Below are 144,179 nucleotides of genomic sequence, written 5' to 3'. Positions count from 1 at the left end.
GAAGGTGAGTGGAAATCTTTAACATCAAACATGCTTAATAATTTAGAATTCACGAAATGCTTTATTTTGGGGGTTTGTGATGGAATCTTCAGGTCATAAACTAATTGACTAAACTAGTAGTGAAATAGGACTGGGAGGGGTGGACAGGGGAGAAACAAAGACCACAAAAATAAAACCCAACTCCCTTCCTTCTCCCCCCAGACTCAGATAAACTGCCCCCCACCCCCTGCTTACCTCTATGAGTGTGCTTGGGATCTTCAATGAACTGTGCTTTTTGCTTCCTTTCTGCATGACTAGGGTAAATAGATAGAAGTTTAAGAGATTTTCGAGGTCTAATTTCCATAACTTCATCCGCTGAATCTGAAGGCATCCATCTTTTTCTCCATTTGCTAAAATTTGGTGCATTTGAGTTTATGTGAATAGGCTGGCCATGCCTGTAGAGCTCTTGTGTTTTTATTGATGACATGAAATATAAAGAATAAGCTATTTCCAAAAAATAATAATAATAATATTTTTTCCACTGATCCAATAACTAAATATTAATAACTAAACTAAAACAGTTCTCAAAAGAGTAGATGGTGCCAGTTCAGCTTGACCCTGGTACCTATGAGTCCACGAAACTTACCCAGGTAGCAGGAAAAGTGCTTCCAAACAGTTTCTTGTGCTTTTCCTTTAACCTCAACTTCTAATACCTATAGCCCCAGCTAAGTGGTCATAAACTAGTAGTTTATGCAATCGTCACCCATCCAATGAGGCAGGGCCAAGCGAAGCCAAATATTATGCTAAGGAGAAAGCGAATATTCAAGAAAGACTGGGTTATTACTTTGCTAAGCAGAATATCAAGGCACAGGATCATCAACTTGCCTCCCTCCACCAGCATCTCAGGGGCATCTAATTGGGTTCCTACAATATCTGCCTTCGTGCTTGAGTTACCCACTGTCTTCCTGTTACTATTCATTCAGTGACTGGTTTACAGTGACTACTTCAATTGTACAGGTAATGAGGTACTCCACAGGTGTTTAATTAGTATTTTATTGCAAGTGGAACTGAGGTTAATGGCTTATCAAAGGCGTTTTAAGTCAGTAGTTGACTAAAAATAGAACATGGCTTTAGACACATGTACATTATATTTAAACATTCATGCTGGAGTTTGAGTTATTTTACAATGTTAGTGGGCTTATCATCCTAACCATCCTAGTGCTAAAGTTCTTGAAACATTAGACTTTTTTCAAGATTCATTAACCAGCATTGTCACATAAGTCAGAATGGTTTGCTTTAATTTACAGCTTTACACAAAAACATTATTTAGATATTAACTCACAAGGAAGCAATTTATAGTTGAAGTAAAATCACTCATAGCCTATCAGTTTACAGTAGACCATTTAATTTTAACTAACTCTTTAGTTACCATACCAAAGGGCTTAAAAATAGGTCTCTCAGTTTTTAAATACAAAGAAATTTTACATGTCAAGAACAATCCCTTGTGAAACTCAAACTCCTTTTGAAAATTTTACTATTTAAAAATACTATTATGGTAGTCAACTCATTCCTAAAGAAGCCACTTTGCCCCTTAATATTGCAGACTCTACCATAAATATTTCTATTTTGAAAGTTAGATTTCCATTTTATTATATAAAATATAATTTTAAGCAGAAGTTTTAATTTTATTAAAAATGTCAAATGAGATTTTGTATGTAGAAAGTAAAAGAATTTTGAGGAAAAGAAGTTTTAATTATACAATTTAATTAGTGTTGACCAAAACAAAATTCACAACCTAAAAGCTGAGAGTTATGTTTTATTTGGTAAGACTTTTTAGGACTTCATGCTCTGGAGGCAGCATCTCAAGCAACCCTGAGAGAACTGCTCTGAGGAGGAGGCGAGTTGGGGAGCCAGGATATAGAGGAGTTTTGAAACAAAGGACAGGTAGTCTAAACGTCAAAAGATTATTGTTAATTAAAGAAACCAGATAACTCAAGTTAAGGAATTTAGCGCCTTTCTATTTATGGGAAGATGCAAGAGTCTGGGCTTACTGAAATCATTCCTTTGATATGCACCTCAGCTCTCTGGGGCCAGTATCCTGTGTTTTCTATCCTGAGTTTCCTCAGGGCTCACCGTGGAGAGTGGCTGCAGTCTGATGGCTGCTAGATGACAGGCATTCTTTCCTTCCTGAGTTCCCTCAGGGCTCACCAGCTCACATCAGTGGTGACTCCAATTGTTGATGGCTGTGACATCCTTTGTTTACTGATATGGCAGCAATATTCCATTTACCATTAACAATCAATAATTTACAAAATATCCTACTTTAAATTTCAATAGTCAGCAATCAGAAAAACCTTAACTGCTCAAAACAAATTTTTAGAAAATGAGTCCATTTCTGCTCAAAATAATTTGGTTTTATTGGAAGACTATTATTTAATACACAGTTTTTAATATACATTATACATTCAATGCCATATATTTGATATGACTGCTTCTGTTGCCTGTGAGTTTTGATCAATTTTTAAAAGAAATGCCAGCAAGGTGATTACTCATGCAGCTCTGGATTCAGGCTGCCTGGGATTGATTCTTGGTTTCCCATTGAACTACTTGAAATGAAGTGCAAGTTATTTTTTGGTTCTCTTGTCTGTAAAATGGGATGTATTAATTATCTATTCCTATGTAACAAGTTACCACAAATCCAGTGGTGTTGATTAGGCACTATTCTCTTCAAAGCTTATTCAAGTGGTTGGCAGAATTCATTTTCTTGAGGTTGTAAGACTGAAACCCTCAGATCTTAAGACTGCCTCTCCCCACAGGCAGTACACAGATGGCTGCTTCAAAGCAAGAAGAGAGAGTCCCTCCTACCTCCAGTCTCTTCTCTCAGGGAAAGCATGGCCATCTTTTAAAGGACTCACCTGATAAGGTCAGGCCGACCTAGGATAGTCTCCCTTTTCATCAACTCAACATCAACTGATTAGGGACCTTAATTTCACCTGCAAAATTCCTTCACCTTTGCCCTATTCTATGGGTTAGAGGCAAGCTGCAGGTTCCAACTGTACTCAATGAAAAGAGCTAGGTACCAGGAGAAGAGAATTACAGGGTACATCTTATAATTTTAACTACCATATTGGAATAATAATGGTACATACCTCTTTGGGTTGATTTTTTAACACTTATTTGTGTAAAGTACTTAGAGTAATGCATGACACACAATAACAATAATTTATTACTTTTTTAGTTTGATAGTCATTTTTTCAGAAGCTTTGAGCAATTAAAATGGTGGTCATACAGGGGAAGCCTACAAGCTGACATGGAGGTGGCAGGTTGAAAGGGAGCCTCATGTGTTCACTGTGCTCCATTGATATCTTTGTGGTTAAGTGTGTTCTGTTATCTTGCATGTAGCACTAATGGAACCAAATGACAAATTTCCATGGGGTCATTACATTGCCCTGTTACCCAATCCAAGCTCACTCTGCTTGCTGCACGACAGGCCAATAAATCGGGAGACAAGGTTTTGAGGCAAGAAATAAGACTTTATTCGGAAAGCTGGCAGACCGAGAAGATGGCAGACTAATGTCTCCAAAAAACCATCTTACTGGGGTCAGGATGCCAGTTTCTTTTATAGAACAGAAAGGGGGAGGAGGTGAGGAAGTAAAGTAAAAAGGCCATTTATCTTGCAAAACATCTCCTCGCATGGCTTGCATCAGCAAGTGGATGTGTTAATTTCTTCTTTTCTGCAGTCATTCACAGGTGGGCAGGGTCAGATTGTCTCCCTTCGAGCTGAACAAAGGCACTTTAGTTTACCATTCAGGCAGTGGGGCAGGGTTCCCTGAGGCAGGCTATTATGTATGATTATAATAACAAAAGCAATGAAAAGCAAAGGTTAAACTCAAAGAAACAGATCCAACATGGCGTCAAAATTGACTCTTCCCTGTTCAGTCCCATAAGGCCCCATGATCTATCATATTTCAAACACTAAGTATTTTTCCTACTGGATATTGAGAAACTAAGTGAAAGTTGAGGTGAGGTAGGTGAGTTATTACACGGGTTACTCTATAGTCTCCACATTTACATTCTCCTCATTGCTTTAATGAAGGATCCAGAAATTTTTTTCTAAGGAAATAATTTTTGCTCAAATGAATGGTAAACGGTACTTCATTAACCAAAGAAAGTATCTTTAAGAAAATATTTCTGATGATCTTGCCCTTTCCTCTACCCTCAGCATGCCACAGAAAAATCTTTGAATCATCCACAGAAATGCTGTTTAACTAGAATAGAATGAGCAAGATATGGTAATATTATCTTTTTGCTTTGAAAAATGGGAAAGCTTTCTTTCTTCCCTTGACGCCCCAGACTGTGGTGAGGTGGAGAGAGAGGGAGTGTGAAGGGTAACATTCTGGTACTACATGAATTCAGGGTAAATAAAAATTTTATTTTCCTGAACGTGCTTGAAAACAAAATGATCACCTATCTTCCTCCACCGTATTCAGCTCTCCATTCAATCCCTAGAGGACTCACAGAAAATTAAGGCTACACCAAAACACAGTCCCTATTATTTTTTAGTAACAGTCGCCAAGAGAAGTTTATAGCTTTTTCTCATTAATTCTCAGAAAACCCCAGTGGAAAAAGGGAATTCTTAAAATCAAAATGGAGAGAGTTTAGTGATTCCAAAATGTAATTTAGATAGAAAATACACCTTTCTTTGTTTTGATAAGTCATTGATATTTCAGCTTAATTTACTAAATGTTTTAAGAGAACTTCAAGAGTATTCTCACTTAAATATGCACATTAAAACAACTCATTATGTTCTTCTTCTGGCATCTAAGTAATTGTTGCTCCCCTTTCACATTTCTCACAAGGCTCTCTTTCCTAAGATTTCTTGAAGAATAATTTGTTTGCATATGCTGCCAAAGCAATTGATTAGTTTCATATTCTGGTCAAAAATATTAATGAGTTCACTTTTTAAATTGCAAAGCAGGCATACATGTTGAAGTGACACAGAGAAACTGTTTTGTTGATTGTCATTTTCTCCTTTTTCACTGAATTTTGTGGTATTTCTTAAACCTTATCTCAGCTTTTTTTCATCATTTCAGGTTTTTTTTATTACTTGATATCTACTAACAGTATGAGTTTTATTTCTTGATTGCATAATTTTCATAATCATTTTCTTGATTTAATTGTTTCTGCATGTAGGGAAATATTTTAAAAGAAAGAATTAGTTTATGTATACATGTACACCCTCATATACACATAGCCACATAATATTATGTTTATATTTGGGGAGGAGATTTATGTGTGTGTGTAACCACCCATGTGGTATGTTTTCAAGTCTTTTGAGACCACCTGATCCCGTATTTACAACATCCAATCCATTCTCTTATGTGTAAAATTGCATATTCAGAGTCTCAGTTTTTTAGCTTAAAGTATTGATTTCATTGAAAAGCAAGTCCAGGTGTAAATTCCAATATGGTAATTGTTTGACAGGCAATTACTCTGCTAACGTCTCCCTCAATACTTAGGAAGTTACACACACACAACTTGAAAGCAGATCACTTCTTTAAGTGGGACTGACCATCCACTCAATCACAGAATCATGGTGAAATTTCCATTAGATTTAAAGTCCATGGAACTGGACTGAAAACCCAATAAGTTGAAGAACCTGTGATATGCCAGTAACTTTATTGTTTTAAAATATTTTAAAAGATCCTGTCTACTTCCTTCTTTTCTGAATTCTTGTTTAGATAAAAAAACAAACAAAAGAAAAAGAAGGAAGCCATCTTTTCACCTCATGGCTACACATTTAAGGAACCAGTGGACTCTTCCCTTTTTTATAATCCTACCAATCTTCTCTTCTATACCATTGAGAGATAGAAATGCTGGGAAAAAAAGAAAAAACAAGACAAAACAACAACAAAACAAGGAGACTGAACTAGATGGGGAGTCAACTGGAATTGGCAGATTGCTTAATGGGAATCACAGTTCCTGTCTGTCATGCAAGGTAGACTTGGCAGAAAGAGGAAAAGTTCCTAAACTTAGGGCATTCTGAGAATTAAAGTTATTATATACTTCTTTCATTTACCCTAATGTATCATGGTTCAGAAAATGAGTCTAAGTGAAGACCCCATTTAGTCCAACACAGATGCCGGAGAAGAAGGCCTTTTGGACACAGAGAATTGGCTGAGTTGGCATTTCCCCAAGTACATATGTTCTAAAAAAAGACCATGTATATTGGATATTGCATAAAAGTACAGATAAAGGATCCTGTGCTCAAGTTACTGAAAAAATAGGTTAACTTTAACAAGTGGTTTTCTTTTTTAACATTTATTTTATTGAAGTATGGTTGATTTAAAATGTGTTGATTTCTGCTGTACAGCAAAGTGACTCAGTTATGCATATATGTATTCTTTTTAAAATATATTCTTTTCCATTATGGTTTATCACAGGATATTGAATATAGTTCCTTGTTCTATATAGTAGGACCTTGCTGTTTATCCATTCTATATATAATAGTTTGCATCGGCTAATCCCAAATTCCCAATCCATCTCTCCCCTACCCTCCCTCCCTCTTGGCAACCATAAATTTGTTTTCTGTGTCTGTGCATCTGTTTCTGTTTTGTAAATAAGTTCATTTGTGTCATATTTTAGATTCCACATATAAGTGGTATCATATGGTGTTTGTCTTTCTCTTTCTGACTTACGCACTTAGTATGATAATTTCTAGAGATCCTGTCTACTTCCCTCTTTTTTGGGAAGAGGGAAGTAGAAAATGTTGTAAAAAGGGGTTTTCTTAACTCGAGTTCTCAGGATTTTTTATGCCAACATTCATTGTAAAGAGGATCATGGGGGTAGCCAGCTGCATGGTTTGCAGCATTTACAAAAAGTATACCATAAACTGCACCCCTTCCTACCCTAGAACACCTTGTGGGATGAGGATTCTCAAAAGAAGATATAATTATTAAAACTACACACGTCAGCCTACCCTTAACCTGTAAATCTGAGAACCTGTACAAGTCAGACCCTTAAAAATAAGGATTTGTTGCAAGAATGAATGAAATGGGACAGGCAGGCCAGTGGTAAATGAGGCAGACTGGCAACAAACCACTTTTTTTTCATGGCTTGCATGGTAAGCCTCTCTTCTCTCACTTCTAACTGGTCAACCCTTTCCCACAGCCTTATCTGTCCCCTCTAGTTCCTGGTCTAAATTCAGGAGGAGCCAGTGAGCATGGCTGGATTAATTAGCGTATCCCCACATTGGGCTGTGCTCTCAGCACCTTGCCTGTGCTCTGTTCTCTGACGTCTGCGTGGGGTCACCTTTGTCCAAAGGACCTACCCAATGTCCAGTTAGAGTCCCTTGGCCTGTCCTGTTTTCCTGACCTAGGGGCTACTGGAAAATAAAATTGAGCAAGACTGAAACCCTGATGCACAATTCCATATTTATGAAATAAAATCACAGAATTAAGGGGAAAAAACAAGCATCATTCTAAAAATACAGAAGAGAAGCAAATCCCTGAAAATGACCTTCTGAAAGAAGCACATGTGTAGAAAAACACTGGCGATCTCAAGATTCCAGAAGATCTTATTTGTCTTGGTAAAAGCAGAAATCTGTAAGAAGTAAAAAAGTCTAAGCGGGGGAAGAAGCAGGATGAGATAAAGAGAGGCAGGGTGTCAAAGAAAAAAGACAATGGCATAATTCAAATATACAGAACAAGGAGTAAAAAGCAGAATCAATGCTATAGAAATTTAAATATTTGATGTAAAAGTCAAAAGTACAAAGTGATGAAAATAGGAAAAGATGTTATTTATGTAAGAAGATATTGGCTCAAACCCAAGCCCTCTCAAATCTTCCCACTATGCCCTCTGGGATTCATGGTCAATTACTAGCATCTTCTCTATAATCATTCCTTACTGAATTTTTTCCTGAGGGTGACACCTAACTTAACAAATCTCTCAGGTCAAGGCTGTATTTCATTTCATTCACCATGTATCCCAGTGCATAGAGATAAGCCAAGTGTCTCTTTGTTCTCCATTGCTGTTTCCAAACCATCTTTAGTTCTTTTTCTTTCACAAATCTCAACCTCTTTGAAAGACATGTTTTGGAACTCTGCCATTTGCTACCCTCTGTTATGTTTCATCTACATTTTTTTTGTGCAAAAGTGTGTCTTTCCCTCCACCAGTATTTCTGCAATTATTCTTGATGCTCTCAACACTGATTTGGATAATTCCTTTTGGCCTTCAAGTTCTTTGACCTTCCAAGTTCCAGTGATATTTTTTTTTTGTATCCCACCTTGGCTAAGCACATGGTCATTGCCTTGATTTGTTTATAGCAACTGCCCCGCCTTCAAAATCACAATAAGTATCCCTTTTTCTGATGATTGCCTCTAATTTTTCCAGTTCACCCAACCTCGAATCTCCATGCCAAGAACACTGAGAGCTCCAATCCGCTAACCCAGCTACATTTTCAATATTAGTAATGCTTCTCATCTCATCTACCACTCCACTCCATACTCTGCCCATACTCCAGAACCCCTGACTCTTTATCCACCCAAACTTTCCCCTCCTCTAGTCTCCACTATCCATCCCTTTGTACAAATAAATAACCATGCAGCAATTTTTAAAATTTCTTTTTCTCAAACCCCATAGTCAACCCATCAGCAAGTCTTGTCAACCCTACCTCCAAACTGTATCCCAAATCCATGCACTGCTCTCTGTTGCCTACCATCTCCTGGTTCAAACAATCATTACTTCTCACCTGAACTGCAGTACCTTATGAGATACCCTAATTGCATCTCCTGCTTCTTTCCTATCTCTTTATAATCATTTGTGATATACTAACAAGGGTAAATGTTTAGAGAACGTAAACTGAATCATATATTTCCACTTTGTAAAACCTTTCAATGGCTTTCCATTTCAAACTCTGTCTGCAAGTCCGATTAGCTCCTTTGTGAGATGGACCTATCCTATCTCTCAGACCTCAGCTCCTAGCAAATGATGTCATATTCACTGTGCCTGAGACCTTCTGGCTTTCTTAACGCCTGGTGTTACATAACACCTGAGTTAAATGTTTAACATATATCGATTTACTGAGAATTTGTTATGTTTTGATAAAAGAAATTTTCACATGTTGAGATGTAGGGAAGTTATTCTGGCTTATACATGAGTTAACTCGAATTTTATGCTAACTAAAATAGCCTGTTTGTGGCCTATTATACATACATTGTACATCTGCTTTAATTATTAAAAAAAAGTAAAGAAAGCCCATGTTAAAAATAAAGATTAAATGCCCCTCTTTGTGGGATGCCAATGCTGGTCCTCTGTGGATGATAAGACTCCCTTCCCAGGTTCCAAGGCCATGCTGGACATGCTGTATGTGCACGTGCTGGTCTGTTTTTTTGAAACTTTGAAGAAATGTTTCCCTGACTTGTTTAATGTTCTTTGTTCTGACAAGATATAAAACTGTGCTGAAAACCCTGCTGGAGCAGCTTCTCAGAGTAATTTGGGAAGCGGGCTTCTGGGTTAGTCCTTAGTTTGGTTCACATAAAACTCTTTCTATTCTTATTATAGATTGTTTATTGATGATTTTCATTAACAGTTCAATATGCTGTGTTCAGTGAGATGAAGAATGAATGACAAGAAAAAGCTACTGCTTTTTGGAGACTCACAACCTAGTGGATTCACAGAACACCTAACTTTTAATGCAATTGTTCTCAAAATGTGGTCCTCAGACCAGCAGCATCAGAATCTCCAGTTACTTGTGAAAAAAGGAATTCCTTGGGCTTCACCCTAGACCTACTAAATCAGAAATTTGGGGGTTGGCCTAGCTGTGGGTGTTTTAACATCCCTCCAGGTGATTCTGATGCATGCTAAAGTTTGGGAACCACCACCTTCTTTCCTGGTCAGCTGAATCTACTAATTAGATCCAATTTTCTCAGCTAACTGGAAATTACTGGCTGTTTAAATATGTTCCCTTTCTTCTTCCTTATTTAAGACTTCTCAGAAAGTCATAGATACTGCACAGTGGCTCAAATAGTCTAAAAAGTCTCAGTCTCCTCTCTGAATCCCTAGGGAAGAACACAGACGTTCACAAATAATTCTGCAAAGTGACTGATTACCACGCAAGAGAGGCCGTGCAGGAGAGGCGAGTCATCCCACTTAGCCTCAGCACACTGGCTGCTAGAAGGAAAAAAGGAAGAATTTTTTTAAAAAGCCTGGAACCCAGAGGAGAGCTAGATGCTTTCTGTTTCTAAGAAAAAGCATGGTTCTTTATACAATATAGGTGAATTGATCTCATGACAAAAAGCTCATTCTTGTAGTTTGTTCACTCTTAGTGAATAGCTGTGGAAAGGAAAAAAGTAAGAGAAAATATAATTTTTATGGCCACAAGTAACTCTACTGGAAAATTTGCTAGAATGTTGACACAGCAAACTCTAATAATCAATATTTATCATATTGAATATATATTGCACTTCCTCTAAAGAGACTTCCACGTGCTTTATGCTGTTATGACAGGAATAGGTGTGATGATGCAACTTCCTGTCTCTTTATAACACTTACATGTCAGTAATGCTACCATCAATTTTCCAAATCATAAAGTTAGGGTGGTTTGGGGCCTGCAACCCTACAGTTGCCCAGCCTCCAGACTGAAGAAAGAGCCCAGAGACAGCGACAGAGATATGGATGGTTTATTGGACAAGAGATCTTACAAAGGGTCCTGGAGCAATACCCCACCATTTGCAGCAGACAATGGGCAGGACATAGCAACAATCTTAGCTACTCAGGGGAGAAAGAGGCTACCATTTATAGGGGGAATTGATGTCCGGTGGGCTCATCAGTTCCCAGGGACTAATTAAGCCCTATAATTAAGAGGATTGGGTAGTATTGTGAGTGAAGCAGGGACTGGCTGAGCAGGGGATGTACAGAGAGCAAGAGAACAGCCGTCTTGAATGGCCTGACTACACAGGTGATATGCCACTCTCCTCGGTCTTATGATTTTAAGAAAAGAAAGAGGGGAAGAGGATGGAAGAAAAGAGAGAAACTGAGGTCAAACTCTCAGCTCCAGGGCCCAATAAAACTTACCTTAAAACAAAATAAAATTCAAATTAAAAATACTTCTCAATGAAGTAAATAGAACCAATCTCAGGATTTTCTTGTTCTATGTTTTTAGAGCCAAAACACATTTAAACTAAAAAGGCCACAAACAATACAACACTAGGAAATTCAGATATAAGCACTTTTGCTAAATTTGCAAACCAACCATTTTAAAGAATGTCTTTAAAATCTATTTATAAATTAAACTTAGCATTGTGCTAGTTTCTTATTCTATTACTTTCAACATCCATGTAATTCTGAGAAATGTGTTTCATTCCAGTTTTGAATATTTACCTGCTGTGTGTCCAAATGGTCCAGAAGAAGACACTTAGCCATAATTACCAACCTCTGTCCCACTGATGGGCTGTCACGGACATGTTATTGCTCTCGGTGAGTTCTGTTCTTTCATGTCTAAAACGTGTTTGTGATGAAGCCAAAGTAATTACACAATTTCAATCCCAAATTGTTCCAAGTTTCTGGTAAATTAGAGTGTTGAGAATGTACAAGTTTTATTCATTCACTCATGGATGTTGAATGTACTGTTAATACTACATAAAATCCAGTTTAACAAGATGCATAATTATTCAACCAAAAAATAATATACAGATAATGAAAGTTCTTTGATCTACATATAATATATAAGATATTTCAATCCTTTGGGATAACATATTTGTAAAAGTATGCATTAATATACATAGCAATTTGTGGCAAATTAACAATTATTTATAATTTCATATTTTACAACATCTCATTGAAATACCTTGATTCTTTGATAAAGTTATCTAAAAATGAAACATAGTACAGAAAACCCAAAATTCTAAAAGATGGAATTTCTGTAGTAAATACAATAATATATAAAAGATAATAATTCTTAGTGAAGTCTATAAGGATTATAAAAAGAAGGAAATATAATCAAACGTTGAATGAGGAGATAATGATTTAAATAGGTATCTTGTAAAGAAAGCAAATAGAAAACCACTGTCTTACAACAAAGAAAGAAGAATATGGGAAGGCCACTATAAAATTGTTAGGTAGTTAGTCAGACATTCGCAGCTAGGAGGTGACAGCAGCGAAAAGACAAGTGGGAGTAGTTGAGTCACACCCCAACCATCTGCGGACCCTCCCCTGACCCCACCCAGAATGGACGAAACTATGGTCGCGTGGTGGGCAAACTTATCCTGATAAAGAGGGGGGACAGTAACACAAGGGAACTTCCCCAGGCTGCGCATGCCTGGACCAGATAGGTGTATAACCTATAGTAAACCCAAACTCATTATACCATCATTATAATAAAATCTACATGTGGTTTTGCTCCCCCTGCCCCGTGGGCGTTTCTTGGCGAATCAAGGGTGAGAGCATGCGCAATAGTGAACTTGTCACATAGCTTGGGACTGGCAATCAAGTAATGACCTCTGTCACTCACCCCGCCGCCCCGCAAAATGCTCCTTAAAATTGACCTTAAGCCTGTACAGGAATGCTGCTTTCACTTCGCGGAAACAGCCCTTTCTGTCTCTCTCTAAGAGTGTACCTATGCTTAAATAAACTTTGCTTTGCACTTGCGCCTGAAGTGGTAGTCTGCAATTCTTTGCTTGCTACCTCAAGGACCAAGATTGCTGGTCCGGGTCTCCTTGGTTGAAGCTATTGTGACACAACGCACACCAACCCGGTAACAAAATCAGAAACGCTGTGAATTTATTCTTTTAAAAAGAAATCTCTTTTGCAACTCTCTCACTAAAGAACCCTGATCCAAGGTCATATTGGCTACCAACAGTATGACAAAGACAATTTTATGTACACCCCTAACACCACTAAAAGAGAAAACAGGAGAGAAGCTGAGTTTATGTCTCACTGTGGGGAAAAGTCAAGGTAGGTCAGGACTACCTTGAGAAGAAGCAAGGATCTTTTCACAGGTTTCAAAGGTATTGCTGAAATGGAAAAGGAGCCATATCAAACTTTCAGATGTTCGATTTCAATGAAAGAAAAAAAACTATAATTAAATGGAACAAGTTGAATCTGTGAAAAGGCATAAACCCCAAAGGATACTCAAAATGGAAAAATAAATGCAATGTGTTTAAGCAATTATTTATCATGCAAAAGGAATGGCACCAATAAAAATGTATAATTATATTGATTTTTAATAAGTCTGGGAATATTTGAGTCTGTTTCTACTGTTAAGCATATTTTCACTCAAAGTATAAACCCTTCGTTATCAATCGTTTAAAGGAATAAGAACAGGGAGCTCTAAGCTGTCAACTCCTGGGAATGAACAGAGAGGACTGGTCAATATAGTAAACGCATGTACTAACCCATGGCCAGTCTGCACTAGAGGTGATACGATGACAGATGAAAAGTGGAGCTAGCGATGTGTTCCAAAATGATGGTCTACACAAATGTTCTCAAGAGAAGAGGTCATTTTGCCCTCAACCTTTTGTCTCCTGGAAATAAAACCCCTAAATTATTGGTAATGAAATGTTCACTAGTCAAGCATAAGTTTTCAATTGCACTAACAATCCAGGTCAATAGGAAAGAGAAGACAGTGAATATGTAATACTGGCTAAGTAAAATTCCTTAACACAATCATGGGAAAGGGAACAGGATCTGCAAGCCTAAAGCTCAGTGGAAATGTCTAGGCTCAGAGTCCCACTGATGCAGCAGTGAAGCTGAGCTATAAGAAATTGCCCAGTTTGAAGTACTCCTGGTGAGGTTTGGAACATACAATTAGCTCTATATGCCAACCAAGAATCAATCAATCATCCAGAACCTGCAACCTCAGCTTCCATGAGACAAGAATCTTTTACTTTTTCCTGGCTTGGAAGATGGTTGTATCCTAAGGAAAATGCAAAAGGTATCCGATGAAATTGTTGTAACCCAAGCAGGCATAAGAAGCAGTTTCAGAAGGCGTGTGTTCACCAAAAATGAGAAAAGAATAAAAAAGACAATTAGAAACAGATCTATATGCACTGTGTTGATAATTTTGTACTAGATTAAGTGTAAGTTCATAGCTTTAAAAAAATTAAATTTAAACAGTCTTTTGTCTGTTTCTTTAAGTGACTAAAGCAATTAGATCTCATAGTATACTTAACAATTTTAATTACATGTTTGGGAAATCTGATTAAATAAATGTCATAATGGTTAAATAACTGGAAAATTTTCCTTTTTTCAACTTATAATACATTAGTTTTTTTAAGTATTCAGAATAATATTATTTAATTGATTTACAATATTAAAACATTGAGCACTAAGTAAATTACAAATAGTTTTAAACTTGTCTCTGCATGTACAAGAGCCTATTGGGTATTAAAGTTAATAAGGACAAAACCTACTGAGTACTTATATGTGCTGATACTGTTTCCAATGCCGTACCACGTTTTCTCTCACAGCGTATCCTGATCTCTGCACTATAAGTTTTATTCTGTTGTGTTTTACAGATGAGGACCCTCCAGCACAAAGAGATGAGTAACTTGTTCTGGGTTGCAAATTATGCAATCCCAAACATGGCAATTTCACCTGTTCCCCCTCTTAACTACTATGATGGGGCACCCCCAGTCACACCCACATGTACTGAGCAGCACTGAGTATGAATTCTTCTCAGTAGTGCTGAATGTATACATGCGAACCTTGGTCAGTCTACATCAAGACAGAGCATTTACACAAGTGGCAAATGGGCCTCACAGTAAGATGCTCTTAGTATCTCCTGCCTCTGCTCCGCTGACTGCAGTGAAGCAAGACTTCACTTGAAATTCAAATCTTTGGAAGGAAGGCTCTGAAGAAAATGTTTGCCCAGCCCCATAATTCATATTTTGAATGACAGTAATAATGTATGAAATAAACATTTTTGAGTTCAAAATCATTTCAACACATTAAAAAATGTTTCTACCTTCATTCAAAATACCAAGAAATACAGAGACATAGGTATTTCTAAATCATTTAATGTTCTTTCCAGAGTTCAGCTCCCTTCATTTAATTGTACCTTTATACTTGCAAACAAGGTGAAAAGGGATATGCAATGAGTCAAGACTACAATTCTGGAAAGGACCGATTTTGCCCTGCCTTTCGGCATCAGCCAAGAGCACAAGTTTCCATATTATTTTTACAGTCCCTTTGTGTTTAATAATCAGCTGTGTCCAAACTCCCTTATGACAGCAATAACGATGTGTCTTCCCAGACAAGAAGTCATTCTTTCTGTTGGGCTCTGCTCTCATCAGAGGGCACTAGAGCTCCCCCTTCCCATCTCCTGACTATCTTAATTGAGGTTTCTCTTCGTTAACTTTTACGCTTATTATCAACTTAAACCTAACTTAATTCTCTCATTTCTTTCCACTTTCCTTTTACCAGTAATCCTAACTCTTTCTATATCAGTCAACAGTCTTGCTTTCATTCTGCCTGTGACATATAGCGCTTAAACTCTTTGAGCCTGATCTTACTGAATTGGAAAATCCTGCCACGTACAAGCTTCTTAGAAACTTGGGATAGTCAGCTCTTCTTGGATAAACTATTTGCCACTCCTCTCTTCATAACCTCCCATGGTTTATAAGTTTATACGAGAGAACATCCAGGTTTCTGCGTCTGCTACTCAAAGTAGGCTAACCACATCCTAAATTGACAGTGGGAAGACTGTGCAGGGTTAGGACTTGGACTCTGAAGAATGACTACCTCATCTTAGATCCCAGCTAGTGCTGTGAACTTGAGAACATTGATTCACTCCTCTTTGACAACACTTCATCCCTTTAAATAATCATACTCTAATCATTCTTCAAAATTTCCTCCCCCTTGAAGCCTTGTCTATATTACAGAGGATGAATTCTTTCTCCTCTGAAATCATTTAAGAAGTAAATGTATTTTCTGTGTCACTCAGGTGGCTTTTAACAGATTATCCATTCTGTTGGTAATGGTTAAGAAAAGGCAGTCTGTCTCTCTAGACAGAATTGAAGCTTCTTGAGGACAGGAAGCAGTCTTTTCTGTGTTTTATGCATAACTATTTGTTAGTTTATTGAAGTTCAGCAACAAGCTATAAATACAGAGAGGATGTTTACTTGTAAACAGGGGATGTATTTCTGACATCAGTTGTGTCAACTTCATCCTTTATATTTTTTTTCCAGATTTGTTAAATTTATTAAGATATGCAGGGGCAAATAACAGCTACTTTTCTTTGTGAGATTATGTTCCTAAAATTTTTTTTTTCATAAAATTAGCCACAGCTACCAGCATAACTATAACCTTTGCCTCCATACAGTCCAGAAAGTATGCAGCTAACTCACTTCCTGATTTAAAGCCAACATTAGTGTCAATACCAGTAAAAATATGTGTGCGCACATGCACACACACAATCAGAACTAGCTTGTAAACAGCAATTAGTTTTGAACAACCTTCTGTTTTATTCCAAGGGTATTCCTTTTGGCACCTCCTGCATCTGATCACGAATTGGCTTAAATTGAAAAAGCATCTTTTAAATGTGGGGAAAAATATAACTGTTGACCATATTATCATTTTTTCTCTCTCACAATATTATGCTCTCAAGTAAGAGTTAAATATTTATTATGCACTTCTTTTAGTGCCCTGCAGGTTTATCTTACCAGGTTATAAAAATGAAAAAATTATTTGAAGCAGTGAGGAATGTGCTGACAATTGGATACACTTGAATGTCAAATATTAATATTCTGAATAATTATCTTAGGTTATTTTAGTATATTTTGCCAGGTTGCACTTCTTTGGAGATAGTTCTATGGGAATTAATTTCAAAGCTATATGGGCAGCTAGATCTATGAAGTCCTTAAATCTAGTAAATCACAAAAGATGAATTATATTTCATGGAACTTAACATCTTTCAATCAGCTTTTGTTATTTCCGAGAGTGTCTAAAGAATGTTGCAAAATAAGTTGTGTATTAATAATAGTACTCAATACTTAGGTAGGGTCTGCTCTGCAGTAGGCATTGTTCTAAGAGTAGACCTTGTTCTAAATCTATGTATTAACATAGTTAATAGTCAATATTATGTTTCCTGTGTTACAAATAAACAAATTAAATAACATGGCCAAGATCATAGTGCTATTTGTATTGCCCCAATTTTATTATTTCATATATTTAATGAATATTTAGCAACACTGACCATGTATGAGTCACTTGACATATTTTTACATATTTTTCCTTTTGACTTGATTCTCTCAATTATTTTTTTTTCTTTTCTGTTTATATTGTATTTATATTGTATATATTGTGGAAGCTGTAAAAATTTTGGAATGCAACACATGTATATGTATACACACACATGCATACACATTCACTAAACAAAACACTCCTAAGGCTGATTTTGAAATGCAGACAATTTATGTGGCTTACTACCCACTTTTCCCCACATGCTACAGTATTATCATCTCCTCAGCATCCCTGCCATCACACACATGTATTTGTTCATTGTGTGTCTGCAATGTCCTTCCTTCTCTATTTATTTGAATCCTATCCTTAAAGTCCCATCTTCTCCATGAAGTCTACTCAAATATTTCAACCCCCTTATTCTCTCTCCTCTGAAATCCTGCACTTATCATTATTACATGGTCACTGCAGGGGTCATGATATGTACTTCTAAATTCCATAAGACACTTAACACTAAAAGACCTCACAATGAATATCACTTAGATGGTTGCTTGATCAATAAGCACAGTTATTCTTCTATTTTCTCATATTTCCTTTTCATGTAAATTATTATTAAGAACATATAAGTTATTAGTAGTAAAGAGTAATCAGAGAGAAAAGACCATGTCCTAGGTCTATGGTCAATAAGATTAGCATACTCTTATTATCTTCTTCCAAGGACACCAAATTAACATAATTATTTGTTAAAAGATATTCAGCCAAAATATATACTGAGTTGGTAAACTATTTTACTGTTATATAAATTATTTCCTCTACATATACACAACAGGTTTTATAAATATGGATTTTACTTTTTAAGAAAATGTTTTCCCAAATTGCACCTTTACAGAGGTGCAATTGCTTTTCTCCTAGGTGAGTCATCTTTATATAATGATTCATAATCTATTTTTACAGAGTCCCTTAAAATCAGAATCTCTTTTATAAGAACAATTTTGAGGGGTGAAAACACTTTTGTGCATTTACCATCAATTTTAAGTAACTTCAAAGTGGTTGTTGAGATATGTAGGTTTGACCTCATCCTTAGAGGTGGAAAGATCAAAGGAAAACAAAACAAACTTTTGTGCTAATGGTCCTGCCAAGTATTTAACTGTTACAACACCATAGGATCTTAACATAAATGGGTTTTGAAGATGTCCCTTTACAGGAAAATACTCTAGAACCTACTAGAAAGGGAAGAGTTGAGGATCCTAATATGAAGTATCCAGCAATAACCAAACATTTTCTTATGTAAAATAGTGTCCAGAACTTCTGCTCCTTTGTTTGTACTAGTGATAGGACCATGTCATTTATGTTTCCATTCCAATCTTGAGCTGCGTGGTATATAAAGCAGGGGTTGGCAAACTTAGGTTTATGGGCCAGATTCCTTCCTCCCCCCACCTGTTTTTGTAAACACAGTTTCATTTTATTAGAACACAGACACATCCATTCATTTTCATATTGTCTATGCCTACTATCAGGATATAGCAGCACAGCTGAGTAGTTTCAACAAACACCATATGGACCACAGCTTCTAAAATTTTTTCTATCTGGTCCTTTATACAAAATGTTTGCACAACTTTAAAGGATATTATGTAAAATTCTAATCTTAAGGTGACCTGATGAATATGTGCCATCTCTATCCTTATCAATAGATTTGAAGAATCAGTGAAAAGGATGATGTACTGAAAATACACATTTGTAATGTGTTAACCAGCAAGTCTTATCAAGTACATGTAGTCGCTGTTGTAATTTCCACTATTATTACTATTGGTGAACCTTATTGAACATTTATGATATGCCAAGCACTTTGTATGTAGTATCTTATTTACACCACACAAAGAACCTTGTGAAGTAGGTACTATTATAATCTCAATTTTTGAAATGATAAAATTGAAGAGTAATTTGCTCAAAGTTACACACTTAGGAATAGGTAGGGCAAGAGTTGGAAACATCTATTCAACTCTACAACTCATATTTTAAACAACTGTGTTCACTGAACACCACCAGGGACTAGGGAGAAAAATAAAGGAAAATAGTAGACCCAGCCTCTGCCCACCCCTGCAGCAAGCTTCTAAGCATGTTGCAGGCAAAATATACACATCATCAACATCTATAAAGCGTTTGTGGTTGGTGCTGTCCTCAGAACTTTACAAGTATTATCTCATTTAATCTCCAAAACAGTCTTTTGATCTGAGCTCTGTTATCTACCACTTTCTACAGATGAGGCAGGAAGGTTAGGTCATCAGTTAAGACCACACAGTTAGAGTAACTGCAGGGTGGTTGCTTAATCACACTACATAGGTCCACCCAACATTCAACAAGCAAAATGCACACAATTGAAGCTTTCAGACAATGCTTAAGTTCCTTACTCTTAAATTTGACCAGATATCCAGGAAATAGACATTTAAGGAAATATTGTAACAAGAAAATATAAAGGAAATAATCAAAGAGACTGAAGAAAGCTTTAAAAATACCTACAAATGGGGACTTCCCTGGTGGTCCAGTGGAAGAATCCACCTTCCAATGCAGGGGACGCAGGTTTGATCCCTGGTTGGGGAACTAAGATCCCACATGCCAAGGGGCAACTGAGCCCGCATGCCACAACTAGAGAGAAGCCCTTGTGCCACAAAGAAAGGTCCCACGTGCTGCAACTAAGACCTGATGGAGCCAAAAATAAAAAATAAATAAATAAATATTTTTTTAAAACCCCTACAAATGCCATATTTGGGAAAATAAGAAAAGATGTTTTATCTATGAAACACAAACAAGATGCTAGTGTTTAGAAGGAGGGACAGTAAAAGCACAAGAGATAGGTTTTAGAAAATAAAAATATGAGAGCACAACATATACAATAGAAGGAGAGAAAATAAACAGCAATAACAAAAATGAAGTCATGACAATGATAGAAAATGGTAATAGAAAGAGACGATTTAAAAACTCAACATGGATTAGACATGCCAGAAATTATCAAGTAAATAATTTAAGACAATCTTTTAGAACTTAAGGATATGAGTTTCCAAAGTGAACAGGGCCCACTGGTGGCCAGCACATTGAATACAAAAGTATAAATAAACATCATTACAATTAACAAAATCACGCACACAGAGGACTCAAACACTTTCAGAGAGAGGAAAAAATGAGTTTATACTTAAGATACTTTATACCAGAACAGCTTATGACTTCAGAAGCTTGAAGAAAATGGAGCAAAGTGTTCTTTATTTTATGCAGGAATTGTAAATTCTGTGGGTGTGCTAAAGCTTTCTGCTAGGATTTTCATATTGTCAGTTTCTCTTTGTGTAACTACGGATTCTGCCTTGGCTATTTTGATCCTATTTTCTTTGCTATATAACATTTTATCTGTAGTTTCTTAGTGGTTTATTGTACCCTTTTTCCAATATGTACTCTTTTGTCCCGTTTTAATCTTGTACATTGAATTCTTCTTTCATATTAGTAAGGTCACCTCTATTCTGCATTTTTGTACATTGACCTTTTAGAGCTTTTGCCGCCTCATGATTTTCAACAGTCTGGTTACTTCATTTTAGAAATGTGTTTTATAAATACTGAAGATACTTAAATGTATTTGACCATATATTTTTCTATCAGTATCAGTAATTAAAGTGCTCACGATCTTTCACACACTCTCTCCAAGTCTTTCAATGAAAATGATGAGCACTTTAATTTCATAATAAAGAGTTCACATTACCTTCTATTAAAGAAAATAAACAACCTTTGAAAATTTTTCATCACGTGAGAAAAAGATCCCATAATTGGTTTAGAATAATAATTCAGGAATTTATGAGGATACATTGTACGTTTGGGAACTGTGTGTTGGTGATAATTCTTGCTAAGGAGCTATTATAATTGTTTAAGGGAGAGATGATAATTGCTCGGTCTAAGGCAGTTAAAGATTGAGAGATGACTAATTAGATTTAAGAGGCCCAAGGAAGTAGAGATGAGAGGTTGTCCAGGATCTTGGGGTCTTGATTTTGAGTAACTGGGGGGATGATAATGACATTAATTATCACAGGAAGTGAAAGAGAAAGAGAAGGTTTTTCTGTATATCAATTTGAAGTGTCTCAGGAACCAGAACTCTACCTTAGAGTTGCAAATAGAGGCTAGTAATGAGTTAGTCTTAAAGTAAAACTTTCCCCTAATTCTGCCTTGACCTAGAACCTGGATTCTATAATTAGACTTCTACCTGACTGATCCTATGACGAAGTACCCATCTGCGAACCAGTCCCTCTTAGATTTTTCTCCACTCCCAAGGATCGAGATGTTTCCTCTAATCCCCACAGTCCATTGTAAAGCTTATGCTACCCATTAATCCCCTTATCCTATGGATCTCTTGTTTTCTCCTGCCCAGTATCTGTTAAAATCCTTGCAGGCAAACGACAGGCACCAACTCTGGCTAACTCATTCAGTAAAGTAACAATAACAGGTAGTACAAAGACTTTTCTATAAAGCTAGAAAACCAAGTTTAGAAAAGAGCTGGATCTCAAGCAAGGATGGACAGTGAGAACCAAGTCCCAAGGCCAAGGAAAGGTCTAGTTAAGACTCAAATTCTGGGTCTGCCGCCATGATCCTATGAACCATGGCAGCCACTAAAACAGACATTTGAAACCACCACACCCACAGATTTGATGCCACTACTGGTACTGTGAATAACACCTAAGTGGATCAGCTTCTGTCCCTTGAGGGCCTAACTCCCTGAAGGAAGCATTCTGTTGGCTGTACCAAAGTCACCTGCTCACACCCTTGATGTCAGGTATGGAAACAGAGGCTGTCACCTTTCTTTGGCTTCCTTAGTGAGGGGAAGGCATTGTGTCCCACCAAATTATTCAACAAATGTTTATTGAGTATATACTGGATGCCAGTTCTAGGCATTGGGAAATAGTAATGAACAAGTAAAAATACAGTAAAACAAGTAAAAATTCTCATCCCCCCCACCCCCCATAGACTTGTAGGGTAAAGGGACAAGAGGGTTTCTGGCATGCCTTTGCCTGAAACTTTTTTCCCCCAATCTACTGTAAATTAGTTTTGCAAAGATCCAAACTCTAGACAATGACTGACTGATTTTCCAAATCTATGTTTCCTTAAGAATTTAGGTCAGCTGCAGAGCTGGAGATACTATGTAATAATAGATATGTCCTAAAAGTTTGGAAAGCCTGAAAAGCAGCTATTTAATGTCTCAGCTCTGCACTTTCCACAAGGGCAGCCCTCTAAGACTGAAGTCTCCCTCCAAGCCATGCTTCTAACTTGTAGTACACAATTAAAATTTGCACCAGCCAAGGTTATTCCTTGTGGATCTCTGATAATTTTTTGGTTCTAATTTTACATGCACAAGCAAATCCTGAAATATTGTACAAGCGACTAATCCTTATCTATGTAGGTTCAAATCTAGACCTTCCTATAGGAAAAAATCCCATCTGCGGCCATATCTCACCCAATGTCCCAGTTGGGAAAAAAAAATGTAGCTGGTTTCTTAGTTAATTCAGAACACCCAGTATCTTTTACACAGATATAAGGGATAAACACCTAAAATGTTTGGTGCAAGAATTTCTAATCCCAGCCCATTGAAGCCCAATGGCGGATGCTGACGAGTTTGATTCTGAAGTCTAGAATTAGCAACAAAACAACCCACAGAAACAATATAATGAATGAGGTCAAGTATAAATTAAATCATAGCAAGAATGCTTCAGATACCAAATGGTTGGGCAGCTTCTGGAGACACGACTATGCACCTAAACAGCATGTATATCTTATTTATGTGGAGGAAAGTACTCCAACTTTGAAACAACTCAATTTACAAATGAACTTTGGACAGGCAGTCTACCATAATGTCACCATTCCTTGTTTCAAGACTGGTTTTCAAAAAGTTCTTGCCCTTACTAGCTCATGATCATTCCCTTCAGATTTTCAGATTGATGGGCTTTCTGGAAGCAAAGATTGATAAAACTTGTCACCAAAACGAAGAGAATGGTTTTATTAGTATTAGAATTCCTTTGTTCCTCTCTGTAAAGAAGGACCTGACTCCCACACCCTTCAAAAGGAGAAAATAGGCCTTGTCCTGTTGTGAATGCCAAAATGACAGCAGAGGCCCAAACTCTGTGGCAACCATGTTGCAAAAGAAAATATCAGTCTCCTGATAGGAAACCTACATGAACCAGAATTGTGGCACCCTTTAATTGCCAAAGATGTTTCTATACAACTCACAAATGTTCCATTGTGGTAAGATATTACTTTAAAAATCTTTTCAAGCTACTAAAAGTAAGGTAGAATGCAAAGCTAATTTACTGATTTTTTTCAATATATAATTATAGAGAGACAACTATAGGCTAGGAACAGCTCTGCTAGCTGTACAGCACTAAAACCGGACCAAGCCCTTGGTTCTCTGTAACTGATAATCTTATGGGAAAGTAGTGATTAAAGGAAAAACAAAATATATAGATTATAATGTCATATATTTAGGTCTGTGGGGGAATAGATAAAGCAGACTTCAAGGACAAGGAGCTGTGAGTTGGGTATAGCACAGTAAAATAGGGTGGGCATGGAAGGTGGCTCAGACAAGATGAAATTGGGACAGTGACCATGCCATGAAGGAGAAAACAAGGGAGCAAGCCAAGTGGGTATCCAAGGGGGCAGGGGTAGGACATGTGAAAGCATCCTGGCAGCCATGTGTTTGGTGGGTGTGACACTGGGAGGTGTTGAGGGTGGCTGCTGTAGCTCTAGCAGAGGGAGAGAGTGAGCAGGGGGAGAGGCAGGAGCTGCAGCTGGAGAAGTGACAAGGCCAGACCACCCAGGGCTGTGTAGCCACAGTAAAGATGTGGGGTTTATTCTAAATGAGATGGGAAATGATATAGGGGAGTTTCAACAGGTGAGCAAACAGTCTGACTTTACTTTAAAAGGGACCACTCTAATGCCTCTGGGCAGGGATGAGAAAGAGCCCTACAGGTGTAAGAATATGGTAAATACTGGCTGATCTCACTGATGTGTGGAATCTAAGATGCCAAACTCCTAGAAACAGAGAGCAGAGCGGTGGGTACCAGAGGAATTGGGGTGATGTCGCTCAAAAGTGCAAACTTCCCTCTGTATGACAGACTCTAGTGGGAAGCAGCTGCATAGCACAGGGAGATCAGCTCGGTGCTTTGTGACCATCTAGAGGGGTGGGATAGGGAGGATGGGAGGGAGATGCAAGAGGGAGGAGATATGGGGATATATGTATATGTAAAGCTGATTCACTTTGTTATAAAGCAGAAACTAACACACCATTGTAAAGCAATTATACTCCAATAAAGAGGTTTTAAAAAAAAAAAAGTGCAAACTTCCAGTTAGATGATGAGTGAGTTCTAGAGAGCTAAGGCACAGCACAGTGATTGTAGTCAACAATACTGTATTATATCCTTCAAAGTTGCTAAGAGATAGATCTGAAATGTTCTCACCACACACACACACACAATTGATAATTATATGATATGATGGAGGTGTCAGCTAATGCTATGGTGGTAACCAAACTGCAGTATATAAATGTATCAAATCAACACGTTGTACACCTTAAAATAACACAATATGTCAATGATATGTCAATTACACCTCAATTTAAAAATATGTAAGAATATGCCTATAGAACAATGTTATTATTTGTGTATCAGTAAATTGTCATTGTTTCTGATCTTTTATTTTGTTGAACTTCCCTTTTACTCATTTTTGAAATGAGGGACCCTAAAGCTTTTATGATACTCCATTGATACCAAAAATAAAATGTTTTTTTTTTTTTCTGAACTGCCACTGATGTAATTATTTTCTACCCTCCCAGAATTCTTGTGTTCAAATTCTAGCTCTGATCTGATTTTAATTTAGCGTGGCTGAAAAAAATAACCGAAAATTTCTGCTGTGTGAAAACTATATCTCTAAATATTGTATATCTCAAAAATCTTGATGGCGACAAGGAAGCATTTTCTTCGCATTCAACTAAAAATTAGCATCAGAAATATTGATGACTTGTGGTCTGAGAGGGAAAGAAAAAAGGATCAATAGGTAAAGAAGATATATTTTCTAAACCCTTCAGCCATCCTCTGATTAGTGTACCTGAGAGGGCACCTCTGTCTTTGGTGTGGGATCCTCTCTTCAACAATCAGTTTTTCAGGAATCTGTCTGGGACTTTTCCTGCTCAGCTCCCAGGGTGGACTCTCTCGGGCTGGACTTGTCCTTGGCTTTCTGCTGCCCACAGTGGCCATGGCGATTGGTTCATGGTTGGGCACACAAACTAGTCAAGACAGCCCAAGCAGACCTCAGGGATTACAGGAAGCTGGGGGAAAGGATGCTGTCTTTCCACGAGACACGGAAGTGTGAGTGTATGACTAGACTTGCTGCAATAAGGCAGAGCCCCTTTGAGAAAAGAACCAATCCAGAAAGAGAGGAACTGAGAACTCAAAGACAGAAACCAGACCTTGGAGGCATTACTTGAATCTTTGCCGTAAGTTCCACCTAAGGCCAGTCTTCCTCAATTTCTCACTTTATCTAGGCCACAAAACTCATCTTATTTAAGCTAGATTGAGTTGGGTTTTCTGTTACTTAAAACTAAAATTCGGTAATGGGTATATATTGATTTGACATAATCTTGAAATGTACTTAAAAATATCTTATGTATTTCAAAAATATATGACACAAGATATTAGAATGCTGTTCTCCTAAATAGTAGGCAATACGTCTTCTCATCTAGTGAATGGAAAACTATGTATTAATAAATGTAAAATAAAATTAGCAAGTTCTATCCAAGCGCACAGAGAAGTAGGACCTTAGCAACCTGGACTAGGGTGGAGAATGGGCACCTGAGTGGGACACAGGGGGAAGGGGTTAGCATGGCCTTCAGGGCACAAAACCAAGGGGAAACCTGGACCAAGTATACAGTCCAACAGAAGCATCAAGTCACAGAGGCAAGTTATTAAGTCAGAATAGAAGCAAGAGGCCAAAGACCATGAGGTCTCCCAGACCACTGAAGAAGGTTTAAAACTGGTGTTCAAAAGTCCAGACTTAAAGGGGGTGCCTGATGACTTGGGGATGAGCTGCATCCTTTTAATAGGTCACCCCTGGAGTCAGCACAAGAGGAAAGGGAATTATGAAGGCACTGAAGAACAGGAATACGCTTGACAAAATAAAATATTCAGTTATGTATCCAGACCAAGTACAAAACCCAGAATTCAGTAGACCTTCAAATCCCCAAGGCAACATTACTTTGAAAGTAGGAATATCTTCATGTAGGAAAACACTCCCTATTGATGAAATGGTAATTCTCTGTGACCTGCCACTGAATCCCTGAAAGCAGTCAAAGTACAAAAGGAAAATTGCATTTCTCTGCTTCTCTCCCACCCAACTCCTCCCACCTAACAGAGAGTGTGTTTGGGATTGACCACTTCACAATAAAACATAAAGATGACCTCAACTTCCTGTAAACATGTGTGAGATTAAGGGAAGAGGTGAGTATGTTAAAAGTATCTCTAATCATTAGAGAAATACAAATCCAAACTGTAATGAGGTGTCACCTCACACTGGTCAGAATAGTATGATCAAAAAGTCTACAAATAATAACTGCTGGAGAGGGTGTGGAGAAAAGGGAACCCTACACTGCTGGTGGGAATGTAAATTGGTGAAACCAATATGGAGAACAGTATGGAGGTTCCTTAAAAAACTAAAAATAAAGCTACCATATGACCCCACTCATGGGCATATATCTGGAAAAGACAAAAACTCTAATTTGAAAAGATACATGTACCCCAATGTTCATAGCAGCACTAGTTACAATAGCCAAGACATGGAAGCAACTTAAATGTCCATTGACAGATGAATGGATAAAGAAAATGTGGTACATATACACAATGGAATATTATCCAGACATAAAAAAGAACGAAATAATGCCATTTACAGCAACATGGATAGACCTACAATGATCATACTAAGTGAAATAAGTCAGACAGAGAAAGACAAATACCATATGATATCACTTCTATGTGGAATTTTAAAAAATGATACAAATGAACTTATTTACGAAACAGAAACAGACACAGAGACATAGAAAACTAATTTGTGGTTACCAAAGGGGAAAGTGGTGGGAGGGATAAATTAGGAGGTTGGGATTAACAAATACACGCTACTGTATATAAAATAGATAAACAACAAGGTCCTACTGTATAGCACAGGGAACTATATTCAATATTGTGTGATGTCATAATGGAAAAGAATCTGAAAAAGAATATTTTATATATATATATATGTATAACTGAATCACTTTGCTGTACACCTGAAAGTAACACAGCATTGTAAATCAACTATACTTCAAAAAAAAAAATAGGCCAATAATTTTTTTTTAAGTATTGGTTACATAGAGAGAACTTGGAGAGTCCACTTGTCCCACAGCTACAGGTCAAAAGCTAGACTCAGACAGAATTATGAGATGTTGTTCTCAAAGGGCATCCTTGACCAGTAGCATCAGCATCACCTGGGAACTTGTTAGGTGGAACTACTGAATCCAAAACTCCAGGGAGGGGGCTCAGCACGCTGTGGTTTAGCAAGCCCCCCAGGGAATTCAGATTTACAAGCAAGTTTCTGACCTGCTGCCTTAGCCCAGCCACCTCTCAGCTGGAATCACTGAGCCTTTCCTCTGACAGCTCAACCGTAATCATTTTCTGAGCACATATCCAGTAAGAGAAGACAGAGGAAAGCGTCTCGCTGTGATGGCAAATGTCCTCAGGCATTTACAAATGAAAAAAAAAGAAACATTAACAAATTTAAAAAAAAAAGAAGAAAAAAAGATGGAGGGGGATCTTACTAAGGAAAGAAAAAGTTAAGTTTTTTCCCCCTGGAGAATATTTTTTCTTCATGAAAAACAAATGTTTCTGACAGCCAGTCACAAAAACATTTGGCAATGTGGTTGCTACATAAATGCCTATATTGGGTAAAGATTCAAACGTGCATTTGTTAACATTTTTGTTTTTAATTTTAGGCAGAAATATATTTGAAGCATGTATTGGTGATTTACACTAGAACATGAATACTAACTGCACAATACTAATCATAGAATCTTCTTATTGGGAAGGATATTAATGATCATGGATTCTAATCTCTTAGCCACTGCAGAAACTCCTTTTCCACAATCCAGAGTAAGAAATCCGCAAGGCTCTGGTTGAATATTTATAGTGAGAAGAGACACCGTTGAGTCAGACTAATGATCAGAAGGTCTTTTGAGTAGAACTAATAATCAGAATTTTTTTAACGTTGGCTGATAAAACTACCTTGATTTATCATTTTGTCAGCAATAGCCCTTTTTGAGGCACCTCTCAGAGCCTGGTCACAAGTGAAATTTCATACAAGATGGTATTAAAACAAGGGTCCTGTTTGTGTATCTCCCATTGCTATGATTCACTTTACTTTCACATAATTTAGTCACAAATGGTCACAACTTTCGGGTGCATATGTGGCTGCTTGAGGGTTGCTTGTATTTTGGAAGCTCTAATAAGCCTCCTGACACTAGCGTTCTTTCTTAAAACCATATTTTAGTGCAGCTGTCATCTGGCATCATTAAATGCAGCATATTAGTTATATGTGAAATTTCCAGATAAATAAAAAAAATTTCCCCATTAGTAACAACACTAAAAAGAAGTATAATGCAGACTAACACCCTGAAATGAGCAGGCCTCTTATAAAAAGACTTTAGTATGCAGAGCTGATCTTGGGGCAAGAGGTGGACCAATTTGCTTAAGCATTTTGTAAGTAAAATGTCCAAGACCTTGAGTCGGCTCCCTAAGATTCAATATCAGTGAGAGCTAAGTGAGTGAATTCATTCATTCATTTATTTATTCATTCATCCATCTATCAAGGACCAAACACAGACCTAGATGCTAGGGGCACAACAGTAAACAAGGTTCCTGCCCTTGGCTCCTGGCCAAGTCTGCCGGCAGAGAAGGACTCCAAGAATGTACTTGAATGGCAAAAAGTCTGATGCTTTAGGGACCAAAGTACACAAGAGACGAGATGATTTTAGCACACCAGCTTCCTTGGCATAGCGGCTGTTTTGTGGAGCAATAATGAAGCACGGGAGTATGAATAAGAGTTTTAGTTTTGGTACTCACTGTGAAGCAGCACTCTGGTGCTGGCAGGGGCTGGGACCAGCAAGAATATCCCTGCTGCAATGGAGAAACATAATCCCACATAGTATGCCATTGACCAGCTTCCATGCTGTTTGAGAGGAAGGAACTGATGGCAACAATGGATCAATTATTTTACTGTCTGCTTAGTGTCTGAAACCTCCTGAAACTTAGTGTCTAACCTCCTTTTGAACAGAATAAGCTTCTGGATTTTTTGTACAATGGGAGTACGTGGGCAGATGTCTCAAGAGAGATAATTAATGGATATACTGCTACTAAATAAGCCAAGGACTAATTGAAAATAATTTAAGTGGTTATATATTTATAAAAGCAGGTGAATTGGTAAGGTTGATCATGGAGGTTATTGCTACAACATCAATGCCTGCCATGTACATTGCTGTGCTATGAGCTATGTATACATTATATCTGACCCTCCCAGCAATTCTGCATGATAGATCACACTTCTCTTTATTTAATAACTGTACAACATGACACAGTTATCTAATAGAAACTTATTATAAACCACTGTTGGTATAGCTTAACAGTTCTGGGCTTCCTCTTATTAAACCAAGGGGTTTACATTGCACATAGTGCAGCCATAATAAATAGAAGCTACCCAAAAGAAATCAATGACTTTTTTCAATCACTTGGGTCTTCACTGTGAAAACTATTAATATTATAGCAGCATAGTATTATCTTATGGAGTTCACATATTCATAGAGATTTGAAATTGTTTATTTGATGGGCAGATAGCCCTCTCCTCTCAAAAATAATTTTTTCTCTTTCTGTGTCAAAACCAAGAATCCACAGGAAGCTGAATGGACCAGGTGACCCATCATTTGCATAATGACCTTCTTTGGTTATACCACATTCCGCATTTCTTCTTGTCAATGTTCACTGCTCCCTGGAGAAGGAATCCAGTTTTTCCTTAGTATATTTGATGCATAGATCCTGGACTTTGGGAGCACACATATGAAATTATGAAGTAGGGAAAGCTTGGACTGTTAGAATAAATCTGCTCGTGCCTTGGAATATGATTGTTTATAGTAATGGCAAATAACACAGAAAGGGGATCGTGTATAAAATTATGTGAGAAAGATCATTTCCTTGAATTAATCTTGAAACAGAGTGAAATCTTTTCTTATGGAATAGCTCTACATCATTAGTATATCAAGGTCCAAAACTCTAGAATTTAGAGGCATCTCTGCATTCACTTCCTATACCAGGGGCCTAAATGGCCATGACTCTAGAGAGGATCCCGGTATAAGTTAAAAAACAAAACACAAACAAAAAACCCTCCAACTTTTGTGCTAGACTATTTTTGTATATGTGTAACTCAATTTTGCTTTGAGATCTCTCTTTTTTCAATATCATAAGACATTTCTGCATCTGTCTGTGTGCTCTTCTTGCCCAAGTGTCTTGTCTCAATCCACCCTCACTTCCACCAGATACATCAACAACTCTATTAAATGTAGGACTCTAATTCAAGACATTTTAGACAAAATCCTCAAGTAACTTCATCTTTTCTCTGCAAAGTAAACTTTATGGGCTTGGGCTGTATGACAGCTTTTTTTTTTTTTTTTCCATCTACTTCTGAGAACACAAAATGACAGTGGCTGACACTTTTCTGAATTCTGACCATCATTTAGACGACAGGTTACCATACGGTGGACTATAACACTTCCCATCAAGACTATTCCAGTGAAAACACTGCAAAAACAGGATTAGTAGACTAGACCATGCAGAGATCAAACATGTATGTCCTTATATGCAAGCCATATTTCTATAAGTTCTGAGAAGACTGAGACCAGTTGAAATCATTGAAATATATTACCTTAGGATATTAGGAGGCTTCAATCTGAATTTTACAAAAAAGTTATTTAAGAAGTATAATTTAAATAGTATATTTATATGCAATGACACTAATTCTTCTATAATGTATTGATGGAATATCTTTTTTTCCTTGTATATTTATTGAAAACCTAGTGTGTTTTAGGCATTGTTTGTGGTTCTGAGGAAATAGAACAAATAAGAAAGACAATGTTCTTTATCTCAAGAAATTTATATTCTTGTGGGAAGAAAATCTAATTAAAATATATGAACTTTAAACTTTAGATGGTGATAAGGTCTATGAAGGAAATGAAAATGGGTAACAATATAGAGAGGGGCCAGAACTGGGAGGAAGAGCCTAGTATGAAGTAGAGTTGTCAGGGTGGCTTCTCTGAGGACCTGTAGCTCAGACCTGATTCCATTTTAAACTCTAAACATTTAACTAGAACTTGATGTGAACTTAAAAACATTTTGATAAAAGAAAGGCTTAGAAAAAATAAAGTAGACAAATGACAGCTGCAAAACTCAAAGGGAATAAAGGTAATTTAAAAGACGCATTTATGTTAAGTAACAGTGAAAGTTTGGGATGTGTTTTTTAAAGCAGACTTCATTGTATTGATAAGCGTCCCCTGGATGTGATTGGGAGCTTTAGTGAGTACGTTATTACAGGAAGACACACTCTGTGCACTTAAAATGATGGAAGGAAGATAAACAGCAGAAGTCATTAAAAATCACCTATCTATATTTTTGGCCAGGATGACCCATATTTTCTGTTCAAAACAGCTTCACATAGGAAAATAGGATTTGTCATGCTGGATTAGAGCACTGCTCTATTACATGTGCAATGTTGATTCCAGCAAGAGTCAAATAGTTCTTGCATCAGACGCAAGCAAAAATTTCCAAAACAGGTTGTCAGACTTTCTGTGCTTTCAACAGCAGCCGAAAGTCCATCTGGAGCTACACTTCACTGACTCCCATTTTAGATGGAAGATATTTTATTTGAGAACTTTAAAAGTTGCTAAGAAAGTAGATCTTAAAAGTTCTCATCACAGAAAAAGAATTTTGTAACTATGTATGGTGACAGATGTTAACTAGACTTATTGTGGGGATCATTTCACAATGTATACAATTATTGAATCATTATGCTGTACACATGAAGCTAATATAATGTTATATGTCAATTATACCTCAATAAAAAGACATTTAAACACCTTATTTTATGAGGATCTGTGTACAGGATAAGAGACCACGTGGACCCAAATGAGCCATGGATCAAACATGATAAAACAAAGGAAATTAAAAATGATTTCAAACCAAATGAAAATTAAAACTCCACAGAATGCAAGTGATAGGATGTATTGACAGGTGTTTAGGAAAAAAAATATAGCACTAAATGCTTTTATATGAAAACAACAGAGTTCTAAAATCACAGATTATGCTTCCACCTTAAGAAGATAGAAAAGTGTAAAATTAAATCCAAAATATGTAGAAGGAAGGAAATAAAGATAAAAGTGAAAGTTAATTACATAGAAAATTACAATATGGAAAAATCAATAAAATATAAATATTTTTTAAAGATTAGTAAAATTTATAAACCTGCAATAGATTTATCATAAAAATATAGGCATAATATCAAGAATGAATGAAACCACATGGCTATGGGAGCTAAAAAATGGATAATGAGGAAATATTACAAGGATAATAAGGAAATATTATGAGCCACTTTATACCAATAAAATTGACAACTTAAAAGAAATGAACAAATCCTTTGACAGACACAAATTTCTAAAACTGATCCTGAAAGAAACAGAATATCCCTATATAACTAAAGAAATTGGATTGTAACTGAAATTCCCCTCAAAAGGAAAACTGCAACCCTCACTATTAATTCTATCAAAAATCTAACAAAGTTATAACAATCCTAAAACTCTTTTAGAAAATAGAAAAGGAGAGAACTTCCCAAGCTATTTTTTGAGGCCAGCATTATCCTAATACCAAAACCAGACGAAGACATTAGAAGACAAAATTATCACAAACCAATATGCCTTATTAATCCATTTTACTGTTATTACTCCGATTTTACTAAGGAAACTATGGCTTAGAGACCACAGAGCTAGTAAGTGGCAGAGTGGTGGCTAGAACTCAAGCATTGATACTTTTCATTACTAAACACAGGCCTGCAAGGAATTGCCCACATTTTCTACCAGAAGCTGTGATTTCTAGTCCCTGTCAGATTCCAGACCTGACCGCCTATAAAATTACTACTTCAACAAATATCGGCACCTTGATACACTTTGTAGGATAATTGTTTTGATTGGATATAGGAGTGCTTAGGGTTCCCTAAAAAACCCAGAAGTCTTACCATAAATACATATTTAATTGCAGTTACAGATTCTAGCATCCCTTATTTTGATTACCAGTTTTTAAAGGCATTGGAAGATTAAAAGTTTTACATGCAAAAAGTGCAAGTTTTTTTAACAATCCTTGACAAGAATAATAGAAACCAGACTTGGAGAAAAATTTAGAGAGCAACTAGCTTATCCACTCTATTCAATAATCCCCTGAGGCAATTCTGCTCTAACATTTAAAGCAGGTAGCTTTGTTTCATCACTGTCGATTCTGAAATTTTAATGAATCACAGTTTTAATCAAAAAATGAAGGTTATCTGAACTGTTAGCTTTATTCCATGTCTTGAATATGTCAACACGTTTTTTACCACCTGGTCTGTACACATGAACAGTGAAGAAATGAAGATCACCTTAAAATTGTCAAGGAAATATAATTCATAACATTTTCCATGCCTGTTATGTGATTTGATATTCAGCTCTGTGAATTTGTCAGATTGGTTACAGTTTGCTCCATTTTACAGAAAAATAAAGAGACCCAGAGATATTAAATGACTTATTTGTCCAGGATCACATAACCAAGAAGGAGCAAAAAATATGGCAGAACTCAGTCTTTTTAACGTTAAAATTCTTATTCAGCAATGTATACTTTTTGTCTCAGTTTGATGTAAAAATGTCTCAAGTGTTTCTTTTCCAATAAATAAATTATTCTGGGTATGGTTGCAGAGGGCTCATAATTTACATTTCAAACACTGAACATGAAGTAAGGCATCAACAGAGGAAGGTTATCATGTTAACTGACACTTCCTCAGAATCCATGACAGAGTCAACATTAACTCTAATATCTAAGCAGTCAGTGAAAGGGTAAATTTCTGGTTACTGCTCTTATGTTTAGAAAAAGTCTGGTGTAAGATAATGATTTTTACATTGCTGTACTTCTGACTTTTAAGGTTAAGTATTATGAACCAACTTTTGAATTTGAGTTATGAGTAACAGGTTACATACTTTCTAACTGCCAGGAACACTAAAGGTACAGATGTATAATTTTATTGTTTGTAAAGACATCAACATACACTAAGAGTATACATATTGGCAAAGAAGTAACCCTTTTTCTACAAAAGAAGAACTATGAAGTGGAAATATCTGCAAGATCTAGATGCATGGAGAAAATAGTATTAGTATTTTCTACCTAAAATTAACAGCTTTTACAAAAGTCCTAAAAAAAATAAGGCTAAGTGAAATAAGCCATACACAAAAGGACAAATATTTCATGATTCCAATGACATGAAATATTTAGGTAGATTCATATAGACAGAAGTAGATTAGAGGTTGCCAAGGGTTGAGGGGGTAGGTAGGGAATGGGGAGTTATTGCTTATGGTCAACAGAGTTTCTGTTTGTGGTGATGAAGATATTTAAAAAATAGATAATGGTGAGAGTTTACAACATTGTGAATGTACTTAATGCCAATAAATTGTGTACTGAAAAATGAAAAAAAAATGATGTCCTGAATAAATTACAAAACAATCTTCTAAAAGGTAACGTAACACAAGTTGGCTAGATGTACACCATTTTTTGATACCCCACTCAGTGTTTTTTTTTGTTTTTTTTTAATATTCCTGGAAGCAAGCTGGGAGAACCTATCTGGTTGCAGCTGAATCTCAGAAATAACCAATCAGGCAAAAGGAGCCTTTCTATGCAAATCCAACCTATTCCAGGCACATGAAATATTGATCACTTCTGTAGCGTTTGAATGAGTAGTTTAAAAACTATAAAAGTATATTTAATAACTTGATTTAACCATTCATTATTTAATTATTAAAACAATAATAACCCATTCATTCAAGTAGTAAATATTTTTGAGGATTATTATATGGAAGGCACTATAAGAGAATCAAAGATGTGTAGGACATTTAATTTAGCCTCAAAAGACTTTACAAAAGGAGAAGAGATTTGTCAATTTACGTCAGTTACCATAACATAAGACAGGATATGATTAGAGGTGATGTACAGCAGAGGGAGGGGCCCCTTGATCAATGGTGGGCAGGGCAAGCTTGCTGAGCTACTTTGACATTGCATCTTTTAGGATAAGCAGATTTCACTAGACGAAAATAGAAGGGAATCCAGAAAATGGCATTTAAAAAAAAGGTTTGCCTGAAAAAGGTGAAATAGCAATAAGGCATTTTTGAAGAATAGACAGCATAATAATTTCCTGGACCATTATTCATAAGATAATAAATATACTATATAATATATAATAATAAAATCACGCAATTATTTGTTAAATATATGATTTACCTTAAAACATAATGATTTTTTGGCAGATTTTACTAATTTAAACTCATGTCCTGACCCAACTTTTTTACAAGCAGGGCATTAAATCTGTACCTGAAAAATGTAATTATAATTTTAATTACAAAGTCTTACTCAAATAGCATGTGGTTCACTACTGATGCTGTGTATATAAGCAGTCAGATGTGTCAAATCATGGTCTTTCTACTACTGCTGCAACCCTGACAGACCTACAAAGTGTCTTCAAACTGTGAAAGCTTCCAATTTCCTCATAAATGTGCTCAAATTAGAAGTATTTCAAAGAAAGCAGCAATTTTATCAAGGATAAATGAATATGAATCAAGATACATTCTATCTTCAAATTCCACAAAACACATGTTTATCTTGATTAAAAAGAATCAAACTCTGCAGTCATTTTTCATGGTGAAGATAAATACTCATATTACATTTTGACATTAAAGGAAAATACAAAATTACTGGGGACCGTTACTAGGCATATAAGTGAACATAACCTAGTTTAGGTCTGAAACCTCTGTGCAATCCCTTGGTACCTCCTGACTTTGATGGGCATTTCTCCCCACCAGGGGCAGAATGCAGCACTGGGTCTTATCCACGCCTGCCCTGGCCCCTCCTTTATCATGACATTTATGAATCTGAGCTTCTGACCTAAGACTCAACATTCTCTTTTGTTTTTTTTTTAGATTCATGTATATGTATGGCTGAATCACTTTGCTGTACACCTGAAACTAACACAGCATTGTTAATCAACTATTGTCCAATATAAAATAAAAAGTTTAAAAAAAACAGACACAACGTTCCCTCATTCTACCCTCTCTCCCTTTCTCTACTAGAAGAAAATGATAATGAGGATTATAATACAGCCTTCTCTCTCCTGAGTTACTCATTCCAATTAAAAATGCCTTAGACCTCAAGTTCAACCTTTTGTGTCATAGACCTCTTTAGCATTCTGATGGAGTCCATGAACCCTTTCCCAGAATAATATTTTTAAATGCAGAGTGTTACAAGGAAGCTAGTTATATTGAAATCCTATTATTAAAATAAAAATGTGATATAATAATGCATATTTCTTTATTAACCTATTAAATAGCAATATCTGGTGAGATGTCTAATAATGCCACATTTTCAAAGAAATGATGAATGTAAATGATATTTTTGAAATACTGCAATAACTTTAATATGCCAGAAAAATACTACACTGCTTCTGGTGATAAAGTCACCGATATTGCTAATTCTACTGTGGTTTGTTGCCTATATTCAAAATTAATGAAACTGTTAACTTTGAGTGAGATGTTAGTGAAAGTGAAGATGTAGTTTTGTTCTTCCACCCCAGTTCCTGGATTCCTCTAATCCTCTCTCTGTACCCCAGGTCAACCCTTGCTTTAATGATGGAAAATGAGGCATTTGTGCACTATGACAGTTGAGAAGCAACAAACTGTCTTCTGAAGACTTGAGTTTTATAATCAGTGAGACTCAAATTTCAACACAGGATATGCCATTTACCAAGTCCCATTACCCAGTGAGTAAAGGACTTGTCACCCTGTGGTTGTCCCCTGTCCCCTCCAGTTGAAGCCAATTCCTGGACATGGTCAAGAGGTCTACCAGGATTTCTCCAATCTCGTGTAACCTGGCATAGACCACAGCTTCTAGAACTATCTCAGCTGAGTCTAAAGAACATGACCTTCTTTTGTGCTCCCCTCATGTGGTACCTTATTTATCTCTCTCCTTCGGCACTTATGTCTGTGACTTGTGTATGTATTTAGAGGACAACTTGTCCTTTAAAATGTAAAAGCTGGTTTGTTTGTCACCCCACATGCAGTCTAATAACTGAATGTGTAAGAGCTCTGCGTAGTTACCGAGGTCATGTTCTCTCACAGTTTCTTCTGCCCAGTATCTCTTGCTGGTGACCTCCTAGCCCCTTGTGTATCTCATCCTCTCTCCCTCTTTTCAGTGGAGAGACTGAAAGTGGAGAACTGGTCACTTTTTCACAATCCTCCTCTTTCACCCACCCTCCTCAAAAGAGAATATCAACAGTGCCCACAGGGCATTTTGTGAGCTGACTCGACGATGCTTTAGGGCAATGGAGGGGCTGACGTCAGCAGTTTGCTCCCCACTCCCACTTTCAGTCCTCTCCTGGCAGCTCTGCTTTCCCAGACCTTAGCAACCTTGGGCTCTGCTATAAAACTCTTTACCTTTCCTGGTACTGGGCTGAGTAATTTAGCTCTTTACCACCTAATGTGTAAAGAGTTTATTTTTGTAGATCCAAAGACTTTCATGTCTCCTCTAGCAAAGGGACCATCTCTTCCTTTAACAGCAAAGAAGAATCGGCAGAGACATTTCTGTTCCCCTTCCTCCACCAGCCTCTGAGTGGGAAAAAGAGCCCTAGGGAGATTTCTTCTCTCACTGATGCAAATTTTGCCACTCATCTTGTAGTGAGAGGTAGAGTAAGTTTCGGTTTTAAATAACGGATTGCTCCGTGGCGCTGGCGTGACAGCTATTCGGTGTAGCATTTATCTCTCTCACTGTAGTACCAGCTCCTGGAGGAGTGAGTTAGGGACTTTGCAATACACAAGCTCCTCACTGCATAGCAAGATGCTTTGCACATAGGATTTCTTGTGGGGGGTGGGAGAGGGATGAACGAATGGATGAATGGATGGATGACGAGAGAGGATATTGCAGTATTGCAGATTCTCTGTATGCACTTAAATGTTTCATTAGTGGTATGTGAGAGCAGTAGTTTGGATGAGCAGAGTCCAAGTGATTTATAAGCCAGTAATGTGGTCTGTATGAGCTCCTAAGTGAATCACCTCTTAATATTTGTATTTAAATGGTACGTATGTATGGAGAGCTATTAGGAAAAATAATCAAGATGTAAAATCATACTGAACTCTTGTAGTACAAAGGATCTAAATAGAGGTCCCTGCTTTCTGATGAAGTATAACAAAGTGATCAAGTTCATGGGATTTAGAGTAAAGCAAACCCAGGTACAAATCCTGACCTGTCATATACAAGGCATATAACTTTGCCAAATTCCTTAGCCCCATTTTTTTCACCAGTAAAATAAGTATCATTAAAGAAGAGGATTTGGGGAGAATTAAAAGAGAGATAGTGTATATAATGCCCCTAGGTCACTTAACATAATGTTTGCTATATTAATCAGGAAAACATAATAAGCTACTTATAATAATTGCCATGACTATTACTATTAAAAAGAAGTAATAATAACTAGACCACATGATGCTGTGGAATGTCCTGGGTACCAATCTAAGATTTTCTTTAGCTTCAGCTCACAAAATTTGTTAATCCTTCTGGTACTCTTTGAAGTCAAATGGAATGTTTTAATTTTCCCTTGTTAAAATTATCTTCAGCTGTGTTCAGGAGGCACAAACCAAGCCAGAGGAGATCTCTGTAGTTCAATGAGATCAAAAGAAAAAAAAAAATTCCATTATGTTATTAGCGAACAGAGTTGTCAGATCAGCCCTAATGTAATCCAATCCATGGCACACTTACACATACTTTACTCTAAATTGTGAAGGGGAGCTGATTGTACAGTTCATTAGAGCTTTTATTGCCTACCATTGGGAACATGTATAGACAAATTATTTCAATGATTCCTTTAACTGTCTCAAAATATCAGAAAAATGTTGGAACTTTCTCATACTATTCTATGAAAAATGATTTAATTCGGTGAGTGGGCTGTGCTTTGATAACAGGCTGTTCAAAACATCACTGGCTTTCAACACTGCTGTGTGATTTGCAGTGGGAATCAGCCATCTTTTCTCTTCCAGTGTGTGTGATTGCCAGAGCTGTAGTGATTAGTATTTATGGGCCTGATTGAGGTTTCTCTGAGCTTCAGGGTGCTAACTACCTCCACTTTGTCCCTTTGTGCAAAGGTCTTATCAACAACTGTGTGGACCCTTTTAGCTCCATCTAAATCCTGAGTCCTGTGAGAAACAGAACTTCATCAAAGTGCAAATTGGATCCCATGCTGTTCTGTCTCCTCACATTTATGAGTAATCAATGTCCATGTAGTCGTGTTCTCTAATGCATGGTGTCTGCCCCATTACATAAAATGGAGAATATTTTGTATGAATGTTAATAGCATTTATCAAACTATTTCTGGTTTCACAGAGCTAGAAAGGCAATTTTTTTTAAATTAATTAATTTATTTTTGGCTGTGTTGGGTCTTCGTTTCTGTGCGAGGGCTTTCTCTAGTTGCGGCAAGTGGGGGCCACTCTTCATCACGGTGCGCGGGCCTCTCACTATCGCGGTCTCTCTTGTTGTGGAGCACAGGCTCCAGACGCGCAGGCTCAGTAGTTGTGGCTCACGGGCCTAGTTACTCCGCGGCATGTGGGATCTTCCCAAACCAGGGCTCGAACCCGTGTCCGCTGCATCAGCAGGCAGATTCTCAACCACTGCGCCACCAGGGAAGCCCAGAAAGGCAATTTTTAAACACAGAAAAAGAAAAATTTATCATCGCCAATACACACAATTCCTTTCCTACCAGGAACATAAAAAACCTATATTCCTAAATAAATATAGTCTTAAGTGTATCCATCTCCAGGAAATCTCTGTATCAAAGTGTAGAAGAGATGGAATAAAGGAAAGAAGCTGTATTTGGAAGGTAGATGAAAACTTCTGTAAGCGGCCAGCTGCTTCCTGTTAACAGTTTTTCTACCAGACTTTCTGCTGTTTTTCTTTTCCTTTAGGAGCAATATCGAATTTGATTCTTTTCTAGCCCAATAGATATCCCTACATTTTATGAGTCCAGTATCAGCCTGATACTAAAACCAGACAGAGCATGACAAGAAAACTACAGACCAATATCTTTGATGATCATAAATGCAAAAATTCTTAACATCCAATAAGCACTTGGTGAAAGAGGGTTCGAGAGTAGAGAGATCAGAACTGGATTTGAGGGATGGACCACAGAGAATGTGGGAAGAAATCTGCCCAACAGCTAAAAAATGAAGAAAAGGGTCTTCCATCTTGGCCCATGGACAGATGAGAAATAAGATGAGGCAGTGAGAAGCAGTGTGAGTTTACACATCCCTTTACATGGTTTTCCATTAAGTGTTCATGTTTCCATGGGAACAAACAAGAGATGGCAAATGGGAATAGGTGAAGCTATATAGCCTATGCATTAACATAGGTTATCTCAGTAAACAACAGAATTATATTTGATAATATACAACATATAATGCTGAAATGCATCACAGTATCATGGTTTGTCAATAAGTGTAAATTTTTTTTAATAAGAACAGCCCAAATCAATTTCACCCAGGCCATCAATATTTGCTAAAATTAAATATCCATTGGTTGCTGATAGAGTTCCTAGCTACCCCCTTTCCCATACTGCCTCTGTAAAAATGATGTATTTAAATATTCAGATGAAGTCTTTAAGGTTAGGGAATAAGGAGAATGAATACATTTGGGGGATAGACTCAGATTTGTTTGAAACAGACTCAATTTCAAATATTTAATCCTGTAGTCACTCCATGAATTACAATGTGAGTTGGCAAAATATAATCAGCCAGATTCAAAGACACAGAAATGAGTGGAGGTGGGAGGGGGTGGAGGCAAGAATAGTCAAATAGTTAAGTTACTGGGGTTTTGGGGGGCGCTGAGCAGCAGACAATGTGAGACTGCACATCTCCCTGTCCACTCACCATGTTTCTTTTCCTTCCTCACTTACTCCCTTTCCTTCACTTTGGGTCCTTTCTTTTCTTACTTTTTTCTAGTATCTTTTTATTTCTTCCTTATCTCCTGTCACTTTCTTCTTTTTTTCTCTTTTTTCTACTTTTCATTAGAGTTTCCATTTTTTATGAGACCTAAGAAACCCGAGTTTTAAATTTAGAATTAATAAAATTTAACTTTCAATTTTTTAAATTTGTATAGTAGAATTTTCTCTTTGATCTTAAGGATTTTAAGAAACATAGAGGAATGAATGCCTATGTTCCAATTAATTGTGGTATTGATTTTATAAGCTGAATATCAAAAGAGATGCCAAGGTGATTCATATGTTTTCCAGTGTATCCTACTGCAGGAAACTTAAGTCCCCTCTACCAGGGAGATGTTTATCTCTTTTGCCTCTTCTGTTGGACTAATGTGATATGATATCCTTTATATGTTTATTATAGGTATGGATCAAAAAGAACCATGCCAGAAGGAAAAAAAAAAACCCAGAATTTGGGGAGGTTTTTTTTCACTGGAGGAAGGTAGATCATCTGTCTGACCCTAGTGGAAGGGAAGCTGGGGAAGACAACTGGATGCATTCTGTCTTGGGGAGGCAACATTCAGTAAGGCTATGGAAATGTGGAGACATGTTTAAAAGATTTTAGACATCTCTGAATGACAGATGGTCATCACACCTCTGCAAAAATATCATTCTTATTTGTAGACATATCTAGAACAAAAAGAAAAAAATTAAACATTAACCATTCACTAAATTTTTTTTCATACAGATCACCCATAGTTCTTTGGTTCTCAGGTATTTCCTTGGGAAGAAGTTCTGAAGCAAGCTTAATTTTAAAAATGTAAAGTTAACGGTGTTCACATGTTTTAGTTGTAGTTGTTTGGAAATGAAATCAAAGTAAACTTCTAAAATTATGTTCTTCAAAGAGTCAAAGTATCTCTGGGACTAGCTGAAAAAAATCTGTTTGACAGTGATATGGTTAATGAAGCATGCTACTTTCTACACTTTTAGAGCTGAGCTTTTCATAGACTCAAGGCACAGTGTTAAACTTTATTTGCTTTCTTTTAATATAGGTTTCTGAGATTTCATATTTAATTTGTAAAACTTTATCAAATGCTGTTATTTCCAGGTAGCTTGTTTTAGAAGCCATCCTTCATCAATGAAGAGATACTATTTTGTCTTGGCTAATTAATCTAATCTGTATCTCGTCTTTTCTCTCTTTCCTACAGATGGGTTTGAGCTACAAAAAGTTAAATAACCAGAAAAAGGGGAGAACATTATCATCCAGATATTGTGACCATGAGATTATACCAGCAAAATCTTATTTTGCTAGTATATCTGCAACATCTGACAAGCAGAGTATATTTCCTGACTTGCCCATTTATACACTGTAGTCTAGTTTTGACTCCATCATTCGATGAATAACATTGAACAAATCATTTAAATTTTATATGTTGTATTTTTCCACAGTGGCAACAGGTAAAACTAATAATACATGACTCATCCTTCCCAAGAATATTGATAAGATGGAATTGATAGCATATGTCCTTGTTCTGTAGGATTTTTCTAGGAAATGTATGAGATAAATATTAAACTGTGGTCATCTTTGAATTGGAGAAGAAGATCCAATCTTATTTTTTAAAATCGTCTTCCATATCTTGCTTTTTAAATTTTTTTATTGAAATATAGTTGATTTACAATGTTCTGGTGTACAGCAAAGTGATTCAGATATGTGTATATATACATATATATATTCTTTTTCGTTATAGGTTATTACAAGATACCAATCTGCTGTGTTTCCTTCACCTTTGTATACTTTCCCTCTTTATTAGGTAACAGTACTCTCCTGTTTGGGGAGATATTCTCTTCCTCTGCTTCTCCTGTGTGATTCTGGAAGGACGTTCATACACAGAATCTCATTCCCCTGGCCAAGGGTGTGAACATATACTTCAGCCAAGCTCACTACAGTTTTCCACATCATTGACTCTAGTCATGCATCTAGGAGTTTGAGATATAATTGACGCTAGGTCAATGAGTCCCTCCCTGAGACTCATGTACACTGAAAGAGACAGTTTTTCTTTCCTTCAGGGCAATGCTTCTCTCAAAATTTAGCATACTTCAGTATTAACTGGACAGTATGTTAAGGCACAGATTGAGGATAAGAAGCCCAGGTCCAGAGTTTCTGAGTCAGTAGGTCTGGGATGTGACCATGACATTTGCATTTCTAATAAGTTCCTAGGTGTTGCTAATGCTGCTGGTCCAGCATCAGCAACTTTGAGAACCACTTCTCTGGAGTCACTTAGTTAAGATGATATCAGCCTAAAACCACCAGTGACTGCTTCCCTTGCTATGTGGATAAAGTATGCTCATTTTTAAAATGGTATGTGATAAAGTCAAAGCCCAAGAGGTAGAGAAGAAGAGAACAATGAAGATATGAGATAGAGAATGGTGAGCTCACCATTTAGGCTCTGGATCCAGTTGACCCATTGACTGGTTCCATCTCTATTTTTCCCCAGTTATATGAATCAATAAATGCTCTATCCATCTGATTCTAATTTGAGGTGGCCTTCTATTTTTTGAAAACAAAAATTTCATGTGGTCTGTTTCCAACAATAAAGGAAAATTTATTTTGATGGCATTATTTAATGATCTAAGTTTCATTTAAGAAAAGCACCGCCCCCCAAAATGGACAGTACTGTGGCCATGTTTAATTCTGCAGGAAGAAGATGTAAATATTTTGTACCAAAGTTTTTAAAACAGTTTTCCCATTTTCATGTGTCATACATTAGAATATATTAGTACAGAGGATCAGTGCATTGGTGATTGGTTCCTTAAGAAATAGCTACACATAATTATTTGAATTACCATTAAAAATGATATTTAATTTCAGCACAGCTTTTTCTCTGTTCATCATTCTCAGTTGGGTTTTAAAAAAGTTCATCAACAGAGTACAAATTATAATAATATAGGGGCAGCATAATATTTCACATATTTGGAAAATATTCACAATTATTTTGTATGTTTGCACTACCTACTTTACTGATTCCTGAGTGGCTCAAACCACAGAACCTATTCAGAAGTTTAAATTCATTTTCAAAAATAAAAGTGGAACAACAGAAGCGAGTGGTGCTGGGAAGATGCTGGAGAAGGCTTTTGATGATCCTGCTAGGTAATTAACACAATAAGTAATGCCTTCCTTGCATGATCTCTCAATTCCTCCACACAGCCAAAATCAAAGTGTTTTCATTTTTTATTTCACCCCCATTTCTAAGGATCTTTTCTTTATACATCACTGAAAAGTCCTTCATTTCTCATTAATGCTTTAAGTACAAAACTAGTTCTGGTGATGATATAATTTTTCCCAAGACTAAATTAGGTTTCATAAGGAGCATTACAAAGTCAAAAGGCAGAACTCATGCTGTTCTACTATTTTACTTGTTTTTATATGAATGAAGAAACATGGAGTTTCAGAAGCTTGGTTCTTTTGTATTCTTTTCCTTTTTCAAATCAAATTTTTATAGTTGACTTAGCATTTATTGGACCAAAAATAGCAGAAGAGGTCAGTTTTAGACTTTTTATTGTTGCCCAGATTTCAAAAAGATACATAGAGTTTCATTCAGTAGAGAACATTTGTATGTGTAGCCAAGGAAAGAACCATCTAAATTTTAGTAAAAATTTTCTGTGTATTTGCACCATATGAAACTCCACTTATTAAAACCCAATTTTTATCGGTTTCTTGTTTTCTTGGGATTTTGATTAATCAGAATTATCTCATTCTATGGACATTGCAGATTACTAAACGTGACCACTGGGATATTCAACAAAATTTTGCATGTTCTTTTTTTAGTTGTCTGTGCTCTAAAATGTTGTCTATTCATCAGCAAGCATATACTAAACATCTGTTTGGAACAACCATTACATTAAGCACAACTAAGGACACAAAATTTTCTCTCTCAGAAAAGTTCTGATTAACTATGAAGAGAGTATACATTATACACACCGACACACACACACTCTGTATGTATACACACACATATACATACACATGCATATATACATATAGAACTTTTTTAGTATTTTTATAATATTGTTTAATTTCTATTTTAATTGCCCATCCAATATTATGGGCAAATAATGTCATATTAGTCAATTCTTGGTATACATAGTCATTTCTATTTCAAAATTAGTTAACTGAGGATTTATCTCTTCCCTGATTGCTTTCTGGGAGGTAGCTAATTCCCAGGACCTATTTAGCCTTCCTTGGAGCATTGTGTGGTGAGAGGAGGGAAGAAGCGTATTTGGACCTCATCATTGGCATCTGTCTATACTGGCACGTGCTGATGTGATGCTCATTCTCCTGTCTGGTCTTGGGCAGGACCATCCCTCCATCTACTGAGATGCCCGTCTCACTGTCAATCTCCAGTCCATTTCATTTTGTCCAATTCATCCAAACTTAGAGGCCACTCTTTCTATTTCTTTGTCCCTGTCTGGTACCTAGGAGACTTTTGTTCTCTCTACGTCACTTTAGGACTGTGGGAGACTTGGAGTCATATCAATTTAGTATGTCCAAGTGTGAACTCTTGGTTTTATCTCAAACCTGCTTTTTCTGATTCTTCCACATCTCGGTGAATGACATGACCACCAACCTAGCTTCTCAGGGAAAGATCTAAAAGTCTTCCCTAAATGTAAGTTGGTGTAGCCACTTTGGAAAACAGTATGGAAGTTCCTCAGAAAACTAAAAATAGAATTACCATATGATCCAGCAATCCCACTCCTGGGCATATATCCAGACAAAACTATAATTCAAAAAGATACATGCACCCCCTATGTTCATAGCAGCACTATTCACAATAGACAAGACATGGAAACAACCTAAAGGTCCATTGACAAATGAATGGATAACGAAGACATGGTACATATATACAATGGAATATATTGTATATATGTACAGTACATATACACAATGCTCAGCCATAAAAAAAGAATGAAATAATGCCATTTGCAGCACATGGAAGCAACTAGAGATTATCATACTAAGTAAAGTAGGTCAGAAAGAGAAAGACAAATATCATATGATATCACTTATATGTGGAATCTAAAATACAACACAAATGAACCTATCTATGAAACAGAAACAGAATCATGGACATAGAGAACAGACTGGTGGTTGCCAAGGGAGAGGAGGTTGGGGGAGGGATGGAGTGGGAGGTTGGGGTTTGCAGATGTAAGCTTTTATACATAGAATAGATAAACAACAAGGTCCTACTGTATAGTGCAGAGAACTATATTCAACATCCTATGATAAACCATAATGGAAAAGAATATAAAAAAGAGAATATATGTGTGAGTATGCGTGTGTGTGTGTGCGCGTGTGTGTGTATAACTGAATCACTTTGCTGTACAGCAGTAATTAACACAACATTGTAAAACAACTATACTTCAATTTAAAAGAACGATAAAAGTCTTCCCTAATCACATGCGCAAGTCTTTTTCTTCCTACTTCTCATTATCTCCCAGTTCTCAGTTACTGCCGTGATCTGAGCATCCATTATCTCTCATCTGTTCCACTGCAATAGCTTGCTTACTGGTTCTCTTTCTTCATCTTGATTTTTCTTCAACCCATTTTCCATACAGCAGTTAAAGTGATAATAGATGCTCAATGCCTTCCCACTGCACTGAGAATAAAAAACCTAAATTCTGTACCATGGTCATCTTAGTCCACATGGATTTGTCCTCTGCTGCTTCTCCAAAATTACCTTGGTCTACCCCCCATCACATCACACCCCACCCCACTATACTCTGACCAGTTTATTTTTCTTTCAGCTATTTTCTCACATCAAGAATATTCATGACTCCCTTTTGTACAGATTATTTTCTTTTCCTAAAATTCCCTTCCCTCCTTTATTCACCTGGCTGATTTTTTAATATCTTTCCCATAACTTCCCCATAAAAGGCTTTCATGCTTAGGCTATTCAGATGGATCCCCTTTCCCTTATCTCCTTTACTCTCCCTCATTCCAGCCTGTTTGAACTACAAAACTATGTCCATTTTTTATCCCTATATTTCTGTAACTGTTCTCAGTACTCATCAATAGAGGAGGCACTCAAAAGGATCTGTTGAATTAGGTACCAAATGGGCTGGGACAGAAAAAAGTTAAATCTAGCACGTTAAAAAAAAAAAAAAGTTTTTTCCAGACTAAAAATACACATTTCTGAAAGAAGACCCAAGTCTGACTTTTTGCCTCAAATATCAGCGGTACCTGGCACAGTCTAATATAGAGCAGACCCTTGATAAATTTCTATTTAAATAACAAGATTGGACATGAAAGAGACTCCTATCTCCAAAGTTCCAAAAAGACCATGTGTGTCTGTGTCTGCATGTGTGCACAGGTTTGCACGTGTCTGTGTTCTCACCATAGATGACATCAGATTATTAAAACCATAGGTAACAAATGAATGTTGAAACCCTCCCACTGCAAGAAGCCCAGAGAATCCTGGAAGATGCAGATTTCCATTTCCATCTCCTAAAATGAGATGATGTGTGTTTACCTCCAGATTCTATCTGGAAATTGGGAACCCTCTCCTTTCTCCCACTGCCCCAGGCAGTACTTGGAGGATAATTTGAAAACTAGAGGAGAGTCTATTCTGTCTATCTAGAAGCCTTTATACACATACAACATCCTTGGATCGTAGATTTTCCAGAGCAGTCATGATGTCAAATAGAAGATCTCATTATCTCCCTAAGCACACTTGTAAATATCTGACTAGGCATCCTACTGGTTGGGTCAGAAAATATGGACACTGGCCCTACACAGAACTACTCTGAGGGCAAGCTGCCCACCCTTAGCAACCTGCAGCATTGGGTGTCAGGAGTGGGAAAAAAGCTTCAAAGAATTGTTTGGACCATCTGTATTCCCTCCACTCTGCCTTCACTGCACCTGACACCACCTTAATATGAGGAGAAAAGTATTCTGTCATTAAAAGTCCCTGAACCCTTTTTAAATTATATCTTCTGGAACTGTATGTACCACCTACTAAATTAAGTGGAGACTATATACAGCACTTGTCATTATCACTCAGTACATAGCAAAGGCTCAATGAATGTTGGTTTGATTAATATGTTAACTTAGTTGAACATGACCCCCAAAAAGTAGTAGACATTTAGTAACTTCTCAGAGGTCTTAAAGTTGCTTTACCTGATAATTTAATATCCATAAGGAAGATTGAGTCTTAGTTTTACTGTACAGTTGCCCCTTGAACAACATTGGTTTGAACTGCATGGGTCCACTTATACAGGGATTTTCTTCAATAACTACTACATGATCCATGGTTGGTTGCATCCGTGGATGTGGATGTGGAAAGCTGACTGTAAAGTTATACACGGATTTTTGACTTTGCAGAGGTTCAGAGTCCCTAACCCCTACATTGTTCAAGAATCAACTGTAATTCACAGGTGTCTTTCAAAACTGTATTAAAATAGAAAAAAAAAATGTTATTTTTATTAATTCAACTATATCATCATCTTAATTATTCTATAATCCTTTTAAGCACTGTTCATATGCATGTCATATGCATATGTAAAATATTCTGACAAATAATCAAAAGGAGGTTTCTTCTACAATGGAGTTATTTCCATTTTAAATTAATATTTATTTCCAAGGAAAGATATCTCATGCCGTATTAATTCATGAATCAAAAGTGTAAATTAGACAGAGTTGGTTAAATGCTAAAGAGATTGAAAGTGGCATTTATCAATGGTAATTGCAACAGTAAGAATAAAGCTTTCTTCCTTTGCACAAATATCTCTTTACTGGGAACATACCTGTGAATTTAACATGCCAAACACTAAATACTGTAAAGAGAAATACAACATACTACAAAATCAGAAACAGATTTTTAAATGTCAAAGTCATTTACAGCTTGCTTGACTTTTCTGCTACTTTATTTTCTTTGTCTCTGTAGGAAACTGGTGGGCTAAGAAAGGAGAGATCTATGGCTAGCAGTTTTTAAAAAGAGAATGTTATCACTTGAAATGAAAAAACTAACTTGAAATGAAAAAACTAACACTTAACAGCCTGGCCACAGAGAGTGGCTCTCCCTGGAAACATGGCTTTCATAAGTAAATACATCTTTGAACTAGCCTGTTGTGAATTTTCCAGTGTCAAATGTGTATTAGAGACCTAAACACTAAAACATGTTTCTTACAATGCAAAGTACATCAGTGCAACTAGTTACCAAATCACATAGTTGATATATTATGCTATTAAATTTCTACACTGTATTTGTAAACATACTGAATAGAGATGATCTAAGAGAATACATGAGAAGTAAAATATAACTATTCATACAATTGATGCAACTTTTCTCCAGGTTTAACTGATTAGAAAATGTGTGTTTTTTTTTTTTTTTTAACATTTAAGTAATTACAATTATAAAGAGCTAAAGGGAATCGTGATTATACTGAGAGGCATCATTTAGAGAGCACAGTACAGAAATACTTAAATTAGAACACCAGAAAAGCTCAAAATTAATGAGTTAAGGGTTTACTTTAAGAAGTTAGAAAAATTTCCAGAATAAATACAAAGAAATTAGAAAGAAGATAACAAAGATGAGAGCATTAACTACACAGAAAATAAAGTCGCAGAAGAGAGTACCAAAAAAACCAAATCTGTTTCTTTGAAAAGGAAAAGGAAATAGAGAAATCTCTGATAAATTTGTTCAAGAAAGAAAAAGAGAGAATGCATAAATTAAAGGATAAATAATATTAGGGAGAAAAAGTGAGAAATAAATGCAGATCCAGAAAAATTAAAAGAATGTTAGTAATAATATGAATAATATAAACCAATATCTTCTAATAATATGAAAACATGAAATGGGCAAATATATATTTTTTTATTGCTTACATACGCTGCATATATTTTCTCCTCATTTACCTCATCTGTTCATTTTCCTTATTGTGTCAATTGTGTCTTTTGGTGAGCAATGTTCTAAATTTCATGTAGCAAAATTTAGCAAACCTGTTTATTTCATGGTTAATGCTTCCTCTGTCTTACTATTTATTTCTTCTTGAGTCACTTTGTGTTTTATATATATATATATCTCATATAATTTATATAATTATATAATATTTAATATATGTATATATAAAAAACACAAAATGACTATACACACTATTTCATAAAACAGTCGTTTGTGAGATAATATATATAGTTGAATCTGCAGATGTGAAACCCGTGGATAAGGAGTGCCAACTCTCATCATTGAACTATGCTATTTTATAAGTAAAAGGGACCTGAGTATCTGCGGATTTGGTTATCGGTGGGGGCTCCTGGAACCAATCCCCCATGGATACTGAGGGACGACTGTAATAAATATTGAATGGATAATGTGTTATTTAACGAGGATTTTTAGGAGAAAAGGTTCTGTGGACACACATGGAACCACTGTATACAACATGTACAGTTGTATACAATGTTGTGTATGTTGTATAAAATGAACCATTATATACAAGTGTACATTGTATACAGCTGTACATTGTGTACAACTGTACATGCTGATCCCCACAATGAGTATGTGGCCAGGTGAGTGAAGATGGAGCCAGCCTGGGCTTTGCCAGGTGTTACTACTACTCTAGGACTTCCCAGGGGCCTAACTGTGACCTGGGGGTCTTTAAAATGGTGGATGTAACACAAGATATATCTTAAATTCTGTATAACTGACACTTTTTCTCCTTATAATCTCAGAAGAAACACAGACTTAGCTTGTTTCATAGGGGGTGGAGGTTACAGACAGGGGACCAGGGAACAGATGATGGAGGGAAAAGTTATTTCCAGCGGCTCTACTTCTAACTAATGAGGCTCTTACTGCTAGTTCTCAGGAGAAATCCCACTTTATTGGGTTTACACATCAATGACTTTTTAAACATTTCCTTTAGATATCTTACAAAATGATGTACGATAGTGTTCACAGCTGAAGGTGGAGAAGGTTTTCCCCTTCTTTCAATCACCCCATTCCTGACAGCGCTAGACTGATTTTCCCTCCTTCATTGGCCACTCTGGGGAGGGAATGTCTGTGTGTCCTTTAGGACTTTCCTTTCTGATACAATAGCACCTGATGGAGTGATGCTTCTCTATCTTGAAACATTTCATAAAATGTAGTTTATGAGATGATACCCACTCTCTTTTTCCTTTTTTTCCTTTTGAATATGGAATCGACCTCCACCCAAAGAAAAATAAATGTCCTAGATCATAATCCTTTTGATAAGCAATCATGGTGAAACAACATACAAAGTCCCTATAAATTACTGTGAAGAAGTGGGAAAAAAATCTTTCCCTACATAGATTATAATACATTCCCTATAAGTCAAAAGAGTTTAACCAATAAAAAGGACATATAATAGCAAGCATTATAGTACATAAGACATATATATTAAACAAGGTATTGAGTGCATGAGCTAATCGATCATTGAGAAATTATTCCTTTATTCAATCTTAATTTCCAATATCTATATGTAATGAACCAAAAATGTATTTTCTGTTCATCCTATTATTTATTCATTGCCCTTATCCTATACTCCTCTGTATCTGGTAAAGGGTGGAAGCTGACCTTGACAGCCTAATTTCATCACCTCCTGTATCAGTTGTCTTTCTGCAGGATCAGCCAATGAGGGTCACTGATGAGAGTTTGGAAAGCTTGAGCAAGGGAGAAGCCTCAGTGTTTCTTTCCCTTCCTCTCTGCTTCAGGTGGCAAATTTGGCCACACCGTGTCTTTTCATAACTCCAGCTTCCACCAGACAGGCCAGTCATGCTCCCAGCTACCACCAGGAAAATGCCAGTCCCCAGATCCCAGTAACCCACTTCTTCACTCTGTCCTGTCAGTCTAGGGCTTATGGCAGCTTCCTACTTTTGCTCATCCCTGGACTGACTCAGCATCCTTTATTGCTTTCTCTGCTCCTCCATCACCTATGTAACCAAGTCCTTTCACTATAGTCCTCCTGTTGCAAATACTTAGAGACGTTCCCATTTTTTCTGGTTGAATATCAACTAACAAACAATTCCATTTTATAGGTTTAAAGAGAATTTTTGAGCATGCATTTTAAAAACCTGGAGAAGGCTTTTTATTGTTTAGGATACAATGAGATGGGACTCAAACATGGTGAAGCAGGAGAGGGTCTGAGCCCTGTCTTCAAGATCTTTCCTACTTCTTTCTTATGTATGTTTCCTAATGACACCTGAAGAAAGAAGCATTGTTCAATGTGCTACATTGGGACTATTTCCCCTTTTTTCCAGGAAACACGAGACGTAGTAATCAGTTTCAACTAGAATCCATGAAGAGCACATAAATGGCACATACTTTGGATTGAACAGGAAGAAAACCAGGTCTGTGTGCTCACAGTATCACTCAATCTGAGACACATTGTCTTGGCTGAGTTACGTGATCACAAGGACAGTGCTTCCCTCCTGTGCTCTAAACACAAAATAATAAGACTTCATATATGCAAGCAAAGACTGGAATGCTAAAGACATATGGACCAAATGTGTGGTCCTTCCCATTGCTCAGTTCAGGCCGAGGTGAGTAGGGCACACCTGCAGGCCAAGAGAAGCCACAGTGTAGGAGGATACCGTCTAGTCATCTGTCAAATCCATTCTACAAATAGCCACTCAGTCCCCAGTGTGGGCAAAGGAAGATGCCAATCACTATTTTTTGAAGGTCAACTCAGGGTCTTTAGATAATAAATAGAACCAAACATGCTCTTTAAAGTTGTAAAAATGAGAAAAATCTGATTATTATAGTTTATTAGAAGATAATGAATACATATGCTATAGAGTAGGTCCTGTACTATACAGTAGTCCTTGTTGTTTATCTATTTTATATATGGTAGTGTGTATCAGTTAAGCCCAAACTCCCAATTTATCCCTCCTCTCCTTTGCCCTTTGGTAACCATAAGTTTGTTTTCTATGTCTGTGAGTCTGTTTCTGTTTTTTAAATAAGTTTATTTGTATCATTTTTTAGATTCCACATATAAGTGATAACATATGATATTTGTCTTTCTCTGTCTGATTTACTTCACTTAGTATGATAATCTCTAGGTCCAGCCATGTTGCTGAAAATGGCATTATTTCTTTTATTTGGGCTGAGTAATATTCCATTGTGTGTGTGTGTGTGTGTGTGTTTGTGTGTGTGTGTGTGTATATATATATATATATATATATACACACACACTGGATCTTCTTTATCCATTCCTCTGTCAGTGGACATTTGGGTTGCTTCCATGTCTTGGCTATTGTGAATAGTGCTGCTATGAACATTGGGATGCATTTATCTTTTCAAATTAAGAGTTTTCTCCAGATATATGCCCAGGATATGATTGCTGGATAATATGATAGCTCTATTTTTAGTTTTTAAGTAACCTCCATACTGTTTTCCATAGTGGCTGCAAAGGTAGAAAATTTTAAAACAGTAGAATCTGGGCCTACAATCTAGACCCACAAGCCACAGTGTGAAAATTCATTCCAACAATTTTCGTCCATTTACATACTGAATCAACTTAATCCCATTAAGTATTTTTAAAAGCAATGTTAGCCATCTGGCATTTTTATGTATTATCATTTATTACTTCTTCAGTCTTCAGCATCTGAAGAATGTTTCAAAAGTGTCTTAATACCTGTAGCAGAGACACTGCTGGTGCCCTGCCCACATCGCCTCACCTGTGCCATTTCAGTGGCCATCAGCCTCTCATCCAGCTACTGGAACCTGCTTTTCTTTGTCTATGAATTTTTTCTTGACACTGGAACCTGTTTCTTACACCCTTGTGTCAGGTAAGAACAGCCAGGAAATTCATGGCCCCAGGAGCAGCCCTCAACCAATAAACATCCTTCTTTGGTGGCTTTATCTGAGGGATGATATGGAGAGTCCCTAGTACATAAGAACTAGTTGCCTGATGCTTTGCTTGGTAATGTGCCCTTCATTGTCTGCCTTTGCTGCCCTGAATCACTGCCCTACTCCCTTCTCAGGGTCCCCTTCACTGCCGAAACCAACTAGTATTTGCACTCAAAACCTTGTCTCAGGGAATCCAAACAGACAAACTCAAATTATGTCTCAGTCCTCTGGGGGCACATCAGCCAACCACAGCAAGGTGAATTAGACTCATGTATAGTTTCTAGGGGAGAACTAAGTGAATAGATGCTTCTTCTGATAAAGCTGCAGTGATTACTGGAGAAAACAATCATTAAGGAAACACTTCACCATTCTATGCTCCATTTTCTCACAATTTCAGCACATCTGGCTTATCTAACCAGGGTACCTTTGGGCACAACCCCATTAAAAAAAGCCCTACCCTGGAAATCCAGATAATAGAGGGCCCAGAAATGAAGGCTATGGATATCTCACCATTGTCACTATAATCCACCATGCTCACTAACATCAGCTTTGCTTCTTCATTTATTAGATTACCATTTAAGATGCCAGTGAATTATTAAAAGATTGCATCCTTTCCCAACCAGGATGATGATGATATTTTTGTTTCTCTGACTATAGATAACTAAAATTAGTTGCAAATTAGTGCCAATTTAGCTTACTTTTCAGCATCTCAAGCAGCAAACTGTGAAATGGTTGTGATAAAAGTGTGTTTATTCTTTCTGAGTAATGGCATCAGGTTGCTGTTTGGGGGAGATAAATGTATGATCTTTCCAGATACAGTTTTGCAGCTCATTTTAATAGACTTTACACAAAGGGCACTGGTTTCCAAAAATAGGAGTATGTGTGTATATCAGGATGGTACTTGCATCGTCAGCATCAGCCCCTCAGTCTTTTTGTTACTTATCATCTTCCCCACCTCACAAGCCATTACACAGTAGGGTGAAGAGTAGTTCTTTCCTGTGAGAGTGACTCACCTTTTGAGTTCAGATTGCGAGTTCAGTTTAGACAAATGAAAAGAACCAAAATGTGAGCTTATTGAGGGAAACAATCTATTTCCATCTCTTTCTGGCAAAACATAAGCAAGGTCTGAAATAAGAAAGCATTATTGAGTTGAAAAAAATCATAACAATGGTAAATTGGTGTTTTTGGTGCTATTTGTCAGAAGTTCTCATTGGTCAAAGAGAGAGAAACCAAATCATGTCTACAAACAAATGATGTGAATGTTTAAAACAAGTGCCATCACACTGTTTAATGATCAAAGTCAAAAAGAACATTGTCAGGAGAGGGAAATAAAAACTACCAGTGAACTCGAAAGGTATTTGAAGCCACTCTCCATCCTCTGTTAGTGTTTTTACAACTCGGTAATATAAAGGAAGCAGGAGCTTAGAACCTGGGGTGAAACAAGAAAACAAGCACCTTATACCAACAAGGCGAAGAGGCAGAGATTCCACTGTCACAGAGAACTTCACGTTGCTTAATTTCAATTTAAAGGGTGACTTGAATGCCTGGCCTTATGGAAATTTAATGCTTTGTTATGGTTCATCTGAACTTGTCAGTTGGCCCCAAGCTGCGATAATCAACTTTTCAATGTCAGACTCATTTACTCCTCGAAGAATCCTGAAATAGCCATTCTCTCCCCAGGACTTTCCCCAGGAATTGGCAGCAATCTGCAGAAAAACAAAAATTAAAAAAAAAAAAAAAACTGAATAATACTTGGATATTTTTTAATCCAAACTGTAAAGTTACAGGGGACTCCTATGTAGCTTTATATGCTTCTGACTCATTATAGATTGTGATTATTAAGAACCTACACATTTTGAAAAGAAGAATAAAACAATTATATTATTCATTAATTACATTAATATGCATATATACTCATGTTCATGATAACCAAAATTGATGAATTCCCCCAGAGTACAATAGTAACATATGCATGAGAGTTTGAAATGCCACATCAGAAGATGACACATGCTGCAGTTACAGAGTGTCTATTATGTGACTGGTCCTGTGCTAAGCACGGGAGGAACCATGATAAAAAATATCCTGTGTTCAGGGAGCTTATGGTCTAATGAAGGATGGTCAACGTAAGGCAAGTACTAAGGTAGAAATATGCACATGGAGAGGCATCTCACTTATCTGAATGGTTCAGGGAAGTTGTCATGAAGAAATACCACATGTGATGCATATTAAAGCCTAGGAGTAAATTAACCAGATTAAAAAAATGGAGGAAGGGAGATTCAGGTAAACAGTAAAAACATAAATATCAAAGCATGAAGCAGCATGAAGCAGAGAAATGAAGCAACAAAACTGTTATCATTAGATCATAAAACAGAAGCAGGTTGGTAGTTTATGAGGCTAGAAGGGGAGGAGAGGAAATCCATACTGAGAAAATAATGGTGAAAATGATGACAAGTTGTTGAGTTCCTTCCAGCAGGAATGCAGGTGGACAAATTTATATTTTGATTACATTATTCTGTATGAACTGAGATGGATGAATTTAAAAGGGTAGGAAAAAAACCCCACAGGGATGTAAACAGATCTTTGCAGGAAACCGTCTTCAGCAGGAAACCCCTTTTCTTGTCACTTTAGCAAAGCTATATTTTAACTAAACTTAAACAGTCCACCCCCATGTTCTGCTCATCTCTGACCCAAGCACAGTTTTCAAATCTTTTGATCACACACTACCTTGCCTAATCTGTTGGTTCTTCCCATAGATCAAAGAAGTAGAAATGAAGAATAAATAATTAACAGATGACCAGATCTCTTCCCTAGCTTCCCCATCAGTGATCTCCAGAACAAACTGTGTGAACAAGACAGCAACTAAAGAAAGATCACAAGAAGTGGACAAGCCTGCAGGCAGTAGGGGATGGCAAGGACTCTGACCTCCTATCCCAATGATTAACTGAGATTACTTCCCCTTTTCCCTTTAAAACTTTCATGGCCAAGCAGAATCTTTGGAGTTGGTTTTTGGGGGACACAAGTCCGCCTTTTCCCCAGATTTCTGACTTTCTGATTAAAAGCAATTTTCCCTTCCACCTTTATTTCTGGACTCTCAGTTCTGTTGCATTAATCTATTTGTCTGTTTTTATGCCAGTATCATACTGTTTTGATCACTGTAAATTTATAGTATAACTTGAAATCAGGAAATGTGATACTCCTTGCTTTGTTTTTCTTTCAAAGGACTGCTTTGGCTACTTGGGGTCTTTTTTGTTTCCATATAAATTTTAGGATTTTTTTTTTCAATTTCTGTAAAAAATGCCATTGGAATCTTGATAGGAATTGCATTGAAGCTATAGATGTTTTTGGTAGTATTGAAATTTTAACAATATTAATTCTTCCCCTTCATGAACACAGGATACCTTTCCATTTATTTGTGACATTTTTGATATCTTTCATCAATGTCTTATAGTTTTCAGAGTAGAGATCTTTCACCTCCTTGGTTAAGTTTATTCCAAAGTTTTTTCTTTTTTTTTTTCGATGCTATTGTACATGGGATTGTTTGTTTTCTTTATTTCTTTTTCAGATAATCTGTTGCTAGTGTCTAAAAAGGCTACTGATTTTTGTATGATAGTTTTGTTATCCTGTAATTTTACTGAATTAATTGGTTTGATCTAACAACTTTTGGGTGAAGTCTTTAGGATTTTCCAAACAGGTATACCTTGGAGATTTTGCAGGTTCAGTTCCAGACTACTGCAATAAAATGAATATCGCAATAAAGTGAGTCACATAAATTTTTTGGCTTCCCAGTGCATATAAAAGTTATGTTTACACTATACTGTAGTCTTTTAAGTGTACAGTAGCATTACATCTAAAAAAAATGTGCATACTTTAATTAAGAATACTTTATTGCTAAAAAATGCTAACCATCATCTGATTATTTAGCAAGTTGAAATATTTTTGCTGGTAGAAGGTTTAAAATATTGCAAGAGTTACCAAAATGTGACACAGATACACAAAGTGAGCAAATGCTGTTGGAAAAATGGTGCCAATAGACTGCTCAATATGGTCTATTGCCACAAATCTTCAATTTCTACAACAAAACAAAACAAAAAAACCAATATTTGTAAAGTGCAATGAAACACGGTATACCTATATAAACTGCAAATAGAGACAATTTTACTTCTTCCTTTCCAATTCTGATGGTTTTTATTTCTTTTTCTTGCCAGATGGCTCTGGAAAGTACTTCCAGTACTATGTTGAATAGGAGTGGTGAGAATGGGCACCATTGTCTTGTTTCTCATCTTAGAGGAAAAGCTTTCAACTTTTCACCATTAAGTATAATGTTATCTGTGAGGTACATTCCTTCTATACTTGTTAAGAGTTTTTATCATTAACAAATGTAGAATTTTGTCAAATGTTTTTACTGAATCTATTAAGATTACTATATAATTTTTTCTTTCATTCTATTAATGTGATGTTTCACATTGATTGGTTTGTGTGTGTTGAACCATCCTTGCATACCAGGTATAAATCACATGTGATCATGGTGAATGGTTCTTTTAATGTGCTGCTAAATCAAATTTGCTGGCAATAAAATGCTGTCTTAATTACTGTAGATTTATATAGTCTTGAAACCTGGTAGTGTACATCCTCCAACTTTGTTCTTCTTTACTGTGGCTATCTTGGGTACTCTAGGTCTTTTGCACTTCCATTTAAAGTTTAGAATCATCTTTTCAGTATAATCCTCTCTCCCCCTCCAAAAAAAAAAAAATCTCTTCTGGGACATAGATTAGGATGTTACTAAATTAATAGATCAATTTGGGAAAGTTAATCTAGAGACTTCCAGGTCATCAGTATTGTATAATTCTCCTTTTAGCTAGGTCTTCTTTAATTTCTCGTAACACTAAAAATCTTGCACATTTTTCATTGACATACTCCCTAGGTTTTTATTTATTTATTTATTTATTTTTGGCTGTATTGGGTCTTTGTTGCTGTGCACGGGCTTTTCTCTAGCTGTGTTGTGTGGGGGCTACTCTTCGTTGTGGTGCACGGGCTTCTCATTGCGGTGGCTTCTCTTGTTGCGGAGCACGGGCTCTAAGCACGCGGGCTTCAGTAGTTGTGGCTCGTGGGCTCTAGAGTGCAGGCTCAGTAGTTGTGGTGCACGGGCTTAGTTGCTCCGCGGCATGTGAATCTTCCCAGACCAGGGCTCGAACCCGTGTCCCCTGCATTGACAGGTGGATTCTCAAGCACTGCAGCACCAGGGAAGTACTTCCCTAGGTTTTTAAATAGTTACATCATTTCTTTTTTGTATTAGGACTTTAATTGGGCACAAAGATTATTTTCTTCACAACAGTTACATTAATAGAAGGCTTTAAGCTGAAATTAGTCATTAAACCTAAGTCACTTGTAGTTTCAAAAAACCAAGAAACAAATATAGACCAAAAATAATTATTTTCTCTTCAAAATATTTATAAAACTGGAAAGACTATCATACATAGAAAATTCTAATACTTCAAAGTAAGGCTATGTTTTCCCTGGAAACTTGCTAAATTTTTCCTCATAGATGTAGCAGGAGTGTGGTATAGCAGTAACTGGACAGAGGACAATTGCAGCTTATGCCCCTAACTAGATATTTCTTATATTTTGTCTAAGCCATCCAAGTTTTGGTACTGTGCTACAGCAGCCCTAGCAAACTGATACACCTCTGTATTCCCTAGGGTTCATTTTTGATGTTGCCTACTCAATATCCCAGTAAGGGTTCATATAGCTCTTTAAAAAGCCAGACCATGACCTAGAGACTCTGTTCAGCTTATCTCCTCCCAGCACCTTCATTTAATAGAGACAGCAATTCACTTTCCTTTTAGAAATAGTTCTGTAATTTGTTCTCAGTTTTTCAAAAATAAAAAATATATTGTTGAGGGACTTCCCTGGCAGTCCAGTGGTTAACACTCCACACTTCCACTGCAGGGGGCACAGGTTCGATCCCTGGTTGGGCAACTAAGATCCCATGTGCCGCACCGTGCAGCCAAAAGAAAAAACAAAAAAATCTGGGAACTGAAAGAGCTAAGCAAAGTCCCAGAAGGCAAGAGAGAGAGGTAATATGAAAGAGAGGTTGAGAGACATAGAGGATAATATGAGAAGGACAATCATCTGTTTAATAGAAATGTCCAAAAGTAAAGGAAGGAAAGATGGTATATTCAGCTATAATAACTGAGACCTTTATAATAGTCATCAGTATTGTGAATCCTCAGAATTAGAACACAAAAAGCCCCAATTCTTACACAAAATTTAACACTACAGATACTACAGTAATATAATCAGACTTATTTTGGTAATGTCAGGTCTACTTTCAGATCAGAAATTTCCTGCAGAGTAATATTTCTCTCTCCTGGAATTTTAATTTCTGTAAGTAAAGACAGCAAGATGTTTCTCTCACCACTATAGATATAAGTAGAAATAATTATGAACTAGATGCAATACATGTAAGAAAAGGCAGTAAGTTCATTATGAATTACAGTAATTATGACCCTTAGTAAAATGACATATCCCATCCAAAGAATTTCACACAAATATAAGAGTCCAAAATATATCCTAATTTTTAGGTACTGGCAATCAAATCTGCTATTTTAGGATCCAAAATGAATTATAAAATACTTTCACCAGTAAGGGTTGTATTAAACAAATTTTCTTTTTAGCACTTCACTCTGATTCTCCCTTGTCCCTTCTAAAACTATGATTTTTTAAAATGTTTATTTATTTATTTATTTATTTCTTATTAGTCATCCATTTTACACACATCAGTGTATACATGTCAATCCCAGTCTCCTGATTCATCACACCCCCACCCCCACCCCCCACCTCTTTCCCCCCTTGGTGTCCATATGTTGTTCTCTGCTTCTGTGTCTCAGTTTCTGCTCTGCAAACCAGTTCATCTGTAGCATTTTCTACGTTCCACATATTTGTTAATATATGATATTTGTTTTTCAATTTGTGACTTGCTTCACTCTGTATGACAGTCTCTAGATGCATCCACGTCTCTACAAATGACCCAATTTCGTTCTTTTTAAAGGCTGAGTAATATTCCATTGTATATATGTACCACATCTTCTTTATCCATTCATCTGTCGATGAGCATTTAGGTTGCTTCCATGACTTGGCTATTGTAAACAGTGCTGCCATGAACATTGGGTTGCATGTGTCTTTTTGAATTATGGTTTTCTCTGGGTGCTGGGTCATATGGTAATTCTATTTTTAGATTTTTAAGGAGCCTCCATACTGTTCTCCATAGTAGCTGTATCAATTTACATTCCCACCAACAGTGCAAGAGGGTTCCGTTTTCTCCACACCTTCTCCAGCATTTGTTGTTTGTAGACTTTCTGATGATGCCCTTTCTAACTGGTGTGAGGTGATTCCTCATTGTAATTTTGATTTGCATTTCTCTAATAATTAGTGATGTTGAGCAGCTTTTCAGGTGCTTCTTGGCCATTTAAATGTCTTCTTTGGAGAAATATCTACTTAGGTCTTCTGCCCATTTTTGGATTGGGTTGTTTGTTTACTTAATATTGAGCTGCAAGTGCTGTTTATATATTTTGGAGATTAATCCTTTGTCCATTGATTCGTTTGCAAATATTCTCTCCCATTCTGAGGGTTGTCTTTTCATCTTGTTTATGGTTTCCTTTGTTGTGCAAAATCTTTGAAGTTTCATTAGGTCCCATTTGTTTATTTTTTGTTTTTATTTCCATTACTCTAGGAGGTGAATCAAAAAAGATCTTGCTGAGATTTATGTCAAAGAGTGTTCTTCCTATGGTTTCTGCTGAGAGTTTTATAGTGTCCAGTCTTACATTTAGGTCTCTAATCCATTTTGAGTTCATTTTTGTGTATGGTGTTAGGGAGTGTTCTAATTTCATTCTTTCACATGTAGCTGTCCAGTTTTCCCAGCACCACTTATTGAAGAGACTGTCTTTTCTCCATTGTATATTCTTGCCTCCTTTGTCATAGATTAGTTGACCATAGGTGCGTGGGTTTATCTCTGGATTTTCTATCCTGTTCCACTGATCTATAGTTCTGTTTTTGTGCCAGTACCATATTGTCTTGATTACTGTAGCTCTGTAATCTAGTCTGAAGTCAGGGAGTCTGATTCCTCCAGCTCCGTTTTTTCCCTCAAGACTGCTTTGGCTCTTCGCGGTCTTTTGTGTCTCCATACAACTTTTAAGATTTGTTGTTCTAGTTCTGTAAAAAATGCCATTGGTAATTTGATAGGGATTGCATTGAATCTGTAGATTGCTTTGTAGTCATTTTCACAATATTGATTCGTCCAACCAAAGAACATGGTATATCTCTCCATCTGTTTGTATCATCTTTAATTTCTTTCATCAGTGTCTTATACTTTTCTGCATATAGGTCTTTTGTCTCCCTAGGTAGGTTTATTCCTAGGTATTTTCTTCTTTTTGTTGCAGTGGTAAATGGGAGTGTTTCCTTAATTTCTCTTTCAGATTTTTCATCATTAGTGTATAGGAATGCAAGAGATTTCTGTGCATAAATTTTGTATCCTGCAACTTTACCAAATTCATTAATTAGCTCTAGTAGTTTTCTGGTGGTATCTTTAGGATCCTCTATGTATAGTGTCATGTCATCTGCAAACAGTGACAGTTTTACTTCTTCTTTTCCAATCTGTATTCCTTTTATTTCTTTTTCTTCTCTGATTGCTGTGGCTAGGACTTCCAAAACTATGTTAAATAATAGAGGTGAGACTGGACATTCTTGTCTTGTTCCTGATCTTAGAGGAAATGCTTCCAGTTTTTCACCATTGAGAATGATGTTTGCTGTGGGTTTGTCATATATGGCCTTTATTATGTTGAAGTAGTTTCCCTCTATGCCCACTTTCTGCAGAGTTTTTATTATAAATGGGTGTTGAATTTTGTCCAAAGCTTTTTCTGCATCTATTAAGATGATCATATGGTTTTTATTCTTCAATTTGTTAATATGGTGTATCACATTGATTGATTTGAGTATACTGAAGATTCCTTGCATCTCTGGGATAAATGTAACTTGATCATGGTGTATGATCCTTTTAATGTGTTGTTGGAGTCTGTTTGTTAGTATTTTGTTGAGGATTTTTGCATCTATATTCATCAGTGACATTGGTCTGTAATTTTCTTTTTTGTAGTATCTTTGTCTGGTTTTGGTATCAGAGTGATGGTGGCCTCATAGAAGGAGTTTGGGAGTTTTCTTTCTTTTACAATATTTTGGAAGAGTTTGAGAAGGACGGGTGTTAGCTCTTCTCTAAATGTTTGATAGACTTCACCTGTGAAGCCATCTGGTCCTAGACTTTTGTTTGTTGGAAGATTTTTAATCACAGTTTCAATTTCATTACTCGTGATGGGTCTGTTCATATTTTCTATTTCTTCCTGGTTCAGTCTTGGAAGGTTATACCTTTCCAAGAATTTGTCCATTTCTTTCAGGTTGTCCATTTTATTGGCATAGAGTTTCTTATAGTAGTCTCTTAGGATGCTTCGTATTTCTGTGGTGTCTGTTGTAACTTCTCCTTTTTCATTTCTAATTTTATTGATTTAGGTCCTCTCCCTTTTTCTTGATGAGTCTACCTAATGATTTATCAATTTTGTTTCTCTTCTCAAAGAAACAGCTTTTAGTTGCATTGATCTTTGCTATAGTTTCCTTCATTTCTTTTTCATTTATTTCTGATCTGATCTTTAGGATTTCTTTCCTTCTGCTAACTTTGGGTTCTCTTTGTTCTTCTTTCTCTAGTTCCTTTAGGTGTAACGTTAGATATTTTATTTGAGATTTTTCTGGTTTCATGAGGTAGGCTTGTATAGCTATAAGCTTCCCTCTTAGAACTGCTTTTGCTGCATCCCATAGGTTTTGGATTGTCGTGTTTTCATTGTCATTTGCCTCTAGGTATTTTTTGATTTCCTCTTTGATTTCTTCATTGATCTCTTGGCTATTTAGTAACGTATTGTTTAGCCTCCATGTGTTTGTGTTTTTTACGTTTTTTTCCCTGTAATTGATTTCTAATCTCATAGCATTGTGGTCATAAAAGATGCTTGATAATGTTTCAATTTTCTTCAGTTTATTGAGGCTTGACTTGTGCCGCAAGATGTGATCTATCCTGGAGAATGCTCTGTGCGCACTTGAGAAGAAAGTGTAATCTGCTGTTTTTGGTTGGAATGTCCTATAAATATCAATTAAATCTATCTGGTCTATTGTGTCATTTAAAGCTTGTGTTTCCTTATTAATTTTCTGTTTGGCTGATCTGTCCATTGATGTAAGTGAGGTGTTAAAGTCCCCCACTATTATTGTGTTACTGTCGATTTCCTCTTTTAGAACTGTTAGCAGTTGCCTTATGTATTGAGGTGTTCCTATGTTGAGTGCATATATATTTATAATTTTTATATCTTCTTCTTGGATTGATCCCTTGATCATTACATAGTGTCCTTTCTTGTCTCTTGTACCATTCTTTATTTTAAAGTCTATTTTATCTGATATGAGTGTTGCTACTCCAGCTTTCTTTTGATTTCCATTTGCATGGAATATTTTTTTCCATCCCCTCACTTTCAGCCTGTATGTGTCCCTAGGTCTGAAGTGGGTGTCTTGTAGACAGCATATATATGGATCTTGTTTTTGTATCCATTCAGCAAGCCTGTGTCTTTTGGTTGGAGCATTTAATCCATTCACATTTAAGGTAATTATTGATATGTATGTTCCTATTACCATTTTCTTAATTTTGTGGAGTTCTTTTTTGTAGGTCCTTTTCTTCTCCTGTGTTTCCCACTTAGAGAAGTTCCTTTAGCATTTGTTGTAGAGCTGGGTTGGTGGTGCTGAATCCTCTTAGCTTTTTCTTGTCTGTAAAGCTTTTGATTTCTCCATCGAATCTGAATGAGATCCTTGTTGGGCAGAGTAATCTTGGTTGTAGGTTCTTCCCTTTCATCACTTTAAGTATATCATGCCACTTCCTTCTGGCTTGTAGAGTTTCTGCTGAGAAATCAAATGTTAACCTTATGGGAGTTCCCTTGTATGTTATTTATTGTTTTTCCCTTGATGCTTTCAATAATTTTTCTTTGCCTTTAATTTTTGCCAGTTTGATTACTATGTGTCTCGGCGTGTTTCTCCTTGGGTTTATCCTGTATGGGACTCTTTGCACTTCCTGGACTTGGGTGGCTATTTCCTTTCCCATGTTAGGGGAAGTTTTTGACTATAATCTCTTCAAATATTTTCTCTGGTCCTTTCTCTCTCTCTTCTCCTTCTGGGACCCCTATAATGTGAATGTTGTTGTGTTTAATGTTGTTCCAGAGGTCTCTTAGGCTGTCTTCATTTCTTTTCATTCTTTTTTCTTTATTCTGTTCCACAGCAGGAAATTCCACCATTCTGTCTTCCAGGTCACTTATCCGTTCTTCTGCCTCAGTTATTCTTCTATTGATTCCTTCTAGTGTATTTTTCATTTCAGTTATTGTATTGTTCATCTCGTTTGTTTGTTCTTTAACTCTTCTAGATTTTTGTTAAACATTTCTTACATCTTCTCAATCTTTGCCTCCATTCTTTTTCCAAGGTCCTGGATCATCTTCACTATCATTATTCTGAATTCTTTTTCTGGAAGATTTCCTATCTCCATTTCATTTAGTTGTTTTCTGGGGTTTTATCTTGTTCCTTCATCTGGTACATAGCCCTCTGCCTTTACATCTTTTCTATCTTTATGTGAATGTGGTTTTTGTTCCACAGTCTGCAGGATTGTAGTTCTTCTTGCATCTGCTGTCTGCCTCTGGTGGATGAGGCTATCTAAGAGGCTTGTGTAAGTTTCCTAATGGGAGGGACCAGTCTAGTTACATCATTTTAGGTCATGTTTATTTTTAATTTCCCATTGCTTCTTGTTACTATATAGAACTATAATTTGTTTTTTATATTGATCTAATATGAAGAAAGCTTGTTAAATATGCTTACTGTTTTTAATAGTTTATTTCTATATATATGTTTTGATTTTCCATATTCATAATCATGTCATCTGCAAATAACATCAGTTATATTTCTTTCCACACTCCCCTTTATTTTTTGTTTGTTTGTTTGTTTTACTGCACTAGGTGGTACCTTCAGTAAAATGTTAATAAAAATGTTGACAATGAATGTTTTATTTTTCAGTGATGAGGGAAAAGCGTTCAGTATTTTACCATTAATTATGATGTTAGCTCTAGGGTTTTTGTGGATAAAGTTTATAAGGTGAAGGAAGGTAGGTTCTATTCCTAATTTGCTGAGGTTTTAGGTCATAAATGACTTCTGTCGTCAGCAGAATTCTAAAATGAACCCAAAATTCCTCCTCCCTTGTGTAGTTTCCCCATATAATCCTTTCCATTTGAGTGTGGGAAGGACCTGAGAATATAATGGGATATTACTTCTGTGATTAGGTTACGTTATCTCACAAAGTTGAACAGATTTTGAAGATGTGATTCAAATTCCCAATCAACTCACTGCGAGTTAATTAAAAGGGAGATTATTCTGCCTAAGCTAATCATGTGAACCCTGTAGAAGAGAGTCTAGAAATCAGAAATTGTTTTTTCCTAATGATCTTGAAGTTACCGTGTTTGGAAAGGATTTATGAGAGTACCTATGAGGGGGCTGGTGGCAAAAAAACTGTTATTATTTCATCTTCTGTACCAATTAAGATAATCATGTTTATTTTTCCATCTTTAGTCTGGCAATGTGATGAACTATATTCATTGCTTTTACATGTAAAACCAACTTTGCACTCCTGTGATAAACCTCACTTGATCATAATATATTGTCCTTTTAATATATTTTACAGTTGTGATATTTTGTGTAGAATTTTGTGTTCATAAGAGATATTGCCCAGTAGTTTTCTTTTCTTATGTTGTCCCTGTCAAGTTTTGGTATTGGTGTCATGCTGGTTCATGAAGTGTGTTGGGAACTGTTTTTTCTCTATTTCCTAAAAGATATTGACATAAAATTGATTTCATTTGTTATTTAAATGTTTGGAAAAATTTACCAGTGAAGCCATTAGAGACTGGTGTTTTATGTAAGTTTCTTTTCTTTAATACAGAATCAGCTTCTCAAATAGTATTATAACTAGACTTTTCTATTTTCACCTTGTGTGAGTTTTGATGCTTTGCTTTCCAAGGAGTTTATTCATTTCATCTATATTTTCAAATATATTGGCATAATGCTTGCATAGCATCTTATATTACCTACTTAATATCTATTGAAACTGAAGAAAGTCCTCTTTTTTCATTTCTATGTTAAATTTTTTTTCTCTCTTGGCTTCTTTATGAGTCTTCCTAGGAATTTAACCTTTTCAAAGAATCAAATCTTTGCCCTCTTGATATTCTCTATTGTATGTCCACTTTTTTTCATTGATTTCTGCCCTTCTCCTTTTCATTCCCTTCATTCTAATTTTTGGAGGTTTGAGTTCTTTATCTAGCTTACTGGATTACTATTTTCAACTTTTCCTTTTTTAATATATGCATTGATTTTAACCTTTCTTTTTTTCCAAATACATGCATCTTCTATTACATTAAGTACTGCTTTAGCTAAGTAACACAAGTTTTGACATAGCATACTCTGTAAAATTTCAATCCTTTCAGTTTGTTGAACTTACCTTATGACCCAGCATATGGTCAACATTGGCAACTATTCCATATGCACTAAAAGAATATATATTCATTAATAGTTGTATCTAGTATTCTGTGAATTTTAATTACATTAAGCTAGCTAATAGTTTTTTTTTTTTAATCTTCTATATCTTTATCTATATTTTAGCTGCTTACTCTATGAAATAATAAGTGGGATGTGTTGAAATATACAACCAAATTGTGGATTTGTCTTTCTCTTTTCTTCTGTAACTTTTGTTTTATATTTTTGATGCTGTGTTATCTTAGCTTTTGTTTGAATGAAAATGTTTCTGATTTGCCTTCTTTGAAGAAAGTTGCCGCTGGATATAAAATTCTAGTTTCCCCTACTTAGAGTTTATTGAGCTTCCGAATTTAGGTTGGCGTCTTTCAATTTTGGAAAACTTTTGGCTGTCAGTTCTTCAAATATTTGTTCTGCTTCATTCTCTCTCTCATCCTTCTGAGAATACAGTTACATGTATGTTAAAACATTTGATTGTGTCCCACCCGTCTCTTCCCAGTGTTCTGGATTTTTCATTATATTTTCCTCTGTGTACTGCAACTTGGATATATTTTATTGCATTTATTTAAGATATCTAATTCTGCCTGCTATTTAACCCATATGTTGAGTTCTTAATTTCAGGCATTGCACTCACACCAACAATAATTCTTTTCTTTTTGTATATTGAAATAATTTGTTGAAATTCTCTATCTTTTCATTCATATTTAAAAAAAAAATTTACAACGGTTATTACATCTATTGCTTCTATTGATAGTTTTTTCCCTTGGTTATTGGTCACATTTTTCTGCTACATGTCTCAAAATGTTTAAATGCATGCTGGATACTTTGCCATAATAATTACAGTTGTCCCTTGGTATCTGTGGGGGATTGGTTCCAGGAGATCTCTCTTTCCCTGCACCAAAATCCACAGATGCTCAAGTCTGCCAACTAAAAACTGACACCTGACATCTGCCTCTACAAGGATGAAGTCATTAGCCACTTCAGTCTCTGAGCTTCAACACACCTGAAAGGAGCTCAGGGTGGAGATCAGGAATGAGGCACCCTGTGCTCTGGGAAAAACTGGCAGAACAGACCTTCAGATAATTAGATATTTTCAGAAGAAGATTTTATGAGCCCAAATTCTTGCATCTTCTCATATCTAGAAAAGCCCTAAAATCCTGAATGGAGACATCTGCTCCTTGTGACTAGCAGTAACCTTCATGAAACTAACAGCAACCTTCTGCAAAAATGTGTGCTTGATTACATGTATTCCCCCATCACCAAAATCATATATATACAGACCTCTACCCTATCTCTTCCGAGCAGTTCTTCAGAGCTATCTGAGATGCTGTCTCCTGAGCGATAGTTCCTATTTTGCCCCAAATAAAACTTAACTCACAACCCTCACATTGTGCAATTTTTTTAGTTGACAAGTTCCTTATATAAAATGGCATAATATTTGCATATAACCTATACACATCCTCTCGTATGCTTTAAGCCATCTCTGGGTTACTTATAATACCTAATGCAATGTAAATGTTATGTAAATAGTTGTAAATGCAATGTAAGTGGTATGTAAATAGTTGCCCATGTACAGCAAATACAAGTTTTGCTTTTTGGAAATTTCTGGAACTTCAAAAATATTTTTGATCCACAGTTGGTTGAATCTGTGGATGCAGAACCCTCAGATATGGAGGGCGGACTACATAGAGATTGACACTGAGATTATTTTCCAAAGAAGTTTAGCCTTCTCCTAGAGAGATACGGTAAGGGACTAATCCCCTCAATTTAGTAAAGAACTGAGTAGGATCAGGGCTAGAGAAAAGTTTTGGTTAAACTTAATTGTACCTGGTTTCAAATATTTCAGGGCTGTACCTACCATGTGTGTGTTTCAGGCTCTCTTCAGGGTTCTCCTACCCCGGATTTGGCAATGCTGTAGATGATTTCACTCTGCCATCCCCCCACCCTTAACTACTCACATTATTCTGCATTCAGAAATATTCCAGGAAGCTCAAATAATATATTCTCTTTCACATATCATAAATGTTAACTATTGAATACTAATTTTATTGACTATCTCAAGCTATTTTAATAAGGAAAATGATATTTAAGAAAGCTCAGTTCAAATACAAAGAAACATCATTCTGCTCAAAAGCATAACACCTCCATATGTCAACAAGACAAACACGAGTGGTGACCCCATACTTGGGTGATTGATTTTGTGAGTGCCTTGTGGAGAAATCTAATTAACAAGAGTCACTTGAGTGAGCACATGCCCTAATATTTAGTGTTTTATAAGTTATAATATGCCCTCAAATGCATACATTCAAGTTCAAATTCTATGATGAATATCATTACCTAAACTTTATTTCTGGAGGAAAAAAGGTATATAATATAAGGACCTGGGATAATTTTCTTTATTGTAACTGAATATTTGAGGTAATATATTCCAATCTTCTTCAAACTTTCTTATGTATAACTTTCTATTATTTTTTAGACTAGATATTAGTTTTTTCTCAGTAAAGAATCATGTGTATGTTATAGTTGGCAAAAACAAAAACAAAACTATGTATATATATATTTGATACTAACATTACAAAAGCATCACCCATAGCAAAAAAAATGTAAGAATACAAAGTTGATTGACACATATGAGAGAACTCTAATCACTTCTTTAATTTTAATATAGGTGATAATAGAACAAAAGTTATTCTGTTGATTCTCAATTTGAAAAAAAAAATACTGATTCATCTGTTACAATTTGAAATAAGAGGAGTTGAAAAATATTACTATAATATAAATGATTATAATGAATTTTCTGTTGGAGAAAATACAAATATTACAAATGATATTACAGTGACTTAGGATATGACTAAATAATACAAAGCTGGGAATACGGACACAGATGATTCTAAAATACTCACTTCACAGTAGAAATTTAATTGGAAAGTATTACATACCCAAAATTTTTCTTTCCGCCCCTGTGCTCCTCTCAGTGTGCCCCATCTAAAAACAACAATAAAAAATATTGACATGGTTAAAAATGTTTGAGTTGCATCTTGATAAGATTCAAATTATTATCAGAATTGTATCTTTTCTTTTCTCTTTGCCTCACTGTGTTTTATTATTGAACTGTCATCATTGCCTACAGAAATGTGCATGTATCATTTTCTTTTTAACCAAAACTTCATTGACTTGTTCAGAATATACTCATCTATGTCCAAATGGCTTGAAATCAAACTCATTGACCAAAGGATATAAGTCCTAGGGCAGCTGGGATGCAGGGGTTTTAAAGTATTTAAAGATGCCTCCTCTCTTCATATCTCACCTTCTGAAACTCTGCTAAAAATCTCCAAGACTACTTATAAAAAACATAATGTAAATAAAGATAACTGTTGTAGAAAAGAGCATCCATGTAAAAATATTCATATGCATATAATATTCTAGAAAATGGTTGTATGCCTAATGTGACATTTCTATATATACATGTACATATGGAAATCAAAATCTATATTCTCAGTACTGAGCCAGTCTCAATGTGGCAGGTAACAGTTCATAAAATATACAGACCTACAATACCTCGTTTTTTTTCTCTTGACTAAACCCAGTGACATAGATGTTACTAACATGTTCTATTTACTAATGAAATATCAAGACCTGTCCAAGATCACAGAGTGTTGTTGAGCCAGGACTCCAAATCTCATGTTCTTAATATGCTATATTGCTTCTCTTATAAATATACAGTCCCCAACTACAGTGTGTCCTGAATGACATCAGTTTTATGTGGAGAAAGTATATTGACCACCACTTTCATGCACTCTGGTGGATTATGAGAAAATAATCCTGCCCACATCAATTCATTCCTAATACCCCAAATCTCAAGGTCAGAGTGGTATGTCATTGTACAAAAGAACATTCTGGAAGAGGTACAAATTTGTTGTTCAAATATTTTCAACATGTCCATTTGCCAGAAAGCTGTTTTTCATAGGGTATAAAATAGAATGATGGCACCACAGCATAGAAGTATTGCTTAAAGATGACAGGTTTATTGTAAGGATCTTGGGACATTCAAGAGAGTATGCAATAATGCATTTGGATCCTTTGGTACGAGAATGAGGGAAGAAAAAAGTGATTTGGGAAGTAGGAAAACACTAAAGAACAATTTTTCTTTATTTTGTTCCTGATGGAGACTAGGACTGGTAATTGCACTGATTGCCATGTCTTATTTTTTTGGCTGTGTTGGGTCTCCGTTTCTGTGCGAGGGCTTTCTCTAGTTGCGGCGAGTGGGGGCCACTCTTCATTGCGGTGCGTGGGCCTCTCACCATCGCGGCCTCTCTTTGTTGCGGAGCACAGACTCCAGACGCGCAGGCTCAGTAGCTGTGGCTCACGGGCCCAGTTGCTCCGCGGCACGTGGGATCCTCCCAGACCAGGGATCGAACCCGTGTCCCCTGCATTGGCAGGCAGACTCTCAACCACTGCGCCACCAGGGAAGCCCTGCCATGTCTTTTTTAGTTATCTGATGCACAGAGCAGTGGACTGAAACGCTTTAGGGTTTCAAATATTCTAGGTGCTTTAACATGTAAGTTCAAACTGGTTCAGTTTTCAAAATCATTTTGCAGTTTTGTAATTGTACCTACCTCCTTGTAACTTTTCTAAAAAAGCTATCACCATTGAAAAAATTTACCAATCATACTATGTGCCCCCAAATCTTCTAAGGTCATTGTGTACTTCAAGCAGTGATCATATCTGAAACCTTGAGTTGCTCATTTTTTACTCATGGCTATTATGACAATTTCAGGAAGCCTGTACCACTCAAGCAAACTTCCTTTCAGGCAGTCTGAACACTAGTTACTTTAGCTATTTACATGAAATACAAAATATCAATACAAGACTAAATCAGAAGAATTTAAGGAATCTTATGACTCCAAAACAATACAGGCAAGAGAGGATCCCCATATCTGAGATCCCACTAGACATGGTGAGAAGTTGAGATCCGTCTTGCTTGAGGCACTAAGGAGCCTCATAAGAAAGAACTCCCAATCAAGAAAGAGGTATTCAGACATGACAAGCTCGATCCAGTAATTAAGCCCCCATCAAAAGCGAGGAAGAGCCATTGAGAGTATGATTTGTTCCCTGCCACTCAGATACATCCAAACTTAGCTCCACACTGAACTCAGCTAAGTTTGGAGTTGGGGAAGAAGCAAGTCAGACTTGTTATTAAAACCTGATAGAGCTATTTCACTAAAAACTGTATATTCCATAAAACACTTTAATGATAATCAAATAGAGGGTAATACCAAAAGTGGATAAAGGTTTCTTTCCCACTTTGTGAGATACTTCTAACTCCCTGGGCTCCACTGCATTGAGAATGGTGCATGGGAAGACAAAGTAGTATAACAGAGGGAACTGGAAGACATACAGGCAAAATACACTCTGAAGTAAGTATTGCATTTATTATTAAGACTATTTTAGATACCACTAGGCACTCTCAGAAATATTGAGACATTGTTTTGGGGCATGAAGATCCACAACTGCATAAGGGGTTAAGATTTACCAAAATGATGACTACACATAATTCCATTAACAGCAGATCAAAGACTAACTACAGTGGACCCTTGAACAATATGGGTTTGAACTGTGCGGGTCCACTTATACAGGGGTTTCTTTAACTAAATACATACTACAGTACTATAGGGTCTGCAGTTGGTTGAATCCGTGGATGAGGACTATGGTTGCTGAGGGTGGGCTATAAAGTTACATGCAGGATTCCAAATGTGTGGGGTCGGTGCCCCTAACCCCAGCGTTGTTCAAGGGTCAACTGTAATTCTAAGGAAACATTTCCTCACAAAGGAGGAGAGGCACTTCAGAATGTAGTTGTATAATTTTTCTTATTGTAGTATTATCAAATAAGTTAAAAGTGGACTAAACTCTTTATTTTGGAGATATCTAGGAAATACAAATGATCACTTTTGTTCAAATGGCCATATTTTTCATATGTTCCTATATATTTTGTTATGATTATCTAAATAATATTTTTAATGATATAATAGCATTACTATCTTGCAAATCTATCAACTCTTTGGAGTTGCTATAAGTTTCTTTTCAAGAAGTACTGCTGTTTATTATAACCTTAAGATGCATTATTTTGAGCACCATTTTTAACCCAGGGAGAATGCCAGCATTAATATTATTATAAACATTCTCAAAATGGACAGAAAAAGTTAATCAAGGCTTCAAATAAAGGTGAGGGAGGAAAAGCAAAATAAGTCTGCTGAAACTGATAGTTTCAGGGGCTTGGATGCTTGTGAAAAAAATTATAAACAAAGGATGTTGACCTTTATGCAAAATTCAGTTGGAAAGAAAATACCACAGCTCATCACAGAAGCTAATGTTCAGTTCCCCTATGTTACAACCTCTGTGTCAAATGGCAAGCAAGTTTCATCCATCAGAGGGTCTAATGTTTGCACTGTGACCTTCAGCTATCTTTTGTTTCCTCTATCTTCTGTAGATTCTTCCTCGGATGGTAATCAAATATCCCATAAAGTCGCAAAGGGGTGTTGTAGAAAAATAGGTGAGTGGGTTATTTTCTAAATACCCCAAGTTCTGAACGACTGGGAAAAATCACTTGACCCCAGGTAATTTTTCATTGGTTTAACAGTGAATTCATGTAATTAAAACCTTTATCCAAACAAAGATAAATGTTAACTAGTACAAAACAAGAAGACTACTATTATTCATTTACAGAGAGAGTCCCTCTATTTTTGACCTATGAAGGGCATTTTTCCCATATATATACTTTCCTGAATTGTGGTACTGGACTTTTCCCATTGTACCAACAGGTTGAAAATTTTAGAAATATGTATATATTTTCACAAATATCTTCTTGTCAGGCAGTGGGTGTCTTTAAGGACATGAGGATTTTCATTACAGTCATACTTGCTCTAAGCCTATGTACACACTTAGCTCCTTCCATTATATCTCTTCATTTAGGACTATTCAAAAACATTTGTTTAGAAGAACCAGAACCTTAGCCGTCTTCTGCCGAGATTGTTTCCTTAACCTTGTTCATCTAAAACAACTGTACAGGGACTTCCCTGGTGGCGCAGTGGTTAAGAATCCGTCTGCCAATGCAGGGGACACGGGCTCAATCCCTGGTTCCGGGAAGATCCCACATGCCACAGAGCAACTAAGCCCGTGCGCCACAACTACTGAGCCTGTGCTCTAGAGCCTGTGCTCTGCAAAAGAGAAGCCACCGCAACGAAGAGTAGACCCCACTTGCCGCAACTAGAGAAAGCCCACGCACAGCAACAAAGACCCAACACAGCCATAAATAAATAAATAAATAAATAATTTAAGAAAAATAAAACTACTCTACTATAGGTTCACCAGCTGGAGAGACCTTAATAGCAGCTGTTCTTGCCTCGAGGGATTCAACTGCCTATGAACTTATACTATTCTTTTCATTTTTTCTACCTCATTAAATTAAATAATTTCCACTATTTGTTAAGACCCATTAATACCTCTTTTTCCTTACAATTTAGTGACTCCTGGGGAAATGCTGGTATTGGAGAACTCCAGGCAGCTCGCAGCTCATTACCATATTACCTGATGATGCCTGAGGAGCGATGGTTCCTACACTGGGTCTATTGCTACAACTCTCACTTCAAGCACATGATCACTTAAGCTCTTCCTTCTGGATTATTCTTATATGCTCATTTTTAAGTAGTTCTGGAAACACTACTCTTTTGCATAATATTAAAAGTTTTTCTTGGAGATATCATAAATTCTGCAAAGTAAACATTAAAGAATGATGTAAGATTTTGCATGGCTAAGGTTATTCCCTTTGAAAAGGATGTTGTTCTTTTCAGACAATGGTGCTAAACAATACTAGACTTCTTAAAACCCTATTTTAAGCTCTGCCTAGATAGTAAAATCATTGAAACTGAATAAGTACTTTGTATAAGACTTTAAATGATAATTTTTTTTCTCTTCCTTGGTTTTGTTTGATTTTGCCACTGAGGTCAATTTAGACAATGTGGTCGTATTAGATATGGTAAATAAGAGAAAAGTGAATATACAATTTTCTTAAAGTAATATTGATATTCCTATAAGTATCCCTTTTAATAATGAAAGTACAACATCTCTTGTGTATTTCATCCATTTATTTCTGCCTTTATTCAGCAAACTACTCTTTAGTACAAAGAAAATGTATCTTCTGCCTTCAAGAAGCTGATAATCTAATGGGAATGACATTGGGAAATAAAAACACAAACAAGTATAAAAATAATTTGAATTCTATAATTGCTACCTTTATAAAAGCACGTTTCACAATTTTTCTATGAGTTACAGATGAGGAAATTAACTGTGGAGGGCAAAGACACCTCCCTTCACAGAGTGGAGTAGAAATTCTTCAGGTGGAAATGGGAGTGTAGAATTGTAGGTACAGTAAGTGCAAAGTCACAAGAGAGCCATGAAAACCTCATCTCAGCCTATTCTTAGAGCAGCACTTGGTTCAGTGTGACTGGAGAACAGAGGTGGGAGTGGCTGGAAATAAAGTTAGAAAAGCAGATTTGGCTCAGCCCGTAAAGAGCACTCAAGGCTACCAAGCTTGGCATTTATAAAGTGGTGATAAAGAGTCATCCACATATGGGATGTGACATGATCCAGATAGTTTTTCACAGAGACAGCTCTGGTGTTAGCATGGGGATAGATTCCAAGAGGGAGGAGATTGAAAGCTTAAGATGAATATTTTCATTAAAGCAAGACATAATGAAATGCTGAATAAGAATGTAAGCTCTCTCAAGCAAATGTTGATTCTTTTAACAGCTGTGTCTCCAACATCTGGGATAGTGACTATCACACAGGCAACCCTCCATAGATATTTTTTGAGCAAGTACACTGGCAGTGGGAATGAAAAGGAGGGCACAGATTTGAGAGCTATTTTGGAGATAAAAGGGAGGAATTTATTGGCTAATTTATTTTGACTGAAAGGAAGAAGAAGGAGTCAAGGTTAACTGCAGGATTTCAAGGTTGAATGAGTAGGGAGGTACATCAAATGTGGCAAATCTTGGGGTACACTTCACACTATAGAGAGATGTGTTCCTGATGACCAGGTTGACTGAGCATCACCAAGACTGTAATTACAGAGTTGTTTCATCTTCTTTTGAGTGGTTCTACATATAAACCTTTACACTCATGGATTTTCAGGGTTTCTGACAGGTAAACCACTGAAAGAACCAAGGAAAGCTGATAATTAGAAATAATTGTGAAAGAGACTTTCTGCAGAGTGAGGAATTCTTCTGTGACAAGAACAGTTGCTTTCTAACTCACATGTCAAGATCATATTTGCTTAGGAATCAACTTCTTTAAAGCAGATCTCACCTCCAGCTAAGAATTTGGAATTACAAGAAGAAAAATAATTATTTTATATTGATGGTATGTAGATTACACTGTAGCCCAATCATCTAGATCAAAATGTTGCAATGCTTCTGGTGATCTGTTACTTCTGGGGTCGCAGCATGTACCCAATAGACTGACAAGAGGAATTCACATGTACCCAATAGACTGACAAGAGGAATTCAAACTCATGTTTTCTGGGCAGACCAATTCCGTATTAGTGAATATAGATCCAGACAGATAAAAAGAAAAGTTTCTAAACAGTGGACATGTAAAGAAACTTGATGCAGTACAGACAACTAGAACAGGAAATTTTGGAGGAAAACAGGGAACAGATACATAAGAGAGCCTGATATGAAACTCCAACCCTTCTTATTAAGGAAATGAAAGTCAGATAGGATACAAGTATAAAGAAACCACCAGATGAGTTTCAAGTCAATAACAATGATATGACTACTCTGGATATAGGACTTCACTTCTAAAGGTGAGACAGCAGATAGATGATTAGGTCCCTTTAACACAAAGATTTGAAAGATAACTGCAGTAATAATGAAGCAGAGATACACAGGCTTTTTTGGTCTTATGAATGTTCTAGCAGAGACACTTAGTAACTTTATTCAAAAAAATACTCAGGCTTGGTGAGCGTGGCAGTGTTGAATATGACAAGAGCCATCACAAAGTGCTAATTAATGCTAGATCAGAGATGAATGAAAATAGACAGCATGGGAAAGCAAAATAAAATGAGGGTCTTACCCATTCCCCTTCACTTTCTACTGAAACAAAATGTACATTAAGCCAGGGTGCACTGAATCTAAGACTGGGTACTTTTATTGATGCATTCTGCCAAGGAGCTACAAACTTTATCATTGATTGAAGAAATAGATGGAGATTTCTGAAAGGTAACTATTTTGTATGAAAATGTCAGAGAAGATTGTGTGTATTGTGCACTCCTCATTTAATCATCCAAACAACACTGTTTATTGAACTGCTGACATATTGCTTACACTACCCTCTCTTAATATTTCAGGAAGCAAAAAGATTGCTGAGTATACTATCACATTTAATTTGACCTATAAAAAGGATTAAGGAGGAAATTGATGACAAGGTTGTACCCAGTTTATGCTCTGGTCAGAATGATCTGCTGTGAAACTGGGAGAAGTATCCCAGAATATGTGTTAAGATGTCCACACCATGTGAAATGTACTGGGGAGAGATTGCAGGACCAAAACTATCCATCATCATCAATGACAAAGAACTAGGGTAATATCTAATGATGACACACCATGAGGGAAAACTTCAGCCCTTGATGTTAGGAATAGAAATGGTTTTCTATTTTCTTATAAAATCTTAGCACTGAAAGGAGACTTCAGGGGTTGGAGTATATGACTCACAGGCTAAATCTGGCCCACAGCCTGTTTGTTTGTTATTTTTTTTAATTGAAATATAGTTGATTTACAATGTTGTGTTAGTTTCAGATGTACAGCAAAGTGACTCAGTTATGGAACAGTCAAGCCCATTCTTCTACATATTATCTATATCTACAAATGGCAGAGTTGAATAGTCAAGACCATACAGTTCCCCAAATTAATCTGATTCTAATCCAATTTCTTTGCTTCATAGATAAGGCAACTAAAGCCCCAAGAGGTTAAGTAACAGTTCAAAATTATATGGTAAGTGACTAAATTGTCACTAGTATCTAAGGAGCAACCTATAACATTAGCAACAAAAAGTAGGACCAGGAGAAGGCAGAAATGGATGGAGTCATTTCCAGCTGTGAAGAGGAAGGGCATGATCAGCCTTGAGTAATTTGCAGAAGATACCTAGAAGAAAGGGGTACACCTGAGAGAAGAGAAAGAGATAATGCCAGGGTTTACCTTTTGTGTCTTCATAGATGAGTCATGAAAGGTTTGGAAGGGGAAGGATTGTAGGCAACCATGGAAAGATAAAGCTGGTGATGGTTAACAAGATGGACTAAAATGAAAAAGTGTGGGGCAGGCAGAACAGCTTGGTCATGATAACAATATTCCAATAAGGGTTGCATTCATCACATCCAACCAACTCATTTATATCCAAAAATGTAATGAACCTAATGATTAGAATCATGGGGATGGAAAAGAATAATATTTGATACATTTATTTTGAGGATCAAAGTAAATCAAATTTGTCACTTAGTATCACAAAGAGTACTCATCCATCATCTGTGAAATTCATTTTTTCTGCAACCTTTCCCCTTTTAGTGTAACATAGACTTGGCCCTACCTTCTCTTTGGTCATATTGAAGGAGTCCGTCATATCCTACATGTTTCTGTTCAGAGAAGACATCATAAATCGCCATAGCAACACACGCCTTTTAAGAAAATCTCCCAGTTCATTCATTCATCAGAATTGTCCTGTAGATTATGTTTTCTGGAGAGTAAGATAAAATCCTGACCCTAGATGCCAACATGGTAAGCTTGTATTATATACTTTCTAAAAATGTGCTGTGATTATCCTGAAAGTGCTCTCTCTTTCAAGGGACAACCAATCTACACTTCTTCCTGACAAAAGAAGTCAGAAGCCACTATACTTCCTATTCCCGATGTCCCCCCAACACCACCACACGTCAGGAAATTCACAAGCATACGCTTTACCTAACCTCCATTGTGAATTCTATCATATTTGAAATTTAAGGACAACACCTACCACAGAAGGTATTCACTTTTAAAACAGAATCACCAAAAGTAATGTATTAAGCTGAATTTCGAAGATAACCCTGCACCAGGGACTAATAAATCTCCATCACACAGGCCTCCCAAATCTTAAGTATCCACAGACATTAAAACTCATCTTAGCAAGAAAGTAAAGTATACTTTCCCAATAACTGAAATCCATACTTTTTGGTATTATTACTAATAACAGTAAATATTTATTGAATGCTTCCATATATCAAGCATACAAGTACTGTGTATGCATGATCCCATTTATTCCTCACAAGCATCATTTTATCCCCAGGTTACAAAAGGCTAAACACATCTCAGTAAAAGGAGCAAGAGATTTTTGATATAGATTGTCTGACTTCAACACACATACTCATAACACTGTGTTGTGTCCCAGGGGTCTACTAAACAAGATTAGTATTGAAGTGGCTTGAGCTTAGCATCGATTCTGCAACTAGACAGCATGGGAATCTCTGGAAAATCTCTATCACTATACCCTCTTCTTTTACATTAGGTTATTGGGTAGATAAAATCCGGGTCCTTTACAGATCTTAGATGGATAAGATATTTTAAGTTTGAAAAGTAGTATATTCTTTAATCAATTTAATTAAATTATCCTTTTAATACTTTTATTTTTAATAGTATTTACTACTAAAATACCTCAACCTGGTAATGAAAGTGAAATAAAATAACAGCTTAGCAGTCAAATAGCTTCGTACTTAAAAGTTGCATTTAAGAAAGATATAGAAATCTTAGGATATAGGGAAGAGAAAAAAGTTTTATAAAAATGAAATCCTTGAAAAATAGCATTTCTCTAAAGAAAAATAAGTGCAGGGTACTTAATAATAGTCTTTAAAAAGTAAGAAAGTTTATGTTATCTTCTTTATAAATAAAACATTCAAGTTCCAATTAAGTTGCTCTGAGTTTGTTTGTTTTAATCTCATTAGGAAAATAACTAGATAAATATTGAAAAATGAGAGCAATGCAGCAATGTGAATACCATGTGATATTAAAATAAAGTGGTAGAAATTGAATGATAGACTGTGTGTATTTTGAACAGGGCACTCAGAGTCAAACCATAATAAATTTATGTAAGAATTTAATAAGCTATAAAAAAAATGCATTTCAAAGAGTAAGGAAGGAATGGATTATTCATTATGTGGTCTTGGTGCTTTTAGCTCAGAGTCTGGAGGAAAAAATTAGATCATCACCACACATCATCAGGCAAATATCTTCCAGGTAGATCTTTGACTTAATTACTTTAGAAATAGAACTTTAAAAATTTAGAATAAAAGTTAAAGTATTGCCCAGGTCAAAACCATTAAAAATAAATTTATGAAGCCAACAATAAACTGGGGTTTAGTCTTAAAAATGAAGACTCTGTTAGAAAAGCGAATAAAGGGCAAGAATAATGAGTTCACAGTAGAGGAAATGCAAAGGCTTAATTAACATGCTAGTAACCTTTACTCCAGGGTCATTTCCTACTCTAGTCCTGATTGCACATCCTCTAATGCACCTGCACGCTCTTAGGTGAGGTTCCCCTCCTCTATGCTCTCTAACACTTTGATTCCATCTGTGCAAAGCCAATGCACTTACATTATATGGGTTTTTTGTTTGTTTGTTTTTGTTTGTTTTAATTCTTGTAGATCAGTCAAGATGGCAGAGGAGAGAGACCCTGAGCTCACCTCCTCTCACATTGTATGTTTACAGGGTTGTTCTCACTACTAGATCAAAAACACTTCCAGGCCAGGCCAGTGTATGAACATGGTTTCCCAGAGCTCAGGTCTGCCACAATGTGTCAGGGGAAGAAAGATTACTTTTCCTTTTTGAATGTTATTCAGTTTGTGCTACTTGCTTTATAGCAGAAACTGTACAGTGGATCTAGTCTATTGAAATCCCATTTCTATTATTTGGTGACAGTTTCTGCTCTCAGATTTACCCACATCTCAAAGTAGAATGACCCAGAACTAGGAGACTGAATTGAACTGAACATCACAGAATAGGGGGCAGAGAAATGCCACCTGGACACTTGGAACTTTCACTGTAAACCAAACAATGTTGTTGCAAAGGCATATAAATTCATACAGAGATGATGGAGGACAGGGGGTGAGGGCAAACCCAGAGATGCTGAAGCAGTCAGACCAGGTGAGGCCCCAGGACAGGTTAGTAAATTATCATTAATAGCAGAATACCCCGAGACTGGGCTACCTCTTAGTCTCAGTTTTCACTAGATTCCTCCTCACTCTACACTCAACCCATTTACCCTTTCCAATTTCTTAAGTAGGTCATATTCTCTCTCACTGTGAGATTGTCCATTTGCTGCTCACTTTTCCTGGGACATGCTCTTCTCTTGCCATGTACCTTTAATAATTCCTATCTGCTTTACTTCACCTCCACAGCAGGTGCTACCTCTTCCCACAAGTCTTCTCTGGCCCCAGAATTGGAGTTATGTGCCTTTCTATATGACTCACACCCTCACTACTCAATTTAAATTCCTATCCTATTTCCATCTCCACACTTAAGACGTTGTGCATCAGCACTGCTTGCTCCTATCTCTCCCGCTCTGTCTCCTTCTCTGCCTCCCTTCTCTCTCTCTCTCTCTCTCTCTCTCCCTTTCTATCTCTCTCTCTCCCACTTGCTTGAAAACAGGAGCAGGATATTTTTGTTATTGGTATTCTTAATGTCTAGCACACTACATGACTGACGCATATTACACACCAAAAAAAAAGTTTCTTATTGAAAAATTAGGCAAAGGTCTTTATGTACAGATTAAAGATGTGTGGTCAAAGCAAGTGAGAATAGAATTTTTAGATAGGAAAAAAAGGATATATTTATTTTTACCCTAAGGACACTTTTGCTAAAAGAAAAAATATAGCAGTTTCTTGAGAAAACCTAGGTGATAAATAAACATTGAGTGAATCTTGACACTGAACCATCCTTGTTCCTATATATATGTGTGTGTGTGTGTGTGTGTGTGTATATATATATGTATATATATATGTTATATATATAATATTTATATAGAAATGTAGTATGGTTAAAATAGTTATTTTGAAGTCAGAAGAACATAAAAAGTTTTCTAAAACACTCTGTCTCTTATTTCTAGTAAAATGGAATAATAATTCCCATCTTATAAGGTTTTTTGAATAGGAGGATTGTGTGACAGTGCTACTTCAGTGATTATGGATATAGTTGGTACCAAATGCATTTATTAATTGATTCAATCTTGTAAAGCAGTAATTTTTAGAATTTCCCAATGAAGATTCTCTAAAAACTGAACAGTCACAGAGAGCCTTGGAGATGCAGATCAAGTCAGCTCTCCACAAACTCAAATTTGTGTCTCTGTTTGTTTTTTTTTTCTTTAAAATTTATGCAAATTTGGAATTCTGCTCCAAACTATAGCTCTATTTGTTCTCATGTTATAATGTCACTGCCAAATCTTTTATACTTCCCAGCCTTATTTGCAGCTGGGTAGAGACATGTGAATGAGTTTTAGCCAAATGAATGTGGACTGGTTAGTGCCGTTTCTGAGTCAAGACTTTAAAAGAAGTGAATTTAAGAAGCCCTCCTCATTCTCTTCTTCATTTTCCAGAGGCAGAATAAAATCAAAACATGTGACCCTAAGAGATGGCAGAGCAACAAGATAGAAGGAGTTTGGAGTCCCTGAAACCATATGGAAGAAAGCGACCCCAAATCTAGGATCTCCCATCTTGAACTAGTATATGAATAAGAAATAAACTTTTATTAAGATATTTGAATTATTAAATATTTTGAGTTTATTTATCGCAGCAGCTAGTGTTATTCAAAGCAGTGCACCCCAAGACCCAAATTAAATGTTTTTGCATTGTCTATACTAATTATCCCATATTTATTTTCATTTTCTAAATAAGTGTAGTTGAAAGGTTCATTCTACTGTCTTGGACTTCGTGCATTAAAAACCTCTAATTAAAACGTCTGCTTAGAACTTATCAATTTGCCAAGGGTTAAACATAACATAGCATGAAATTTCAGGCTTACCATTAAGTGGTTATTCGAAAAGAAGAAGGAAAAAAAGATGAATGGGGAAAAACAAGGGGTGGCCCTAATAAAGCTATGTTAAATAATTTGTAATCTCACCAAATAATGATTTATGCTCCTGGAGTCCTTGCTGTTTATATGTTTAGACAATATGGGGAAAATATATGAGAAATTTAACTCTGAAGCATTATTCTTTTAATTTTTATTGAAATATAGTAGATTTACAATGTTGTGTTAGTACAGTAAAGTGATTCAGTTACACACACATATATATAAATAAATTCTTTTTTTACGTTATTCAAACCAAATTTAATAAGTAGAAAAACCAGAATGTGAAACTCATTCTAATTTTTTTGTTTAGCATTCTTTCACTACAACACATGAAGAACAAAAGCAAACAAGAGAAATCAAAAACCTACAAGCAAACAAAATCCGAGAATATTTATGAAAAAAGTACAATATTCACAGTTGTAAGTCATTTTCCTGATTTTATGCTACTTACTAGTAACTAAGAAGATCTATGATTGATTTTGTATCAGTTTTTGACAAACTATGAGCCTAGAGTGGCCACTTATTTTTGTAAATAAAGTTTTACTGGGACTTGGCCACATCTAATTCATTTACTTATTATCTGTGGCTTCTCTGGAGTTCTAATGACAGAGTTTATTTGCAGCAGGAATTTATGTCTTGTCAAGCCTAAAATATTTTTAAAAATTTTTATTGGCATATTGATTTACCATGTTGTGTTAGTTTCAGGTGAACAGCAAAGTGAATCAGTTATACATATACATATACCCACTCTTCTTTTTTTTTTTTTTAGATTTTTTTCCCACATAGGCCATTACAGAGAATGCTGTACATATACAGCAGGTTCTTATTAGTTATCTATTTTATATATGGTAGTGTGTATATGTCAGTCCCAATCTCCCAATTTATCTCTCCCTCCCATTCCCTGGTAACCATAAGTTTGTTTTCTGCATTCGTAACTCTACTTCTATTTTGCAAATAAGTTCAGTTGTACCCTTTTTTAAGATTCCACATATAAGCAATATCATATGATATTTGTCTGTGTCTGACTTACTTCACTCAGTATGGCAATCTCTAGGTTCATTTGTTGCTGCAGATGGCATTATTTTGTTCTTTTTTATGGTTAATATTCCTTTGTATATATGTACCACATCATCTTTATCCATTCCTCTGTTGATGGCCACTTATATATATTCTTTTTTTAATTCTCTTCCATCATAGGTTATTACAAGACAAAGCATTATTTTTATAGTCTCTTGGGGGCAACTATCTTTAAATGGATAGATTGATAGATAGATGATAGATAGATAGATACATACATAGATAGACGTAGATAGATAGATGATAGATAGACAGGTATCAAAGATTTAGGATCTAAAAGCAGACAATGAATACTACAAGATAATTAGGCACTAACATATAAAATTATGACTTAGTCACTCTCTACCACTGTATTCATAATCTGTAAAATATTACCTCATTATTACATGATGACTTTTCTCTCATAAACAATAAAAAGATTAAAAATCTAAAAGGTAAGAAAAATAAGTTAGACAATCATAAAAATCATGGAGATTAGAATCACCATGTTGTCTAGTCCAATGATTTTTCTATTTTCTTTGAATCCATCAACCCTCTTTTCATCAGGTTTATTAAGCTTTCGCCATCTTAGCAACACTTAGGTCAATACTCATACCCTAAACCCCTTGTTTTTCTGACTCTTCACTGCACCCATCTGGAAACTGTCTGTCTTAGATGAACTCAACTACCCACTTCTCTTTGCATCCACCCAAGTGGCTGACTACAACTGCAGAAAGCACATACAAGAGGGAAGAATGGTACCATTAGCAACACGAGGCAATTCCTGTAGGTAGGTTCCTGGGGCAACTCCCTCACCTAAACATCCAGAGGACGATTGCAAACCACCTCTATTCTCAAATTTCTGATCATGTATCCTCCCACCACCTCTTCCCTCTACAGATAACCTTACCTCCTGCTTCCTGGAGATTAAAAAAAAGAAGCAATCTGATAGGAATTTTCCTCAACCTACCACTACCTTAAATGCTAAAAGTTTCATTTAACCTCCTCTCTTCCTTCTCTCCTGATAAAATAGACTTGTAACTCAGTCTTTCTCTAAGACCAGTGTCTTCACAGACTCTGGATCCCAACCTTACAGTTTCCCAGTTTTCTTGAAATCTTACACTAGCCACTTTTGGGATGAATTGGGAGATTGGGATTGACATATATACACTAATATGTATAAAATAGATAACTAATAAGAACCTGCTGTATAAAAAAATAGATAAATAAAATTTAAAAATAAATAAATAAAAATTAAAATTAAAAAAAACCTCACTGGCCTCTCCTTCTTTTTGTAGACTCATCATTTTCTAGCCAGTCATGAAATACTGGATTTTCCCATGGCTTAACCTCAATCAGTCTTCTTTTTTTCTTATTCTGTTCAGTACCATCCATCTTCAACCCTTGTCTCTACTATGATCTTGAGATCAGTATATCTACCTGTCTTCTCTGACATCTATCTGCATTTTTATGTCTCAAAGACATCTTGAAATTACCAGACCAAATAGTGAATGCCTTCCCCACTTTGTTGTCCACCTCGATTCCAAATCCACATCCCTTCTTCCAGCTTTTCTCTTTAAATATTTCTTGATCCACCCATATCTCCCCAACTCTTTCACTATCTTACCAGGTCCAGGCTGTTGTCTTTTACTAGAATTACCACCATTTGCCTTTTATATCACATTCTTTATAGTTAAAGCAATCTTTTAAAAAATACAAAGAAAGATCATGCCACTTTCTTATTTAAATCTCTTCAGTGACTTCTCTTTGCTCTTAAGATCCTTAATGAAATACTTAACATCCTTGACTAAATTCTGTAAACTGGTCTACAAGTCCTTGCCTTCCAAGATTCAGCAAACACAGCATTCTTTGCATTCATATAGTGTTTTGTATCCTTCTGACCACAGGGCCTTTACACAAGCTGCTCCCTTTGCCTGCTGCTAAACAACCTGTAAATCTCAGCTCATACTTTTCTTCCTCAAGGACATTTGTTGGATCCTCAAGTCTAGATCAAGTACTTTTTTTCTTTTATTTATTTATTTATATTTATTTGGTTGCACCAGGTCTTAGTTGCGTTAGACGGGCTCCTTAGTTGCAGCACATGGGCTCCTTGGTTGTGGCATGTGAACTCAGTTGCAGCATGCATGTGGGATCTAGTTCCCTGACCAGGGATCAAACCTGGGCCCCTTGCATTGGGAGTGCAGAGTCTTATCCACTGCACCACCAGGGAAGTCCCTAGATCAAGTATTGAACATCCTCTTACCACTTTCTACCCTGCCTTTATGAAATGTGGCATAACTTTACATTTTTGTGTGTTTTGGGTTAATATCTAGTTGCACTGTGATGGCAAGGACTTTTTTTTTCTCATCATGCCTACTACTCAGCACAGCACCAGGAACAACATGGGTTTTCTTTTAATATTTGTTGAATATATAGAAAAGAGAAATATATAATTCATTCTATCTGTGCCCAATTTTAAGTCACAATGGATTTGCATCACAGTTTACAGAAATCTCTGACTTGAATTCTTAATGATTAACTCAAACCAAATAAATGTCTTCACAGTCATTTATTGGAAACATGCCCAATTTCTATCACTTTGCAACATTTTAGATTTATTTTGGGGTGTTCAGTTTAATTTTAAAAACTGCAATTCTCATTCACAATCTACTTGAAAACATTTTTGTTATTCTTTCCTCTGTTCTTCTCAGACTGTTTTAATGTTTACTTTCCTTTTGGCCTCCAATTCCCAGTTATTTATCTTCTCTCTCTCTGAGTCACTACTCATTACTTATGCATTAACAATTTGATATTGTTGACACCAGACACACACACTCAACAAACTTTAGCACCAAAACTCTGGCCTTTTATAAAATACAATTTTATTTGCCTAACAGCTATATGTCAATTTGTAGAATATAAATTTGATGAAGATCAGGATCTGTGTCTATTTTGCTTCCTGATGTATCCCTAGCTTCTAAAACAACATCTGGAAGATAGAGGTACTCAATAAATGTTTGCTGAATAAATAAACTTTCACATAAAACATTATTGAATGATGGCAAAAATATGTCCTAAAATGATTTCATTGTTCTCTTCTGTAAAGATATACTCTATCTTCAATAAAATTCTGTCATACAAGCAGGATTGACAGTGATTTATCCCCATTATTTCCCTTAATTTTCTAAAATGTCTGACTGCTAGTTTTTTTGTTTTTTTTTTTTCCATTTAAGTCGTACTGGTGATTCCTGGAATCATATGAAAAAGTAAATGGCTTTAATGCACTGCTTTATAAACTTCCAAGTGAGGGTTTCAAGAAAGCTCAGAACCTTTGGTGGACAGGGACACAAGATGAACTGCAATGTATAAAGAGATGTGGAATAGAACCATAACATAAAGAACATTGGCCACGATGAGAATCTTATATACCATATGACACTCTTTTTTCCCCCACATTTTAGCATCTCGAAAATTGAAATCAATCTAACAATCAATGGATTTGTTTAGTATAATTGGTAATATTTTATTCTTATTATTGGTATATAAAATAATGCCATGTTTCAAAACATCTGGCATTTTTAATTCAATTAAATGCTTTTATGACTTCAGTATCCACAACAGGGGTAGACAGAGGTTGTGGAAAGAGAAGAGAGAGGAGTGAACTAAAATTATGAGGAACAAAGAAAAGCATTAAAAATGTTTATCTACCTATCACTATTCTGTGTTTTATATATGTAAAGCCCTATATGTATGGAAATATATGCCAGAAGCAGTTGTGAATGTCTCTACCTTATTCCCTAAACTCCTTAAGAGTAGGACTATGTATTAATCCTCCTTGTATTCCCCAGTGATGAGCATTCAATAGAAGTTTAAATTTATTTGTTCAAATAAGTTAAATCTAATAGCTTTGTCTTTAACAGAATGGACAGCAAATAGAATTTGTTGCGATAAATTTGTAAAGTACTTCTATGAAGTACATTAAGCTCTCCGATAAGGAACATTAACTTACTTGGGCTATTTGATTCCTCTCTAATTCACTGATGCATTAATTTTCTGAATACAGTAATTACCAAATCAGGAATTACTAATAGAGAAATGAATTAAAATCTACTGCTCCAGGGCATTTAACAATGCCTAGGGGACCTAAAATATTTCTGAAAAATAAACAAATTCTCCGGAAGTTGCTTGCCTACAAGTAGAATTAGCCTTGTTAATTATCACACATGTGAGGTAAATTTATAAATGTCTCAATCTTCTAGGAGTTTATAAAAGTGAACACATTACTGCAACTGACACACTGTACATGGAAAATATACAAACAGTGCAGAGTGATTAAATAGAAACACATTCATATCTTGTTCAACCTCAGCATGAATAACTTTAGAAGTAGAATGAAGAAAACATGACCAGCATGTTTAAATACATGATAGAGATGATAAAGGATCAGTTCTGATAAATCAAGGAAGGCACCACATCAATGTTGCCATTCCAGAGTTCTCTGAATGATAGGAAAAATTATTTCAATCACCAAGTGTGTGGGAAATTTTTTTTCCAAATCATGGATATTACTAGAGAAAACAAAAATTGATAATGAAACATACATAGGAAGGAGAGGTTTAGAAGAAATAGGACTTTCAAACTGAAGGGAAACAGAACTCAGGTGGAACTGAATTCCCAGTTCCAGTGTCAGTATAAAGGCATTTTTATTCCATTTGCCTTCCTGAAAAGTCACTGAACAGCTAAGAAGGGGAAAACAAAATAAAAGAAAACAAGTTTTAAAACCTCAGTAGTACCTTCCTTCTACCTTTAGTAAACCAGGCAAACAGTCACAATCCACCACCACCCCCAAAAAAAACAACTTTGAGGAATAATGGAAAAAAACACATTTTGTTCTGTATAAAAGCAAAAGTAGATTCTGAGAACAAGACTCACCGCAATATTCCCCCTCCCCCTCTAGACCTGAATAGGAATTTTTTCCCTTTAAAAGTATGTAAGACAATCCAGAACTACTCCCTCAATCTGTTTACAACAAAGGCTGTGAGCAAGGCTAGGTGATCAGACTGTCAGTCCCTCCCTATCCCACCCTGGGGGGATCAGCTGAAGAAGAAGTCACACTGGGAGCCCATTGGGCTGCCCAAGTCCTGGCCAAGCCACCAGGGGCAATGGCTGAAAGATGAAGGTGAAGCAAAAAGGAAAGGCAAAGGGTAGCACATGGCAGCAAAGACGGCAGGAGGGCATTTATTGTGAGTCCCACAAAACTCTCTGGGCTGAGAAATAGGGGCAGAGTTGATGAGATGAGCGTGGGTCCAAGAATTACAAACCAATCGAAGCTGAGCAGCTGCCTTATTGAAAGATGAGTATCAGGCTAGAACTAGTATAGAGTATGCTAAAACAAATTCATTATTTGAATAGAAAAAGTATGAGGTGTATGAAGGACCAGCATTGTATGCTTTGGCTACTTCAGCCAATAAGATAGACACCTGCTCTCACGGAGCTTCCTTCTAGTAAGGCAGACAGACAATACACAATCATCAAAAGCTAATTAAATTAGTATGTTAGAAAGTGATCATTGTTATGGAAACAATTTTAAATAAATCAAGTGAGGGGGATCAGAGGTGCTGAAGCAGAGGACAGGTGGCAGTATTAAGTAGGACAGTCAGGGATGCCACGCTGAGAAGATGAGATCTGTGCAAAGACTAGATGGAGACACAGACACTAAGGAATCAGATGTCTGATAATGGAGCAGTGTAGGCACAGGGAAAGACTCTGGGTGTGGGTGTCTGAAACATAATGGAGCAGGAGATCAGGAAGAACAAGGTACAGGTGAACAGAAATTGAGATCAGATCACTTTCTAACTTTCTATCATAGGGTTCTGAGCAAAGGAGTGATGAAATCTGATTAATGCTCTAAAAGAACACACGGATTTCTCTGTTGAGAATAGACAGTCCAGGACAAACTTAAATGCAAGAGGAGCTGTTAGAAGCTTCTCCAGTAACCCATGTACAAAATGATGGGTAATGGTGGTTCAGGCAAGGGTGGAGATAATTTAGATGGTGAAAAGTGTTTGGATTCTGGATATAAGTTATAAGAACCAGCGGAGTTTCCAACATCTTAAAAGTGAGTGGCAAGGAGAATAGAGGATGATTCTAAAGTTTCCAGTGAGAGCACATGGAAGGATGGTATGGTCATCAGCTAAGAAGGAGACGGTAGATGCTGTGTAGCAAGTGTAAGGGGAGAGATCAGGGGTTCCGTTTTGGAAGCACTGAATGTGAGCCATCCATTAGGTACCCAGGTGGAGGTGTCCAGGAGGCCGTGGAATGGATGAGTCTGGAGGTCAGGATCAGATCTGGGCTGGAGATATAAATTCAGCCAGTGTCAGGGTTCGATGGGACTCAAAGCCAGGATGAGCTCAGAGACCGATGACTTCAGAGACCGATGACTTATTCAGGGAATAAGTGAGGGGAGAAGGGACTAAGACCTCAGTCTGGGGCTCTCCAACATGAAGTATGGAAGTACAGAAAAAGGAAAAAGAAGAGCAAAGAACCTTGAAAAGTCACGGCAGTAAGGAAAATCCAGAAAGAGGGGACAGGTAGGTCTGTATTCTGACAGATGAATATAACAATGGGGACGTCGCTGAGAACCTTGACCCAGATATTGTTGTGAAGAGGAGGAAGGAAGTAAAAAAAGTGATTGGAGAGGTTTAAAAAAAATGGGCAGAGAAGAAATGAAGAAAGTGAGTACAGACGAGTCTCGTTAAGAATTTACTGTATGGAAAGAACATAAATGGAATGTAGAGGAAGTGAAGATGAGAGAAAGTTTTTTTGTTGTTTTGTTTGTTTTTCATAATATCTGAGAAATAATCGCACGTTTCTATGGTGGGAAAAATAAAATTGATTACAGAGAAGAAAACGGGAAAATTGCCTCTGAATATTCTTGAATATGGAGAGAGGTTGAGGTCTACACTATAGCAAGAGGGGTTTAGATAGGATCAGAGAAGGTTCAACTCTGTGAAAAGTGGGAAGAAAGGGAGGAGTACTTATGGGAAGAGTGTGTGATGCTGGGAGCTGTTTTCTGATTGCTTGAATTTCTTTGGTGAAATACAATGCAAGGTAAGAGCACAAGGTCAAATTATTGGTTATTCAAGATAAAAGGAAAAATTTTGAGATCATCACCTGAAGAATGGGACAGTAAGCATTTCATCTGAAGTGGAATGAGACATGAGAAAGAGTTTGGAGACTGGGCAGAGTCAGAATGAGATTGAAAAAGTGGTCCCCAAGGACCACACTCTCTGAGTAGGGTCTATTTGTGAGATGACTTACTCTTGAAATGCAACCGAATTTTGAACCTCTTTCTTGCTCTTGCAGAGCTGAATGTATTTGACTCACAAATTTGATAAATTTCATTTCTACAATTCTCACATAAATATAAAAAGTAATCTTACTTCGAATGAAAGGTGACCTTACCCTCTCTTCTTGCTTAATCTCTACCATTTGTTATTCCATCCAAAACCTTCTCCCCAAATCCTGATACACTGTGGTTTTGTAGCCTTTCCTCTATTATTCCATATGCAGAATCTATTCCAATAATCAATGTCCCTTGCCCATAGAACAGATTCTTAGGATGGATTCCCAAGTAAGTGAGAGACAGAATTACCTTTCCCAAAATATTGAGTTACTTTTTCACCAGACTTTAAAATACTGACTAACTAATGTCAATGCTTTTATAATTTTTAATTTGTATGAGAGTCTCTCATACCAAGAGGAATTCCAGCACCTAAATGCACACTACATACTCTTATTTTCAGTTTTATTTTCCAAAAGCATTCAATGAAGATTTTTAAGAAAGTGACTTACCCAGTGAGTTTGACTGCATGTGTACGAAGCTTTCGATATTTTTCTGATTCTTCATTTGTGCCAGTAACATGTCTATATATCCCTGTCTTATAATTGAAGAAATCCTCACGGACTTGCATTATGGCTAAAATACAACACAACAGGATACATGACACAGTTTTAAACCATTATCTTTAAACACTTCCAGAAATTTTCACAGAACAGTCAATGAGAAAATTTCCAGGGGTAGAATCTAAGAAGGAATTTTGCAATTCAGCCTAATTTTCTTTCCTACTTAATTGGCTGCAATATTTTCTTGTTCTCTTATAAACATAACTTTTAGCTACTTAGAATATTACTTAAGGTCACGTTATACATTTAGAATGCCATCTATTTTTTTAATAGATCTTTATTGGAGTATAATTGCTTCACAATACTGTGTTAGTTTCTGTTGCACAAAAAAGTGAATCAGCCATATACATATACATGTCCCCATATGCCCTCCCTCTAGACCCTCCCTCCCATCCTCCCTATCCCACCCCTCTAAGTCATGGCAAAGCACTGAGCTGATCTCCCTGTGCTATGCTGCTGCTTCCCACCAGCCAACTATTTTATATTTGGTAGTGTATATATGTCGATGCTACTCTCACTTCACCCCAGCTTTGCCCTCCCACCCCATGTCATCAAGTCCGTTCTCTATGTTTACCTCTTTGTCCCTGTCCTGCAACTAGGTTCATCAGTACCATCTTTTTTTTTAGATTCCATATATATACATTAGCATACGGTATTCGTTTTTCTCTTTCTGACTTACTTCACTTTGTATGACAGACTCTAGGCCCATCCACCTCACTACAAATAACTCAATTTCATTTCTTTTTATGGCTGAGTAATATTCCTTTGTATATATGTGCCACATCTTTTTCATCCATTCATCTGTTGATGGACATCTAGGTTGGCTCCATGTCTTGGCCATTGTAAATAGTGCTGCAATGAACATTGTGGTGCATGTCTCCTTTTGAATTATGGTTTTCTCAGGGTATATACCCAGCAGTGAGATTGCTGGTCATATGGTAGTTCTATTTATAGTTTTTTAAGGAACCCCATACTGTTTTCCATAGTGGTTGTATCAATTTACATTCCCACCAACAGTGTAGGAGGGTTCCCTTTTCACCACACTCATTCCAGCATTTATTCTTTCTAGTTTTTTTGATAATGGTCATTCTGACTGGTGTGAGATGATACCTCATTGTAGTTTTGATTTGCATTTCTCTAATAATTAGTGATGTTGAGCATCTTTTCATGTGCCTCATGACCATCTGTATGTCTTCCTTGGTGAAATGTCTATGTAAGTCTTCTGCCCACTTTTTAACTGGATTGTTGGGTTTTTTGATATTGAGCTCCATGGGCTGTTTGTATATTTTGGAGATTAATCCTTTGTCAGTTGCCTCATTTGCAAATATTTTCTCCCATTCTGAGGGTTGTCTTTTTGTCTTGTTTATGGTTTCCTTTGCTGTGCAAAAGCTTTTAAGTTTAATTAAGTTCCATTTGTTTATTTTTGTTTTTATTTCCATTACTCTAGGAGGTGGGTCAAAAAAGATCTTTCTGTGGTTTATGTCAAAGAGTGTTTTTCCTGTTTTCTTCTAAAAGTTTTATAGTGTCTGATCTAACATTTAAGTCTTTAATCCATTTGGAGTTTATTTTTGTGTATGGTGTTAGGTAGTGTTCTAATTTCATTCTTTTTCATGTAGCTGTCCAGTTTTCCCAGCACCACTTATTGAAGAGGCTGTCTTTTCTCCATTGTATGTTCTTTCCTCCTTTGTCATAAATTAGGTGTCCATATGTGTGTGGGTTTACCTCTGGGCAGTCTATCCTGTACCATTGATCTATATTTCTGTTTTGGGGCCAGTACCATATTGTCTTGATTACTGTAGCTTTGTGGTATAGTTTGAAGTCAGGGAGCCTGATTCCTCCAGCTCCATTTTTCTTTGTCAAGATTGCTTTGGCAATTCAGTGTCTTTTCTGTTTCCATACGAATTGTAAGATTTTTTGTCCTAATTCTGTGAAGAATGCCATTGGTAGTTTGATAGGGATTGCATTGAATCTGTAGATTGCTTTGGGTAGTATAGTCATTTTCACAATATTGTTTCCTCCAATCCAAGAACATGGTATATTTCTCCATCTTTTTATGTCATCTTTGATTTCTTTCATCAGTGTTTTATAGTTTTCTGAGTACAAGTCTTTCACCTCCTTAGGCAGGTTTATTCATAGGTTTTATTCTTTCTGTTGCAATGGTAAATGGGAGTGTTTCCTTAATTTCTCTTTCTGATTTTTCACTGTTGGTGTGTAGGAATGGCAGAGATTTCTGTGCATTAATTTTGTATCCTGCAACCTTACCAAATTCATTGATTAGTTCTAGCAGTTTTCTGGTGGCATCTTTAGGATTTTCTCTGTATAGTATCATGTCATCAGCAAATAGTGACAGTTTTACTTCCTCTTTTCCAATTTTTATTTCTTTTTCTTCTCTGATTGCCATGGCTAGGACTTCCAAAACTATGTTGAATAATAGTGGTGAGAGTGGACATCCTTGTCTTGTTCCTGATCCTAGTGGAAATACTTTCAGTTTTTCACCATTGAGTATGATGCTCGCTGTGGGTTTGCCATATATGGCCTTTATTATGTTGAGGTAGGTTCCCTCTATGCTCATTTTCTAGAGAGTTTTTATCGTAAATGGTATTGAATTTTTGTCAAAAGCTTTTTCTGCATCTATTGAGATGATCATATGATTTTTATTCCTTAATTTGTTAATGTGGTGTATCACATTGATTGACTTGTGTATATTGAAGAATCCTTGCATCCCTGGGATAAATCCCACTTGATCATGGTGTATGATCCTTTTAATGTGCTATTGGATTCTGTTTGCTAGTATTTTGTTGAGGATTTTTGCATCTATGTTCATCAGTGATATTGGTCTATAATTTTCTTTTTTGTGATATCTTCTTCTGGTTTTGGTGTCAGGGTGATGGTGGCTTCATTGAATGAATTTGGGAGTGTTTCTCCCTCTGCAATTTTTTTGGAAGAGTTTGAGAAGTGTCATTGTTAGCTCATCTCTAAATGTTTGATAGAATTTGCCTGTGAATCCATCTGGTCCTGGACTTTTGTTTGTTGGAAGATTTTTAATTATGGTTTAAATTTCATTACTTGTTATTGGTCTGTTTATATTTTCTAATTCTTCCTGGTTCAGTCTTGGAAAATCGTACCTTTCCAAGAACTTGTCCATTTCTCCATGGTTGCCCATTTTATTGGCATATAGTTGTTTATAGTAGTCTCTTTTTTTTTTTTTTTTTTAAAGGAGCACTATTTTTTTTTTTTAATTTTTTATTTATTTATTTATTTATTCATTTTTGCTGTGTTGGGTCTTTGTTGCTGTGCGAGGGCTTTCTCTAGTTGCGGCAAGCGGGGGCCACTCCTCATCGCGGTGTGCAGGCCTCTCACTATCGCGGCCTCTCTGGCTGCGGAGCACAGGCTCCAGATGCGCAGGCTCAGTAGTTGTGGCTCACGGGCCCAGCCGCTCCGTGGCACGTGGGATCCTCCCAGACCAGGGCTCGAACCCATGTCCCCTGCACCGGCAGGCAGACCCCCAACCACTGCACCACCTGGGAAGCCCCTAGTAGTCTCTTATAATCCTCTGTATTTCTACAGTGTCAGTAGTGATTTCCCCTTTTTCATTTCTAATTTTATTGATTTGCATCCTCTCCCTTTTTTTCTTAATGAGTCTGGCTAAGGGTCTATCAATTTTGTTTATCTTCTCAAAGAACCAGCTTTTAGTTTTATTGATCTTTGCTATTGTTTTCTTCATTTCTATTTCATTTATTTTTGCTCTGATCTTTATTCTTTCCTTCTATTGACTTTGGGTTTTCTTTGTTCTTCTTTCCCTAGTTGTTTTAAGTGTAGGGTTACATTGTTTATTTGTGATTTTTCTTGTTTCTTGAGGTGAGATTGAATTGCTATAAACTTCCCTCATAGAACTGCTTTTGCTGCGTACCATAGATTTTGGGTCATCATGTTGTCATTGTCATTCGTTTCTATGTATTTTTTAATTTCTTCTTTGATTTCTTCAGTGATCTCTTGGTTATTTAGTAGTGCACTACTTAGCCTCCATGTATTTGTGTTTTTTACAGTTTTTTCCTGCAATTGATTTCCAATCTCATAAAGTTGTGGTCAGAAAAGATGCTTGATATGATTTCAATTTTCTTAAATTTACCAGGGCTTGATTTTTGACCCAAGATGTGATCTATCTTGGAGAATGTTCCATGTGCACTTGAGAAGAAAGTGTAATCTGCAACTTTTCGGTGGAATGTTCTCTAAATATCTATTAGTTCTATCTGGTCTATTGTGTCATTTAAAGCTTGTGTTTCCTTATTTATTTTCTGTTTGGATGATCTGTCCATTGGTGTAAGTGGGGTGTTAATGTCCCCTATTATTGTGTTACTGTCGATTTCTTCTTTCATGGTTGTTAGCATTTGCCTTATGTATTGTGGTGCTCCTATGTTGGGTGCATAAATATTTATAGTTGTTATATCTTCTTCTTGGATTGATCCTTTGATCATTATGTAGTGTCCCTCCTCATCTCTTGTAACAGTCTTTATTTTAAAGTCTATTTTATCTGATATGAGTATTGCTACTCCAGCTTTCTTTTAATTTCCATTTGCATGGAATATTTTTTCCATCCCTTCCTTTCAGTCTGTATGTGTCCCTAGGTCTGCAGTGGGTCTCCTGTAGAGAGCATATATATGGGTTTTGTTTTTGTATCCCTTCAGCCAGTCTGTGTCTTTTGGTTGGGGCATTTAATCCATTTACATTCAAGGTTATTATCGATATGTATGTTCCTATTACAATTTTCTTAATTGTTTGGGGTTTGTTTTTGTGGGTCTTTTCCTTCTCTTGTCTTTCCCGCTTACAGAAGTTTCTTTATCATTTGTTGTCAAGCTGGTTTGGTGGTGCTGAATTCTCTTAGCTTTTGTTTGTCTGAAAAGTTTTTGACTTCTCCATGGAATCTGAAGGAGATCCTTACTGGGTAGAGTAATCTTGGTTGTAGATTTTTCTCTTTCATCACTTTAAGTGTATCTTGCCACTCCCTTCTGGCCTGCAGAGTTTCCACTGAAAAATCAGCTGTTATCCTTATGGGGATTCCTTTGTATGTTATTTTTTTGTTTTTCCCTTGCTGCTTTTAATATTATTCCTTGGAATTTAATTTTTGTGAGTTTGATTAATGTGTGTCTTGCTGTGTTTTTCCTAGGGTTTATCCTGTATGTAACTCTGTGTGCTTCCTGGACTTGGGTGACTATTTCTTTTCCCATGTTAAGGAAGATTTCCACTATAATCTCTTCAAATATTTTCTCAGACCCTTTCTTTTTCTCTTCTTCTTCTGGGACCCCTATAATTCAAATGTTGGTGTATTTAGTGTTGTCCCAGAGGTCTCTGAGCTTGTCTTCAATTCTTTTCATTCATTTTTCTTTATTCTGCTCCTCGGCAATTATTTCCACCATTTTGTCTTCCAGCTCACTTATTTGTTCTTCTGACTCAGTTATTCTGTTATTGATTCCTTCTAGTGTATTTTTCATTTCAGTTATTGTGTTGTTCATCTCTGTTTGTTTGTTCTTTAGTTCTTTTAGATCTTTGTTAAGCATTCCTTGCATTTTCTCAATCCATGCTTCCATTCTATTTCCGAGATTCTGGATCATCTTTACTATCATTACTTTGAATTCTTTTTCAGGTAGATTGCCTATTTCTCTTCATTTACTTGGTCTTATAGGTTTTTACCTTGCTCCTTCATCTGTGACATATTTTTTGCCGTCTAATTTTTTTTTTTTTTTTAATGAGTGGGATTGTGTTTCTGTCTTACTGGCTGTTTGGTCCGAGGCTTCCAGCACTGGAGTTTCTAGGCTGTTGGGTAGAGCTGGGTCTTGGTGCTGAGATGAGGTACTCTGTGAGACCTCTCTCCAATGAATATTCCCTGGGGTCAGAGGTTCTCTGTTAGTCCAGTGGTTCAGACTCGGAGCTCCCACCACAGGAGCTTCTCCCCAACCACAGGCTCGCAAATCAAGATTCTGCAAGCTGTGTTGTGTGGCAAAAAAAAGAAAAAGAGAGAGAGAGAAAAATAACAAAGTAAAAAATAAAATTACATAAAATTACACTAGGAAACAACAGGTATGTTTGAAAGACTAAAATAAAAATATAGATGAATCAATAACTGGAAGTTACATCAGTACCACAATAGTAAAAAAGAGGAGGAGGGAATGGAAAAACAAAAAAGGGTGGGGGGAGAAAGGCCTTGGCTCTGGAAAGTGTGGCCTAAGCAAGGGTGAGGTTTGGGTATTGGGCGGGGCCAACGCTCAGGACCCACAGGGCTGGAAAAGGCCCTGGGGGCTGTGGGGGGTGGGGTTTAGGCTCAAGGAAAAAAAGGGGCCGAGGCATGCTACCCAGCCCAGTCTCAGAGGGAGAGGACCTGACCTGGGAGACTAGCAGGCTTCCTGGGCTCGAGAGGGCAGGGCAAATGCCATCCTCTCCTCTCCTGCTCCTCTGATCTGTGGTCTGGGAGGGCCCCTCCCGCCTGCCTCTCCTGATCTCCCCAGCCTCCCTCCTATGCCCCCAGGACCAGTGCAGCTGGTGGGGGGAGGGTGGGGGAAGGGGGGTTTTGAGGGCAGGGGACTGGGCAGGGAGCTCAGCAGGCTCCCCATGCCCGAGTGGGCCAGGCAATTGCCCTCTGCTTCTCCTGCAGGACCTCTCTCACCTGCCTCTCCAGATCTCCCCAGCCTCCCTCCTAAGCACCCAGGACCCAAGAGACCTGGATGGGGCTTTGGATGGGGGGGTGGAAGCGGCTTCAGAACTCAGCAGGCTTCACTGCCCAAGTGGGCCAGGTGATCGCCCTCAGCTCCTCTCCCGCTCTTCCCAGAGAGTCCCTCCCACCTGCTTCTCCTGATCTCCCTGGCCTCAGGCGGACTGATCTTGTCTGGCCTCTACTTCTCCTCCGCCTATGGTCCCCCTACATCCTACCGGTTCATTTTGGAGTTCCTCCCGTCTCCCTAGGGGTCAGAGTCCCTGACCAGTGACCGGCAAACGCCCTAGTTGTGAGGAGACGCTAACTCTGCATCTTCCCACACCACCATCTTGACTCCTCGCCCCACCATCATTTTTATTTTTCCTCTTGCACACCTTTTACTTTTTATTTTATTTTATTTTATTTTTAAATTTTGAATTTTAATTTATTTTTTTATACAGCAGGTTCTTATTAGTCATCAATTTTATCACATCAGTGTATACATCTCAATCCCAATCGCTCAATTCATCACACACACCCCACCCTCCACTGCTTTCTGCCTTGGTGTCCATACATTTGTTCTCTACATCTGTGTCTCAATTTCTGCCCTGCAAACCAGTTCATCTGTACTATTTTTCTAAGTTCCACATGTATGCATTAATATACGATATTTGTTTTTCTCTGATTTATTTCACTCTGTATGACAGTCTCTAGATCTATCCATGTCTCAACAAACGACCCAATTTTGTTCCTTTTTACAACATCTTCTTTATCCAATCGTCTGTCGATGGGCATTTAGGTTGCTTCCATGACCTGGCTATTGTAAATAGTGCTGCAATGAACATTGGGGTGCATGTGTCTTTTTGAAATACGGTTTTCTCTGGGTGCTGGGTCATATGGTAATTCTATTTTTAGTTTTTTAAGGAACCTCCGTACTGTTCTCCATAGTAGCTGTATCAATTTACATTCCCACCAACAGTGCAAGAGGGTTCCGTTTTCTCCACACCTTCTCCAGCATTTGTTGTTTGTAGATTTTCTGATGATGCCCTTTCTAACTGGTGTGAGGTGATACCTCATTGTAATTTTGATTTGCATTTCTCTAATAATTACTGATGTTGAGCAGCTTTTCATGTGCTTCTTGGCCATCTGTATGTCTTCTTTGGAGAAAATGTCTATTTAGGTCTTCTGCCCATTTTTGGATTAGGTTGTTTGTTTTTTTAATATTGAGCTGCACGAGCTGTTTATATATTTTGGAGATTAATCCTTTGTCCATTGATTCATTTGCAAATATTCTCTCCCATTCTGAGAGTTGTCTTTTCATCTTGTTTATGGTTTCCTTTGCTGTGCAAAATCTTTGAAGTTTCATTAGGTCCCATTTGTTTATTTTTGTTTTTATTTCCATTACTCTAGGAGGTGGAACAAAAAATATCTTGCTGTGATTTCTGTCAAAGAGTGTTCTTCCTATTTTCCTCTAAGAGTTTTATAGTGTCTGGTCTTACATTTAAGTCTCTAATCCATTTTGAGTTTATTTTTGTGTATGGTATTAAGAAGTGTTCTAATTTCATTCTTTTACATGTAGCTGTCCAGTTTTCCCAGCACCACTTATTGAAGAGACTGTCTTTTCTCCATTGTATATCCTTGCCTCCTTTGTAATAGATTAGTTGACCTCGGTGTGTGGGTTTATCTCTGGGTTTTCTATCCTATTCCATTGATCTATATTTCTGTTTTTGTGCCAGTACCATATTGTCTTAATTACTGTAGCTTTCTTCTATAGTCTGAAGTCAGGGAGTCTGATTCCTCCGGCTCCGCTTTTTTCCCTCAAGACTGCATTGGCTATTTGGGGTCTTTTGTGTCTCCATACAAATTTTAAATTTTTTGTTTGAGTTCTGTAAAAAATGCCTTTGGTAATTTGATAGAGATTGCATTGAATCTGTAGATTGCTTTGGGTAGTATAGTCATTTTCACAATATTCATTCTTCCAAACCAAGAACATCGTATATCTCTCCATCTGCTGGTATCATCTTTAAATACTTTAGGCAGTGTCTTATAGTTTTCTGTACACAGGTATTTTGTCTTTCTAGGTGGTTTATTCCTACATATTTTATTCTTTTGTTGCAATGGTAAATGGGAGTGTTTCCTTAATTTCTCTTTCAGATTTTTCATCATTATTATCAGTATATAGGAATGCAAGAGATTTCTGTGCATTAATTTTGTACCCTGCAACTTTACCAAATTCATTGATTAGCTCTAGTAGTTTTCTGGTGGCATCTTTAGGATTCTCTATGTATACTATCATGTCATCTGCAAACAGTGACACTTTACTTCTTCTTTTCCAATTTGTATTCCTTTCATTTCTTTTTCTTCTCTGATTGTTGTGGCTAGGACTTCCAAAACTATGTTGAATAATAGTGGTGAGAGTGGACATCCTTGTCTTATTCCTGATCTTAGAGGAAATGCTTTCAGTTTTTCATCATTGAGAATAATGTTTGCTGTGAGTTAGTCACATATGGCCTTTATTATGTTGTGGTAGGTTTCCTCTATGCCCACTTTCTGGAGAGCTTTTATCATAAATTGTTGTTGAATTTTGTCAAAAGCTTTTTCTGCATCTATAGAGATGATCAGATGGTTTTTATTCTTCAATTTGTTGATATGCATATCACATTGATTGATTTGCATATATTGAATAATCCTTGCATCCCTGGGATAAATCCCACTTGATCATGGTGTATGATCCTTTTAATGGGTTGTTGGATTCTGTTTGCTAGTATTTTGTTGAGGATTTTTGCATCTATATTCATCAGTGACATTGGTCTGTAATTTTCTTTTTTTATAGTATCTTTGTCTGGTTTTGGTATCAGGGTGATGGCGGCCTCATAGAATAAGTTTGGGAGTGTTCCTTCCTCTGGAATTTTTTGGAAGAGCTTGAAGAGGATGGGTGTTAGCTCTTCTCTAAATGTTTGATAGAATTCACCTTTGAAGCCATCTGGACCTGGAATTTTGTTTGTTGGAAGATTTTTAAGCACAGTTTCAATTTCATTACTTGTGATTGGTCTGTTCATATTTTCTATTTCTTCGTTGTTCAGTCTTGGAAGGTTATACCTTTCTAAGAATTTGTCCATTTCTTCCAGGTTGTCCATTGTATTGGCATGGAGTTGCTTGTAGTAGTCTCTTAGGATGCTTTGTATTTCTGTGGTGTCTGTTGTAATTTCTCCTTTTTCATTTCTAATTTTATTGATTTGAGTCCTCTCCCTCTTTTTCTTGATGAGTCTGACTAAAGGTTTATCAATTTTATTTATCTTCTCAGAGAACCAGCTTTTAGTTTTATTGATCTTTGTTATTGTTTTCTTTGTTTCTATTTCATTTATTTCTACTCTGATCTTTATGATTTCTTTCCTTCTGCTAACTCTGCATTTTGTTTGTTCTTCTTTCTCTAGTTCCTTTAGGTGTAACGTTAGATTTTTTATTTGAGATTTTTCCTGTTTCTTGAGGTAGGCTTGTATAGCTATAACTTCCCTTTTAGAACTGCTTTTGCTGCATCCCAAAAGTTTTGGATCACCATGTTTTCATTGTCATTTGTCTCTAGGTATTTTTTGATTTCCTCTTTGATTTCTTCAGTGATCTCTTGGTTATTTAGTAACGTATTGTTTAGCCTCCATGTGTTTGTGTTTTTTACCATTTATTCCCTGTAATTGATTTCTAATCTCATAGCATTGTGGTCATAAAAGATGCTTGATATGATTTCAATTTTCTTAAATTTACTGAGGCTTGATTTGTGACCCAAGATGTGATCTATCCTGGAGAATGTTCCATGTGCAGTTGAGAAGAAAGTGTAATCTGCTGTTTTTGGTTGGAATGTCCTATAAATATCAATTAAATCTATCTGGTCTATTGTGTCATTTAAAGCTTGTGTTTCCTTATTAATTTTCTGTTTGGATGATCTGTCCATTGGTGTAAGTGAGGTGTTGAAGCCCCCCACCATTACTGTGTTACTGTCGATTTCTTCTTTTATATCTGTTAGCAGTTACCTTATTTATTGAGGTGCTCCTATGTTGGCTGCATATATATTTATGATTTTTATATCTTCTTCTGGGATTGATCCCTTGATCATTATGTAGAGTCCTTCCTTGTCTCTTGTAACATTCTTTATTTTAAAGTCTATTTTATCTGAGTATTGTTACAACAGCTTTCTTTTGATTTCCATTTGCATGGAATATCTTTTTCCATCCCCTCACTTTCAGTCTGTATGTGTCCCTAAGTCTGAAGTGCGTCTATTGTAGACAGCATATATATGGGTCTTGTTTTTGTATCCATGCAGCAAGCCTGTGTCTTTTGGATGGAGCATTTAACCCATTCACGTTTAAGGTAATTATCAATATGTATGTTCCTATTATCATTTTCTTAATTGTTTTGGGTTTGTTTTTGTAAGCCCTTTTCTTCTGTTGTGTTTCCCACTTAGAGAAGTTCCTTTAGCATTTGTTGTAGAGTTGGTTTGATGGTGCTGAATTCTCTTAGCTTTTCTTGTCTGTAAAGCTTTTGATTTTTCCATTGAATCTGAATGAGATCCTTGCTGGGTAGAGTTATCATGGTTGTAAGTTCTTCCCTTTCATCCCTTTACGTATACCATGCCACTCCCTTCTGACTTGTAGAGTTTCTGCTGAGAAATCAGCTGCTAACCTTATGGGAATTCCCTTGTATGTTATTTGTCATTTTTCCCTTGATGCTTTCAATAATTTTTCTTTGTCCTTAATTTTTGCCAATTAGATTACTATGTGTCTCGGTGTGTTTCTCCTTGGGTTTCTCCTGCATGAGGGTCTCTGCACTTCCCAGACTTGGGTGGCTCTTTCCTTTCCCATGTTATGGAAATTTTCAACTATAATCTCTTCAAATATTTTCTCGGGTGCTTTCTCTCTCTCTTCTCCTTCTGGGACCCCTATAATGCAAATGTTGTTGCATTTAATGTTGTCCCAGAGGTCTCTGAGGCTGTCTTCATTTCTTTTCATTCTTTTTTCTTTATTCTGTTCCACAGCAGTGAATTCTACCATTCTGTCTTCCAGGTCACTTATCCATTCTTCTGCCTCAGTTATTCTGCTATTGATTCCTTCTAGTGTATTTTTCATTTCAGTTATTGTATTGTTCATCTCTGTTTGTTCTTTAATTCTTCTAGATCTTTGTTAAACATTTCTTGCATCTTCTCAATCTTTGCCTCCATTCTTTTTCCGAGGTCCTGGATCATCTGCACTATCATTATTCTGAATTCTTTTTCTGGGAGGTTGCTTATCTCCACTTCATTTAGTTGTTTTTCTGGGGTTTTATCTTGTTCCTTCATCTGATACATAGTCCTCTGCCTTTACATATTGTCTATCTTTCTGTGAATGTGGCTTTTGTTCCACAGGCTGCAGGATTGTAGTTCTTCTTGCTTCTGCTGTCTGCCCTCTGTTGGATGAGGCTATCTAAGAGGCTTGTGCATGTTTCCTGAAGGGAGGGACTGATGGTGGGTAGAGCTGGCTGTTTCTCTGTTGGGCAGGGCTCACAAAACTTTAATCCACTTGACTGCTGATGGGTGGGGCTGGGTTCCCTCCCTGTTGGTTGTTTGGCCTGAGGCAACCCAACACTGGAGCCTACCTGGGCTCTTTGGTGGGGCTAATGGCAGACTCTGGGAGGGCTCACGCCAAGGAGTACTTCCCAGAACTTCTGCTGCCAGTGTCCTTGTCCCCATGGTGAGCCACAGCCACCCCCCACATCTGCAGTAGACCATCCAACACTAGCAGGTAGGTCTGGTTCAGTTTCCCCTGGGGTCACTGCTCCTTTCCCTGGGTCCTGATGCACACACTACTTTATGTGTGTCCTCCAAGAGTAGAGTCTCTGTTTCCCCCAGTCCTGTCGAAGTCCTGCAATCAAATCCTACCAGCCTTCAAAGTCTGATTCTCTAGGAATTCCTCCTCCCGTTTCTGGACCCCCAGGTTGGGAAGCCTGACGTGGGGCTCAGAACCTTCACTACAGTGGGTGCACTTCTGTTGTATAAGTGTTCTCCACTTTGTGAGTCACCCACCCAGCAGTTATGGGATTTGATTTTATTGTGACTGCACCCCTCCTACCATCTCATTGTGTCTTCTTCTTTGTCTTTGGATGTGGGGTATCTTTTTTGGTGAGTTCCAGTGTCTTCCTATCGATGATTGTTCAGCAGTTAGTTGTGATTCTCGTGTTCTCGCAAGAGGGAGTGAGAGCACGTCCTTCCACTCTGCCATCTTGAACCACCTGACATCTATTTTTAATTGACAGAGGCACAATTACCAGGAACTGAGACCTTGCAGGAAGCTCACTACACTTGAATGATGATCAGTATTTCTTGGGCTTCTTGGGCTTCTCCACAAGTCTCTTTAAATTCCAATTAAGCTAGCAGCAAAGCGTGAACCTAGCAAACAGGGTTTAAAGTAATTGTACTTCATCCTTGGAAGTCAATACAAAACTTTCCTTGGTGAATTTGAATAAAAAGCAAACCCTTGGCAAAAGAATACTGTGACAAGATTGCATCCCTCCAGCTCTGAAGAACTAAGCCAATAGTGTATTATTTAGAAAGGAAGAGCTTATACTTTATTAAACTCTCCTTCCTTCCCTCACCTAGATTATTTCTTTTCTGTATTGTGTGCTGTTTTATTGAAGGGCTTGGGCAATTCAGGGTGAACACTTTAAACTTCTCCTTTCAAAGACTAGAATTGAAAATATTTTTAGTTGGGCTAGTTAAGTATACCTTGAAAACTGTGCACAATGCTTGTCTTAGTTTGATGTGCATTTTAAATAAAATAAGAAATAATTTTTGATAGATCCTAAAATGAAGCTTCTCTTCCAAAGTCAAATATTACTTTTGATTCCACTTTTTATTTCATTTTTTAATGTTTCATGCCTTTTCTGTTGCTCTCTAAATATGCTCAAAAGAGGTTAAATCTTCTTTATTTACTTTAAAACACCTTCCCATAGGATTTCAAGAATTTATATAACTGTACTCTATGCAGATCTTTTCTTTTGTTCTCTTTACAGCACCTAAACTTATTTTTAATTCTATAGATTTCAGAAGAATGCACACAGTATTATTTATTCAGAATTCTATTGCCTTTTACATTCTTTTGTACCAAGCGGGAGAAAGCCCTGTACATTAGCCCAGGCAACAATATGTAGACAACCACGTTGCATTGACAGCAAGATGAGGCAACCAGCATTTATAAAAGTGTGAAATATTGCTAGTGGTTTTCTCTTCCATAGAATCATTGACTCCATTAGCTTTTCTCAATTCTAAGCACTGTGAATAAAATATACTCTTCAATGTGGAAAAATACCACTGTCAACAAAAGAAACATGAGTGAGACACCATGACAATTAACTTGAAGATGGATCCTTCCTTGAGTTTCTGACACCAAAATAGACTTGATGAACCCATTAACACATAAGTACATAAACTACTGTAGTGCAATTATACTTTTGGAGAATAGCAGCAAACTTATTACACAGAATTATGACACACCTGAGGGTAAGATGGTGAGCTCTATCTCATGTTCCTGGCTCAGGCTGGCAGGAGGAAGGTTCTCAACAAACATTTGTTACATAGATGTTGAATAATCTGAATTTCAACATTATTATTTACAAATTTTATTTCTTTATTTTTGATTCATTATGTAAAATTCATGAACACTTACATATTTGACCATAAAATAAACCTAAGGTGTTCTCAATTTTAAATCATTATGATGCAAGTTTCTTTTGACTGATTAAAAGAAAGAGAGAGAGAGAAACTTGAAACAGTAATATAACGATTGTAGATTCAGAGAGGTTTAAATAACTTGACCAAAGTCATTTAAGTTGCAAACGTCAAAACTGGAATTTCAAATTCAGCCTTGACTTCAAATGCCTGTGTTCCTTCAAATTTGTCACACAAACTCCACTTAACGAAGCATATATTTAAATTACACATGAATTCCCCCGCTATTTTACCAGCCTTCAAAAATTACACAACTGTAAGGAGGAAAAAAAATTCTCTTTATTTGTTTCAGGTTTTGTGTATTGTCCCAGGATTTTAAAAGTTAAATTCAGGGCATGGTTAGAGTAAGATTTGGTTTCCCAATAAATGTTAAGTGATGATAAAGATCAATAAAAATCCTTCCAGCACAGTTTTAAAATCTGTGGTTCCTGCAAATGTTGAACCAATACTAATCAGGCCAGCATTCAGAAAAATAAAAATACATATTGGTCAATAGTTCCTTGGGTATATATCAGATGTTTTCAATTTAATTTTGTTATGTTTAACCAAATTCTTTAATTTATTTTTTTATCAATTCCACTGCATTGAGAATATATTATGGGCCTTTCAGTATTCACACCCTGAATTTCTATTTTAGGCCTCACTGGTTTTGTTTTTCCAAGCATTTCAAGGCAATGTTTAGCATAGAAAATATACACTGTGAACCTATTTTTATTCATGCCATTGGTGCAAAATCAAATAGGTAAGCAGAGGAACTAGGTATCAGAAATAATATCTTCATATCAAAATCAATGGACAGAAAGTCAGTATATTTTTCCTTATTTACTGTTAGTTTACTATACATAACACATTTACAAAATTGATCAAAATGGAAAGCATGTTATAAAACACAAAAATTATACTGGCTTATTTGATTTCTTTTGAGTTTATAGAAAAAGTAAAGAGTCCATTTTGTTTCTACTGCTAAACCTTGACTTTTTTTTCAATCCATTACCTAATCCATTTAAACCGAAGTGAGAAAATTTCTAACACTATGTATGAGTCCTAAATATAAGTAAACAGTTAAATGAACTCTATCAGTTAGTATTTCCTGTTCGAATGTCTTTTGGATCCATGATCACTTTGGATACACTTAGCAGACTTTCATCTAATGTGTCATTAACATTTGTTTAAGAATTCAATTTATGAATGAGTCTATCTTCTTCAAATAAAAGGTCAGCTAATTAGGTTATTAGGTGAGTGTATCTCCTATAATTACCTTGGTCTTACAACCACTGAATCCTTAAGAATAATCTAAAAGTAAAAAATTTCTATCACTTATTAAGCTCTTTATACAGGAGCTAAAATGTAATAATGTTGTTTATTAAAGGAATAAATAAGACACAACCATATTTCATCCAAGCTTACCTTGAACTGGTCCATTTTGCATGATTTCTTTCATTATCTCAGTTTCCTGGAAGGAAAAATATCAGTGAGCACAATTACTGTTATCAGAGCACACTAAACTTATTGTTTGGTGTGTAATGTTAGGTGCTGTACAATCAGTTTAGGAATTATGTAACCCAGTGTGCCTTGACCACTTGCAATTTACTCTAATTATCTTTTGAAATATTCACATGTGAATTGCCACATTGATGAAGTTGCTAAAGACAAGACACACACACGTTTCATTGACTCTTACCACTGACAATAATTTTGGAATGAAGAAAAATACAAAGATTTTTACGGTCACAAAGGAAAAATAATTCAGTTAAAACTCTGTTTTATCAGTAGAGATTAGTGTCATCTCCATTCTTAGGATCACAAAAGCAATCCCAGAAGATTGTTTAGTGAGGTTCCTCAGTTTTAGTATACAAATATTTCTCTGTTGTTGTCCCCTGTGTAATGCAACCCTTAGGAAAGAGGCAGGTCATTCATTCATTTATTCATATAAATGTGAATACATTGATCAGAGTAAAGACAAGAAACTAGGACAGAAACAAATATTGACCTTGCATCTGTCCTGAAGATATTTGCATTTTGGTGGAATAGACAGGCACTAACAAAACTAATTTCATTATGATATACTAAGTTTTATTACAGAGACAAGCACAAAATGCCATGGATGCAAACAAGAAAGGGACATTGGCTCTGCCTAGGAGTCAAGAAAAAACTTCTCAAAGAAGATGAAGTTTTGACCTACTTCCTTGACATGGAAGTAGGTGGGATAACCATTTGGGTGAGAGGAATCATCACCTGGCTAAGTAGAGAAGCATGAAGGTCATGGTGCATCTGGGGAGCAGACAGCAGGTCAATTTGTCAGGAGCATTATGGGCAGGTGGGGGGACAGGTTAGAACCTGGTCGGAAATGAGTCTGTGAAAGCAGTAGGTCAGAACCAAATCATGAAGCCCTGTATGTCATGGTAAGAATGCCAAAGTGTATTCTACAGGTATCTGGAAGCCATTGAAGCTTCAAATATTCTGAAAATGAGAATGTCTGGGTGACACTGATACAATGGAGTACAATTTTCCTAGGCTTTTAACATGACAAGCTGGAATCCAAGAGAATCTTTTTTCCATTATGACTGTGTCCACTTCAATTATTCTGTGGAGTAAGGCAAAGGATTGATAAAATGAGCTACTATCACAAAAAAGTCAGTGAAAAAGGTTTTGCTGTAGCTTTTATCTGTCAAGTATTTATATATATATGTATATATATATACATATATATATATAAAATTATAAAACTCTATATCCATGTGCATTTTTGAATTTAAGGCAATCATTTGGACTGTTAATATTACAAAGATCAAAAATTATACCCAAATTGGAGGTCTTTAATAGACATCTTAAGAATATCAAAAATTATACCTGAAAGCATAGCATTATTTTAGAATATACTAGTTTTTAAATAGTTTTAATAACAGTAGTATATATTTTTGAGAAAGTTAATCTTTGCTAATTCTTGTGATTCAGACTTACATTGGAAGAGACCCTGTATGGAGGAGAACATTGGTAGATCCTATTGGATTTCTCGATGCTGTTGGGACAGGGCTTGGTGGCATGTCGCTTTCCCCGCCTATCAGACCTACTTGTCATGGCGCAGCCATTATTGGTAGCATTTTGATCCTTGAAAAGTGGATAGCATGCATGGGATACCAGTCTATGAGGAATAAGCAAAGATGTAAAAGTAATACTTAGGAAAATGCCATAATTACCTATCTATATGCAATTTTACTGAATAAAACATTTGTAAATTATTCTGGCTATGTACATGTAAGTTTAATGACATTGAACATAGTCGTTCAATCATATTAACTATTCCCCACCCCATTCCTATTCCTTCATTATATATTTTTTTTCACGTAAAGGCATTTTATTTTAAATATAGCAGTGTGTACATGTCAATCTCAAACTCCCAATCTATCCCTCCCCTGTACCCCTTTCCCCCAGTAACCATAAGTTCCTTCTCTAAGTCTGTGAATCTGTTTCTGTTTTATAAATAAGTTCATTTATATCATTTTTTTAATATTCTAAAATCTTGCTCAAATCCATTCTAATAAATAAATTTATCTACTGAATAGAATTTTCCAAAGATGAAAATAGTTCATCAATTAAATCTGTGGTAATATTAATAGGGGAAGGACTCCTTAAGTCTGCATCTATAATTATCATGTAGAAGAGCCAAATTTAATGTGAAAGAGAATGAACTTTATCATACTCAGATGGAATATTCTGATAAATTATGTAAGTTTTAGAATTAAGCGTTTTTTTTTTACATTTTTATTAAGTTATAGATACCTTCTCATAAGACTTCAATTATTATGTGTCTGTAGTTCATGATACTTTGGAAGGAATTGTATATACTAATATAGTATTAAAGTTAATAAGGTAGAAAGTTATCAGATATATACATTATAAAAACAACAAAATAATTTTGATTTCTGATTTTGAAATTGAACATTGAAAAGTACAAATTATTTGGATCCAAATCTAACATAATTCATTGAATATAGAAGCAGGTAGTAAGGAAAATAAAACAACGGAATTGATTTTATGGATAGTCAATGTTGAGCTGGCCATGGAATTATCTGGTAGAATTGCCTCAAGAAAATTCAATAGTGTTCAACAAAGTAAGAGAATCTGAGCAAAGGAGCATGATGGAAAAAAAACCATTTCCAAAGAAGTTCTCAACTTGGGGATAATGAGGACTATGGATTGAAGTGTGTCATCCCAAATTCATGTGTTGAAGCCCTAACCGCCATGTGATGGTATCAGGAGATGGGGGTATTTGGGAGAAAATTAGCTTTAAATGAAGTCATGAGGGTGGGGCCCTCATGCTGGGATCAGTGCCCTTATAACAGGAAAAGACACTAAAGCTCTCTCTCTGCCAGGTGAGGACATGATGAGAAGACAAGCCAGGAGGAGGGTTCTCACCAGGAGCTGAACTGACTAACACCCCAGTCTTGGACTTCTCAGTCTCCAGAACTGTGGGAAACAAGTGCCTGTTGTTCAGTCCACACAATCTATGACATTTTGTTATGTTAACCTGAGCAGACTAATACAATAAGATTTCATTGACTATTATGTTAAGTTATATTTTTAAGCTCTTAAAAGGCTTTAATTTTTATTATAGTACAAAACAGAGGCCAACCAAGCACTACTACACCAGGAAGGTATTAGCCCAAGTTGTCCATTCTAAGCACCATCTTATTAGGCAAAACATAAGAGAAAAAATTTAAAGAACTTTATATAAAATTCCTAACACCCACTCTCTCATAGCACTTAACTTCTCTGTAGCAGACCCAGGTCACTCAGTGGAGCAGGAAAGAACACAGGGGCAGCACATACGTTTACTACTAGTTATCAGCTGCAGTTTCCTTAGACAGATAACTCAGCTTTTAAGTAGATTAGTTCTTATAGGTGACACGAGGATGCTGTGTGGGTATCAGACTATATGAGCATAAAGAAATGTAACCTGTCTCTTCTCATCAGATGGGATGGATGGTGACAATGATGTTCATGAGTTGTGGCAACTATATAGGACATCTTTATGTTATTCCTCTGACTCTTAACCTAACTTTTACCTGGGATTATCTATTCATCTACCTGGGGAACTAAAGTTCTCAACAGAGGTATCAACAATATCAACTACTCTCCTCCCTCCATGGCAGCTCAGTAGAACAATTTGGGTCAGAGCCACAAGAAGACAGTGCTTACTTGACTCTTCATTAATTTAGCTAGAAATGTATACATTCTTCAAACAATCGTTTCCAATAGCTTATAATCTCAATAGATACCAAATATAGTATATATTTAAATATAATCCATGTGTTTATATAGATGTAGCATATATATTTGTAAATTTTTTGGAAAACTCTTAATATATATGTTTTCTTATTCTAACCTAAGCCACAATCTTAAGAATCCTAGAGACGTGTGGTGGGCAGCTATTTACCCACGTTTTCTCAGGTACCACCAAGCCCTATCGATGCTTCCACTGTTGCATCCATGGCGGTTCTTGGCACAGCAAGAGATCAAATTCTGAGGGGATAGGTTGGCTGTGTATTGACCTTTGGACTGAATCGCTATGCGGTCAGCTGCTACACCTGTTTCAAAGAGAATATTGATTAAAAGTCAAGTGACACATGGTATTGCCAAGAATTTACATAGTGCTTTTTGTTTGAGTATTAAACTAGTCTTGGAAACTTAATGTAACTAAAAATCAAGGCCAAATGTGATGAATATATCTGTGTATTCCAACAAGTTCAACTGTGTCATCCTTTCAGTTACAGTTTTTGTCCAGTTTTGGCATTGCTTCATTGTCTTACCAACTTCAAAGACTTCTCTAGTTCCTTGTTCCTTTCATGTTCTATATACTTCTGAATTTTTCATTAAGAAATTTGCCAAGTGAAACTCCTTGAGGGCACGAGCCATATCTTACATTTATATCTCCTGTACCTAAAACAGTGTTATATATAATCATGGATTAAAATATATTTTTGAAGTGAATGTAACTAAACTCAGGAAATCAGAAAAACTGATCATAGAAATATTAATTGGAAATTCATCCATGTTAATCTGATGTATTGGAATAAATTAAATCTTTGGTTTTTAAACTAATTGAGACTAACATGAATCTACATTATAAACTATCAAAAAGCTACATAGCACATTTTTATGCTTACAATTTTCTTGAACATTATGATCCTAATCTTATCTTAGTAGGCGTGGAATTCACCTTGTTTTATATATATATATACACATATATATATGTATATATATACCTTTTGTGATTGAACCTTCTATTTGTTTAAATAATTCCCTAGCATGGTTTTTGTTAATCAGTTTGTTCCTTTCCCCAACACACATTTGTTGACCAACTACTAAGTGACAGGCATTGGACTAAGCAGTAGAAATTGCAACAATGAACAAAAACCAAAAAAGTCATCATACAGACCTCATAGAATAATAGACTAGGGAAACTAATCAACCAGTAGCAGAAAACTACTATGTGAGCATTTTGATCATGCTACCATGATAATATGTGTGTCGCGATCACAAGAAAATTGGAGTCAGTGATATTCTGGTACAGAATTTTTGTTGTTGTTGGAGACCTGATATAGTCTTGTTCTTAATCTCTTACTTTTGATGAAAGGCAACAAAGTCATAACCTTCCTTCTATCTATGCACTTTTCTCAGAAGTTATTGTTTTCATTCATCAAAATTATCTGTGTACTGAAACCCCTCAAGATGCTAGTTTAGAATTATTCTAAAATAATTCATTTTAAAATAATTCCTTTACATATGTATTTCTGCATATACATGGTTTTTATGTAACGACAGCATATGTACAATTCTGTAGTGTAATTGCTGGCACATTTTAGACACTCAGTGTGTGTTGAATCTATATCCTCCTACTTCCTTCTCAATTCCCATCTATTTTGTGCTAGATACATTTCATAGGAGCAAATGCCATTATACCACCATCTCTCTTAGTCTCAAGAAAATAATTCCCTCTTTCATAAAAGAAAATAGAAATTCTTCGATGCTTCAACTTTCAGTACAAGGGTTCAGAATCAAGTATATTTTTTAAATGTTAGTGTAACTATTCTTGGTTCAGAAAAGACTTTCACAAATAATACTGAAGGAGTCAGAAGCCTGGCTTCTGGGATCATTTCTGAGACTTCTCGCCTTTCACTTTGGGTAGGTCACTTCCCCTCTTTGTGCCTCTTTTACAAAACCAAAGGCTTGTAAAAGGAGACCTCTAACATCCCTTCCAGCCCCATGAATCTGTAGATTTCAACTAAAGGATGAGGGTTTAAATTCTGATGATCTTCAATACTTTGCTTTTTTACAGACATTTCTGAATCTCAGTGAAGGTTTAATACAAATTCACTTGAAATACTTGGAAAAGGTCAGAATATTTAAGAATGACTCAGTTCAGCAAATTGCTTTCCACTCTCTCTCTGAAAACTCATTGGGCTTTACCTCTGAGACTCACACTATTATTTTCCCTGATTATTTTATTCTGTCTCCAAGTTTGCTCTGCAGTATGTATTGCCCTCACCATTTCAAACTCCTTCACCTCTTAACTTCTGACATCTTGCTTGAATTTTATTTGGCTGCATAACAATATTTTTATATGTGTGTATATTTTTTAATTGTATTTATCCCATTTTATAGTTTTTAGCTTCTTTGAAGGACTTTTCTTATTTTAACTACAACTTCCTGACATAATTTTCTAGGTCTTTAAGAGACCCTAGAATATTCTTTTCTTTACTTAATACACTAAAAAAAAAAAAGAAAAATAGCATCAGCCTGATTTGATGTATTGAATACACAGGATATAAAACTGTGTCATCTGTTATGTAGAGAGACAAATCCAGACTTAGCCCTGTGCTGAGGCCATCTATGGGGCTGTGACCTGGGGATACTAGAGTACACAGGCCAAATCAGCCTAGTAAATTACTCTCAGTATTTTACCACCAATGTCTTTCCTAAGACATGTTCAGAAATACTGGTCTAACTTAAAGTAAAATTCTTATATATCCCCTAGGAGGTGTAATACATTAACCACATGAACATAAAATGACAAATGATTTATCTGATTAAATCTGTCCCCACCCAACTAGAATAGGGCTCAAAGAGGTCAAGAGAATGTTTATGCTGGGGGAATAGGCATTAGTGTAGAGGTAACAGATGGAGATGCTCCAGAGGTGAGTTCAGCCAAATGCATCTTTTCTAGAACGAACTAGCTCATACTATGAAGTGATGATATTTAGACAAAGGATCAGCACTCCTCTGTGCCAAGGAGTGCCACCCTTCAGAGCTTATGAACTTATTTCATGATGCTTTCAGTACTTAGTCTGTTTTTGAGCACTCTTTTGGAATTATCTTTAAGCCTAGACCACAGTTTTATGAAACTGATCTTTGATAGTAGACAATCAATGTCATATTAGGCTTAATTGCTGTAATACAACCGACACGCTTTTGAGGATAATTTGGAGACCAAATCTTGGGATTAACCTGAATATCGATTTACTGGACTTGTGAAAATATATGAAAGTTTCTGCAACAGAGGTATGTATTCCTCACGCAGTTGAAGTAAGAGCAACCCTAATTTGGAAACTACTCTTATAGAAGATCAATTATATCACTTTAGAGTCAGAATCTACATGTTCACTTTTATCTAAAATGAGATAAAACCCATTTAATCCATTATTATTAGTTCTGAATTCTTACTTTACATCAAATCTATTAGTTTAATAATTAAATATATTCTTGCAGATCTTATCAAGAAAAAAGAATATAAGAATTATATGTCTGTGTGATATGCATATTAGGATTACAAATAGTACTATGGGTAAAGAGGAAATTTATACTCTTCTTATTATCTGGCCTTAACTCTCAAAGAACAAATAAATTTTGGTAACTTTTCTTTGTTGTTCTTTTGATCTACTCTCTATTTAAAATTAGATGCTAAAAATAAAAGCCAATTTTCAGAGTAAAAACTTATTTTTATATCATTTTCAGGCTGCTTTCTCTGGCCAGAGTAAGATTTTAAATTGACCAAATGTTAATATTTAACTGTTCTAAATTAAAAACCCTTTTAATTACTATGCCAAGATCTAGAGTCAAAGAGAGATTTATAAGGAAATAATTAAAATGATTTTATTACTTGCAGTGGAAAAAGCCCAGGATGCAGCACAATTTTTTTGATCCAATGGGCCATGGGTCCATCCAGGCCATTTGTAAGAAGAAATAAAGAATTCTGGAAGATCAGTTGTTTCAGGTAAAGAAGTCTAAAGAAGAAATAGAGGCAGAAGTGTCAGAGTTTTTCAAATATATTCCAAAAACCATTATAAGAAAACACCATGCCCTTTTACAATGTTTGTCACTGTTTTTTATTTTGTACATTCAATTTTCTGAATGGCATCCCTGAAAAGGGTTATTTGTGTAAGATATCTATTTCACTCTATGTTTAAAAATGGCAATTCAATGGGGGGAATCACAATATATATAGTACAAAACCGTAAGAACAAACATAGAATGTGGTACCGTATGATGCAATAATTTCAGCCATTGTTTCTGTCATCTTGAATCAGAGTTTTGGTCATCCCTGTGGAAGACCACATGATGTTATTTAAATTTGGCTTCACAAACAATGTTTACTTTTATATCCCTCCTACATTGGAGAGTGTGTGCACTTCGGATGTGAAATCAATTTGGAAATAATGCATTTGTGACAAATATGCATTAACTCACTTGGAGCCCCAAGAAACTCCAATTTTGTACCAGCTATTGGGAAACAAAACTGGGATAAATTGATGGATACCTATAAAATCCTTGAAGAATAAAAAGAACTTCAGAAAGCATGTAATGCCAAACATACAATGAATGCCAAGATGTCTTCAGAGTCTGTGTTAGGTCCTGACAGTCAGTTTCAGCTGCTCTCTTTCCAAGAAGGCAAATTAAACGTATGGACCTTGCTCTGTTCATGTCACTCAAAGAAAGCCTAAAGCCCTATACCCTGTTTTTTTCTTTCAAACTCCTAAAGAGTAATAAGTTTCACTTCCATAAATAATCAGTATTCCACAAAATAAGAATGTGTTTATTAATTTTCTATCACTTATGCACACACATACATTCACACACACACATAATTTTTGAGAGTACTTTAACGTTTTAAAAGTGTTTTATTTTCTCAATAGCTTTATGTGATATAATCAGGGCAAATATTATTCACTCTATTTTACGAATGAGGAAACAAACCTCTAAAAGGTAAATGACATACTAAGTCCTCTCACTTAAATAAGAAATACCCCTGAGACCAGACCCAGGTATTAGATTTCTTAACACTGTGTTTCATTCATCATTTAGCCACTTTATCAGAAATAAATGGATACTTTGCAACAGAAGTAAAATGTCTACTGAAAATTTTTATGATTGTTCATTGAACAAGTCAGGCTACTGATCCAATATCTTGCCCTGCAAAATTACTTCTGACAAGTATAAAACAGCTTGAGAGACTAAAGGAAAATTTAAAATGTACACTTCTGCTTAAAAAGATATCCATCCAAAATATTTATAAATTTGAATTTCTATGAAAGAGTTCAGTTTTGATTCAAAAAGCTATTATCATCTGATAAGAAAGTGATTAAATCCTGAGTTTCATTACTAAAAACACTGCTATTTAGGTGATGGAAGAAAAGTGCCAGATCTTTAAGCAGATCATGGTAGAGTATCTACATGATAACTTAAAGAATGGTATTATAGAAATCCTAGAAATTCAGGTGATTTTAGATTCGTGTGCCATCAGATTGACCATAGAATTGGAGCAGAATAAATTTACTGCTCTGAGTAGATAGTTTCAGACACATAGACCAATTCTCCAAAGGAGCCTTTCTACCTGGGACAGAGATACACATACCCTATACATCACTCATATTTTCCCATTGTATTATTATTGGTTAATCAGTGTGCTTTTAGGAATTTATAGTATTAAGTTGCCTCATGTTCCAGAAAAATAGCTAGAGTGTCACTATTATTTTAATTTATCACTTTATAATTCTAATTTAATAGCAGAACTAGGATATTTCCCTTCTGCTCTGTGGAAACAGTAAAGATATAAATATGACTTCAGACAGACCTCATCAGGATTAAGCTATTCAGAATCTGACGTCCCCATTCCAAAGTCGACCAGAGAACTTTGCACATGGAGGTATTCCATAAATATCTGATAATAAGGAGGAGATACATATCTAGCTGGCACATGGAGGTATTCCATAAATATCTGATAATAATAAGGAGATACATATCTAGCTGGTAGATTTCATCACTTTAAAATATCATTTTCCCCCCAAAGGCACATTAAGTTAAATTATAATAACAGCATGATTTTTTTTCTTATGATTTATCATTTAAAAATAAAAATCTATGAATGGATAACCCATCTCCATAAGATAAGGCAATAGAGAAACAACAGGCAAAATGCCGTATTCATTGAAAACATATTTACCAACCCACTAAACCAGATCAATTCATGAAGCTCATCTGTTGGATCTGTCATGATTTTTACCAATTAATTAATATTGTGTTTCCTAAAAATAAACCCATAGGATTTGAGGCCCAGTAAGCACATATTACCTTGCAATTTTATTTACCTTATGATACCAGGTGATCTGATATAATAAACTCAGGGCAAATTTTACATCTTATTACTCCATAATTATTTCATTCCCCTATAAAGTAAGAGTGTTTTTAAGGGCTTATAAATAAAAGTAAACACCACAGAATAACAGCTTTTAGGAATTGGTAATAGAAATCTGGCTTCAATAAATGATTTTTTTTTTTTTTTTTTTTTTTGTCAAAGGATAGCTTCATAAAGCAAAAAAGTCAAGCGAGTCAGCTGACAGAGACAAAAATTCCAAAATGACAGTGGCTTAAGATAGAAATTTAATTTTAAAAAGTTTTACACTATTACATATGGGCATTTTTAATTATTTCCATAGTAATGTTGAAAATTTTCAGTCATAATCTAATTCTATTTCAAAATTAATATTAGTCAAATTTGAATAGTCTCCCTGTTTTAATATTTCAATTTAGATATTAAAGATACTGTGAACAAATGTAAGAATTAGATGCAATGGTGAACACTGGAGAATTTTTTACAATAATTCCTGCATTTTAATCGAATCAAAATCTCTAAAAGTAATGGAAACCTAGTTACAGAGCAGTTTGAGAACAAACCAATCAAATTCTGGACATTCTTATTAAAAGCCCATATCTACACAATACACACTCAGTGAATCACTCCCTTCATCCCTAGTTGCATTTACTCCCACTTAAATTTGGATAATGAGTGACCTGAGAATCAGAAGAAGGCAACAGAGAACATCATTCTCTTCTGACCTTCACAATCCAAGGTCAGTGGCCATGCATACCAAGAAATATCTTCTAAGGTACTTGATATTGGAGGGGAAAAGGCTAACTTTTTGGTTGCTAACGGCAAAATGAATTTTTCATCTTCAATAATATTTGCCTTGATGCCATAACTCTGAAAGAGTTATGCTTTGATACTTTGCTAGTTTCTGTTTTTTTAAACAATCTAATTTCTTGTACATATCAATAATCAGTGACCACGCTACGGCAGATGGTGCCAGTTCTCCAGGGTTCCTGCTTTGAATAGGTTTTCCTTTTATTCGTAGTGATAATTTTAGCTCAGTCCCTGCAAGCTCAGAAAAATGACTATATTTCCTGGTCCCCCTTGGCTCCCAGGTGTGGCCACATTACTAAATTCTGGCCCATGGAGTATAAGCAGAAGTGTCACTGGAAGCTTCTGAGAACTTTTCCTTAAGAGACATTTGGCACTTGATTTTACTCCTTTTTATTGATCTTTTTTAAATTTTTCCTGCTGGCAGGAATTTGGGTATAGATGGACATGCAGCAGCTTCTTGAACCATTATATGACCTCGGATATAAAGGCTCTGGAAAATAGAACAAGGAGGAAGAGGCCTGGGTATCCAACACCAAGGAGTGCAATTCTACCACCCACCTCCAGTTTTGTTGGTAAGAAATCAATTTCTATTTAAGTCACTATCATTTTGGACTTTTGTCACTCTCTGATGAGCCCAATCAAAGCTAAAACAGCACGCAGAACTGATATTAAAGATGCTATGGTAGGGCAATACCATATTACATTGAACCCAGGACATCATCAAATGTAAGAAGCCTCCCAATTTCAGAGTTGTAAAAAAAGTGAAGAAAATGTGCCTCTGGAGATTGATGAACTGATATTTCCTAAAACGACTTCCCTAGAACACTAGTTCTGAGAAATTGTAATAGATAATTACAAAAGGAGGAGTTGATTAATCAAACAGTTCTGAGAAACTGGTTTTAACAATTAAATAGATTTTTGTCCTCAATGCAGCAGTTTTTATAAACTACCTAAGTGCTGCTGAGAGTCTCTAAGAAACAAAAATAATGATTTGTGATTTTTAATGTGCATGACCCAATGCAAAGTATTTTACTTACTTTCCTTTGATTTCACATCAGTTTTATTGTGAAGCAGATCAGAGGACTAGTGTTTCATGGAATGCACTTTGGCAAGAATCATAGTATGGACTAGATAGACCCAAATTTGGGGAGTCCATGTAACCAAGCCAGACCATATGAGGCCTTCCAAAAGAGACCCACACCCATGTCCTCCGCCTGCCTTTTGTCTGTAGAAAAACTTTAGTCAAAGAATAAATTTAATCAGAGAAGTGAGAAAATGCAGAAAGAAAGGGAAACAGTCAAGCAAGACAAAATAAGAATACTTTAACCATTAAACTAAGTCAAGGACCTTTAGTTCTTTCTCAAGGACTATAGATAATATTCTGAGCCATGTCCTTTGAGCTGTTTTATAGATACTGAAACCCTTACCAGATGGAAGAAGTTAACTGTATGCTGCCCACAAGCACTTAGACCCCAGACCGGTTGGAGCTAGCAGGTTGATGATGCTGACTCCCAATTACCTCACCACCAACTAATGAGAAGAATGTCCACGAGCTGACCACGCCCTGCTCCTTAAACACTGTAAGACTCCTCACTACCCACTCCAGGGCGGGACACACGGTTTTGAGGACATTAACCCGCTGTGGCCCCCTTTGCCTGGCAAAGCAATAAAGCTATTCTTTTCTACTTCACCCAAAACTCTGTCTCTGTATTTCTATTCGGCACTGGTGAACAGATATCAACACACAGGCCCCTTATATCAACACACCAAATCACCTCAGGAATCTACTTTTTAACAGCCCCAAGTTTTTGTTCCAAGAGAAGGGAAAAAATGAATTTTCACATTTCTTTTTGAAGCTATGTCCTGCAGTGATCAATTCAGCCCCATGGCATTGGTCAAGTCGTGTTCAATTACATCACAGTGCTATGCATCAGACTTTGACTAGTAAAGAAAATAAACTGACAACTCAGAAACCGATTTGACAGATGAGACATTCATTCTGCCACAAGTTCAGCTGGATAAGGAGTGAGGCCAGTGCGTATTTCCTAAAGTTTGCTGAAGGGTTTGAGGTTTTATTTTGAGAAGGAGAGAAAGAAATGAGAGAGCCTGGAGGAGACATGAGGAAATGTTTCGATGCTATTTGAATTTTAAGACTCTTAATTTAGAGACAAATGATTCTGTCCCTGGTTCTTTACCCACTGAACAGAGGAGATTCTGAAATGAGCTAAGGGAAGGATGTACTTAAACAGAATCCACCATAACATCTGGCTGTGATGCTCTTTTGCAGCATCACTGGTGCCTACTGTATGCTATACAATTATTATAAAAGCCTGACGCCATTTGCCTCATGTTCATATGTGTGGAGCTAAACATCAATTTTATGGAAAAGAATAGTCATTTTTGTTCAATATTATATTAAGAATATAACTATAGAACTGTGTTTTTCACTTTTCTAATCAGGGTTTTGGTTTCTACAAGATGCTTTACACGCATGACACACATTATTGATATTAAGTAGATGTTTATTCAGGTAGGTTAGTTAATTAAATTAAATTTTAATTAAATAAAAACTAATTAAATAAAAAATTTCAATAACCTATGACAGGTAAAAACAAAAATTGGTAGTAGTAACTCTGATTTTTTCCAAAGGTACCTTTCATCCCTCAGTACTATCACTAAAATATATTTCAGAGAGGAAAAAACAAATTCTTCCTAGAGAAATAGATCCAGTCAATCAAATACTATGTATTATCTAGATAATGATAAAGTATCCAGATGATGAAATAAATTTCCCTTTCTCATCTCAGTGATCAGTGGTTTTAAAAGCTATTACATAATACATAAACTACAATTTTACTTTAACTTCCAACAAACAATAGAAAAAGACGTTATTTTTTCTTTGTTGGTAATGCCAACTTAGACACACTAAAATCATCTGTATTGGGTGATTGGGAAAAGATGTACTAGTAAACTATGAGGCTGACAAAAAAAAATTTAGAACATTTTTACATACATCAATCTGATACTGTATAATATAGTAAAGCTACAGATTTTAAATGCTATACCAGCCTTCTTAATGTTTTAATAATTTCTAAATATTGATAGCTCCACCTAAGATGTGATACTTATCTGTAATAGCTTTGTTAACTTTATTGTTCTCCCGGGGAAATTAACAACAAAACTATTAAAAACATATCTTTTTAACTAAGCCAAGTAGAAAAATGAACTCTGAATTTCCCCATCTCTGTTTGAAAATAGTATGTTTTATTCAAAATATTTGCAATATTTATAATATAACACAGGGAAGCCTCTTGAAGTTATCTCCCAAATTCAAATGCCTGGAAAAACAATCAGGTACAGAACTGTTACTTTGATTAGATTTGATTTGACATGATTTGATTTGATTTGATTTGATTTAGGAGCATAGTAGAAGAACTTTCAGGTTACCAAAAATATGTAATCTCCGTCAGGGCCAATAAACCCAGAGCTACACCTTTCTTTATGAACGAAAATGCTCCAAATGATGAAGTCCTGGGTAATTTAGCTGTTACAGAATTCACCTGTTTCAGAAACTTGCTAGTCTCCCAAGCTTAATCCAAGGGAGAAAGAACCACTTTGTATATTATATAATAACATTTCTTTAATGCTCTACTATACAGTCTGTGTGCTAAACCACTCCTTATTCATCATTTCATGGACTTCTTACAGCCCTGTGAGCTGGGTACCACTGCTACCACCATTTCAGCCAGACTAAGAGCCAAGCACACAGGATGCAGAGCTCATGTCCATCTCGATATGTGAAATGGGGCCACATGACTAAACGCACTGCCTACATGTGCCTATTAACAGACTTCAACTGTGATGCTTCTGCTGGCTCCAAAGGACCTCAGCCCATGCCAATTTTGCATACAGTCATAATAATTGTTTTCTTTCTGAGACATTAATTTCTGTTTTACCCCTGAATATACTTCTGCTCTCTCCAGCACTTTTCTTTCAACATTTTAGCTTATGTTAGCAGCTCTTAAAGTGTGTTCTGTGGAATCTAAATCTTAGGAAGTATTAACAGTCATTATAAACAAACAAAGAAGAAAAGGTTCTCTGATGTCATGAGTTTAGGAAACACTGGGTAGAAAAAAAAAGGTCAATGGAGGAAGAGTTCTCAGTGTCCTCAATATACTAATGAATAGTGTGACTCTTCGGAAGAAAGATACAATACACCATTTCACAAATGTATTTGACCACAGATGGGACACCTTTATTCCAAATCTTGCAGGATTGGTGGCCCATGGCACAAATGTTGAGAAATATTGAAATAAGATTTTAACCGTGTAATCAACTGTTTTGTACCATAAGGAGACAAAAGGCTCAAGTGACAGAATTTAAAGTTCCTGTAGGGAGCTACATCAGTCCCATTGTGAATCTATGCAAGCAAATACAGAGTCCCAATGGACTGACAGAGAATCGTCTAATCATTCTTAAAGTTTTTAGTGTACAACAGTTTGGAACAGAGCTGTCCAATCAAGGCATTGCTCTGAACAATTTCAAGAAAACACTTTTAGGAAAAAGTTAGGCAAAGATTGATCAGCTGGCATTTTTGACCTGACACTAGACATAATTTTAAAGTGGGTGAAGCAAATCTTCATACAAAACAAGGAGCTGTATGGTCCAGGCAGGACCCTCTTGGCCTTCTTTCTTTCCCTTTTTCTCACTTCCTCTCATCCAGTCTGCTTGTACCCAGAGAAAACAGTAAGTTTTTGTTTCCTTTTGTCTGCCCTCACATAGGACTGCCATCCAGGAAAGGCTCCCAATATTCTTAAGTTAGTTTTTTCTAATCTCCCATGATCAACATATTTCTATTCCTCATTACTATGAATCACACTCCACAGAAAATCATTTGAATTGAACTAACTCATCCAGATTAAACAGATTTTTTCATATTTATATAATCATGGAACTCTTTGTGTAAGACCTGTTGATATTCTTCTAACGTACGTTCAGCAGACACATTATGGGACTAGTGACTGAAGTCAAGCAATGTAGCCAGGAAACCAGCCAGAGGAGAGCTTTCCCAGGAACTGAGAATGACTCATGGCTCATCTTTCCTACCCAAGATAAAGAATTTGGTGAATCTCTGTTCTCATCCAGGTAATGTGTTCAAGGAAAGGGAGATGTTTTAGGCTGGGGATGCAGTGAATTTTCTTAGAAAAATCATTCCCTCTGTTGGCAACTGCCTACCCTAAGTGTATATATATACCATCCTATGTTGAAAATGGTATTTTAAAAAATTGGGGAAAAGTTGGGGGCAGGGGAATTATCCAGAAGCATACCCACACAAAAGAATTCATTTTCACTGTATTCAGAGGCAATTTGATATATTGAGGGTATTTTCTATGTAGTCACCAGGCAAAGAATTAATCTATTTTTAAAGCTCTTCCTGTGGCTACCAGTTTAGCTCAGTTCATATAGACCCCACATTCTTCATTGAAGTTCTTGTTGTATTTCTGATTTTCTGATATCTGACCAGGTATTAGGACAACTCCAACACTCAGAAACTTTTTAAAAGGACCTCAGCCCTCAAGCTACTGTGCCCTAGAAATGGGAAGCTATTTCCTTGTGGGTAACAGAACTCTTACAGATCAGCCAAATTTTCCTTATTGCTTTTCTGGAATTACTTAGCAACTTTATTACATTAATTCATAGCACTAAGTAATTTAAATTCTCCCAGAGTACTAATCATTAAGATTTTTCATTTAAATATCACCATAGTCACTTTTATGCAAACAAATCCCTAGGAGCCAATAAATGATTTAGAATTAGATTGCCTTTTTATATGCTACAGTGAGTGGCAACCTGGGAAAGAAACATACCTCATTTTCTCTATAATATAAAATACTCTAAATTGCAAAAAATAAAGCTTCAAAAGGAAATGTTAGAAAGAATCCAGAAAAAATGTATATTGACACCCAAATGAGTATTTGGCTAACTGGGACCCTCACTAAAAACAAGAGAAAGAATAATCCTTATAAAGAGGGTGAATTTATTATTTTCCTAAACACTTCTGTCTCTTTTTTTCCAGATAAGGACAAAATTGAAAAAGAAAGCAGCCAGAAAAATAACTCTTTTCCAATTGATCTTATAAGTAAGTCAATAAAAGCTATGAATCTGAGCCACACCTCTAAAGATGTTATGTCTTACTGATTGTGGAAAAAATCCAAAAATATATCTAAGTTGATCATTTCATAAAGTTAGCTCTGGTTCCAAGATTAAAAGGCTTTTTGCTATTTTGAACCTGAACTGGCCAAAGCTAACTGATTATACCGGAAGTCTAGGAACCATTTGGGGGGCAGATCTTTTAAAGTCCTGGCTCTGCCATTTAAGTAATTCTATGATGGCTTTTCTCTCCTCTCTATCTCCATCTCCGTGTGAGTTGGCCTCTCTCTGTGCCAATGTTCTTGTCTTTAAAATGTGGAGAATTACAGTACCCCCTACATCAAGCTGGGAATTAGATGAGATAATGTATGAAAGTGCTGATAAGAGTGTTTGGCACACAACTAATCAATACATGGCAGCTATTATGATCTTTTCTGGTACTAGTTATAATTTAGCAGGTCCTGCTACTGGAATTTGAAGTGGAATAATAAGTCAGGGGATTACATCTTCTGAAAGCAAATCACATTAAACATTTAATGAGGAACTTGTGGATTTACAACTCATCCAACAGCAAACGACAGCCCTTCTTGCTCTGAGATGCTGAGAGCTTCCGGGCAGCCAGGACCTTACATCTTCATTGCAGAGGGAAGAGGAAGTTCTCCAGCAGCCAGGGAACCCCTCTCTGCCCTGGACATTTTTTTAATTTAATTTTTATTTTATATTGGAGTATAGTTAATTTACAGTGCTGTGTTAGTTTCAGATATACAGCAAAGTGATTCATTTATCCATATACATATATCCATTCTTTTTCAGATTCTTTCCCATATAGATTATTACAGAATATTGAGTATAGTTCCCTGAGCTATAGAGTAGGTCTTTGTTGATAATCTATTTTGTATATAGTAGTGTGCATATGTTAATCCCAAACTCCTAATTTATTCCTCCCTCCCACCCTTCCCCTTTGGTAACCAAAAGTTTGTTTTTGAAGTAAATCAGACAGAGAGAGACAAATATCATATGATATCACTTATATGTGGAATCTAAAAAAAAATGATACAAATGGCTTGGGCATTTGTAGCAGGCCTTGAATACAATCAAAATCTCAACTGAGAGACACCACAAATGGGATGGTAAAACTGCAGCTCTAAGTTAGATATCTGTGATAACTAGACAGGTGGAAGATTCTTTATGCAAGATACGTATTATCAGAAGATAACACCTCTTGAAAATGAAAGGGAAAACCAATACAATAGTATTACAAAACACGAGGGTGTTACGAAACATGGCAATTTCACGAAGGAGTTTGCCAGCTCATCAGGGAAATTTGAAGGTGTTCTTTAAATGGAAAATGTGAGGATTTTTGAGGATAAACTTCTGCTAGTCATCATAGCATACCTGTCTGCAGTTACTGGCATTTATTTTATCTTCATTTCATAATGGAGTACCCAAGAGCTATCAAAACTCTGTTTTGATGAATTCACAAAATAACTAAGTTTACTTAAAAAAAGAAAGATAAGGACAACTAATGACTTGCTTAAGCATTGGGTCACCAAAAAGCCAATCATCAGAAACATGAATTTCTCTGCAATGATTAGCAATGTAAATGAACACAATCATTCCTGAAGAGAGGAAACTATATCTAATTAATATTAGTGAACTTTCAAAGTCCACATGAAAATTTGGGGGGATGTAACAACCATTTTGGGGAAAGGTTTTTTTAATTTATATGACAAAATTATCTCGGAAAGCACAAAACTCACTATTTTAGTTATTTAAAATTGCTTTATATGCACCTACGAACACACTTATACAAACACACACATACATGAGTCAAACAGAGAGGATACTTACTGCCACTTCATTCATACTCAGAAGCAAGGGGCTGGGTGGCAGGGTGCCAAGGCGATATTTGAAACCCTCCTCCAAAGTCATTCCCCAGAATTGGCTGTAGTTCTGGGCTGTCCATCTGCCTTACAAATGAAAGAGAAAAATAGGTACAGGTTACATGATGTCACTTTTATCATTACATGCTCATTTATATTTCTGAAATTATATAGAAGCAAATCTGACAAAATTGGAACCGTTACTGAAAGCTAGATATTCATTGTATTAATGATGCATTATTGATTACTCTAATAGGGAAGCATATCACTCTTCTTAAAGTAGGTCTATGTCAATTATTTTAATGACTCAAATGAGGAACCTAAGGCTGTATTAATATAGACTAAATTTAAGAATATTGAATCTCCACATACAGTAAAGGGATTTTAGCGATAATAAGGCCAATATATGCAGTTTCTTCTAAATGTCATTAAATGTATTTTAGAAAGAAGCTTGAATGTTCAGAAATGTACTTATAGGTTAAATAGGGTAATCTGTTTCATTTATCTTTTAGATTTGAAAAGAAGCTGACCATGTAAAAACAAGTATCCATGAAAAATTGAGGATAAAATAGTTATACTTAAAAAGATTACAGCAACGCTAATTAATTTTATTGAAATATTTTATTTAAATATTGAAATATTCTATTATATATTAAATGAGTTAATTTGTGGTAAATGCTCAATAATATTAGTCATTATTAATATAATATAAATTCAATTGATGTAAAATTAAATAACAAAAAAGTACATTTTTTTAAAGACATATTTTGTGCGCTTACATAAAAAAGTAAGCTTTGTTATCAAAATCTAATGTTGAGATTTCAAGACAATAATTCCTTAAGAGATGATAGGAGATGAAAAATGAGAAAGATAAAAGTAATTTAATCATTGTTTGTTTGAATTAGCTACAACTTAAAGACAATATATTTTCAGTACTTAAGGCAAATCTAAACTCTACCTTGTTGTGTTTATCACCAAAATTGTTTACAGTGTGAAAGGCTCTAATGAATAATTGAAGATATGACTCAATTTTCAATAATATGCCTGGCAAGTTAATGCTTTTCTTTTACAAGATCTGTTAGTTCATAAAGCTTTAAGCAACTCTGAGCCACAATTTTTAAAGGTAATCTCCATCATCCAAGGAATTTCAATAAAGAAACTTTTGAATATATTAGACATTGCAGGTTTATTTAAGAGACTACCAGGATCAGCCTTAGGCAAAATCATGCCACAGTAAAGTGTGTTTTTGGTGCCCTACACTAGTAGTTTTCAAACATTGAGACATTTTTGGTGCATTTAATTAATCATTCAATTTAGTGAATAGGAATCAGTATTTTAAAAGATAAAATAGAATATAAGAGAAACAATAGGAAATATTAGAGTTTATTGGACAGAGTGAGGGTAAGTACTATTTATATACATTTAAGTATATGTACAAGTGCACGTGTGTGTGTGTGTGTGTGTGTGTGTGTACTAGGTCATAAAGTTAAATGTATGATTTACTATAATTTATGCTCAAAAAAGCATGAAAAGCACCACTGCTCTGTATCATCCTTTTTGACCTAGGCTCATCACTGTTTTTTTAAGTTGAAGTATAGTTGATTTACAGTGTTGTGTTAATTTCTGCTGTACAGAAAAGTGATTCAGTTTTATATATATATATATATATATATATATTCTCTTTCATATTCTTTTCCATTATGGTTTATCACAGGATACTGAATATAGTTCCTGTGCTATACAGTAGGACCTTGTTTTTTATCCATCCTATATATACTAGTTTGCATCTGCTAATCCCAAACTCTCAATCCATCCTTCTCCTACCCCACCTCTCTCTTGGCAACAACCAGTCTGTTCTCTATGTCTGTCATCACTTTCCTTTTAACCCAAGTTAGCATTTACTGAACATTCTTAATTTATCTATCACATTCTTCAGTAAACACTGGGAATATAGAAATAAATTTCTCTACCTTCAAAAAGCTCATACTCTAAAAAGCCTACAAAGAGAGAAACGACTTCAGTATGTGTAATTTATTAGCTGTAGGTCAAGGTTTGATCAGAGTAGAGGACTGAAACATAACTCTTCCTGAAGGAGTTAGAAGAATTTTTTACAGAAAGTGACTTTTTAGTGCTCAGCCTGGAAGGATGAGAATGAGTTAGACAGCCAGATGTGAGAGAAGAGAGAATTTATTCTAAATAAAGGCAACTCTGGAGCAAAGCAAGTTTGAAATTGGGAATAACATTTAGGGAATAGCAGATAAGTAGAACACTTAAACTATGAGAGCGACCAGAGAGACAGGGGCTGGAAAGAGTGTAAAACATGAGGCAGTAAAGCATTTGGGACAGATTGTTACTTATGCTGAGGAGTATAATTATATTCTAAAGCAATGGAGTGTCATTGAAGACTTTTTAAGAACCTGAGTGGCAGAATCAAAGCTTTGTTTTAGAAGGATAACCATGAAAATATAAAGGATTGGTTGGAGTTTGGTCAGACTGGAAACAGAGAGAAAAGTCAGGTCATTCAAACTAGGCTTGATAAAGAAATGCACTAGAATATAGCATAAGAATAAAGGAAATAAATTTCTAAAATAAACTTTGTGGGGATTACAAGCGTCTAGTGACTGAGAGTGAAGAGGAAAGAAGCCTCAAACTAACTTCAGATTTTCTGGCTTAGTTGACATGATAGTGGGGGATGCCAGTAACCAAGGACAAGTCAAAAGGTTAATCCTTTTGGTTTGGGGTATTTTTGACTTTGAGAAATTAGTAAGAAATCAAAGTCAACTTATTCAATAGATAGTCCATAGACTTTGAGTTCATAAGAAAAATCAGGGTTAGAGATAGGATGGATTAAAAATGGGTACAAATTCTTTGTGGCTCTTTCCATCAAGAGATGGAGTCCATTTTTCCAACCGTTGAATGTGAGCTGGCCTGGTAACTTGCTTTGCCCAGTAGAAAGCAGTGAAATTGACAATGTGCAAATTTCAGGCTTTGGCCTCAAGTGAGGCCATTTCCACCCTCCACTCATGTCCTGCTTGAACACTGTCATTATGTAAAGAAACCAAGGCTGTCCTGCTGGAGACACATGGGCCCCCCAACAACCAGCACCAACCACCAGACATGGGCAGGGGGCCACCTGGACAATGCAGCCCCAGCTGAGGCCCTAGATGTCTGTGGACACTTGAGTAACCCCAGGAGAGACCAGGAAAAGAGCCTCAGGTAAGTCCATCCCAAATTGCCGGTATGAACAAATAAAAAGCTTGTGCTTTCAGGGCGCTAAATTCTGAAGTGGTTTGTTTCACAGCACCAGGTAAACTGAGACTGTTCTCTCTCCCCCTTTTTTCCACTAACTTGCTGATTATTATTTTTGCTACTAATCTGCCACTTATAACTGCCCTATCACTAGAAATCCTTTTACAAATTTATGATATGTGGATTCCTCAGCTAGATTGTAAATTCCTCTAAGAAATTATTTATTTGTATCCTCAGCAGTGCCAAAAGGGAAACGCATGTTTTGTTAATATTAATTGCATTACAACATAATACAGGGAATAAATAAGCACTGAAGTGGGCTATGCAGAATGAATAAAGATTTGGATCTAAATATTACCAAGATGCCAGAAATAAATATTTTAAAGCAAAGGCTGTATATATTTGTATGTAGGCTATTTTAAAAAGCGCCTAAAATAGACATTGAATGCTATAATATGACTCTGTTTTCATACATGAAAACAACTTGAACAGCAGGAACAGTAAATATCTGAGAATTAGAACTTTCTTTTAAATTCAAGGACTTTCTACACTCCCTCCTGTTGTTCCCTGGTAAATAATTTTAGCTTTACTCCTTTTCTTCATACTTTGTCTCTTTTACTTAACTTTTTTCTTTGATCTGTGTATATTTTCTTTTGCTGCAATTTTACTTCACTGTTTTTTTTTTTCAAGTCATCTATGTTTGCTACTAAAAGGCAAATCCCATGCCTCTTAAGTAGTCCTAGAGTACTCTCAGAATAAACAAATGATGGAAAGAAAATTCTTTCTTCCAAGGAAGGCAGCATTCCCAACAGATCTGTACTCTTATATGACTTTCTTTCCACATTGCTTTAGACTGCAGTTTCTTCTGGGTTCTGTGACAGCGGAAAGCTTGGCTGCTTATGTTGGCTTCTTGGAAGTGTGTGCTTGTTAGCTCAAGCGTTTGAATCCTTTTAGGAACCTGAGTCAGATAATCTCTCATGATGACACATACTCTCATGTCCTTTTAATGATTTAAATATCACTTAACCATAGAAAATAATTGTTTTTCCCTAGAAATACTTAAAATGTCATCATATTATCACCTAAAATATTGTCAAAACACACACACAGGAGTTGAGAATGGTTTAAGAATATTAATATCAACAAATGTGACTTCCAAGTGTCTTTCGTGTCTTCCAAGAAAATACTCCAGGTGCATAGAAAATTAGTGTCCCCACTGTCCTGGGAAACATATGTCTTAGGTGTAGCAAGAAATGATATTTCTATGTTTTAAAAATGCATTTCAGGATGACTTCACTTTTATAGTTGCTTGACAATAGGTCTTCTCAGGTGAAATCTTTTCCTGAAGGTGGAAAATGTTTTTGAGGGTGTATAGAGATTTGATCAGTGACAGTGGAGAAATCCTGAAGCAGAAAACAGCTGGCCCATCCCTTCTCCCTTCAGCTCAGTAAAGAAAGCCAGTGTCAGCACCTACACCTAATTCCCTCTATGTAAGTCGAAAAGTGACTTAATTTATTAATCTATCAGAGAGCATCAAACAGTTATTTGCTTTAAGTGTCAATCAGCTCAAGCTTCCATTTATTAGCGAAGTAAAATGGCTCAACCAGTCTTTTGACTCAACCGTGAGTGAAATTGGCTAGATATCAGTCATGTAAATGACGCTGTCTAGATGGACTGGTCGTTTGGGGGATCATCGAGATAAAATACTGCTTTCTGAAGGTCAGAGTCTACCCAGGTTAGCTGAGCATGTGATTGGCTGGGACAGGGAAGCAGCGGAAGGAAAGATGATAAAAATGAATGAACCTGTTTGCATACTTCCTGATTTCGCCTGAATACTTATTTAAACTAAAGCTCCCCCGACTAGCCTCACTCACAGCTTGACACTGCTCCTTCCTAAACAATTTAAGACCATGCTCTATATTTCCTCTTTGTGCATTTTAATTTTTAATCATTTAATGTTCACCTCTGTTCATTCCAATTTCACATGCCTTTCTACCGCCCTCCCCATTTCTCACCCACTCTTTTTTTTTGTTTTTGAAAGAATGATCATTTTTAGAAGGAAATGATAGGAAATACATTGTTTGAAACCTGAGGGGTAATGGGGGGGGGAGGTGCCAAAAAGCCTAGAAAGCAAGATTTCTCTCACCCATAGTCTCCTTTATTGACATGTTCAATTAATCCTGGTTGAACAAGGCATACATGCTGGGAACATTTCCATTGCTGTCCTGAGCATGTGCTGTAAAGATACAAAAATTATGAAAGTGGCCTGGCCTTTAGGGAGTGTACTTATAAAATTAGTAACCAGAGTTGCACCTTGTTATGGCATAAAAGATATTTTTGACTAATGTTAACCATATGACTAATTCTTGGCAAAAATAAATCACAACACATGCATTAGCTACCACTCAATATCTTCCACTTCAGGCAATTAATAAATGAAATGATCACACAGTCACTGGAGTTTGAAAACATAAGACAATGGAGGCAGTAGATTCAACACATTTGTAATTGTAAATTTTCTGCAGGATAATCAATTTCAAGGCAGCTTTGTTTTATATATAGTTACTGTGTTCAAGAACACGTGATTTTCCTGTAGTACATCAGAATGTTTAAAATTAAGAGGTTTGTGAAAGCAAGCCCGCTGTCACAAACACCAAACTCAAACGTTAAAAGAAATATCCATGATTAGCTTTTAAACATTTATTAAAATTAAATATGCTTATAAAAAACTATGGGTACATAATATCTTATGACTTATGATTCTATCTGTATTTAAATATATGCTTTGTTTCACAAATGTTCCTTTTATTTCAAGAAAACATACACAGACAGTAGAATTCAGTTCTGTGAAGCTTAAATTCATTACCAGGAATTGCAGTTTTCTTTAATTACTGATCCTTCTTCATAACGTTGACCATCTCTGTGACAACCTGTCAACATACCATGTAAACAAATCAAAATTCTAAATTGAGTAATCAGTAAACTAAAATTGTATTTAGTTTTTTCAAATATGCAAAAAAATTTGGTGCCCATCTGAAAGAAATCCACACAGGGTTTGTGTCAAGGTTTGTATATCGCATTCTTATGGGCTTGTTTCATAAGCTTCTATCTTTACATTGTGTATTTGTTCCAACTGAGAGGATTTGTAAAGCATAAAAACTAAATATACTGAGGTATTAATCACTAAATGCACTCAAAAAAATAATTAATGTATTTAAGTAGGTAAGCAGTAAAACAGTGTTTGAATTAATTTATGGCATTTCTTATCTTGAAAATCTAATCAACTCTCATATGTAAATATGATTAATTACATATGCTTAGAGGAAGGAGCTCAAAGTGTTTGACCAAAATATAAAGCTATTTCAGTGAATTCACCTTACAAAGATAAACTCTATTTTCTCTTCAAAATTTAGATCAGGAGAAAAATTTATACAGTTGTAGTCCTTTGTGTTCCAAGTCCAAATGTTTCTCAACCATTAACCAAAACTCGTTGCTATTTTACCAGACTCTATAAACTACTCCAAAGAGATGAATGGTGAATTATCATTATATGAAAACCAATCAGTAAGATATGGTGAAAATAATACCCTGGCTACAAATTAAATCCCTTTTGAAAGTATAACTTACATAAATTTAAATTCATGCTGAATTAGCAAAAGTAGCAAAATTCGCTCCTTTGTCATGTGAAAACTTTTTTGACGGAGACATGTCACTGATAGATCACAACAATGGCCCTTAGTTACATAAAATGAATTCTAACTTTTTATTCATACAATCATAGGAGGAAATCTACATGTTTAGAAAGCATTCCAAGGGACCTGGCTTAACCACCAGCCACAATGTCACAAAAGCCACTTACAAATTAGCTATCTTCCGATTTTTCCAAAAATTGTTTCACAGGAAATATTTTACAACTGCCTCTCTTCAGCATGCACTGTGTTCTCACAGTTCAATCTTTTGCTTAATGAATCTAAAAATCTCCTTGTATTTGCATCTATCCACCTCTTTTCCACGGATTTTTGACATTCCACTCTCACGAGAAGAGAGAAGGAAACCACCTCTCTCCTGGACCACAGGGGAGGGGAAAGATTTAACTTTAAATCAAGTTCAGAGTTTTAATTACTACCCAGGATTAAACACTTTTTGTAAATGAATATCTATGTTTGTAACTTACAAAGACCCCGGAATTTTTACTACCTAGGAAAGCAACAGAAAATTCATGCAACAATTCAAGTTTTATTCAAAGTCAAGGGAAGTACTTCCTTGACTAGTTCTAAAGGAGATGAGGGGCAAAATCAAAGCTGATTTTTAAAAATTTATACTGAAGTATAGTTGATTTACAATGTTGGGTTAATTTCTGCTGTACAGCAAAGTGATTCAGTTATACATATACATGTTCTCAAACCTGGTTTTTAATCAAAATCGATGAATGTTTCTTGTCCAGCATACCAGTTATATAGATAAAGGGATGAGAAATCACAAAGGTCCTAAGGAAAAAAAGGCTGTCCCTTCTCTAACCTGTACCCCAGCTATTAATTTTGAAGTAAAGAGAATGTTATCACCGTGCCCACCCAAGATCATTAGTACTATATCTAGTGTTAGCAAAAGTTCCATTTATTGGTCTTCCTTCCTTAATATCAAGTCAGAGTTGACTATAAGAAACAACGTTTGCTGTAATCTCACTTGAGAGTTGGCCTCTTGAACAAAAACCATAATCTGTTCATCTGAGTCTGGCCAAGGTGCTGACAAAGTGAAGCATCAACTTCTACACAATACAGAAACGCAGTCCACTCCCTTCTTCCACTCTTCCCAACTCCAGTGTATCCCTCATCCCTTGAACAGCATTTATAGAGATCTTTTAAAATCTACATTGTGTCACTCCTTGCTTAAAATCCTCAAGTTATTCCCCATCAAATTTAAAATCAAACCAAACTTCTTACAATGACCTATAAGACCTTATCCAAAATCTCTCTTCCATAATCTTTGTCCTCATCACTCCTGTTGTGCTGGCTAAAGGGTTTCCATGATACTGATGAGGATGGAGAGAAGTGGATGAACATAATTTGGAGACAAAGCAAATGGGACTAGCTCTTGGATTGAGTTTGGAGAATGAGGAAAAAGAGGAACCAAGGGTGTCTCACTAGGATTTTGGCCTGAGCGATACAGAGGCAGTGAAGCTAATATTGAAATAAGGAACAGGCTTACAGCAGGAAATCAAGAGTTCTGTTTCGCATATTTTAGATTTAGATTAAGTCTAGGTTAGCCATCCTAATGGAGAATATCAAGTAGAGTAGTAATGGAAATTCAGAGTTAAGTCATGATTGGGGCATGAATTTGAGAGCCAGCAACATACATATCTTTAAAGCCTTGAGACTACATAAGAGGCTGCTTGAGAGAGGGTTTGTAGGTAAGAGAAAGACGTCCAGGACTGAGCTCAAACTCTGTAGCTAACAGACATTCAGAAGAGGAAACAGGGAAGGAGTGAACCATGAGGAAGAAGGAAATTCAGGTGAGGGGAGAGTCTTGAAAAGTAAGAGAAGAAAGTATTCCATACAAGCAAAAGTGGTCACCTACACAGAGTACCACTGAGGGATCAAGAAAAGAACAGACATCTTAATATTGCACTTGGAAACATGGAAGTCTTCAATAACCCTGCCAAGACAGAGCTCGGTAAAGTAGCAGGAAACAAGGTCTTGTAGGAATGAGCTGATGAGAGGCTTGGAAGTCAGGAAGTGAAATGTTTCCTTCAGATATTTTTGCCATTAAAGGAAAGAAGGAAATGGGATAATAGTTGGTTAAGGACATGGAGTTGAGGGAGGGCTTTTTCAAAGTTGGGAGCTACAACTACCTACTAACCTCCTACAAAAGAATATCTTGTAAATGATGTTTGCTCACTTTCTTAGTTATTTCCTTGGGGAAAGTTCCTAAAAGTGGAAATTCTGGGTCCAAATTGATGTTTGGACATCTTTAAGGCATTTAATTCATATTGTCATTTTTTTTTTTTTCTTTTCAGAATGATTTTACCGATTTACATTCACCAGCAACTGAATGAATGAGTTATCCTGTGTCACCCTAATGCATAGATTGTAACTTTTGTTCCCATGTTAGGTACCACCTCATCATGGAAACAGAGTCAGGGTTAGAAACTAACCTTTGATGTTGTCTAGCTCCATCTCCCAAGCAATGCCTGAATCCTCTTTTGGATTCTACTAGTTTTAAATGAAAAATATTTCTTTTAAAATGCTAATTTGAGAACATGATTGACGTTTAAAGGTAGCAGAAAAATTGGGGGAGTTAAAAAAAACATTTTTGTAAATCAATAGTTTTGTAAATTGATTGATCCAGGAGAGAAAGGGAGAAATGATGCTTTAGGAGTGAAAGAGGGAGAGGAGAGAGGAGAGAAAAGGAGAGAGAGTGAGGGAGGGAGGGACAATTGTAAGGGTGGTTATTTTGAAAAGATAAGAGACAGTGGGATTTAGAGCTCAAGAGGCGGAATCTACTCCATGGAAACAGTAACCAATATGGGGGTACTTTGAAAATTATCATGATGGAGAGATGAGAAAATTCCTGGTGGTTTTATTTCCTCAAGGAAAAATGTATAAAACACTTCAGAGTGAGTTAATCAAACTGATTACACCTTGACATAGATAGGTATAGATAGATAGATAGATAGATAGATAGATAGATAGATAGATAGATAGATAGATAGATGATAGATAGATAGATGATAGTAATGGTTGTTGAAATTAAAGGAGTATTGCAACTTTAACAGCCATTAATACAAAAATAGGGCAAATCAGATATTTGGAAAGTGAAATCAGTCTCTTGATTTGAGAAAAGATGACAATATGATGTAACATTTTAAAATAACTTCATCATAAAGTGTTCTAATAACTGTACTGGTCTCAATGTCACTTCAGGGAAGGCAGTTGCCTGCTCTAATCAGGAGTCTGCATCCCAGGGACAGTCAGTAGCACTGATCCTGAAAGGCCAGACTCCAGGCAAGCTGCTACAAGGGGTTCCATTATCCATCTTTTAATGAACACTAGAGTAGCAGTATAATGAGTATCAGAAATGGGCTTTCACTGGCAAAATTAGTGGATTGTTAATCAGCATGATGGATATAAGTTATCAGCTCTTATCAGTTAAATTAACAGCAATAAATTGATATAGATTAGCTAAAACATATAAAAATCACATCCCACTCTCATACTCCACAGTTTTTATTTATCTCTTAAGGTCAAAAGCCTTCACTCTTAGACCTGGTGCCCTAGGATTGATCTGTACAAGGTCCTGTGTCCAGCCACTGGGTAGGAGGATTTATCATAACCTGACACCCTCTGTAATATTATCACATGGGAAAATTCCAGTAAATTTTTCAAGCAAGGTAGATGTGGGAACATCTAACAGGATGGAGACCTGAGACTTCAGGAAGCTTACAGAGGTTTATGGATTAGTGTATATCTCCCTACCAGTATATATTTTTGTAACAGTATGCACGACAGAATTTGGACTGTGATTTATCTTCATTGTAATGTGGTTAAGGAAGTTGTGAAGGGATAAATAATCCTCATTCAATTCAAATGTGTCAGTGGTTTACATCCATTTTTTACCAATGTGAACATAAGAGTTGTGTGTAATCAAATTAGCTTAGGTCTGTTCACAGCACATGGTCCACTAGACTCTTTTCTTAAGATCTGCTACACCAAGAGATTCTGTCTGGAAAATCCACTCTGGTTCTGTTTCAAACTCTGTCACTTGTTTTCTGTATCTGACATTTGAAATCCTCCAATGACTGGAAGTAACCAGCAGAGATGGGACAAAACCCAGAAGGAAGATGTTTACTCATATGTCCAGACCAATTTACACAAAAGGTACATATCTATTTATTTATTTTTTGACATATTTATATTTTTAAACCTTAAGATAATATACATAATTTTAAGTCCCAGGTTGAAAAAGAAATGCAGTATAAGAAACTAGACAATAACATGTAACTAGATACTTGAAAAATATTTAATAAATTAGTGAATGAACTAGACAATACCATGTAAGTAGATAACTGAAAAATATTTAATAAATCAGTGAATAACTGAAAAATATTTAACAAATCAGTGATGCTTTACTAGCATCTCAGAGGAAAGTCTCTTTATATGGCAAAAAAATTAGTATAAATAGTATATCATTTCTATTTATTTTAGTTAATTTTGTAAAATTTTTAAATATCATGTAGTGTTATTTTCTTTTAACCAGCTACTTTCCTAAGGAAGATAAAACAAAAGAAAAAAATCACTTTCATGAGTGCAAATATAGTTTACTGTGAACATTTGCTGCTAAACAAAATGATGAATTGCTTCCCTCCATCATGAATGGAATAAAAACTATGCTGGGAACATAAGTTCTACCTAAAACATGACCCTAAATTAAAGTCTTAGGAAAATCCTAGCTTTCAAGCAAAAATGGACATGAAAGAAGCAGCAATTTCTTTTCCAAATGGGTTACATGACTCAAATAAGAAAAGCTCAAATACGTTTTAGCACATCAAAAGCACCACAGCTGATCCATAATATTTATCCTCAACTTCCAGGAAGATGACCCTATTCGTACTTAACATCTCTCAATGAGTTCTCATAACTAAGATAAAATCTTAAACTCATGATGTGGCCTATAAATCCTGGCAAAATCTGACCTCTACTCACCTCTCAAACCTCATCTTATGTCACCCCAAACCCTCCACTGATCATGACTCTCCAGAAGTGGTGGCCTCCATCCAATTCCTGGGCAGCACCAAGCTCCTGGCTCCCAGATCCCTTTCTGGTCACCTCACTCTTCAAAGTCTTCAGGTCACCTCACTCCTCAAAGTCTCCCACCCAAGCTAATGTTATGTATTATTTTACATGTTAATGTTATATTCTGGTATACTTTCTCACCGCACCCTAAATGTTTCCTTCAGAGAATTTAACACAATTTGCAATTGTACAGTGAATTTGTTAAATATCTTGTAACCCCCACATATAACTTGACTGTCACTTCCATGAGGATAATATCTTGTCTTTTTTCTTCCCCATGGTTGCCCCCAGCAAAAGCACAATGACTGGCATGGTGGAGGTAGTCAATGAATATTTTTTGATGAATGGCTAGGTCTGCTATTTCTAAGAGACTATCTGCCACTTTTTATGGTGAAATAAATGTTTGCTGAACTGTTTACTGGTAAAGACAAAGGCCCGGCATTAATTTTTTTTTTTTTATTGAAATTAGTGATTTACAATGTTATGTTAATTTCTGCTGTATAGCAAAGTGATTCAGTTATACATATATATATTCTTTTCCATATGGTTCATCACAGAACATTGAATATAATTCCCTGTACTATACAGTAGGAGCTTATTGTTTATCCATCCTATACCTAAAAGCTTATAATACGTGTGTGTTTTAAGGAACACTTCCTCAATTTTACAAACAAGATGACATTACTGAGAATGAAGGCAACAGTCAGCATCTGGATCTTGCTAGAAGGATACCAAATCCTAGCTTATCCTACATTGTCTTCTAATTGTAATCTCCACTCACCATCACCCATTTACAGTCATGTGACATAGCTCCGAGGAAACCTGCATTGCTGCCTGTATAAGTGAAGCAATAGAATTTTATTTTGTGTTTTTGGCAAATTTTGGATATATCGATTGCTCAGATTCTATAGCCATTTTACTATAATTAGACCAATACAGGAAATACCACCATTTTCCTTATGAATTATTTGTATTTATTCGCTTAGTCTTAGACTTTTAAAACTACCCTATATGGAGCACTCTTTTGTTTTTAATAGTTTAAAACCCCAGATTGGCAAAATGAAACAAAACAAAAACACACATGGTGACTCTATTTGGTATTACTTAGGCAGAGAGGGTGGCCAACTTTATTTTGCCTTTGCACTGGTTTAAATGGCATTGCTATAACATAGGTTCTAATGCTGCGAGGTCCAATAGTCTCATGAAATAGTAAGTAAACTGTTACATAACTCTGCAGAGGATCAGGCTTGTGAACTTGATGAGATTCTCTAAGAGGTTACATTCAAAAACGTGTGAGCGATTTTTTTCTTGTCAATACATTTTACAAAAAAAGAAATAAAGAATTTTAAGTAACTTTTATATAAGTTGAGTGAGTATTCAAAACAGAATCTAGACCAGCCTTCGTGGCCGTCACAGCAGAATTTCCCTGAAGGCACTAGTCTGACGCGTGTACCCGGCATCTAAACCAAAGCACATTAACAATCCTAAGAAATTTATTCTGGTGATCGAAATATTCATTTTTCATTTCAACTTAAGAAAGGAAGGGAGGAAGGAAGGGAGGGAGGGAGGGAGGAAAGAGAAAGAGAAAGAGAAAGAAAGTTGGACAGATCTTGTTATGAACTAGAATAATGCTTGAACACATTCCCAAAGCCTACCTTCTGGATACCAAGGCTTTGTGTGAGGAGGCCATTCCTTCTTTTCACGGCAAAATGACTTGTAATCAGGACAGCAATCAGAATTCTCCCTTTCACAGAATTTATCACAGTAACACAGTGCATTTGTCTCATAGAACTGAGTCACACAGGCATCATCTCTGTCTTCACAACAACCAAAACTTCTACAGTATTGCCCTTTGAAAATGGCTCTTTTGAATCGAGTACCTTCCAAAATGGTGTGATTTCTAGTGAAATTAGCTCCAGGGTCCACTTCTCTTTGAGATAAATACTGTCTCTCCATCCAAATTTCTCTGGTGAGATAAGTAAGGATTAAAATCTTATATCCAGTCCACATTCTCCAGAGGTCAGGTGTGGCTCCCACTTGCTATTATATTCAATACCCTTGGCCTTGGGGCTTCTCCTTGGAGCCTGAATTCTAATCATCAAGACAACTCAGCCTGAATCCTGAAACTGATCCTTTACTTGAACTAAGTGTATTTCTTGTAGTTAAACATTAATCAAGAATTTCAATGTTTGTCCAAGATAAGGTAAGTGTTAGAAATAGACCATTGTCATTCCTCCAATGTTTAAATTTTATATTTAATATAATGGGAAAAAATGCCCATCGCCATAAAAATAAATACCTAAAAATCTTAGGTATAGATGATATATTGAATATTGCTTGCTTCCAAAATAATCTAGATTCTTAAATCAAAAACCTCTCTGGAATACACATGGCCGAAATTATGGCTGTAATAACTACTGGCAAGGTGTAGGGAATTCAAAAGTCAAAAACAATTTTTCATCACCTACTTGCACCGCAACTAAAATCCAGGCTCTCCTGAGGTTGTCTGCTAGGATCTGTCATAAAAATAAAACATGCCCAGTCACACACTGGCTTGATTTCCCATGTGTACCGCAGTCACCTACCAGAAGCATTTTGATTTCAAGGCTTAGTGGAGCCTAATTCAGCTAGAAATTCCCTGACGGTGACCTTAGTTTTCTCTACCTGAATCTCTACTTGACATCAATGCAGGAATCTGCAGTATCTGAAAGGCAGTTTATAGTCAAGAAAAGTCAATCCTGTGTGCTAAAGAGCTACGGGGGGGGGGGGGGGGGGGGGCGGGGGGCGGGTAGGGGGTAATTGTGAAGGAAACTCAAAGGTCAAGATGTCTTTCGTGTTTCTGTAAAGCTGTGCAGTTTGCTATACCGTATTTATTCATTAACTATAATAACTCCCTTTGGATTGGGGATAAATAACCAGCAGACGATGATTCAGCAAGACTGGCCAGGTTGCCTAGAGGGAAGGACTTGTCTTGACAATCAGAAAACCTGGACTCTTGTCCCTGAGCTTACTGTTGAATTGGCTTTATGATCTTGGGTTCACAATTTTCTTCTCTGGTCCTCAGTTATTTTCCTACAAAATGAGTGTCTTCCTCTCCAAAGTTAATCCATATTGCCAACTATTCGAACTTGTTCCCCGACTTTGCTCTGTAAATTATTTGACTCACACTTTTATCTTCATTGTTTCCCTTTCTTCTGGCACCTTCCTCTCAGGCTATAAACCAGTGCAAGTCTCTTTATCTTTTATTGTTTTACTTTTACATCATCATGGTGTCAATTTCCATAATCCTACTGTCTCTCCAATCCCAAAACTGCTGGCTCCACTTCCTTGCCACCAGCTGAGTCACTAAACTACTGCAAAGTACTGTCTCCAGTCCCACCGACCATCACTAACATCGATTCCCATTGATCTGTGTCCATCTTGATCACACCTGAATCCTCTGCAGCATTTAACACTGTGTAGTGAACTAGTCAAGAACAGGAGCCAAAGAGTTAGACTAATGAAGTTCAAATCCTAGTTTCACCACTGACTAACAGCACGTCTTTGAGAAAGTGGCTTAGTCTCTCTATACTTTAATTTCATCATCTGCAACATTTAGATAACAATATTTATTATCATATCAGGTAGATGGGAAATTTAAATGACATAATACATAAAGTACTTAGCACATCATTCATGCTGAATAAATGTTAGTTATCATTCAAAAGTACAATCTCCACCTAAAAACTCTTTCCTCCTTTAAGTTCGACACTTTCATGCTCTCCTGCTTCACGTCCCATTTTTCATAAGGCTCCCAATTTATCTGCTTACTCTTGGACTCACTTCCTTTTCTTCTCTGTGGTCATTTAAAGTGTTCTCATCAACATCCTCAATCCTTTCCCTCCCTGGTCCTCACATATCATCTTTCTTCAAAACACCAAGCATTGAATCAACCTAAAAGCCATGGGCTACAAGACTCTGTATGAGGTGGACCTCCAAACCTGGTATCTCTCTGGCCTCAATTTAAACTATTTTACCCCT

The 144,179-nt window shown here is 36.2% G+C and overlaps 1 protein-coding gene across 2 annotated transcripts; it reads right to left on the bottom strand.

Annotated features, from left to right (window-relative positions):
* Positions 1-55,454: 55,454 nt before the first annotated feature.
* Positions 55,455-142,274, bottom strand: TINAG (tubulointerstitial nephritis antigen). Of its 2 annotated transcripts, none has more exons than XM_036870767.1 (11): positions 141,815-142,274; positions 134,237-134,300; positions 133,517-133,606; positions 128,090-128,204; positions 116,771-116,894; positions 113,048-113,198; positions 110,572-110,752; positions 109,018-109,063; positions 93,065-93,188; positions 70,955-71,000; positions 55,455-56,092 (listed from the first exon to the last, which is right to left on the bottom strand). In XM_036870767.1, exons 1-11 carry the CDS (start codon positions 142,167-142,169, stop codon positions 55,958-55,960), a joined length of 1,431 nt encoding a protein of 476 aa, XP_036726662.1. In that variant the 5' UTR covers positions 142,170-142,274; the 3' UTR covers positions 55,455-55,957. The 2 variants fall into 2 exon arrangements, with proteins under 2 accessions (XP_036726662.1, XP_036726663.1); XM_036870768.1 differs by having other exon boundaries at positions 55,643-56,092; positions 142,040-142,274.
* Positions 142,275-144,179: the final 1,905 nt, after the last annotated feature.

Source organism: Balaenoptera musculus, chromosome 11, assembly GCF_009873245.2.
Source record: "Balaenoptera musculus isolate JJ_BM4_2016_0621 chromosome 11, mBalMus1.pri.v3, whole genome shotgun sequence".
NCBI classification, from domain to species: domain Eukaryota; kingdom Metazoa; phylum Chordata; class Mammalia; order Artiodactyla; family Balaenopteridae; genus Balaenoptera; species Balaenoptera musculus.
The sequence above is the reverse complement of the archived record's forward strand: the minus strand, read 5'-3'. Positions and strand labels throughout refer to the sequence as shown.

Bases quoted from the DNA above. Each gene is read 5' to 3' on its own strand.
- TINAG (XM_036870767.1), bottom strand. From the start codon at position 142,169: ATGTGGACTGGATATAAGATTTTAATCCTTACTTATCTCACCAGAGAA. The intron at 109,064-110,571 runs GTAAGTCTGAAT...TTTTCCTTCCAG, and splicing joins CATACAGGGTCTCTTCCAAT to GAAACTGAGATAATGAAAGA. The intron at 71,001-93,064 runs GTAAGTCACTTT...TGTTGTTTTTAG, and splicing joins CATGCAGTCAAACTCACTGG to ATGGGGCACACTGAGAGGAG.